The sequence below is a fragment of the Sminthopsis crassicaudata genome, chromosome 2 (genome assembly GCF_048593235.1).
Source record: "Sminthopsis crassicaudata isolate SCR6 chromosome 2, ASM4859323v1, whole genome shotgun sequence".
In the NCBI taxonomy this organism is placed as follows: Eukaryota; Metazoa; Chordata; class Mammalia; order Dasyuromorphia; family Dasyuridae; genus Sminthopsis; species Sminthopsis crassicaudata.
This window is the reverse complement of record NC_133618.1, coordinates 395,284,307-395,426,411: the sequence shown is the minus strand read 5'-3', so window position 1 is coordinate 395,426,411 and position 142,105 is coordinate 395,284,307. Positions and strand designations below refer to the sequence as shown.

At 34.6% G+C, this 142,105-nt stretch overlaps 1 protein-coding gene across 1 annotated transcript; it reads left to right on the top strand.

Annotated features, from left to right (window-relative positions):
- Window positions 1–23,753: 23,753 nt before the first annotated feature.
- On the top strand, window positions 23,754–107,353 carry PRELID2 (PRELI domain containing 2). The gene is made up of 7 exons (XM_074291712.1): window positions 23,754–24,238; window positions 50,195–50,252; window positions 52,195–52,268; window positions 54,456–54,616; window positions 75,349–75,454; window positions 100,754–100,823; window positions 102,387–107,353. The coding sequence occupies exons 1-6, from the start codon at window positions 24,164–24,166 to the stop codon at window positions 100,811–100,813; spliced, it is 534 nt and encodes a 177-aa protein (XP_074147813.1). The 5' UTR covers window positions 23,754–24,163; the 3' UTR covers window positions 100,814–100,823; window positions 102,387–107,353.
- Window positions 107,354–142,105: the final 34,752 nt, after the last annotated feature.

The window sequence follows — 142,105 nt, the reverse complement described above, 5'->3', positions numbered from 1 at the left end:
GTCTTGTCTAAGGTCACATAGTTAATGACTGTCAGAAGCAGGGAAAAGTCAGGTCCTCTGACTTGAGAGCCAGTGCTTATTCCATTATGCTATGGATTTGGTGAGTCACAATACAGACTCCTGCAGAAGCAGAGATGAGAATAAAGACCAAGAAAGGTTACTGAATTTAGCAACTTCAAGGGAATCGGTGACCCTTCATTTAGCAGCATTAGTAAAGAGATGGGGTCAAAAGCCAAGTAATAAGGAGTTAAAGATACTAAATATTTGGTGAAAAAATAGAAGTAATGAATTTGGATTACTATGTCTAGGAATAGAATAGTGAAAGAGTGGAGAAATATTGCAAGATATCTTGAGATGAGAGGAGGGTCAAGTGAGAGTTTTTAAGGATAAGGGAATGTTTATAAATCAAAAATAAGGAACAAGGAGCTAAGGAGAAAATGAATATAGAGAAAAGGGTAAATAAGCAGTGGGTAAAAATTTCAGGGTGATGAGGTTCAGCACAGGATAGAGAGTTTTGGGAACCCCCTCTGGTCAGTGCAGGTCCTTCATAAAAGAATTTATGAATCTGAAAAGTTAGACTGGCAAAAAAGAAGTTTATTGTGGCCCTGAGAAGTCAGCCTTTGCTAGGAAGAGTGACTTCCTCAGTGGCAAGGGCCTGACAGAGAGAAAGATAAAGTTCCTAGCAGAGAAATCTTGGCTAAAGGATAAAGAGAGGTGTTAACACTGAGAAGAGGGAGTCTCTTCACAGTGCATAGGGAGTCTTCTCAGGCAGCTATGCCAAGGAGAGAGAGAGGTTCCTTGACAAGACATTGTCCTGTTTTGGCCCTCTTCAAGGTCCTGTTAGAGAAATGGAGGCTGACACTGAGAAGAGAATGTCTTCTCAGCGGGCAGGAGGTCCTCTCAGGTAGCTACGCCAAGGAAAGAGAGACCTTCCCTGGCAAAGCATATTCCTGCTTTGGGCCTCTCTCAGGTTGTATTAGGGAAATGGCACTGAGAAGAGAATGCCTTCTCAGTGGGCAGGGTCCTACCAGCTGAGCAAACTGCTTTGGACATTCTGTCAGGTCCTGGCAGAGAAATAGGTGAGAGATAAAGAGGGGTTAACGCTGAAAAGATAATATCTTCTCAGTGAGCAGAGGATCCTCACAGGTGGCTCAACTAGTTTCACCAAGATAACAGAATGAAACCACTTTGACTTAATTCAGTGAGGCAGGCCTCTCCTGCGAGAGTTCAAGGAGTTTCTCCCCTTCAGGGAGTTCTCAAGTGTTTACTCCAAAGTCAGGATGGTTTCAGAGTTCCCCCCATCAAGGGGAGACTGGAGAACATAGAAGTAGATAAATTATTGTTGATGAATTTGTGTGGTAAGGGTCACTGCTCTCTCCTTTCAATTAATAAGAGATTTGTTTTAGGAGAGGAAAAAAAGGAATTGATTGCTTTCTCATGAGAAAAGACATATTCAGTGTCGACCAAAATGTCATCAGCAAGGGAATGCAAAGGTGAGCAATTCTCAGAAAGCTTATATAAACTCCAAAGTGGAGTCCCCAGCTACCTCTTGGCTTTTCCTCACATTGGCTGGGTTTCAGAGCTTATGTAGAAGTTTTCCCCATTAATAAAAGAGCATGAAACAATGGTATAAGCTCAGTAGGGGGCTTAGAGAGGAAACAAGATCAGAATAAAGAGGATTTTTTGGCAGATTTGCAGCCTTACCCTTTCCTTATCTTAGTCACAAGGGGAGGTGTGGTGCAAGAATGTGAATGCATTGAGAGAGCTTTAACTATGGAAAGCTAGGGGCAAAGAATAAAAGATTCTTTTCAATCTCTGGCCATCCCATTCTCCCAATCACAAAACCCAGTCCCTGCCCCTAAGAAGCTTACATTCTTTTGGTGGAGATAACCTCCACTCTGACCATCCTTGATGTGAGTTTTAACTCTCCAATTAAAGTCCTATTTCTCTAATTCAACCTTCATAACTGGAAACCAAACTGTAATGCTGGAGAAACTGAAGCAAGACAGAGATTAAGTTTTTAAATATTTTAATAGTGGGGAGTTTGGACAAGTTGGATGAATAGGACTCATCTCAAAGCAACCAGCATTCGGCAATTAATTCCAGAGACTTTTATAAGGCTCCAACTATCAGGGAAACAAAGGCAAGTGGGAAGGGGGGAGAAACATTTAGTAAGTCACAATTTCAGGAAGAACCATAAATTTTGATAAATTGGGGGTCAAGAAAGTAGTTGAGCAGGAGACAGGAAGTCTGGGTCAAAAAAGATAGTGAGTGCTATCCAAGTATTTGAAATAAGCTATATGGAGTTTTATGACTTTTTGGAATGTAAGAGTGCTCAGAGTTCTGAGGCTCTAATTCACTCCCAATGGCCAGGAAGGAGGGATTTGGATATAGTATACTAACTCAGGGAAACTGAGATATTATAATTCTGGGAAACTAATGCAGGGAAACTGAAGTATTACAAAACAAATACCCAGCCATTTCTCACAAATTGAAAGACTACTTTTACTCTGAGACTGAAGGAAACAAAATGAAAATGGTTCAAAAAACTAAAGAGGTTTTGATACGTAAAACAGTGAGACAGGAAAGGAAAGGAAAATGAATTTCCTCAATCATCTCAGGGAAGTAGGAGTTCAAGTTGTCTACTGTGACAGGTCTTAGATAATGTTGGGATGTGAGGAAAGAGAACAGTATTTGTAATAACAGCATAGGAACTGTAATAGAATTAATCAGATATGAACTAAACAGATTCTTGTCTGATTTTTTTAAAGCTATTGGATGTATGAACTAGCGCTTATGTCAGTTTCCTTGATTACATACCAATAATTGGCTGGTTCAGATTTTTTCAATAGTAGTTACTTTTGCTTGGTTGGATGTCTTGCCAGTTTTATCTTCAATCGCTTCTCTCTATGAGATGATTTTGCTGAAGTGGTAAGGCATTCTGAAGGAAATATGAGAGATAGCATATACCAGGCAAGTAAGACCATTTTAATCATCACCTCCTTAAGACCTGAATGGAGACTGTCTAAGACACTAAACCCAGAAACTCTGGAAACAGTAGTTAATCTTTCTCTCTCTTTTTCTCTCTTCCTCCCTCTCCCTCTCCCTCTCCCTCTTCCCTTCTCTCTCTCTCTCTCTCTCTCTCTCTCTCTCTCTCTCTTTCTCTCTCTCTCTCTCTCTTTCTCTCTCTCTCTCTCTCTCTCTCTCTCTCTTTCTCTCTCTCTCTTTCTCTCTCTCTCTGTCTCTGTCTCTGTCTCTGTCTCTGTCTCTGTCTCTCTCTCTCTCCCATCTTTTTTCCTGTCTCTACTCCTTCTATGCACACACTCTATCTGTTTTCAGCCCAGTTCTGAAACCACCAACTAAGGAACCAACCTTCATGAATATGAGAGTTAATAATTTCTTCTGTAGCTGCTGCAGCTCTTGCCTCTTCAGCAACTACATCTGTTGGTGACTGGGAAAAGAAAGGTTTTTTTTTTCCCCACCAAATTACAAAAGAGGCCTTGAAACAGATATATTTTTGTTAGTGGAAATAACATTAAGGAAAAAGCATTTCCTTCTACTTTTCTTCTGTACCCCAAAGACCACTGGGCTTTTGCTTTTTACTTGCAAGTGAATGTGAGCAACTAGAGATCAGGATCCATCTTGCTTTTCTGTTTGTATGTTAATGCTAATCATAGTGCTTTGCACATAGTAAGTGTTTACTAAATATCTTTCACCAATTTTTTGATTGATTCATAATACTATCATCTTTCTTTATATGATTTTTCAAATGATTTATATTCTAACCTGATGTTCCCTTTGGCAACCATTCCTCTGCATTTGCCAAGTAAAGCATGTCTGTGGACTAAGCTATTTTCTGGGTCCTTTTTGTTCTACTTGTAATTAATTTACTTTGATTAAATTCCTGTACAAAAACACTACAATCAATGTTGATGTCATTTCTGATGTCAATTTCCTATTTTTGACTGTCCATTACTTGTTTAAATAATGGAAGATTGGATTGTTTAAATTGAATGTCATTACTTTTTCCCTTTGTAATTTTCTTCTTCTAACTTTTAACTTGTCCTGTTCTTAGTTCTCCCAAGTCCATGGTCTAACCATATATTGACAACCAATTTAAAGAGAATACCTTTATCAATAAGATATCTTTTAATCTTTTCCTATTAAAAATGAGTATTTTGTTTTTAATGATTTTCTTGGGTGCTTATCTTGTTCAGATCCTAGGAATTATTTTCTAAAAAAAATTAAGGCATTAAGGGATAAAAATTGAAGGACAAAAACCAGAAGACAAATAGTAAAAATTTGCAAAAATTTATACAGCAAACTTTTTTTCCATTAAGAATGGGTGGAACCACCATATTTAGATCCTAACATTACAGTTCCTATTTGTTTACAGGAGAAGTAGAATTAAAGTAGTAGAAATAGTAGTAGAAGACAGCAAAGATGAGGAAAGCATCTAGATTGAATTAAGTATGTGTGGAGGAGAATTAATGTTGGAGGCAACACAATTATTAAACATATTGAATAACAAATAGATGAGGTTTCTGAAAAAGGGAAAGATAACAAAAACAAGGCCATTTTTTGGACTTTATTAATAATGAAAAAAGGTACCTAAGAAAATATCACAGAGACAGAGACAGAGAGACGGAAAGATAGACAGAAACACAGAGAGAAAGAGAGATGGAGACAGAGACAGAGAAAGAGATGGAGAGATGAAGACAGAGAGAGACAGATGGAGAGAGAGAGAGTGTGACATACAGAGACAGACACATAGAGACAGAAAGAGAAACATAGGGACAGAGACAGAGACACATACAGTGACAGAAATATGAGAGACAAAGACAGAGGCACACAAAGAGACACATAAATGCAGAGATACATTTGAGTTATCTACTTATAAATAGAGTTCGTTTTTAATGAATGTATTGATAGGGAACAAGTAGACATATTCTTTCTCTCTCTCAGTTTGTCTGTCTGTCTGTCTTTTATAGTTGTATCATTGACTGAAAAAGGCAAGGAGGACAAGATCCTATTGAGTCTATTGTTTGTCGATAATAACAAACAAACACATTTGGTTTGTTATTGTCACCCTTAAAAGATTTTCTCCAACAAATATCTCCCTTGTGTGTCAAAATCATGTATGATTTCTTTTAAGTATAACAATATGAATAATTTCATTCAATGACTATTATCAAAAGCCAGTCTAATTCAGCTCAGATTTTAAAAAGAGATTCTCTATTGCTGCTAGTTACAACTTTTAGGTTTTGAGAGCACATTCTATAAAGCTTATTTGGCTAGCTATTTCTATATACCAGTTATTTATATTTTTATATTGACTATGACATTGTGCATTTATTCTATGTATAGATCAGTAGAATTGGGCTGAGGATACATTTGCAGAATGGAAGACAAGTATCTGGTTAAGGCAATGTTCTTAAAATACAAGCCTTGAGAATCCACTATTATTATAAGGAGAGTGATAATAACATCTCAAGGAAGTATGATAGGTATGAAGACATGGAAAAATGTTAAGGGATAAAAATTAATTAGGAGGGGCTGAAGATAAATCTACAATGAACATGAAAGATCCAAAGGAAGAGAAATCACTGTTTTGTTTTTTTTTTTCTTTTTAAAATTAAGGGCTTACTATTGTTAGGCCTTATTTTTGACTTGGAAAAATATTAAAAGAAAATTCACAGTGATCCTTGTGCTGATAATAAGTATAATGAACAAACAAGCAAGGACACACGCACACACACACACACACACACACACAAAAGAGAAACAGAGAGAGAGAGAGAGAGAGAGAGAGAGAGAGAGAGAGAGAGAGAGAGAGAGAGAGACAGACAGAAAGATAGACAGAAACACAGAGAGAAAGAGATGGAGACAGAGACAGAGAAAGAGATGGAGAGATGAAGACAGAGAGAGACAGATGGAGAGAGAAAGAGAGAGAGACAGTGACATACAGAGACAGACACAGAGACAGAAAGAGAGACACAGGGACAGAGACAGAGACACACACAGTGACAGAGAGATAAGAGAGACAGAGACAGAGGCACAGAAAGAGACACATAAACACAGAGAACTATATCTCTTATGGAACTCCTATTCGAGGAAAAGAGATAAGACACATACACATATGAAGATTTAATCAATCACACCCAGGAAATTTAGATCTGAAATCAGTGATTTGGGGAGAGTCACCCTTGAAAGCATAACAAGAGATTGATTGTTATCCAGAAATACTCCACAGTGGACTACATTTTTATCATTTTGCAATTAGTTTAGCAATATAAAGAATATTAGATCTCTCTCTGCTTATTGAATGTTGATTATGAAAAAAAAATTCTTGATTAAGTATAGTAAAATGCCACTCCTTCCCTCACAGTAAAGTGCCAATTATGTGAAACACAGGGACTTGACCTGTGATTTCATTGATATGAAGAATTCTCAGACGAGAAAACACCTTCTACCAATATTGGTCAGGACCTTCTCTTCAGTTTATCATCTTGGGGAATTACTTAGGTCGTTAAGCTAAATGACACCCTCAGTGTCAAACATTCTCCTAGGCAGGACTTTAATCAGGTGCTGCTGGCTCCAAGGCCATCTCCCTATCTACTTAATACTTGGGCTGCCTCTCACTAAAGATTTATAACAACTTAAATAACCTTGTTCAGTGACTCTGTGATGATAAACATGAGATGGAACATAAAACAATATGTTCACCAAATGTGTTCATTGTAAAGGGAACCAGTATAGAATCCAAATCAAAGAGGAAATTCCCTGAGGATGGGGGTTTCTTGAGATACTCCTATATGTGGTTATCATTGTGTTAGATTATAAGAACTCTTGCCTGGAACATTACAGGGGAGAGTTCTGTAAATATGTAAAGGACTTTGACCTAACCATCCACACAGTATAGATCAATTAAATGAAAAAACTTAAGGCATACATTTGGATGGATACCTTATAGAGCTTGACCAGTATGTGTCTGAAACAGGCATTTAGATGGACAATTTAGAGTTCAATAAGAAGAGAGGGCAGTAAGATGGAATGCTATTCCAGGAAACTGCTAAACTTCTTTAAATAATTTCAAGCTTCTCAAGAAAATAAAGATCGTCAGTATCTCAAAGAAATCATAAAGAAGGCAAAAGAACCACATGTACAAAAATATTTGTAGCAACTTTTTTTTGTGGTGTCAAAGAATTGGAAGTTTAGGGGATGCTCATCAACTGGGAAATGGCTTAACAAGTTCTGGTTTATGAATATAATGAAATACTATTGTTCTATAAGAAATGAACAGATTTCAGAAAAACTTGGAAAGAGATTTAAATGAACTGATGCTGATTTAAGTGAGCAGAACTTGAAGAACATTGTATACAGTAACAAGACTGTGTGATGGTCAAGTATGATAGATTTAGCTCTTCTTAGCAATATGGTGAACCAAGACAATTCCATTAGACTTGTGATGGAAAATGCCATCCACATCCAGAGAAAGAACTATGGAAATTGAACTTAAATTGAAGCATATTATTTCATTTTTTCTTTCTCATGGGTTTTTCCCTTTTGTTCTGATTTTTTTTTATGACATAACTAATATGGAAATCTGTTTAACATGATTGTATATGCATCACTTATGCTAGATTGCTTGCTATCTTGGGGAGGGAAAAGAGAATGAAGGAGGAATAAAAATATGGAAGTCAAAATCTTACAAAAATGAATGTTGAAAACTGTTTTTACATGTAAATGAAAAAATATTCTTAAGTAAAAAAAGAAATAAAATTAAGACAATTTAAAAAAGAAAGCACGGTCTCTTTTTATAATACTCATAATTTCACCATTGCTGTTCTATGGCAGCAAAGCATGGAATAGTCCTATATGAATTAAAAATGAATATTGCATAGAGACCAATGGAATGGCACATGGCTGTTGTGAGCAGGTAAAACATAATTGATGAGAAATTTTGGAAAAAAAGAAGAGTCAAGAATACTGCCAAGAAATTGCATGATGGAAAAGATCTGGTCATATGTTGAGAGAAAGGCATAATAGGTCGTTAGCCAGCATGCTCCACAGATACCCTATCAATCCCAGAAAAAGTTGAAGACTTACAACATGTTGGATGCACCTTCTGTGACAAATTTGCTGGAGACCATGGGCAGGAGTGACAGAGGAGGGTAGCCATGTATGGGTTGTGATCTGCATATTGGATTGAGTTTCTAGATCAATGAAATCAAAGATCTTTTTGAGAATTTGATTTAGTTATGCTGCTGCTTTGTAATACTGACCTAGTAATATTGTGCCACCAATCATTCAACAAGTATTTATTATGTTATGGGCTAGATATTGCATTAGGTGCTAAGAATATGAATACCAAAGTGAATTAAGAGTTGACATCCTATTGGAAGATACTGAAACAGGAAAGTGTATATAAACATTTTGTTTTCCCCTGAATGGACATCATTTAGCACTGAACTAATAATATTATGTCTTTGGAAAGAAACAACATTGCAGTAGAACATGGACATGGAATAAGAGACTCTAGTTTGATTCCTGACTTTGCTATTTTTCTCTTACATGAACTTAGGTAGGTCAACCTCAGTTTCCTTATCTGTAAAATAAAAACATTGAAATGAATGATTTCTAAATTCTCTTCAATTGAGTGGTATGCTGGTAAATGTTTAACTGTTATTCAGTTCTATGAATAAGACAAAGAAATGTAACCACAAAATAATTTAAAGTTTAATCTGCATTATTAACATTCTTTTTATTACTTTCTTAATTTTAGAAAATCCACAAAAAAGCTCAGATTTGTAAATATTGCTGATTTCTGGGATCTAAATATAAGTGCTGAAAATTTATCAGTTGGTTCTAGGAAGCAGTTAAGAGCTAGCTCTAGCACAATTCTGCTTCCATTCCCTCAATTCTATAATTATGCTCCAAAATAATATTTAATAATAATAGTTAGCTTTTATATAATGTTTTAAGCATTGCAAAATGCATTACTAATATTATCTCATTTTATCCTCATGATAACCCCTGAAGACAGGCGCTATTATTTTCCCCATTTTGCAGATGAAGAAAATGAGACAGAGAGAAGTCAAATTATTGGCTCAGGGTCATGAAATTAGTAAGGCCTGATTTGAACTCATTTAAGTGACCTGCCCAGGGTACAGTAAGTAGTAAGTATTTGAGGGAAGATTTGAATTCGTCTTTCTCTCTCTGAGTCCAAAGCTCTATTCATTTTGACATGTAGCATGTGTCATCATGTTCTTTCATTGACCAATCCCACCAAAGGACAGCTCTAACATACTATGATTCTATACAATATATTCTGACTTTCAATGCTAACCAAGTATTAATCCAATTTCTGTAGTTTTGCGTGATCTTGGTGCTCTCTTGGGCACCATTAAAAATGGAAGCCCTTTAACCTTCAGGTTGTGTGTAAAAAAACATTTTGGTAATTCATTTAGACTGAGGACAAACACATTTGTCAAAAATTCATATAGTTCAATGTGGTTTAATCTGAATAAATTTATGGTAAAGGTAAACTTGAGAGAAACATTCCCAGTTGTTTTTATCACCTGCACTCATTAGCAGCAACTTCTCATTTTCTAATTAAGCAGGGTAATTATAGACAGTGCACATACATACAATTATGTGAGAGGGAAATGGAGTTATGTCAGTGTCATGATTAAGGTGTATAATTACTGCCTGTGTTAAAGAACCTGCAAAATCTAGTGAAGAAATGTCTTGGAAGGGCAATAAATTGGAATCTTCTTTTAACACTGTTGTAGTTAGAAGATTAACAGGACCAGCCCTCAGCATAATTATGAAGGAGGTGAAGGCTGTCTTTATCTCTGGCGGCCTCCTCTTACTTCTCTCCTATTAATAGTGTCTTCCTCCAATCCCTGAAGACCCAATGGTGAGATGAGTTGTTCTCTTTTCTTCCATCCTTTAAAATTCTGCTCTCATATAAACTCATTTATCCTAAGGTTCAAATTAAAAAACTGAAAAGATTTTCTGTGTTATCTTTATCCATGTTTATTTTATGTAATAAATCTGTTCTACTTAAAAAAAAAAAGTATCCACAATTTCTTCTATGTGGCTGTTTCTTCTTCCAGCATAGATTACAATGTCCTTTACATGTTAATTATTTCATGAGTTGCTGCTGCTTCATCTCCTACTCACCAAAACCATTAAGATCACATCCACCACCACCAAAATAGCCTAACAATAAAAAAGTAGCATCTAACCTTTTGTCATTCTATTTCTCCAAATTCAACCAGCTTGCTCCTAGAAAGATATCTGGCCCATCATTAGGCACACAACTGAAAAATCTTTAGTTTATTGGAACTTTTTGAAACATCAGAGAAGAACTTTAATGGTTAGACCCTGTTATATTAAGTATTTTAAATGGATGTACGCTAGTGTCCCATAATACAGTGATTTAAACATTATATGATATAAGAAAGATAATTCTTGGGTACTTCAGTGTAACCTTCCTTTGAGGAATCTAAGACACACCAATGTTCCACCAAGATATTAATATCTTGAGAAGAAAGCATGTTTTGGTCTACAGAGGAAAGAGTTCAGAGGCCATTTAATCAAACCTTCTCAATTCAACCTATATGACTATATAGGTAGTTAGTAGGAGAGTTAGAATTCAGACTGAGGTCTTCTGAACCCAAGTTTTGTATCCCTTCTGCTGTATCATAATTTCTTCTATGATTTGATCAATATATGTGCCTTCCTTCAGATACTTTTTCCTATTTATCCTATATATTGCTTGTTGTATATGTTTGTCTGTTGTCTTTCCCATTAGATTATAAACTCTTTTTGTATTCCCAGCATGTAGCATGACACCTGATATATAGTAGGTGCTTAATAAATGTTTGTTTATTGATCCATATTTGTGTTAGGTTAATAATTAGCCAATATTCATACAATGTACACAGTTTACAAATTTGCACAATATTTTGAAATTCTAATTTGAATTTTGTTATTGTTCAGTTATATCCAATCTTTCATGGTCTCATTTGAAGTTTTCTTGACAAAAGATTCTGGAGTGGTTTGCCCTTTCCTTCTCTAGCTTATTTTACAGATGAAAAAACTGAAGCAAAACAGAGTAAAATGAGTTGCCCAGGGTCACACACAGCTAATAAATGTCTGAGGCTGGATTTGAACTCATGAAGATGGGTCTTTCTGATTTTATCTGGGTACTCTATTTATTGGGCCACCTAGGGGAAAATGTAGGCAATTATAATCAAAACATTTTTGAATCCTAGACTTCCAAGTGATATTATTTTTTAACCTTGTCCATATTCATTTCACCCTTATCAGTCAATGCATTTCCTTGATTGTGTGCTTAGCACAGTTCCTGACACATAGTAGGAATAAATTCATGTTTGTTTATTGATTAAATTACGATCCCTTTTAATTAGTAAAGTAACTTTGCACATATAGGTTTAAGATGACCCATTTATTAGCCCATAAACTCTTAAATCTAGCAGAGTTCAGAGATCATTTACAATTCGCCTTACAGTTAAGGAAACAATCTCTGAGAGGTGACAGTTTACCCAACTTCACTCAGCTAGGTGGTAGCAGAGCCAGAAGTCTCCTGACTCCTAGGTGTGCATTTCTTTCAATTGTGCAATGAGCCTTGGATAGGCATAGATACTGGATCTGAGATCTTATTGATAGAGATGTTTTCCAGATGAAGAAAGTTCTTCTAGCCATGTTGGCACCTTTTTTTTTTTTTTTTTTTTTTTTTTTTACAATTTATCCTTTTGGAGAGTTACCTGGGTCCTGCGGAAGTTTATATAGCCAGCCTGTACTTCAGTGGCACTAGAATACAGGTCATCTAGGATCCAGAGTTTATAAGCACAATACACAATACACAATCCCAGCCCTCAAAGAGTGTACATTCTAATAGAAGAAGACAAGAAAAGGAGTCTAGAGGTGCAGCTTTGGAACTTCTCCAGCCTTAGAGAAGTCTAGAATATAGGCTGGAGATATCTGGCCTCCTTAAATATAGCTTCTATAAGGAAATATCTAATCAGAGAGAAGGGTTCAATAGGTTGACGATATATCTGAGATATGAATTCCAAGGATTGAAGTGATCTCACAAGATGAAGAGATTTCTTGGCATTTTTGCCTCTGCACTGTCTTCAAAACCCAAAGTGAATTACAAGGAAATGTGTTTTCCAAGAATACACATGTATATAACTTATGTCAAATTTCTTGTCTTCTCAGTGTGGCTGAGGAGAGGGAGGAAAAGAGAGAATTTGGAACTCAAAATTTGGGGAAAAAAAAGGAATTCAAAAGTGTTTTTACATGTAATTGGGGAAAAATAAGATAAAGAAGATAGGCTTTTTAAGAAAAGAAAAATAAACAAATTCATATATCTTCCTCATTCCATCTGTTAAAAAAAACCCCACGACTCTGATTCAGAAAAAAAAAATTGATTACATGCATACATCAAAATCTGTATGTGCCTTTCAGCAAATTAATAATTCATATCTCTATCAGCAAACATTTATTGAGTTTCTATTGTTTGCTCACTGGCCAAAATCAAAGAAGTTTTGATCATTATGCTTGGAGCTTAAAATCTACTTCATAGATTTAGATTTAGAGCTGGCAGAGATTTTAGATATCTTTTAGTTTAATCCCAGTCATTTCTGGCCCCAACCTCCTTCCTAATCCCCTTCCTTTTACATTTCTCCTACCTTTACCATGTAATAAAACAAACCAAAAACAGTTAAGCAAGAACAAAACAGCTAGAAAAATATACGAACCATTTTGCCCCTGTTGTTTCTCATCTTTCTGCTGAGAGAAGAATCATATTTCATTATCTGCTCCCTGAAAATCACCTTCATTTTATAGAGGAATAAACTGAGGCCCACTAAGATAAAGTATTTTACCCAAGATCACAGATAGGAAGGGAAAGATCTAAGATTTGTGGAGTGTTTTTTTTTCCCCCCCAAAATCATACAACTTGTTAAGTGGTAGAACCTGGACTATATTCAAGTCTTTTGATACCCAGATTCAGTGATTGTCCAATTATACTATTGGAACCATTGTTTTTCCCAAGACAACTCCAGTGGTGTGTTTTTGTTTTTGTTTTGATGGATCCTGGTGAGAATAAAAACTTAAAAACAAAAAATAAAAATTCATTCTGTAATTTATAGATTAACTACTAGTAGGTACTCTTTTCTTTGAGAAATGCTATTCTTTAACTGAGTAACTTATTAGTTTGTTTCCATAGAGTCATCTCTCTCATGCAAGGTAAAATTAACTCAAAAACTATACACTTCTTCCTACAGGGAATTTTCACTCCATGAAGAAATATCGGAGACTTTACCAGTCTAATACATTGACATAATCAATTTTCTGCCATTGAATTAAATTCTCTGTTGTTAATATTGGCTATAGACTCTAGTTTTTGATTGCTTTTGTTTCCAAAAGTCCTTTTCTACTGAAAACAACCTCACTTGTGCAGTTTATATTAGTGATGTCATTCATCTCTGGTCAAAGAGCTATTTACTAACTTATGATGAGGTGGTTGAATCAATTTTTAAAAATTTGTACCCTTTTACTTATCACATTGGCTCCCAGCCTACTAAAACAGCTCTTAATAGAGTAATTAACTCTAGGGAATTTGGAGTGTTTGAATTAACATTTGTTCCAATAGTTGACTTGGGGGAAATTCTCAGAATAACTTCAGTATGAAATATGATTTTTAAAAATCAGGTCAATTTGTACTGCATATCAATTTATATCAGAAAATATATTATAGGGTTCCAGTTTAAGTCATGCTATTCCTGATTTTATTCCTTTGCTAGGAAAGTTTTCTTCTCCCATGAACTCAACTTAGGAAAAATAGCTCACAAACATTTGTAGACAAAATTATGTATCAGGTATACTCTAAAAGTATCCCCTCCCAGAGCTATATCCTATAATGTCCCAGTGTCCCCAAGTTCTCTCTCTATCTCATATAATTATTATTATTATTTTTAAATGTCATCATGAAAACATAGTGGTAAAGGCTTAGAATGTTGCTTTTTCCTAAAAACACCATTTCCTAAGAATGCCTATAAAGAAATCAAACTCCAATTGTGGAGATTCGGCATCTATTGATGGTTGAGGTGTTATCATTATGCACAAGAGGAACTTCTTTTGCCTTGATTTTACATGATGTATCAGCTTAGTTTTACTCCCTGTTAAGGGTTGCAGAAATCAATTCTTCTGATTCTCAGCAGAATTTCAAACATAAAGAGTCTGAGTGTTTTCTTTTAATGCTCCACAGAAAAACAAATCACTTTTGCAAGAGAAAAAGTTTATAATTTAGATTGCAAAGTCATTTTTACATGACTCACATTTTTCTCTGTGTTTCCTCCTCAGATTTGGCTCTGTTATTATCTTTAGTGTGACCAAAACTGCCCATTAATGACTTTTGGCCTTTAGGCTTGGTGTGAAATCAGTTTTGAAAATTGGTTTTCCTTGACAGATCATCTCAGATAGATGCTTTTAAAAATGTGCCATTAATTGCTGCTGCTTTTTAAAGAACAGTTTCTCTCTTGTCCTTATAATCTTAGGTGAATTGGTCATATAGGACACATTTTTACCAAACAAACAAAATGAATAAAGCTTTTATAGAACTTCTAAACAAACAAGGTGAAGAGGGTAAAAAAGGAGAGCTGAAAATATCAGAGTATGAAAAAGGAAACCTTTCTTGATCTTATGCCTGAGGCTCAGATAAATGGGAGATACACAAATGAGAGGTCTACTCTTTGTCACGTGGTATATTAGTTTATTATAGTTAAACTTTTCTTTCAGATTTAAATGAAATCCACTGTGTACCCAAAGTTTTAGTCAGTCTTCAAACTGGATTATCTTCCAAGACATCATAAACAAGAGCAATTCAATTCAGCAAGCATTTATTGAGCTTAAGTAAAACATAATGCTAGGTTCTTGGAATACAAAGACAAGGCCAAAAAAGATATGAATCTTCTTGAATTTATATTCTATTATTCACAAAAAAGCAATGAATGTAATCAATCATTTTTTGATTGATTGAATATAAACTAACCATTGCTTTTCAATAGTTTCAGATACAACTGAATGAGGTTTTTGTGGCACAGATACTGAAGTAGTTTGCCCTTTCCTTCCCCTGCTCATTTTATAGAAGAGGAAACTGAGATAAACAGTGCTAAGTGACTTGACCAGGGTCATACAAACTAATAAGTATCTGAGACCAGATTTAATTGAAGATAAGTTTTACTGATTCTAAGCCCAATGCTCTATCCACTGTGCCACCTAGCTGCTCTACTGAGACATAAATTGAATTGGGGGTAGTAGAAGGAGAAAAGAGAGGAATTTTTAATATTAATCAACCATCTCAATATATTTTCCCATAGTCTGAAATGTAGCAACAGAATCAGTATCTCATACAGGGGTTCTCAAACTATGGCCCATGGGCCAGATGCTGCCTGCTGAGGATGCTTATGTGGCCCACTGGGCTATGCAAATAAATGAGCTGAGGAGCGGAAACTGTGTGAGTTTTTGTTTTTACTATAGTCTGGCTCTCCCACAGTCTGAGGGCCAGTGAACTGACCCCCGTCTTTAAAAAGTTTGAGGACCACTGATTATCAGGTCCTAAAAAAGCATCATCAAACAAATATCCTTTTGTTTATGGTTCAATCTTATCTTAGATTTTTGGGGCTGAATCTTATTGCTTATTCAGTGTGAACATTCTGATGTCTGATTTGTGATGGACTTTTTATCAGAAACCTGGAGAGTCAATGAGAAAGAAAGAAGAGAAAGATGACTTTTGACTTGAAAAACTGAACAATATAACCTTTAGTAGTGACCTGGACAGAGTCCAGTAGATGAGAAGAGGATGCAGGCAGCATCTGTAATGGGTAGAATGAATGCCATGCAGGAACTGGGCTGAGTTTTAAGCTTACTTCTCTAGAGACTGAGGTGGTATGGGGGAGAGTATGCTCCTTGAGATATGTGAAGGGAATGTTTATACTCTATTCTCGTTATATCATTAAGAATGGAAGTGGGAAGTTACTGCCTGCTAAGAGTGGAAACAATTAGCTGATGGGGCTTGTTCAAGTTCCTCAAGTTTATCCTCAAACCCAATGAATCTGAGAGAGGGAGTCATGATACATACAAAATGCTTGTATTTTCTCTCATGAAATATTGTTTTGAGGAAAGCATTGAGTAGATATTAAAATGTTACATAAATGTGAGTTTTTAGCAATTATTGAATATTACAAATACTCATAAGCATTATGTATTAATTGCTTAGGGAATACAAGAATAAAAAATTAGATAATCTTCGATTTCAAGGAGTTTACAATCAGTGACATGTACACAGACAAGTTGGATAAAAAATAGAAAGTGATAAGGACAAAAGGAGATATTCAAACAAAGTAGTCCATGAAAATTTGAAGAGATTTTGTTAGTGGAAAATATGTTATGGAGTCTTTGGCCAAGACTCCTGATTCCTGAAGACCAGGGACATCTGTGATCTTGCTATTCTTAAGCCAGAATCTTGGAAGTTCAATTCCATTTAGCACAGCACAACAGAAGGAACAAAGTGTTTAGTGGGGATCAGGGAAGACTTCATAGCAGGAAAACTAACCTTGAAGGGAGAGTAGGATTTAAATTAGCAGAAATGAGGGCAGATGTGGAAATAGCCTCATCTTGGGACTAGAGAAAATAGTTTGCTGTGTATTGTTATCAAGAAGTGGAGGCACAAGAATATGTCTCTTGAAAGATGCACTTTGTACAAAGATCTATCCTCATAATCCATGAGATTAAGGGCAGTGCTGTGCTAGTAAATGTTTAACTACAAGCTCTCTGAAAAGATATGACACATTTTAAAACTTAGTTACATTCGTTATTAACATTTTCTGTTTCATTATTTTAAGTCAAGACAATCAACAAAATAATATATCAAGACTTGATTTTTAGGGTTTCCTGATGTCCATGGCATAAAGACTTAATGCAGAATAGTTAATAATTGGCTTTCCCAAACTAGTTGGAGCTGGCTCTAACATATCTGTAGCCTAGCTCTTCTGATTTATCCTTATATACAGATTCTTCTTTAGGGAACAGAGAACCATTGAAACTCTGGAGAAGGGAATATTTCTACATTTTATCTTTTGTCATATTGCATTTCTTGTCTTTATTTATCATAAGACTTGTATTTAGTTTTCTCATCTTCATACTATCCTTCAATGTTACCTGTCTATTTTACACCAAGGTTGAAGTAGAAAAGAAAGCATCTGATAAACCACGGTCCATTTGAAAGACCAGTGATTCTAGATTCAGAGCACCTGGGTTCATATGTTTTCTCTGTGGTCACCTGAATAAACTTGGCAAGTTACTAACTTCTCTGAGCTTATCATCTTTAAAACTAGAAAGTTACACTCTGTAACTGACATTGTAAACAATCTGGGAGCCTAGCACCAATAAGATCCTCTCAGCCTTCAGTAGGTAGGTCTTTTGTTCTAGTGGTTTTGGATTACAGCCCCTCCTCAGGTGATGGTCTTCAATAGAAATCGTCATAACCACATAGTGATTGTATCCTATCATAAAGCCAAGTTATGAAGCCAAATTCCTGAGGATGTCTTGTCCCTGTAAAGACTTATTCTATTATATACGCTCGCCTCATGGAGTCTTTCTTCTTGTTATATCTAATGGCATCTTCCTCCTGGTTAGTTGTGAGCTCCTGTAGGAAATTTTTCTTTTCTCTTATTATTTGCCTAGAACATTGATAAATTGGGAAACATACATATGTATAATCATTCTATACATCTATTTATCAGTTCTTTGTATATAAGCAGTTAGCATCTTCCTTCATAGGTCCTTTGTAGTTAATTTTGGTATTTATAATATCAAAATGACTTATTTGTTCAGAGTTGTTTTTAAAACAATATTGCTATTTTTGGTATTTCTTTTTATATTTTTATATTTTTATATTTTTTGTATTTCCTGGTTCTGCTAATTTTGCTCTTCATTATTTTATGCAAATCTATCCATTTTTTCTAAGATCAATGAACTCATCATTTCTTATAGCACAGCAATATTCCATCCCAATCATATATGACAGCTTATTCAGCCATTCCCAATTGTTGAGCATCCCCACCGTTTCCAATTCTTTGCCTCCACAATAGGATAAATTAAAACTAATACCCAGAGAGAAGGTGTTAGAATTAAGAGGGATCAGGAAAGATGGGATTTTAGTTGTGAGAGAAAAGATTATTAAATAATTAATTTTCCCCCCTTCCTATCTTCTCATTTTCTACTGAATATATCTGAAGCATATTATGGATAAAGATAACAGATGAACTTTCTCCTTCTTGTTCAAATCCTGACTCAAGTGGAGAAACACATTGTTCTACTGAGGAATGGGATTCTAGATTGCCAGGAGGCTGGGAGTGGTCTGGGAGTTAGAATAATCAAGGTTATATCCCTCAATTCCTCATTACAATGGATCTACCTTTCATTATAATATTTATAATTCTTCTTGTTAACCAATCAGAGCTGATTGCCACAGGACCACTCACTTTTTCAAGGACATGTAAATATTGAGTGAGTTCCATAAGGAGTTTTTGGCATTTGAGAGTGCCACTGACTTCTTTTATTCATTATCTGCTAGTATAATTTATCACCTAGCAATTATGTGTCTCAAATATTTTATATGTCAGAGTGATGAGAGTTAGGTAAGGGTACCTGAATGAAATTAGGGTTAATTGAGGTCTAGTGGCAGGTTCGGGGTACAGGGAGTCAAATGGAGCTCTACTGAAACCACTCTGGATTCGGCGCAAGGATACAGAGTTAAATGAGGTCTAGTAGTGGCGCAGAGTCCCCTGTAAAGGAATTTACAGACCTGAAAACCTAGATTAATAAAAGAGGTTTATTTGGGGTTTGGAAGTAAGGGTAAAGGTAGAAAGACGCCAGGGCCAGAGCTGGCTCCTGGCAGACAGGAATCCTGACATGGCCAGTGTAAGGATGCCATGTTTGGGGGTCCTGCAAAGAGTTGACTCCAGGGTTCCCCTTTTTATAATGGGGGCTTTTGGTAATCTTGAAGGTGGGTGAAGTCCCAGACTCCTGGCTGGTTTCAGCCAGGGTTAGAATTGAATAGAATTCAATGGGTTTTTAGATAAGGAAGAAGCTGTTTGTGGGGGTTGGGGAAACCTGAGCAGATCATTAGAGTGTGGGCTAGGTCAGCCCAAGTTAGCTCAGATCCGGTGGGGGCTAGGAAAGCCCGGATATCTCCCATTGGGATTCATGGAGCTGGGAATTAGAAAGGAATCTTTAACCCACATCAATAGGTGGGATATGAAACAAACCAGGAGACAGAGATGAGGAAGGAGAGCATTTACATGGGAGATAGGCAGTGAAATTCCCAGAGCTAGGTGATGGAATATTTTGTTAGAAGACCAACAAGAAGGCTGTTCCTAACCAGATCAAACTTGTCTAACACTAATGAATAACTGCTTAACCTTGCTTTTTCCTCAGAGTAACTTCAATTTTTTCACCTTTAAAGGGAAATTTAAGGAAGGGTGTGTAAACTGGACTCTAAGATCCTTTCCAATGCTAACATTTTATGATTCTAAAACATGAGTTGAACCTGGGAGAAACAATGAAAGCAGGAAAGGCAAGATTATAAAAGTAAGGGTGGAGTTCTATAAATATGCCTGCTCTGTTCTCAAAATCATTAGGCCCAACCCTCAGAGTTGAGACAAGAAACACTAATTTTTTTATTGATCTCCTGACATTAAGATAATCCACATGTTGTGCCACAGTTCTCTTTTATTGTCCTGCCTCAGTTTCCCTGAATTGTTCTGCCTCAGTTCCTAATTGTTCTGGTTAATACTGCAACAGCACTCCTCCCTCCTAATCATGATGATTCAGATAAGGAGAAAGACCTTCTATCTTAGATGAATGAGATGAGATGAGATCTTTCAAGATAGTTGTGAAAATCAGTAAGGCTTCATCTACTTCAGAGTTTGAGTAGGCCTGAAGGACTTTGAGGATTGAGTCAAGGGCATACTTCCTGCTATCCTCCTATGACATAATTTCCTCGCTATTTCAGTCAAATATGGGCAACTATATACTTATGGTCAAGTTGAATTTCTGGGGTAGATCTATGTAAGATCCTCAGCCTATGAGGATGAGGGTCAGTGGTGGGAGGGGGTATTTGCGTTAGGGATTAAAAAGTGTTAACCCTGCCCCAGAAAGCGATTTCTCCCTTTGATTGTCTGCTTGAGAGTGGGATGCCCTTCTTGAAAATGTATAATAAACTTTGCTTTGCTTCTAGAGAAGTCTCCAGCTTTTTATTAAATGGTGATACCTCACCATTTCTGAACCACACATTAGATATCCTCAGAATGTTGGGCGCCTTTCCCTATTCTGTAATCCCAATTTATCAGATGTCCCTTGTGCTTCCCCCCAGCTTGTCAGAACTGGATCAATAGTCCTGTTCCCACTCTCAGCACTCTGACTGTGCCCCTACCTCGGTCTACCCCTGTAGCTGAGCCACACACATATATATATATATATATATATATATATATATGCCATTGAGAACTCACATTGTTTGCTGGATTCTTGGACAAGATAGTCTCATTCAGCCCTGGGACCAAACCATGGATCCATTTGGTCCCAGTAAATCTCTCCTTTCAAGTAAAATATTAAAAACTCTCTAATCTCTATCTTGCCTCAGTTTCTCCAGCATTATACCACATAGTCAATAGAGCAAATCATATTTTACATCCCTATTTCATTTGTGGTCATAGAGAGCCCCAGTTTTGGGTTCTGTCCACTAGACCACATTGTGTCATCTATCTGTCACAAGACCTTAGATTTAGAACTGGAAGGAACCTTATAGGTCATCTAGTCTGACTCCCATATTTTACAATGGAAATTGAAGTCCTTAGAGATGACATAATCAGGTAGGTAGTAAGTGCTGGCAGGGCTGGGTTTCAAATTCAGACCCTTTAGCACCAAATCCAAAAATTGTTTTTCCTATTATATCATGCTGCAGACTTCACTTTCCCTGGAGTGCTCTCTTTTATACCTCCTCAAATTTTGCTTTGAGTCACAGTTATGTTGCATTTTTTTCTGCATACATGCTAATATTAATTAGATTATAAACTCTTTGAGAGCAGGATCAATTATATCTGCAATAGCTTACAATTTTACACATCATAGGTGCTTAATAAATGTGCGTTAGATTGAATTGTCTATTGTGTACATTCTGTCACACTTAGCTAGATTATATAACAAGAGTTTTCCATACCTGAATTAAAAAATATGTTTGCTAACATAGGAACATAGATATATAGTTGGAAGGACCTTAGAGATTATCAAAACCCTTCATTTCATTAGAAGAGGAAAGTTGAAGTCATGGAGGTTGTGACTTGTTTATTGACAGCCCTTGGACAGTGGGAGCATCATAAGAATAACTATATTTGTCTATTGTGATGTCCACTTTTTTTTTTGGAAGCATTGAGAAGCCACAAAGAAAAGAGAATGTCACATTTAGGGACAAATAATATTACATTAACATATGGTTGAGAAAAACAATCAACATAGAAAAATTCAATTTTTAATTATTTTTTACTTCTCAAGGAGTACAATGAATTTACTTTAAAAATAAATTGAAGCCAAGTATCAGAGCTGATTTAAATGAGAGATTTAAAAAAATTTTGATCAATTCTTCTTTTCACAATATTCTTTCTTCATAAATGTGGATAATTGACCACTAGACAAGCAATGACATAGCAGGATGTTGCAATGGGTTAGTGCACTGAACTTGAAATTAGACAGACCATAGTTCAAATCCATATTTAGCCATTTCCTTGCTATATGATTCTAGGCAAGTGTCAGTATCCCTCATTTGCAGATTTCTCATCAGCAACAATCTGAAGTAGTGTAGCTTCTAGGGATGACGTAACAATAACCCTAAGGCAATCTGGCTTTAATCCTGAGGCCACTGGGTTTTTGGGAAAGCCATAATTCCACAAATTATGCTGGCTGTCAGATAACAATTTGTTGGTCTGTAATAACAAAGTTTCTGAGACAATCTAAGTCCAGTTAATTGGCCTTACAATTATAATGAACTTTGTCCCTTGACTTGGAGATGGGTCTGAGCCTGCAAATTCTCTTGAGAAATCTTGCGACACAAGTCTGGAACCCCAATCTTTTCAGGGTCTCCTTTAAGTCCCAATATATTTATCTCTCAAAGTTATGAGAATTTCAACATTTGCTTTAGGAACCCTAAAGTATTATATAAAAGATAACTGTTGTTTTGGCTCAGATAAATTTGATCCCACATTACTGACATAATTTACAGATATAACTATTGAAGTCCTGTCACAAAGAATTAGAGAAATGCCAGAAAATTGCTACAGGACAATAGATTGTTGGTTTCCAAAAAGTGAAGATATTATATTTATTATAAAAATAAATAAGTAAAATATATAGCTTTAAATTTTTTTGTTAGTTTTCAACATTTACTACTTTAAAATATTTTGATTTTCATTTTCTCTCTTCCTTCCATCCCATTCTCTTCAAAATAACAATCTGATGTAGTATACAATCTATAAGTATATATAAGTATACAATGATATTAAACATATTTTGTGCTACCTACTTTCAAAGAAAGAGTGTTTGCACTTCTATCCTCAGCCTTAATTTTCTTCAAGCCAAATTTCTTCAAAGCTTTGTTTTTATCTGTCTTTCCAGTATTTACAATAGTGCCAGATCCATGATTGGGGCTTAATAAATATTTGTTGAACTGAATAGATTTGAATATGAAACCGCTCCATGTGAAAATGTAGATCTGGAACTAGACAAAATTTTTCTTTTTCTTTTTTACTAGCAGTGATCATGACCATCAAATAATTGGTTCTGGCTTTGGTTGGGGCAGAGCTCTTTTTTCATTTTTCTTCAGCTGGAAGTTGCTTTCAAGAGATAAACCAATAAGAACATAGAAATTCCTAGAAAGTAGTGATGGTGGGATGTGTTTTGAGGTGATAGTAGGATGAGGAGGCATCTGTTTTTGATAATGCCTTTTGAGAAATGTTTTCCCCCTATTTTTCATATTGATTGAATCAAGAATTCTGCTTCCTCCTTCCTCAGCACCTGCCAGCCTGCTCTGTTTCCTTCCCTCCCCTCCCCCCCATCGTTGCTGGACCAGATCAGACATTTCATATTGTACTTCTGCTGTTGTGTAATGCATTCCTCTAGGTAAATTGTTTCCATTTTTCTGTGAGAAAGGAGAAAGATAACTTCTTGGTACAGTGGAAAGTGTATTGGATTAGGAAGAAGAGTGAGTCTGAATTCTGGATTTACTTCTTATTTTTTGTATGGCTGGGGAATTCCCAGTTTCTTAATCTATATAATGAGGGATTTGGACAAGAATGACCTCAGAGGTTCCTTTCAGCTCTAATTTCAGTGAGCATTTTTTTGTCTTATTTATTTTGAGTATTTTTGTTGTTTTTGTTGTTGCTATCCTGGGGTTCCCAGTCCTCATTCCTTCCTCACTTTGCTCCCTTTCTCAACTTTTTTTTTCTCTGTCCTCCCCCTTCCTTTTTTTTTTTTTTTTTATCCTTTTTCTGTCTTTCCCTCCTTTCTTAGTTTTCCTTTACTTTGCCTTTTAGACTTTGGTAGTCTTAGGGTTGGTGTGAAAGTGATAGCCCAGCCCTTCCCCTTCACCCGGACTCAGGCTGTGAATCCTCTGGATTGGGTGAGACGCCAGCTGCAAAGACCAGATTAAAACTCAACCTTGGAAAAAGAAAGAGTCAGGTGATTCTGGGTTCTTGGCTCTGGGAGACAGAGGTCAGGAAAAAGCACAAATCCCCCAAATCCTGACTTCAGTTCTTTGTCCCTCCCACCCCAGCTTGGGCCAAAAGGGGAGTACTCTTTATGGACTGTTTCTCTGGGGAGCCAATAAAGTTTTAGAAGTTTGAAAAGAAGGAAAAAAAAAAAAACCCAAACGAACTCGCTTTCAGCCACTAGCGTGGCTGTGCCTGCGGGCTCAGACTTTTAACCCGGGGAGGCTTGTAGGCTGGCAGGCAAGGCCTGTGGGTCTCAGAGAAGGACTGACTGGCTGGCCTCCAGGGACCATCTCCGACCAGAAATGGGAGTCATTGTGGACGTGCACCAAGTGTATAGATATCCATTCGAGCAAGTAGTGTCAAGCTTCCTCCGAAAGGTAAAAAAGTAGCAATTTTTGTCTTTTTGCTCCTCTTTGTCCTCCCTCTGACTGCGGGTGTTACTCCTGCCTGCTGTGACGCTTAGTAACTATGTAACCATGTGCAAGATCCGTCCCTACTTTCTTTTTCAAAATGAATTCTCAAACAGCTTGAGAGATGCTGTCTCCCTTTCCATTGTTTCTGGGTCTGAAAGTGATCATTCCCTTCTTGGAAGTTCCACAGCACTATGATTTAGGAACTTTCATATACTTTTTAATAATATATTTGCATATAGGTTCTAGACTCAAGTTCTGTAAGATGACATAGTGTTTGTAATTTTTTTGTTGAATGAATAAATGAATGAATGGAAGCAAAATGCTCAAGCTCTTGGCTTTCTATCCCACCTGCTGAAGTTTTTGTTTTTGATTTTACTCCTTCTCTGTCTTTGTGGTGAAAATGGAGAAATTTTTAAGCTTCACAAAACTTTTTAAGGAAAGTTCTTGGGGCTTCCACTGGGGAGTTGGAAACTCTGATAGGACAATGTTCTTGGGAAGGTAGAGGAGGTAAAAGGAATGGCCGGGTGCTTTCTTTGTGCTCACTTGTCTCTGTCTGTGTGAGACAGGAATTGATGGATAGGTGATGGAATGTAGAGTGGAAAAGTTATTAGAAGTGATTTCATGAAATCCCTTCATTTTATTTATTCTGCTATCACCCCACACTAACTCTCCATCTAAAAATCCTATCCAAGCTGTAAATGGCAGTTGCTCTAGTCTGCCATCATTCCCCAAAGTTACCATTCCTCTTTATGTGTTGACTCTACCTATTGGAAGATAAGTTTGAGAGTAGGAGTGTTCTTTGTGTGTGTGTGTTCCTACATTGCTTTGCAGGTAGCACATCTTTAGTAAGTGCTTTTTCTTTCACTCATTTATCTATAAAATAGGTTAACTGAAGTCACAAGATTATTAAGACTCAATTCTAAGTTAATCAGCTTCCATTAAAAAAGCATTTAAGTCTGTAGCAGGCATTATTTTAGGTGCTGGGTACTAAGAAAAAAAACTAAACCTTTCCTGTAGGTCTAACCAAGTCACATATACCCTTGTCCCTACTCAACAAACTCTAGTGGTATCTCCATTATTTTTATTATTTTTCCACCCCATTACTTCTAAGATCAAATACAAAATTCTCTGGTTCTCAAAACCTAGTCCCCTTCTTTCCTACCTTTCTAGTATTCTTATACTTTATTCTTTGACACATATTCTTTGATCCAGTGGCCTTCTGGCATTTCTTTGAATACTCCATCCCTCAACTTCAGGCATTTTCTCTGGCTGTACCCCATGTCTAGAATGCTCTCACTCAACAACTCTTCCTATTGCTTTCCCTGGCTTTCTTTAAGTCCCAGCTGAAATTCCATCTTTGATTGTAAACTTTTCCCAATCTTTCTTAATTCTAGTGTTTTCTTTAATTTTTTTCCCCCTATTTATTCGGTATTCGGATGGTTTGTTTATTTTTGCTTCTTATCTTCCACTGATTGTGAGTTCCTCTAGGGCAGTGTCTTTCCCCACTTCTTTTATCTGCCAGTACCTGGTTCTTGTCACTTATTAACTAATTGACCTACTGAGCTCAAGAATCTTAGTCTCTCAAAAAACATTTAAATGCCTACTTTATATTTGGCCCTGTGCTTAGCACTGGGGATGCAAATACTAAAGACAAAATTAGTTCCATCCTAAAGCACTTTTCTTTTTGAGGAGGGAGACAGTATTTTAATATCTTTGTATTGATAAGCCTGAATGGATGGTAAGATGGAATTCGAACTATGTTGAAATTGTGGGGGTAGGTAGGGGCAAAATATAAGAAAACTGGAACGGAATGAAGAGGTCATTTTGTAAAAGTCTTTAAGTGCTAAACAATATTTAATATTTGATCCTGGAAATAATAAGAACTAAATTTGTTAAGTAGCAGAAGTGACATGGATACACTAGCACTGTGCTTCTTAATAGAGGAGTCAGGAGAAGTTTGAGATAAGGAGGCCAATTAGAAACATATTTCAGTAATGCTGATTTTAGGTGATGAAGGTCTTGAGTTAGGGTTATGACTATGTTAGTGAAGACATTGGGATATACAAGAGGGATGTTGCTAAGAGAGAAACAATAAGACTTGAAAACAGTTTGTGCATGGTTCTTTAAGCATAACATAATAAAAAAAACCCCTTATATTTCAAAATCTTATTTTTGACTTATTTAATCGTGATTGCAGTACCTGATTTTTTTGCACAAATCTAATGGTTAATAAATTATTTTTTTAGACTTAAAATTGCATGTAAATCTTTGATTTGGGGATGAAATTTTTTTTGGTAAGCTATGAATAGTGAGTTTTTGTATTCCAGCCCTGCCACCCTTTCATTTTACTGATTTGTTTAAATTCACAGTTAATGTTATGACAGTTAAATTTATATTTTCTCTTTTATGTCTCTAATACTGCTCTTTGGGAATTTTTTCCTCTTCTTTTTTAAAGTTAGCAATTCATCCTTATGATAGTGTTGCTTCAATTTCTTTGATATAATACTATTCCCATAGACTTTTCTCTTCTCATGCCTTTTTAAAAATTTTTTTACCTTTTTAGTTAATTTCTTTTCTCCATTGCTTAATTACATTTCTCTAGCTGTCACTGGATCTATACATCTCCATTAGATGTTAACATAATTTGGTCATGTGAAGAATTCACAATGGCCATTCTCTTTGGCAAAAGGTAGGTTTATTTAGGAGAAGAGGTTATAGACAAAATGAAGAGGTAAAACCGACACCAGGAATGGCAAATATGAAATAGAGTTAGGACTTTAAAAAAGAAACGATGTTTCCACTTGACATTTTTCCTTAGTCACGATTTTACATTTGATCTCCTCCATCACAGCAGTAACCTTTGCTGCAAATGCCTTACCTGATTTTTTTTTAATTGGAGGTCATTGAATAGTTATTTAAGTTTTCCAAGGAATCTTGAATGAGCTTGATACATAGATATGAAACACTTATTGTAAAAGGGGCTATAAAACATTGAAACAATGGTTTGTTCAGTCTAATGCTTTCCTTTTCTTTCTTTCTCTTTTTGGTGACCTATAAAGAAGTGCAATGGGATTTTATGCAGAAAATTCCAAAAATCTTGGTATAGAATTAAACCTCTTTTGCAATACTCTTTATATTCTATATATTTTTCATCATTTGAGATGGTAAAGATGTACTCACTTGTTAAATATCTTAAAACTTTTCCTAACAACACTGTTATTAACTCATGTATAAATACTCTTATAAAGATTTTATATAGGTGGGGAAAGAAAACATATAAGTTCCCTAGATGGCAAGTAATCCAATATATGATAAACATGGTTAAAATATATGTAAATCGAATATAGGCATACATATTTATACAATTATCTTGCCGCACAAGAAAAATCTGATGAAAAAGAAAGAAAAATGAGAAAGAAAATAAAATTTAAGCAAACAACAATAAAAGAAATGAAAATTCTATTTTGTGAACCACATTCAGTTTCCACAGTTGTCTCTTTGGGCATAGATGGCTCTCATCATCACTTGATCATTAGAACTGGCCTGAATCATCTCATTGTTGAAAAGAGCCACATCCATCAGGATTGATCATCATATAATCTTGCTGTTGCTGTATATAATGATCTCCTGGTTCTGCTCGTTTCACTTAGCATCAGTTCCTCTAAGTCTCTCCAGGTCTCTCTGAAATAATCCTGCTGATCATTTCTTACAGATTAATCTATCCCCCCTTCTCTTTCTGCTTTCTCTTCCTACTTCTTTATAGGGTTAGATAAATTTCTATACTCAATTAAATAATTAACTTATTTCCTCTTTGAACCAAAACTGATGAAATCAAGTTTCAGACAATGCTCATCCCCCTATCTTCTTTTCCTCTATTGTAATAGGTTTTTTGTGCCTTTTCATGTGATCTCATTTGTCCCATTATACCTTCCCTTTCCACTTCTCCCAGTACAGTTCTTTTCCCACCCTTTAATATCTTTTTCTTTGATGTCATTACATTAGAATCTATTCACAAACACACCCTGTATCCAAGTGATGGCCCCCTCTACCTCAGTAACATTTATAGTTGTTGTGTTACAGATATTATTTTCCTATTAGGGATATAAACAGTTTAACCTTTAAATAATATATATTATAAGATAGTATTATTTCAATTGACATAAAGAAATTGTGACATAGATATCCGTAACAGGTTACAAATGTTTGTCATTTTATTACTTGAAATAGTTCATGGGCTCAAACCAATTTGATTAGGCAAGGCAGAGTTACAGGGATTGGGGTGACATGGCTTTTAATTTCAGGGGAGACTGAGGATTGAAGGGGAAGAATTTAGGGAATTATGAGGATGTGTATTGAGATACTGACATTGTTTTAAAGACAGTGTGGGAAAACTGAGTTCCAATCATTATTAATAATAGAAACTGGATAATAGGAACAATTCTTGAGCATAAGCTGATCCAGTTCATAAGCTGTTTAGAGTTCCCATCAGTTTGTGAGCTGTGTCTAGAAGGAAAAGAGATGTTCTTTGAGGTGGTGTGTGTGGGACTGAAGTGTGGAGAGATGTGATGGATAACCAATTAGGAGGTCACTGATGTGATTTAGTGAGAGAACAATTGGGCCTGAATTAAGGTGTTTGCTATATGAATACAGAAAAGGATCAGATAGTTGTAGAGTTAGAAATGATCAAGACTTAGTAATTCATTAGATATGTGGTATGAAAAAGAGTTAGAAGTTGAGGATAATACTCAATTTAGGAATCTTTGGGACTGGAAGAATGGTGATATCTTCAATACTAGTAGTAAATGCTTCTTGAATCAAATTTTTGAATCACATTATATTGAATTTCATCCACACTGTCAGATTAGCAAAAAAGGAAACTTAAAGACTTTTGGAAAGTGAAGGATTCTTTAGTAATGTAAATCATTACTCTTCCAAGTTTTGTTTTTTGCTAGTGAGGGGTTTTATGGATGGAATTGATTTTTAACTTGAGGCACGCTAAATTAAGGACACTTTTTTATGATGAGTTTTGAGTAATTGGCTACCATATTCTTTGGGACATTTCCTGCCTCTCATTTCCTTATTCTGTTTTATTCTTTTTCAATAGGGTCCAATGCTAATGAAAGTGAGGTCTGGAGTTGGATTTCTTTATGAGCCAGTTATACTCTGAAAGTAGGCCAGTCATTTTCAGAATATGTCTGTTTGATCACAGAAATGTCTGTAAGACAGACCTATTTAAGTCCCTACCCATTCCTTAAAAAACTGCTGAAAGCAAAGCATTTGGTAGTAAATATGAATGAAACATTTATTATTCTTTGTCCTTGCTTTGGCCAAGGTGCAGTCTTGTAAAAATTTTCTCCTGGCTTTCTTGTAATTTCTTCTCTGCTCTTTGGGCACTTCTTTTAAAGTGTTTTAATAGTTGTTATTGTGTTTTCTTAGGGGGGAATTAGTCTGTCACTTGGTTCTGATGTGTTTGAGATTTGTACTAAAGGATGAGATTGCAATTCAGGTACTGAATGTTGGGGTTTGGTCATGTGAAGAATTCACAATGACCATTCTCTTTGGCAAAAGGAAATTTTATTTAGGAGAAGAAATTATAGACAAAATGAAGAGATACAATAGGCATCAGGAATAGTAAATATGAAATAGAGTTGGGAGAGCATGTAGTTAGCAGGAAAAGGAGTTTTAACAATTAATGATGAAAAAACAAGTTCCCTAGAGGATCTCACAATTAACCATGAGGTTGGAGTATGCCCTTAACTGGCAGACAAAAATCCTAAAAGGGATTTAACACCCTAAAGAATTAATTAGCCTTAAGGAGAAAGGAATAGAGGCATGGTAGATGATGAGGGGAGAGACACCATGCTGTCAAGGCACAGCATGTTGGTGCGCACTGACCCAAAGAGGTTCAGCAAAGATGACCTGAGCCATGGACAGCTTTATAGGAGGAAATTTAACCTTAGGAATTTGGCATAAATCAGATTTCTGACTGGACATAGCAGGATGGGGCTGCCCACACTTTCCACAGAGGGTATAACTATAAGACTTACCTGATCCCCATCAGTGTCCATCCCTGCCTGACTTAGGGAATAATTCCATCAGTACTTCATTCTTGTTCTGCCAACTGCACCCAGTTACTCAGGATCTCATCAGTTCTTAATTTATGAGCTATGAACTCTGTGTGGGGATGGGGGAAGAAGTTATTACAAGACATTAGTTCTTTAAAAGGGATGAATAAATCCCAGAATGTACTCCAAGAATGTTCACCACAAAATATGTGGTGTTGATACAGTTCTAGTGGTACAGAACTGAGGTGTGAGAATCCTCTCTGGTTGGTGCACAGGTCCAATGTGAAAGAATTCGAGAACCTGAAAAGTCTGAGTGGCAAAAGGGATTTTTATTAGCACTGAGAAGCCAGCTTTGCTAGGAAGACAGACTCTTCAGTGGCAAGAGGTCCTGTTAGAGAAATAACAAAAGTTTATCACTGAGAAGGGGGTATCTTCACAATGGGCAAGAGTCCTGGCAGGCAGCTATGCCAAGAAGAGAGCTTCTTGGCAAAGCATAAGCTTACCTCGGACTTCTGCAGAGATTTGGAGTTCAAAAATTATCTTTTTATAAGAAGTCTGAGGCTGAGGCTTCTATTCAATGCCCCCAGGCCTAGATTTCCAGTTGAAAAGAGAGTACTTATCTTGGAGTTTCAAGCCACTCAATAGGAATATTAGGCCCAGATCTCCAACTGAATGAGATAACTTACCATGGAGCTCCTGGGAGTGGTCCTGGGCTAATCTTCAACTCAATAGAGGGAACAGCTAGTCCCTGCCCAAGATTTGCAATCATTTAATGAATGTGAAACCACTTAACTGCCCTGATGGGTAGGTCTCTGTCAGAGGAGAATTTCAGATTTCACCCTAATTGCTTCCCCCTAAAAGTCAAGGGGGACAGTTTCAGTGTGACTAGGATAATGAATAAGCAAACTTCTACAAATTGAATACATTGCAGATAAATATAGCTAGATACTTTTTGTCATCAATAAAACACAAATTCATTACTGAATCCACACTAGCTTTTCTACTGCCATGTATTTTCATAATCAATCATACCATTGATGTAAATTATGTCCCCTTTAATCTGTGGAGGAAGGGTGATTCAGGGTCTCAAGCTCTCCTCTGGGAGGGGCCACACCCTTCCTAAGATAAGTAATTTTTTTTCAATTGTAAATCTCTGCCTGAGTTTGAGGGGCTCAACCTCCCAGTTAAGTAATCTCATTCAATTTTGAATTGAATTGAAGCCCCAAGCCTCAGAAGGCTAATAAAAGACAATTCTGAACCCTGAATCTTTGCAGAAATCCTAATAGGACTTGGCCCACTGGTGAAGATATTTTCTTCACAGTGTTAACCCACCTTTGCTATATTTCTAACAGGACCTTTCCCACTAAAAAGGCTATCTTCCTAGCAAGCTGTCTTCTAAGTGTAAATAAATCCCTTCCTTTGTCACAAACCTGTATTCATTGGGGTTTGGGAATTCTTTTGCAAAGCCTGCCACTGGCCAAGGGGATCCTATTGCTGTTAGGGGCTCTCTTATCCTCAATTCTTGCACCTCATCACTATTACTATCATATTTGGGATTTGAGAAATTTTTTTGACACTTAAAAAGACTTGAAATATCTGGGAATTATCAATCTTAGTATCTTGAACATTAATATAATATGATATGTGATTATGATACGATATGATATAATGCAAAATAATATAATATAATAACTTAGTAGCTATTTTTTTCTTAGAGAAAATCAGTCATTCCTAGCCTATTGACCACAAATACATGGAGAAGAAGAAGCTTTTGTATTCTTTCAGGGTGTGAGAGTTTTGCTATAGTCTAAAAGATAATTTTCTGGTTGACTGGTTAAAAGGATCCACTGGCATGGATTCTAGTCTTACTTCCAACATGGGCATCATATGTCAGTTTGAACAAGTCATACTTCCCTGAGCCCCCATATTCCTCTTCTATAAAATGAGAATAATATTTTCATAACCTGAGAGAGTTGTTGTGAGGTCCAAATATGGTAATGCCAATTCAGTTTCAACAACATTCATTAAGTACCTCCTGGCTTTTAGGTATTATAATTTATGGGATAGAGCTTTGAAAATTTTATGCCTTTGTATAAGTGCAAGGTGGCATTATTCGCTTTTCAGTGCAAAGTTTCCTGTGAGGATTATATGAAAATATTGGCATCCAGGAGTATTTGTACTTATGGAAGCTGATTTATTTTATCCTGATGTTGGAAGTTGTTAAAATACTTTGCAAGTTGTATTTTAAATAGTATCTTGTGCTATGGCTTCTGGTATGTTATTCCCTCACAAGTCATAATGTATTACTATTTTTAAAACCTTGAGAGGTATTAACTTCCTTTATCCTTGTATATAACAGATCACTTATACTATGACAGAACATGTATTAAGAGTTTATTTTATTTTATTTAAACTTTTTTTCCTGTTTATATATGTATATTAACTTTTTAAATACACATTTCTTTATGGATCATGTTGGGAGAAAAAAATCATAACAAAAGGGAAAAACTATGAGAGAAAAAAAAAAGTGAACATAGCCTATGTTGATTTACATTCAGTTTCCATAGTTTCTTTTTTCTGGATGCAGATGGCATTTTCCATCCAAAGTTTATTGAGATTGCCTTGGATCACTGAACCTCTGGGAAGAATTAAGTCTCTCATAGTTTATCATTGCACCATCTTGCTGCTACTGTGTATGATGTATTTCTGATTGTATTAAAAATTTACCTTTAATACCTTTAAAACAAAAACAAACAAACAAAAAAAAGAAATCTGAGAATTACTCCCAAACTATTATGTTTCTTAGCTGACAGTGAATGAATGGATGCATATTACCAAAAACAATGTATTGAATGAACCACAGTGTTTGTCTGTACCATAGGCCAGTATAGTCTTTGCTTATTTATTTATTTTATGATTCTCTCCTGCTTTTTGTCTCTTTTTCTCTCACTTATAGCTGTTTCTCTCTTTAAAATCATTTACAAGGAGTTTTATAAAGTTGGGTAAATGAATTATAACTGTACAGAAAAGGCATCTGGTGAGCTCAAATGGCTATATTTAATGAGCTTGCCTTTTAGGAATTGGCATCTTAGAGAACTAATGAGAGAGGGATGTGCTATGAAATATCTACTTCTCAAATCTCATGTACATTAAATCTAATAAGTCAGTAAAGAGGACGAAGGACCCAGAGGGCCATTGTGTTGAGTTAGTTTTCTAATTTATATATCAATTAAAGGCCAGATAAGACTTTTTCTATAGAGTTGTTGGTGTTGATTTATTATTATGTGGACAAAAGAAACACTGCAAATATCTTTCTTTAGAGGCATAGTGATGTATAATTTCAACTTTAAATTGCTTTGGGATTAAGCAACATACTTAATTTGGGTAGCTGTAATAAAATACAAAGGCTAAAATATTTTCTTTCTTGCAATACAGTTACTCAGAGCTCCACTCTTACTGGATATTGGATATGCTAGGATTAATTGTTTGACTAGTTACAGTTAAGCACATAAATAGGCAGCTATCAATGATATTTTCATTTCTAGTAGAAAGTTGATTAGGTATTTGGTAATATTTTCCTTTTCATTCATATGTATGGAGAGAGGGGGAAGAATTAAAGAAGAGATAAAAAGGGAAAGTGAGAAAGAATGAAAGGGAAAGAGTACTGGGTTTGGTTTTATGTTAATCACTTAGTCTATTTTCTCTGATTAGGTAATAGATCCTTGTGATGGATCTTTTGGTGACAAGAATTCTTAGCATTTATAAAATCACAGATGTTTCATGTATTGACAATCTATAAACAAGTATTTAAATTCCTATCATGTACGACCATTGTATTAACTCCTGGAAATAGTATACAGGAAAGAATGAAATGATCCTTGATCTTAAGGAACTTGCATTCTACTTGGGAAAATGAGATGCATATGTGTGTACACACACATGTTTACATGCACACACATACACATGCTTACATGCATACATACATGTATACACATACATATAGAAGGTAGGGTAACTGTAAAACTATGGAGACTAGGAAGAGTTTTATGCAGAAGAGATTGAATTAAGTCTTCCCAAGGGTGGGATGTGAAAAGAGAAAATGTTCAAATAAATGTTCAAATGCATAGTGATGAAGATGTAGTGTCCTGTTAGAGAAATAGCAAGAAGCCTAGTTTGGCTGAATAGAATGTGGAGAATAAAGAAATGTAAAATTAAGCTGGAAAGATAGGATGGGACGAGCTTATGAAGAATTTTAGATGTCAAACAAGAGTAAAAACCAACAGTAAACCTAGATTCAAATCCTACCTGTAGTAAATACTAACTCTATCACCACAAGCAAATGATTTAACTTCTAAATTAGAGGAATTGACGATCTCTATCTGGAGTTATACTGGACTCTTCTTTCTTTTCCCCACCATATTCAAGCTATTGCCAAAGTCTATTTCACCTTTGCAACATCTCTCAAATACACCTTTTCTCTCCTCTGACACTATCACCATCATTCTGGTGCAGTTTCCCATCACCTTATGCTTGGACTATTCAGTAACCTGCTGGGAGGTCAGCTTGGATCAAGTCTCTTTCCACTCCAATCCATTCTCAGCCAACAAAGTGATTTTTCCTAAAATGTAGATTAGAATGTATTGTTCTTCCACTCAACAGACTCTGGTGGCTTCCCCTTCCATCTAGGAGCAACATAGCGTTCTCTTTGGCATTCAAAGCCTTTCATAACCTACCCCTCTCTTGTCTTTTAAGTCTTCTTACATCTTACTTCCTGACATATGCCTTGAACCAGTGACACTGGCCTTTTGGTTGTTCCATAGATAAGACTGGAGTGAACTCCTTCCACTCTTGATAATTGACCTCTCTGGCTTCCTCTAAGTCCCCACTAAAATCCTACCTTTACTGGAAGCTTTCCCTACCTCCCACCCCTTAATTCTAATGCTTTTCCTATGTTAATTATTTCTTATGATAATTATCCTTTAGAAAGCTTGCTTTGTATATATTTGTTTACTTGGTGTTTTCCCCCCAATTAAATTGTTAAAGTTCTTTGAGGGCAGTGACTGTCTTTTGCTCCTCTTTGCCTCTCTATCACTTAACAGTGCATGACATTTCACAGATGCTTAATACATGTTTATTGAAAATAAAAAAGCAGGTCAGCAAAACTAACCAATGTACATCAATTGAATCTGACAGAAAATGCAATGTTTAGAAATTGGCAAACTCTATAAGTAGTGTTTCATTTATTGTTTGGTTGATGTCTAAAAAAAGAAAGTGATGGAGAAAATGTTAAAAATGCATATTAAACTTAAAAATTATGTCATATACACATTTATTATTATTATATTTTTTCTGGAGACCTGTTTATTAAATATTTACCAGCATACAAGTGAATATAAGGAAAGGACTCATCTGAAGAAAGGCTGGATCAGATTAATTGTAAAGGTAGGGTAAAAATCATTCCTTTTCACTTAACCTTGATACATTTATCCAGTGAGAACATATTTCAGTTACTCAGACTTACTTCTGGACACCTCTAGGAATAATAGGAAGTCCGTTCAGATTCACTAAGTGATTTTTGTCATGTGGGCTGTGGTCCCTATGAAACTGGGTAGCTAGTCGTAATCTGAGATTTGAGCTAGTGGGAGACAGGAGAGAGGTCTCCTGCCAACTTCCCTTAAAAAAGGCTTGAGGGTGGGGGTGGGAAGAGATTGCCTTCTCCTCACATCCAATTACACCTAGTTTCAATTAATCTAAATAGATTTTCTGTTGGACCTAGGGAGGCCTGCAGCCCTTGTTTACATTTGCTGTTTGCAATCTATTATTTGATGAATGTATCTGGATTAATTGCAATAGTGTGAATTTTGTCCCACCCTTATATAAATATGTACTAGAAAAAAAATGTGTGGTAGAAGTACCACCATTTTAAAGGCAATCAAGGATCAATTTTTAAAGTTTCCTAAGTATTCCAAGTAGATGATTCTAAAAGAAAGGAAAATGTGGCATTATTATTTTTTAAAGGTAACTTAGAAGACTTCAATAGGTATATATCTACTTTGTTACATCTGTGAAATATTAAAGACTAGTTAGCTATGTTGTATTGAGGATATTCATCATGAAAGTAAGAGAAGGGCACAGAGGGTTTTTTACACTCATTTGCATCTTCACAATTATTGAATTGACTGAGAAATCTAGAATCATAATTCTGACCTTTTTGAGATAAGGACCTTTTTTAATGTTAAAAAATTTCAGAGGTCCCTAGACAATAGTTATACTATTATTATTATTTTTTGTTAATTAAGAAAATATGTGACGAGAAACTATGAATTCAGCAATGCTGTGAGGTGAATTTGAATTTTATTAATCACATCTATAATGTAAATTTGCAGACATAACAATAAATAAAAGAGAGAAATGGTATAGTGTTACAGAAGGCAAGGCTTGGAGTCAGGAAGAGCTAGCTCCTAGTCCTGCCATGGTCACATATTAGTTGTGTGATTTCGAACAGATCAGTCAACTTCTCATTGCCTCTGCCAGCTCCTTAAGTTACATATACATTACTGATCTTCATTAGTGGAGGGAGTTTGTACACTGGGAGTTCTTAGTACTAATAAATCCCAGGTGCAAACCACCTGTCCCTTCTAGCTCCAGATCATATTTCAAAGACAAATGTTTCAAGACATTTTGTTTGCTTATTTATTATCGCAGTTATTTTGTTGAAGTTCCCCTTTTCAATAAAATATCTCTTATAAATTGTTGGGATCATTAAAAAAAAGTGTCTTGGATGCAATCACAGAGATAACTTGGTTCAGTGATTTTCTGTGTATCATCATCAAGCAAGACATAAAACATGGAAAGCCATGCTCAGCAAAGGTGTTTTCTAATGCCATTGAAAGTAAAAGAGTTATTCCATATAGATAGTAAGGTTTGCCACATATTTCTGTTTGTAGATGACATTGTGCTGATTTTACAAATCCGCCAAACAATGCAGAGCCCTCATGGGGATCCATGACTCTTAAAGAAAAATCAATCTGTCAATCCATCTGGAAAAACTAAGTAAATGCTGAATACTGAATGTCTACATTATGACATGTATTTGGACCTTCAGATACCACATGGAGTTTGGATAGATAGGTATTAATAATTGGCATTTAGACCAAGAATTGAATAGGTTCTGAAAATAATTGAGTACTTTCAATGATTCTGGTTTGTTTCTTGCAATAGAAGGCAATTTAAAAATGTATTCTGTTTGTGCTTTACCTAAAATTGTAATATAGTATGATCTCAGAAGAAGTAAAATTATGTATGAATAAGAGAATGGAAAGATACATATCATTATAAGGAAGTTATAGCCTATTACCAATTATGATTTATATACCAGAAGTTATATAAAAATAATAACAATAATAGCTAGCATGTATTTACAAACTTTAAAATTTGCAAAATGTATTACAAGTATTATCACATTTTACATAGACAACAGCCACGGGTACAGTGCATTATTATTGTATCTATTTTACAAATGAAGAAACTGAGGTATACAAAAGTTAAAATACTTGTCTAGAGTCATATAGCTAATAAATGATTTAGATTGCATTTGAACTCAGGTCTTTATTTTTGATTCCAAGTCAGTGTTCTATCCAGTGATCATCAACTGCCTATAAAAATGGAGGACGTATATAAATAAAAAAACAAGTGAATCTGTCATATAAGTAGTAAAGGATAATAAATGAATAACTAATTATCAGAATAGAACTCACAAAATATTGAAGTTACAATATAATAGTTCAAAGTACTATATAATATAAGTTATGTTTTGATGAATAGTTTAAAATTTTGATGATCAGCATGTTAAACAATGAGGTTTTACAATGTTGGCCTAGGGTCAATTGAAAATTGCATTTTGGGGGGTATATAAGTGAGTACTTATATAAGTAGGTGAAGCTAGGTGACACAGTGGATTGAGCACTAGACCTGGACTAATGAAGACCTGAATTCAAATTCTACCTTAAATATTTTTTAGCTGTGTGACCCTGAGCAAGTCACTTAACTACTACTTGCTTCAGTTTCCCCTTTTGTAAAAGGAGATAATAATACCAAATACCTCCCAGGGTTGTTGTGAGAATCAAATATAAAATACACACACACACACACTTAAAGTATGCTTTAATCTGTGTTCACACACAATCAATTCTTTCTCTGGATATGGATTAGCATTTTTCATTATAGTCCTTCAGAGTTGTCTTGGATCATTGTATTGTTGAGAATAGCAAAGTCATTCACAGTTGATCATGAGATAATATTTGTTAAGCTCTTAGTATTTTAAACATATTTTAAACACTTTATAAATATTAGCTATTATTATAATTTCTATGATGTTTGAACATTGTTTTTACAGTTAATGAAAATTTATTTAATGCTTTTCTCTACAAGGTGTTGTGCTAGTTGGTGTATATTGTACAAAAACTGTGTCTTCAAGGAGCTTACAAACAAGTAAATATTCCCCCCGTAATTATGTCTTTATTATCCTTCCTTTAACAAATCCTTTGTTGTTGAAGATAAACTTCAGCTCAGCTTTCCTTATTAGTATATAACAAATTCCAAGTTAAAATAAAAAGTTTTTCATATTTTCCCTTTTTTTGAATTTCATCCTTAAATACCCGAGTGCTTTCATCTAAATAGCAGCACACAAAAAGAGGCCTACTCATCGTACTGTTACTCTCTGCCTTATACTTACACTTCTTCAAACCTATGTAATAAATTCTATTTGTTGCTTTCAAAACTGTATGGCCTGTCCTTCTGAACATCCCTCTATTCCACTCTTTGATTCTTCAGAAAGATTTCAGTGGCCTTCTTTAGAATTATCATTGTTGACATCTTCACCCCAAGCAAGCAAATAAAAAGCTTGGAAAAATGAAAACAAATCCTGATAAAAATTAAGCACAGTCAAACAAAATGAATATACATACTGGCATGTTCAAAAAATGTGTGTCTTTCTTTTGCCCCCTTAAGTCTATTACTTCTTCATCGTAAAATGGGTAATATGCTTCATCATATGTCCTCTGGAGACCAGACTGGTTATTATGGTGAGTTCTTAAGAATTTCAAAATTGTTTTTCTACTTATGACGCTCTTATATAAATTGTTTTCCTGATTCTGTATCAATTCATACTTCCCAAGATTGTGCAATTCATATTTCCCAAAATTGTGAAATGATCTTTACTCATTGTAGAATAATATTTTCTCCTCCTTTTCCTGCTAATCTTCCTTCCCCTCCCCATTTTTCTCTTGAATTTAACTGATATTTTCCTACCTCAAAATTGTGTCTTTCCCCTCTTAAAGCTTTATTTTTGTAACAGAAGCAATCTACTCTAAGCCTTTGGTTTTTCTTATTTAATTCCTTCAATTCACACTGTAATGAAATGAACATTCTGATGGAACACTTAGGTTCTTCTTTATTACAATGTTAACATTACATTTTACAGTTCTTTGTAATTGTGCAAATTTATCTCTATTGGTTTCTTTGATTTTTTTGTGCTTGCATTCCAAGTTCCTACTCTGGTCTTTTCATTAGGAATTCTTAAAGTTCTCTGTTTTACTAAAAGGTCCATTCTCCCCTGACCCTCTTTCCCAACAAAAATTATTATCACCATTGCAGGGTGAGTTTTTCTTGGTGATAAACTTTTATCTTTTGCCTTCTGGAATTTTGCATTTCTTGCTGTTCTTTATTCTTTTTATATTCTTTTTTTCTTTCTTTTTTCTTTTTTTTTTTGCTGAGGCAATTGGGGTTAAGTGACTTGCCCAGGGTCACACAGCTAGGAAGTGTTAAGTGTCTGAGGTCAGATTTGAACTCAGGTCTTCCTGACTTCAGTGCTGGCACCATCCAGCTTCCCATTTTCTTTCATTTTTAATAGATACTGCTAGCTCAGGTGTATTTTTGATTGTGATTCCTTGCTATTTGAATTGCTTCTTTTTGAATTCTTACAATATTTTTTTTCTTACAGTGTCAAGGCTTTTAAAAAAATCATAATTTTTCAGGATGCAATATCCCAGGACAATATTTAGACAGTCCTTAAATTATCTCTCTTCTTGACTTATTTTCTAAGTCATTTGATTTTTGATGTCAGTTACCTTATTTTCATATAATTTTCAGTCTTGATTTTTTTCTGATATATCTTACAGTCTCATGGAATTCTCTCTCTCATCCCCATATCCAAGCTGTTGTGAAAGTTTGCCACTGCTCACAAATATGCTTCTTTTTGTCTTTTAATACTTCCATTTCTCTAGCACAGGCTCCGATCTCTTCATACCTGAATTAATACCACAAGTTGCTGGTGAATGTGCATGCTCAAGTTTCTCCTCACTTCAATCTATTTTCCATTCAGCCACTAAAGTGGTTTTCCCAAAGCATCAATCTGAGTATGTCATCCCTCTACTCATTAAATTCCCATGACTCCCTGTTGACTCTAGGATCAAATACAAAATACTCTTTACCATTTAAAGGCTTTTATAACATAGCCACCCATCCCTTACCATCACAACTTTCTAGACTTAGTACACTTCACTCCTGGACACCTACTCTTAGATTTAGTGATTTTGACTTCCTGATTGTTACACAAAATAGATACTCCACATCACTTCTCCTGGCACTTCTCTGGCTGTACATTATTCCTGAAATGCTCTTCCCTCCGTTACTTTGACTACTGATCCTCTTGGCTTCCCAACTAAAATTCTAGCCAAAGGAAACTTTCCTTAACTATTCTTAATTCCAGGGCCTGTTTATTGTTGTTCAGTTATTTCAGTCATGTCTGACTATGACCTCATTTGAGGTTTTCTTGGTGAAGGTATTAGAGTGCTTTGTCATTTCCTTCTCTAGCTTATTTTACACATAACAAAACTGAGACAAACAGGGTTAAGTTACCTCCTTTGAACCACATAGTAAGTGTCTGAGGCTAGATTTGAACTCCAGAAGGGTTTTCCTGACTCTATGTTGGGTGCTCTATCCACTGTGGCCTCTACTGCTCCTTCCCCTGTTAATTATCTATTTATCTTGTTTGTATTTGTTTTGAAAATATTTCTTTGTATGTTGTCCTCCCCATTATTCAGTAAGCTCATTGAGGGCAAGAATAATTCTGTCTTTTGCCTCTTTCTGTATCTCCAGTGCCTAACACAATACCTGTCACATAGTAGATCATTAAAAAACATGTTGATTGATTCCTTTTTGTTCTAATCTAATTTTCAGGGAATTGGTACAGTAACCTTATTGCTTTTTATTCTAAACTGTTTTTACATTTTCCTTTAGAGCTTTTATTTCATTTTTAATCTCTTCATTTTTTTCTAGGTATTTTCTAGGTATTCTAGATATGTAGTCTTTGTGGAAAATCTTTTTTTTTCTTTGAGTTTTAGCTTTTGATTATTGTTATTTTATCCTATGCTGAATTTTGGAACACTGGATGGCTTAGTGGATTAAGCATGAGGCAGGAGGCAGGAAAACCTGAATTCAAATCCAGCCTCAGAAACTTAGTGACCCTGATTGCTCATCTATAAAAAATGGGATAATAATAGCACCTCCCAGGGTTGTTGTGAGGATCAAATGAAATGATTATAAAGTACTTAGCACAGTTCCTGGCACAAAGTAAGGAATATATAAATGTTAGCTATTGATATTGTTATCCAAATATTCAATATTTTTTATACTGGTTGATGTGTTCTTTGGTTTACTTATAGCCTCAGTTTTTGTTCTTAAATTGTGGATATTTGCTAAGGCCAGAATTTTCCCGTTTCTGTACTTTTGGACACCTGGGTTCTTGGGCTGACCTCTCTCTTCCAGGGTTTTACTTCCTTGGAATACTGAGATTGGAAATTCCTCAACTGAGAGCTAGGGACTTCAAAGCCCTTAGTATTTGCACTGTCTTGTGTACTGGTCTGAATTCTATTGTTGCTTCTTTCTGGGTCTTGCAAGGTTTCCACTCTGAAGCTTTCAGGGAAGAAGGTGGAAGATGATTTTGATGCTTCCAGACACAGAAGTCTGAAGGATACATGCATCTCAGTATGTTCTATGGTTTTGATGAGAGCTATTTGGCCTGTTTGCCTACATTGATGCTAGTTTTGCTGTTACCTTCCCCCATCTCCAAATACCTGATTATGGCTGGCTTCCCCCCCCCCCCAATTCTGTGAAGTAGAAGACACTTGTAATTTATCAATGGATTTCTTGAGCATTACAAATTTTGAGGTTTTTCTCGGATAAGTGTAGAGATGCTAATCAGTCTACCACTGCTTCGGTAGCCATCTTGGGGAGAAATTCAGTTGATCTGTTTTGAACCTGTCTTCAAATGTGTAGATTGAAGATTATCTTTAAGTGTAAAAATTGATTTATTCATTATAAAAATAATTGGAGCATTTTTGAAGACCAGGATGAGTAAGCACTGATATTTTTTATTTTAGTAAATAATAGCAACTCTAAATATTTACTGATTTTAATGAGATTTTAAAGAGCTTGTTCTCTGTGACTCTTATTAATTGATGTTTCATTTGACTAATATATAATTAAAGTTTTTTTGCTTTTAAGTAATTTTATTTGTAAAAATTTTTTTAATAATAACTTTTTTATTTTCAAAATACATGCAAAGATAGTTTTCAACATTCATTCTTGCAAAACCTTATGTTCCAATTTTTTTCTCCCTTCCTTCCTGTCCCTCTCTAGACAGCAAATAACCCAGTATATGTTAAACATGTGCATTTCTTCTATACATATTTCTATCTTCATTGTGCTGCACAAGAAAAACCAGATTAGAAAGAAAAAGAAAAATGAGAAAGAAAAAAAAAAAAAGAAAGCAAACAACAAAAAAGGACGAAAATACTATGTTGTGATGCACATTCAGTGCCCACAATCCTTTTTTTGGATTCAGATGGTTCTCTCCATCACAAGTCTATTGGAATTTCCCTGAATCACCTCATTATTGAAAAGAGTCACATCCATCAGAGCTGATTATCACACAATTTTGTTGTTGCCATATACAGTGTTATCTTGGTTCTATTCACTTCATTTAGCATCAGTTCATGTAAGTCTCTGCAGGCCTTTCTGAAATCATCCTGCTCATCATTTCTTATAGAACAATAATATATAATTAACTTTTTTTCCCCTGAGGCTATTGGGGTTAAGTGATTTGCCCAGGGCCATACAGCTAGGAAGTATTAAGTATCTGAGGTCAAATTTGAACTCAGGTCCTCCTGACTTCAGGGCTAGTACTCTATTCACTGTAATATCTAGTTGCCCCTTATAATTAACTTTTATAGGTGAATAAAAATGGAGAAAATCAGGCATTCTGGCTGGGTCCATGACAAATTCATGTCATTTGCCTTCAACTGGGCCCTCAGTACTGCTAAGCAATTCTTCTTTACTTGCTTTATGAACTCCCTATCACATTGACCACAGCAGTTCTTCCAAACTATTTTTTATCCCTCTTCAAATTTCATATCTTCCTTTGCCTCTCAATTGAGAACTTTGCCTTATATGAGGCAAATTGAGAGCATTCACTAAGAGCTTCCTCTTCTTCCTTCCTTATCTCATCCAGATGCCTTTTGCTACTCTCTCCTACTTTATCCATCTCACATGAAGAGGTAGCCTTTCTCCTTGCTGAGATATATTCCCCCTATCTGAACAAATCCCATTCCATCCTGTCTTCTCCAAAAGATTGTTCCATGTATCTTCTCAACTCTCACTTATTTTCAGTCTCTTATTTATTTAGCAGGTTCTTTACTGCTTACAAACATAGGCATGCTTCTTCTTCTTTAAAAAACCTTTTGATCAATCATTCTATCTCTTTTGCCCTTAGCTGAAATGGCTGTCTATAACAGATCACTCTTTTCCCTCTTTTCTCACTGTTAGCTCTCTACAATTTTGTCAGCTTCACCATTTAACCAGAACTATTCCTTTAAAATCCGATGATCTTTTAATTATCAAATCCAGTGACTTTTTCTTAATCCTTATCCTTCTTGACCTTTCTTCAGTTTTTGTCCCTGTCCATCACCTTTTTCTCTTTGATACTCGCTTCTCTCTAGGGTTTTAGAAACAACTCTCTCCTGGTTTCCTTCTATCTAGTTGACTTCTTCTCACATGCTTTTCCTGGATCTTGATCCAAATCATGACCATTGTGAGTGTCTTACAATGTTTTTGATCCCGGGTTTTCTTTTCTTCTCCCTTAATACTATTTTACTTGGTGATTATATCAGTATATATGGGTTCAATTTCTGTCTCTATGCTGATGATTCTCAAAACTGCATCAGTCCTAACCTCTTTACTGAGCTCCAGTCTTGCATCACCAGTTGCTTATTGGACATCTCAAGTTTATTATCTTATAGAAATCTTAAGCTTAACATGTTTCAAACTGAACTGATTAACGTTATTTCCACATCTTGCCTACTTAGGAACTTTTCTATTACTACTGAGGGTATTACCATCCTTCCCAGACCTATAAGCTTATAAACCAGCTATCTTCCTTAATTCATCATTACCTCTTACCCCCAATATTCAATCTGTTGCTTAATCCTTTTGAGTTTTATCTTTGCAATATACCTTGGAACATACCCCCTTCTCTTTGTTATTGTCAAGTTTTTTTGTTGTTCCTCAAATAAGATTCTCCATCAATCATTTCTGGACTTTTTCTGTCCCTTGTGCCTCAAATATTCTCCTTCCTCTTTGTTTCCTGGCTTCCTTCAAGTCCCAGAAAAAAATCCTGTCTTCTACAGGGACTTTGCCCTAACTCATCTTAATTTAGTGCCCTCCTTTTAATTATTTGCAATTTATCCTATATATAGCTTATTTATTCATATTTGTTTGCTTCTTGTATCCTATTAGACAGTAAGTTCCTTGAAGGCAGAAACTGTCTTGTGTTTTTCTTCATGTCCCCAGTACATAGCAAAATGTCTAGCACATAGTAGGTATTTAGTAAAAATTTGTTGCTTGGGTGGGATGAGGAAATTGAGTCCAGTGAGGGTAAGTGACTGGCCCAAAGTCACACAGTATTGATAATCATGATTTGGACCATGGTCCTCTCACTCCAGAAACATTTCCCTTTCTACTTACTGTACCACACTGTGTTCAGGATTATCCTGTCTGAGCTATCTCATTATAATGTTAACAGCTATACCTGTATAACTTATTATTTAAGATCTCTGAAAACCATACTTGAAAGTGGGAAAACAATGAATTTTATGATAATAGTTGACCTATTATGAGGGAAGATTTCTTAAATTCCAGGTTTTTGAATAGTTGATATTTAGCCTACATTTACAAATCCTGAACAATTACATTTTGAAAGTTCCTAAACTTGTAATTTGAATAACAAAACCAGACCATTGTTATTCTAATCATTCTTGCTTTTTTTTTTTTTTTTTTCTTTTTTCTTTTTTCTTCTTCTAAAATTCTAAAAGCTCAGAAGCCATGTATTAGTAAGTAGGAAAAGCACTGGGTTTGGAGAAAGGATTGGAGTTTGGATTCTGGCTCTTTGACACTATTGTTCAGCACATATGACTCTGCATGATCCTATGGACTTATCATGGAGTTTCCTAGGCAAAGAAAGTGTCCTCCTCTAGTGTGTTCCCATTTTACAGATCAGGAACTGAGGCAAATAGAGGTTAAATGATTGCCCAGAATCACAGCTGGCAAGTAAGTGTTTGGAGGTTAAATTTGAGTTCAGATTTTCCTGATTCCAGGCTTAGCACTCTATCCATTGCAGTACCTAGCTGGTCCCTCTTCAACTTAGCAGTAGCATTTCACTGTATTTTCTGAGTGTCACTTTTCTCATCCAATTAATGTGAAAATGGGCCTAGATTATTCCTTTCTGCTTTTATGAACTTTTGACTCTTTAAGTCTTTTCCCTAAATTTCTTAAAGACTTTTTCCCTAAACTTTTTCTCAAAATAAGTTCTTTTCTGCACAAAATGGTAGTTTCAACCTAAGAAGTTCATGTGTTTATTCAATAAGCTTTAAGTGCTTATCATGTGCAAATTTACTGTGCTAGTAATGCAGTGAGGAATGTACAAAAATTAAATAAGATATTATCTCTTTGTTCTTATGGAACTCATTATGTGAAGATTTTATGTATATATTTTATATGCACATATGCATATATAAAATATATATTTATGTACACACATAAAACCTTTATTTATTTACATGCATAATATAACTATATAATAATAAAATATAGACTACTATATAAGAAGCCAACAGAAGTACAAAGTATCATGTGAGGGCTAAGGAAGGAAAGATCATTTTCAACTGTAGTTATTAAGTAAAATTTCTTAGAGGAAAATTTCTTAGTATAGGTGCTAACTCTTAAAGGATTGGTAGGATTTCTAAATGTAAAGATGGAGAAGGAAAGGAGATTTCAAGTAGTTATATGTGCAAAGGCATTAGGCAGGAAAGGCTTCGAAAGTTGTTGAAGGATGCTGAGTGACACAGTTTGCCAATGTAGAGAAGTGTCCTGTGATGCAAGAGTAGAAGTACCAGGTCATGCATGTCTGTGACTAACTCATTTTGGACTTTAAAGGGTGGTAATAGGTGTTCATGGAAGGTTTTTTGACACAGGAATGATCAGATACAAAGTGTTGCAAAGTTGGTGACCTTGTCAGGAGTAGATTATATTGAGAGACTATAAGCAGGTCTTTCATGCATATTTTCTATTTCTGATTTTGTGTCCCTATTGTTAAATTGAATATAGTCTTTCAAAACTTTGTTAATAATCTGATATAAAACAATCAACATTTATCAAGTGTTTGATTATGTATAAAGAACCATGTCATTATATACTTCTTTCTAAATTTGTTGTGCTTATCTGCTCATATATATGCAGTGTAAATCATTGGCCTTTTATTCTTATTTTAAATAAGTAATATTCTCAAATCCCATAATTTATTACATTTTAGCTTTTCTAGGAAATATTTACTACTTTAATATATTGTTGCATGTAATATGTTATTTATTTATGAAGCATTAATATATTTATGTAATATGCTGTTGCATGTACTATGTTATATATAGCATACTCTGCACTCTTACACACACATACATATATACTATTCTTTGATACAATAATATGTGTATTGAATCTGACAAAGTAACAGTGTGATACTCATTATTTTTTTCTTAAATTCTACTTAAACAAAAAAACAACCCTTTGAGATACTAAAAATATTAATTCAAGAGGAAGTCAGGTGACTATTAAATTATTGTTCATTGTTGGATATTAGATAATAGAAATAATTTATTTGTAAAATGAGCACATATATTTATACCTGTACACATAAGGTATAAATATACATATACACGCATATATACAATATAAATATATGTATATATACACACATATACATCAGATACACATATACATCATATACACATATACATCATATACACATACATATATAGTCTATACATACATAATATACATATACACATGTCTCCTGTCTTTCATTATCAAGTCTCAGATAAAATTCCCCTTAATCTAAGTAATATTCAAATACTTAAGTTACCACAAGATGGCAACAGATCATTTCATGCAGTTTTGGAAATAGGCTCAATGCCATCATTTCTAACTTTTAAAAATATGTAGAATGAAAGACAGATCATTTTATTTAGCTATTGGTGAATACATTAAAAACAAACCTGAATGATTTTATTTTTTTATTTTATTGTGTGGAAAATTGTTTCATTTCCAATTAATATAGTTGATTTTTTGAAAATATTTATATAGCAAAATGACTTGAATCTCTGGCAATGATTGGACTAGGGAATGTGCTTCCTACTGTTGTGTGGTAATGAAATTCTGATTTTAATTTTGTTATTTCAAAGCATCGTGTTATGCATGAGACCTGAGTGTATAATGAAATGTAATTTCATGATTTCCTCTGGTTTTTAAATTAATCTGAAGTTTTAGTAAGTACCAACCAAATACAGTCAAATGTTTGGGTTGCTCTTCTGTGCTAGAATTTCACTGATGGGTAATCCAGAGAAATGATCAGAATTTGAAAAGTGCTTCAGATAACATTTTTTTTTTTTTTTGTTATGCTTCTTGAGTGATAGATTACCTTTCTTGCTTCTTTCATTGCTTTGTGGTTCTAATAATCCTTAAAAAACAAAAACAATGTGTTTATGATATCCACTTGGCATATTATGCTAATATCACAAATCTTAATGGAAATTCCATTGTCCATAGTACATTAATTATCCTTGTTTATATTGTTAAAAAAATTTATTTTTTCTCCATCCTCCCCATTTTCTTCAGAGGAATTAAACAAAAATCAGAACGGTCCACCTAAAATATTTGTTCTCAATGTGGGTTGTTGGAAGTAAATTTGTTTCATTGGGTCAGAGAATGTTGATCTTTTAAATAGCATTATATACCCTAGATTGTTAAATTTTGTAGTTTTAGAATATTAGAGCTGGAGGAGATCTTAGAAAGTAGAACATAGAATTTTTGATCTGGAAGAAATCTAAGGAAATTGACAAAACTGGAAAAGATCTTAGTGATCAAGGTAGTTAAAGTCACTCAACTTACAAATGAGGAAACAAAGGTCCAGAGAGAAAAGTGACTGTTGTCCTTTAGTCTAGAGGGTATATACCCTTCTTACCTCTATCTTAGAGTCCCTTTCTTCCTTAAAGATGGTTCTAGTGAGGAACAAGTTTTGAAGACATAATATATAAACAGGGGAAAAGATAGAGGTGGTTTATGAGAGCATATCTCTTCTGATTCTTTTTAATTTGTCAAGAAAAGGCTTTCCAAGATAGAAGGAGTGTTATGAAGCTAAACCAGGGTAAGACTGGGTTTTCTAGGATTGGTACCCTAGGCAGGGCCTATTCTTTACTTTGTTTGGGCACTTTGGATACAGGAAGCTGCTATGTCATATCTACAGGAGGGTAAAAGAAAATGTCACTAAGCCTGGCCAAGAGGAATGAGCAGAGATGCTACTGGAGATTAGGTTAGCTGTAATGCAGGACTGGACAAAGAAGAGAGCTGATCTGAAAGGCAACATTATAGAAGAATACTGGACTTGGAATTAGAAAGACCTGGTTTTGAATCCTTAGACAATTATTATTTATGTCATTCTTAGTGATTCAATTAACCTTTCTGTGCCTCACTTCTCTCACCTGGAAAACGAGGTGGTTGCAACAAAATTGTTGGTAGGATTATGTAACAAAGCGATCAAAGAACATAAAAAGGACACACACACACATATATATCATGCACACATGCATGTATTTTAAAATAGAGCAGCTAGGTGACATGGTGGATAGAGCCCTGGGCCACGGGAAAGAAGACAAGTTCAAATTTGGCCTTTAACCCTTAATAACTGGAATCTTGTACAAGTCATTTAATCCCTATTAGTCCCAGTTTCCTCAGAGGTAAAATTTGATTGATGACAGCACCTACCTTACAGGGCTGTTGTGAGAATAACATGAGATTATATTAGTAAAGTACTTAGCACATGCCTGACCCATAGTAGGCTTGTGATTTCTTTCTGAATGTATCAACAGTAGATCCTGTTCATTTGTTGGACATGGCTCTATTCTCAAAATTTGTTTTTTTGGGGGGCATTATCTCTTTGATAAAAGCAACCTATCAGCAAATGATTTCTGAATAAATATCCCTCATATGGAAATTATGGTTATTTTATAATAAAAATAAATGCTATCAAAGGAAGAAATGTATATTTTTAAAAAAAATCAAATATCTTTATTCCTTTAACTAGATAGCAAATCTGGTCTTTATTCAGAGACTGCTTAGAAAATACTTAATGATTCTTTAAGCAAAAATGCCTATTTTAGTAACCAATAATTCTTTGTGTTCTTTTACTTAGTACCCTAACTCCATGGATAAAAATGTGATTGATGTGAAAACTGTGGAAGAACGAACAGGTGAGCTGTAGGCATGCTTGTTATAACGTCATTACTGGCTATTATCTTTCTTTTAAAATACAGATTAGACACAAAAGATGGATTTGTGGTCAAATGGATTTTCAACACTAAAATAATCACCAACTTCTGACAGTTTAATTTCTTTATTAAGTTTTTTTTCTACTGATAACAGTAGATGAATAATATTCTGTTTTACCTTTACTAACTTTGATGTCCGTGTTTGCCAGAGATCAATTGACTTGTTAGTAACAGAGACTGAATTACAATCTCACTGGCTAATATTTGAAAAACAGAGATAGATAATTAGATAATGGAGAAATATTATCTCACTGAATAACATCTCTCACTTCCCCATTCTATGCTCTCTCAATATTATTCATATTATTCTCATCAGTGTTTGCATTAAATTATCTTAGTCATGTTTACATGTAATCATGGGTGTCAGCACTGAAAATAATGACATAATCTAAGGTGGTAGATACTAAAACATTTCCCCCCCTTTTTGTTTTTGCTTTAGGATACATTAGTGATAAAAATGTAACTTATATATCTCTAGTTTATAACAACCCTGTGAAGTAGCAGTGAAGCATTATTTTCCTTTTTTCTTGAGGTGGGTATATCAGATTTGTAACATTATTGCATAGAGGTACCAATACAAATTAGCACCTGCTTTACAATATTTAGTTATATAAAATTGCCTGGATAACTTAGAATTTATTTATGTGACTTATCAATGGTCACACAGCTAGTAACTTGCTAAGGTAGGACTTGAACTCAGGATTCCCCAGTCCAAATTCAGTGCTATTTCCTCTATACTCTATTGACTTTCATTCATATGGAATGGACTAATGTAAGGTGATAGTTCAGAAACATGACCAGACTATGTCCCAAAGAAATTATAAAAAAATGTTTGTAGTATTACATTTTCGTTGTGGCAGGTAACTGGAAATTGAGCCACTGAGTTGGTGAATGGCTGAAAAAGTTATGGTATTTGAATATAATGGGATATTATTGTTCTATAAGAAATAATGAGCAGGCTGCTTTCAGAAAGGCCTGGAGAGACTCACATGAACTGATGCTGAGTGAAGAGAGAAGAACCAAGAGAACATTGTACACTGCAACAAGATTATGTGTTTGATAATCAATTCTCATGTACTTGGCTCTTTTCAACAATGAGGTGATTCAATATAATTCCAGCAGATGGGATGGAACATGCCATCCACATCCAGAGAGAGAACTATGAAGACTGAATGTGTATCAAAGCATAGTACTTTCTCCTTTTTGTTGTTGTTTGCCTGTTTTTTCTTTCTTTCTTTCTTTTTAAAATATGTTTTTCCTCTTTTTGATCTGATTTTTCTTGCATACCATATTGGACTGTTTGGTGTCTTAGGAAGAGGGGAGGCAAGGGATGGAGGGAGGAAAATTTGGAATACAAAGTTTTGTAAAGATGAATGTTAAAAATTATCTTTGCATGTATTTGGAAAAATAAAATACCATTTGAAAAAAAAAAGAAAAATGACCAGGGGAAAGTTGGTCGGGGATTAAAAATTTGCTATGGAATGGTCACACAAAGATAATTGAGAGCTTATTAGATTGACATGAAAGATAAAAATATTACTTCCCCTGTCTTAGCTAAAATCTTTATGTGTTCATGTACACAGGCACCCACACATAGAGAGAATTGTATGGTACAAAGGATAGCATTCTAGACATGGAGTCAGGAAGATCTGAGTTCAAATTTGTCCTTAGACACTAGCTATGTGACCCTGGGCAAATCATTCAACTTTTGTCTATATCAGTTTCCTCATCTGTAAAATGAGAATAATAATATCACCTCCTTCCCAGAGTTGTTGTGAGGTTCAAATGATTTGATATTTGTAAAGCTCTTTGCAAATATTAAAGTTTAGTTGGTATTTTTTTCTTATTATGTTGTTATTTTTAGATATCTCAACAGGTATAATCTACAGAAAGAGGATTGCAATCTGTCAAAATGTGATTCCAGAAATTTTAAGAAAGGTAACAAAATTTTAACCTGACTTAGAATTGCATTAGTTTTCTGTACTCTGCTTCAGTTAGATATAGAATCATAGGAAGGGAATTTAGAATCATGTAAGGTAACTGAGACCTGACACTAAATTTAACCTTAGTGAGGTTGTTAAAATTGAAAATTGGCAGCAATGAGTTGGTGCAGTGTGTAGAACACTGACCCTGGAGTCAGGAGGATCTGAATTCAAATCTAATCTTAGACACTTAACTATGTGACTGTGGTCAATTCACTCAACTCCAATTGCCACCCCACCTTAAACTGAAAGTAGAACTCTGTTCTTCAACCTTAGACTAGTTCAGTCTTATAAATACAGTGGTGAAAGCATTAGTGCAAAAATTCATATGGTCCATCCCCTTTGCCTTTCAGCAAAGTTGCCTTAGCAAAAGCATTCAGAAAAATGGGAGTTTGTCCAGACCCTAAATTTTCTCATGTGAAAGGACCCTGATGAACTTCCAGGATTCTAGTAATTCCTCATAGGCAGCTAAGGGGCACAGTGGATGGAGGATTGGGTCTGAAGTCAGGAAGACTCATCTTCCTGAATTCAAATATAGTCTCAGATATTTTCTAGCTGTGTGATTCTGGGCAAATCACTTAATCCTGTTTGCCTCATTTTCCTCATCTGTAAATTAAGCTGGAGAAGGAAATGGCAAACCATGAAAATATATTTGCCAAGAAAACTCTAAAAGAGGTCACTAAGAGTTAGAAAAACTGAAAAGCAACTGAACAACAAAAATAATTTCTCATAATAATTAAAAAATTAAATTTAATCCTAGTTCAGTTTCAAGTTAATTCTTTTATTTTTTTTTGTTTTTAATGACTATATAGAGAAGATCTAAATAAGTCTTAAAAGAAATAGGAAACATATTGCATGAGTGAGTTGGATTTTACATTTTTCCCCAAAGGGTAAAAGTGATTCTTTTTATAAAAAATGATTTGATGTGTAAAAGTTGTACAGATTTAGTCTGACCTTTTAGGAAGGATGATAAACTTTCCTTTTAAACTTATGGTCAAAGATGATAAAAGGAGCATGTAAGATGGTACCTACTTTAGAGATCTCCTTTAAATTTTTGTTTTGGTACTCACATTTCTATAGAGTAATTTTTATGTTATAGACAAAGTATTTATGATAGCAAAATTATTTTTTTCTCTTTGAAACCTATTAAAGCTACACTGCTGAAACTTTTTTTTTGGAAGAAGGTAAGTGAAAAGTTCCCTTTCCCTTGTCTCCATTGCTTGGTTCATAAGAGGCATAGTTTTGGGGGATAGTTAAAGACACTGGATTTAGAGCATTCTAATAGACATTTAAATTTTTAATCGATTGGGTATAATTCAAACTCCAACTCTGTTTCCTAAATTATTAGAGTTGAAATTGAATTGCTGTCTTATACAAGGGAGAAGAAAAAAAAAACTGTGGCTTCTGCCATTTCCTTCATGGAAAATTCAAAATTGTGTTAAAGATTGAAGATGACTTTTAGTAAAGGGAGAGCCTATACCTCACCATAGCAATGAGCTTTCTTTCATTTTGAGATGGTAAAATGTTTTGCATTGCATACAGAGAGTGTGATAGGGATTATTTCTATATACAGTGCTTACTACCATTGCCCCAAATACACATATTGAATCTATTATTTAAAAATGCATTCAACTTTGTCATGCATCTCAAACCTTAAATTATTTAAGGTACTTCTGACTTCTGCTTCTTTTATTTTTTTTTACATCTCCACTTAGGGAAAGCATAAATTTCCAGGTATTGAGCAGAGACTAAAATGAAGAAAATATTTTACCTGATATTATCTTGCATGTGAAGGTCTATAAGTGGGTCCTATTAGAATCCATCAATTTAAGAGGGCCATAACTGAGCTAGAGCTGAAACATGAAATAGGCTGATAATTTACTTAGTGTTTAGCGGTTAGGGAAATCTGGCCAGGGGACTACACAGCTTGCATAAATCTTGGGCCATCTGCATGTCCTCACTAGCATTTATTAAGGTCAAAGTATATTTGATTAGCAAGGGCTTACAGCAGTTGGTGAGATGTGTCATCTCTCTTTAACAGTCATTTGGCCTCTTAATTATCCAAGACTAAAAGCACCTTCTTAGTTCCTTTTCATGTAGCTTCCTTGCAAAGATAAGAAGTTACCATCCCTTTGTTGGACAGGTGAGCATTTTAAAAGTGCCAAATATCCAGTTAGAAGAGGAATCATGGCTCAATCCTCAGGAAAGAATTATGTCTATAAGAAGTCATTGCTTAACATGGACCCAGTATGCATCCATGAATGAAGAATCTGTCTTCAGAGAAAGCTTGGAAAATCCAAATTGGTAAGATTCCCCCCCAAAAAGGATTACTATCCACATTCCTCTCTTTTCTCTTTTTCTTGCTATCCCTCTCTTTTTAATTTTATGCTTATGATATTGTTATGATTCATACCTTTTGCCCCTAAAAATGTTGTAACTTAATTCCTTTTGAAATTACTTCTTTGTATTCACTTAAAGATGGCTTTTAAAAAGTTTCTTTTAGCCTGCTAAATTTTTTATCTGTCCATTTGAATTACTTATGTGATTTCATTAGTGCACAGCATTATTAGGAAGGAAAAGTTCCTCAATCCGTGCAGATTGGCAACTGCTCTGCAATTTGTCATTTTATGGAATTGCCTGGGGTTACCGAGAGGCTAAGTGGCCTAGCCCAAGTTATATAGCCAATATAGGTCAGAAATAGGACTTGAAAGCAAGTATTTTGGACTTTGAGAGTAGCTTTTTTATCCACTCTGCCATTATGCCTCTCACTTATACCATACTGTTTGATGATGTACTCTGTTAAAGTACATATGAATAGAAATTGATAAGAAGAAAACTCAGTGCTTTGTGGTCATCCTTATAAGAAGATGCTATTGTTCATACATTACCAAAATAAGATGCATGTTAAATGATTTCCTTAGTGGTGCAGACAAATTTGTTCTGAGCAATCTGTACTCTCAGGTGGGCCAAATGTTTCCCATTTGGTGAAACAGCTGATTGAAGATAAGAGTTCCATCTGCATGTATGAAATAAAGTTTTTCTTACTATATAGTAGTATGAAAAGTGTAGCAATTTAGATTTTTCTAATTTTATGTAGAAAAGATCTATTTTAGACAGGAATTTTATTTCATTTCAACCTGATATTTCTCAGGTCCTTTTCCTATTGAATGTGCTTTCCTTAGTGAAATGAATCTCGACACTTGGCCTGGAAATCTCGGAAATAACTTTTTGAAAATCTTATTCCATCATATTTTTGTTTTGAAATTTTCCAAAGCCCTTTAAAGTTATATTTTACTGGTACTTTATTTTTCCTCTTGCCCTTAACTCTAGGATTTCTTTTTCTTCCCTACTAAAGTGGCAATTAGTTTTAGTATAGCTTATTGAAAATATAAAACTAATGATTAGGCCACCTGAGTTTTGATGTGGCCATTAACTTACTAAGTGACTATGGACAAGTCATTCTTAATCTCTTCATTTCTTCCTTTTGAAAAGATTGGATTATGTAATTTTTGGGTTCCTTTCAATTCTGGTATTCTGTGATTTTCTGATCACATTTCTAATGTTCCCCTTTAAAACCTTTTAGATTGGATTTGATGTTCTTTTCCTGAAAAGATTACTTCTTGCTTTGGATGGGCTCCTAAGAGGTAATTTGGGAAGGTATTAACTGTTTAAAATAGAAAATAGTTTGCCTTTGAAGGCTGCAGGGGAAGTACGGACCAGAATGTAACCTATAACTTTTCCCCTTAGGTAGAAAAACAGATTTTTTTTTTACTTCAAGTTTTTTGATCAGTATTTGTCTATATTACAAACTAAATACCATACTTTAGAATTTCTTGGATTTGCTTGCTTCTTGGTGACTCTTGTTATTGTTTTTTAAGAGTTTGCTAGTTTCCTCATTCTAGAACCTGCAGGTCATATATAGACGTATAAGGTATGGCCCTTATCCTCAAAGAATTTAAAATTGAATAAGGGAAATAAAAAAGTTATTTGAAGAAAGTTAACCAAAAATATAAATATGAATTTAAGTAACAAATGGTTAAGGTACAGAGTATAGGTGCAATAGAAATTCAGTCTAGGGAGGCAATAAATCCTGGTGGGCTATGGCTCTTGGCTTTGAAGACTAGATAGAAATAGCTAGAAAGGAGCAGGGAAAGAATTCAAATAGGGGACAGAAGAGAATCTGTTAGGCAGTCAATAATCAATTTATTGATTGAATCCCAATTTATTGATTAGAATGGTTGAAAAAAAAACAACACATTTGTAAGGAAGTAGGTGGCCAGGTTGCCTGGGGAAGATAATTTATGCAAACATGTATTAGGAAGTAAGGTTGGAATATTAGGTAGGTTAGAGACTGATTGTAAAGAACCTTCAGTGATTGGCTAAGTGACTTGGTTCTTTTCCTTTAGGCAATGGGAAGTCATTTAAGATTTCATAAGCAGAAAAGTAGGGAATAAAAGCAATATTTGGGTTCCAGGGAACTCATGGATATTTAATTTTTGATATGGTTTCAGGAAGACATTTTACATGACATCTTAAAACAAGTAGGTAATTCAGGGAGAGAAGTCAACTAAAGAAATACATTCATTTTTTCCCTTTATTTCCCCCTTAGGAGTTGTGATAGTAATGACTAGTCACTTATAGGGCCGGAAGACAAAATATGAACTTTTTTTTTTTTTATTTAAAGAGAAAAACTGTCAAGGCTGTTAAGCCTAAAATTAGATCTACAAGCTGTGTGTTGGTTAGCAGGTGTGGGTGTGTGATAGGAAGCCAAATGTCATTCTGTCCCTATGCTTTGCCTGTCTCTTCAATTCTGAGATGGGTTTGAAAAGGATTTTCCTGCAGTATTTGGCTGAGACTATGCTCTATTTCCCTTTGCATATCTAATTTCATCTCCCACCTGAGTTTTTCACCACTTCAGGCTAACTACTTCCCCCTCCATACTATTACACATAGCTAATTTCAAAATCAATCCTGTCTTCACTAAATTAATTCAACATTTTCCCATACACTGTCATCTGCCAGGATCTTTGGATCAATTAATTGTATATCTTAGACTGTTAAAGTTGGGAGATGAAAGAAGGTGATGAAGTCTGTCCCTCACAGATCCCCATATCTCTAAAGAGTCTTTATTTACTTAAAAAAAAAGCAAATATAGAGTACTTATTATTTTCCTGACACTATACTTATTGCTGAAAAGAATGCAAAAGAAATGCGTCTCCTCTAGGAGATTAGAATCTGTAGAATCTATAGAATTATATATTCTTGGCACGGTGTCTTGTAGATACTCAATAAATCTATTAAATTGAATTACATAAATACAATAAAAATAATAACATTTTTGATATATATCAATAATATCAAGTTTATATGGCTTCCCACCCCAAACATATAAAACAATAATGCTTCCCTGTCTTATGAAATCTTTATTCAATAATACAAAAATGTCAATTGGACTTGACAAGTATAAAGACCTTAATATATGTCCAGAAAACAGAGACTGAAGAAAGAAGTTCAAATCTGGAAGTCAAATTAAACTAATGGAAAGAAGTGATACTTTAAACTACTTTGTGCTCCTCTAAGTAATACATGTCAACAAAGATACCAAGGTCATAAATGTCAAGAAACTTATTGGTATCCTGCAATCAGAGCCCAGCATGAAGAACATATTCAAAGCAATTAACACCTCTGTGATATCAGTTTTAACATGCACAAAGCAGACCATGACAGATTTTTAAAGTAATATAATAAAACAATTTAAAATATGAACAAAACATAGAGCCCTTTACTCTAAGGCAGCTTTGGAAAAATTAACATTTCCTCACCAAAAAGAAGGATGAAAAAAAAAAGAAGATGCTGATTGACAAATATTTTTATAGCACATGATAAATCAGTTCAGAATTTACAGAAATACTTTTGGACTAAGCAAATAACACTCTACCAAGCAATAATAAAACTTGAAAATATGCATATGCCAATGGGTTTGTTGATAATAATTGAAAGTAGGTCAGATCCAAGAGTGGAATTGAAAGGCCTTCCACTGGTGACATCTACATAAATTCAACCAAAAATATTTGTACAAAAATGCATAAAATAAGTAATTGAGCCATATGAATTTGTTAATACAAAGAAATGAAGGCATTTATGATATCAGTGAAGGATCAGAGCAGGACTACCAGAAATTATAAATGGGTTGTGCTTAAGGAGTCTGAACTTATTGATTAGTGGAGATTATGCAAGGAAAATGTGGTACTTTTGCAACATAATCATTGCTGACTATATGAACTTACTATGTTTACCAAATCAAGAACTACTGGCTAGATATATATACTGAACTTCTCTATCTCATAAAATATCAGGTAACAAATTTCCATGTCACAAGTAGAGATTGCAAAATGTCTTTGAATATTTCACAAATTGTACCAGAACAAGACTTAGCACTGGCAATCCAGAATTGCTTGAGCACAACATAGGATCTTAAAAATTTAAGAACTATGTTTTTTAATAGATGCTGTTGTTATCGAATACTCATAACCATCAAGGTGGGTGGAATAAAAAAAAACTATAAGGAGAAATCAAAATTATGTGGGAATAGTGTGAAGTTAATATCATCCTCATGATTTTGGCTGTTTCTGAAACTGTCCTAAAGAGGCTTTCAATGAGTTTCCTGAAGACAAGTTCTAACTTTTATAAAATTACAAAAAGCAGCTCTTTTTTTTTTTTAAACCTGTGCAATAGTACATAGAATATTTAACATAAAAGAACAGCTACTTGTCATAGACCCATTTCTGTCTGAACTTCATTAATGGAGTTAATTAATGGAGATGAGAGTGAGATAATCATCAAAGCTTAAATTATGCATTAAAATGTGCAAATCACTTTATATACATTATTTCATTGGATCCTGTTATTAACTTCATTTTAGAGATGTTGAAACTGAGGCTTAGAAAGATTGTTACCTACTCATCATCACACAGTATCTGTAAAAAGTGGGTGAGGTGTCTCATGACTCCAAATCCAAAAAACAGTAGAAAAAGAAAAAGTAGTACTTTTTCTACTCTATCAACAAAAGTAGGTTCTACCTTACTTCAGACCATGGTTAGCAATGTTCTTATGTAGTTATTGTGCTTTTTCTTTTTTGAAGTCAGGACTGATTGACACCTGAATTTATGTCTGTTTGACAAGGGGAGCCCTGAAACTCTTTTTCTCTCTCTCTGACTTTGGGGGTAAGCCAGGAGATAAAGCACTTGAGAAACTTCTTGAAGGAGAGATTCTCCTAGAACCCTGCCTTTGGGAATTATCCCAGGGAAAGTGGTTTCATTCTGTTATCTAGGTGAGGTTAGTTGAGTACCACTCCTACTTAGCTGGAGCTAAGTTGAATTAGAAATTAACCCAGAGACACTCATTCAATTCCAAGATTTTCTGTTCTGATTCCAGCTCAAACTGCTCCCAGCCCCCATCAAGAGCTGCCCCCAGCTTCTAGCCTCGGCTTCAATTATAAAAAGAGCCAACTTGGGGTTCAATTCTTGCAGAGGATCTAATGTGCCATGCCATGCTGTGCTAAGGAACCTCTCTCTCCCCTTGGCATAGCAGCAACCCTCTGTCCACTGAAATGATATTCTCTTTTAGCGTTATCCCCTCTTTATCTCTTTCTCACCTATTTCCCTAACAAGACTTTATACTTCTCTGTTGGGATTTCTCTGATAGAAACTTTACTTCTCTGTCAGGACCTTGCTACCAAGGAATCCAGTCTTTCTATTCATGCAAAGCAAAGGCTGACTTCCCAATGCCAATAATAAACTTCATAAATTTCTTTACGAAGGAACTCTGTGTCACCAGAAGGGGGGTTCCCACAACCCCCTACCCTGTACCACATTTTAGGGGAATCAAGGGGACCCTGCACCGAACCTCATTTGGGGACACAACCCCGAACATCTTCATTTGACTCCCTGACCTCCAGGAGCCCTAAACCTCTTCATTTGGTTCCCTGAACCCTGGACCTGCCACTAACCTCATCATCTTCAAAGCATTTGTACTTTCATCAGTCAGTTAGTTACATTTACTGAGCGACTACTGTTTTGTAGATCCATGTATTAGAAAGAGAGAGTAGGACATAGAGAGGATCACAATGAAGAAAGACAAGACCTGATTTATGGTGTCAAAGACCCTAAAATAGAAGTGGCTACTTTTTGTTACTTACTGAAAAGATAATGGGTTTGTTGCTATAGGAGGGTAATTCATTATATTTTGATTTACATTTTTATTCTCAAAGTCAGTTGTTTAAAATTTCATTGTGATTAAAGAAACAGGAAATAAGGGATTTTAAAAAATTGTATTCCCATAAGAACCTTACCTTTTGATCTTAGTTGATACTTTGTTTTGTAACTTTCCAAAGTTATTTCAATCAAATGTTGTATATGTGTTATAGATATGTGTCCTGGTATTTTATCTCCAAGTAGACAACTTGAGGATAGGAGCCATTCTTATTTAAACTTTGTTTTTCCCCAGAATATTCATTGATTGATTAGTAATAAGAGATGGTGCTTGACCTCTGGGATTTTACAATCAATGCTTGTTTATTAATGGGTTCCTGTTGCAGGTTTGCAAACACATTTGGATGTCTTATCTGTGCTTATTTCTAGTGCCTTTCGTTCATGTTCTATCTTGTTAATAGGTTTAGTTTAGAAACCAAAATATCAAGGAAGATGAAGAATCATATTTTGATGCCTACTTGCTTTTATTTCAATAATAAACATTTCCTTTAATTGAAGAATACAATTATGAAATATTTAACTAACTACTTTTCCATATAAGAGAATTACTTATTTTTACTTCTGAACCATAGTAATGTAAAGATTTTTGTGTTAAGTAAAAAACATTTATGGCACCTTGAGGGAAATTTCATTTTAATTTAATTTAATTTAATTTCAGTGTAGTAAAGACTAATTAAATTCACAATACTTAAGAACCAGGGCTTTTCCATCTTTGAATAAATGTCTTAGTTACATGTTACACATCTTTAAGCTTAAGAAAATCTACTTATCTTTTAATATTTAAAAATAATTTCTAAAACTTATTAATATTTACCTGGAATATAGGATACTTAGATTAAGTAGGCGTCTGTTATGAATGTATTGAATCAATGCATATGAAACATTAAATTGTTTTAAAACATGACCAGAAAGTCAGGCCCAATTTTAGAGACAAATTAAGTGAAAGTGATGAGTGGCTGTCTTTGACAAATTGTCAGTGATGCTAAATTTTGTCACATGAATATTCTTAGAATATTGGCATAGTAGTTCCAATTAATAAGGTCAATAAAACTTCATATCTTAATAAAATACATAAACCTGGTAGGTATATGCTTTTAAAAATCTTATTTTTATTGATAGCTTTAGTTTTTAATGTCATTTTAATTTTCAAATATATTTCTACTTCATCCTTACCAGAGTGCCATCCCTCTTAAAAAAAAATTTAAAAGCAAAAAAAAAAAATAAGGTAAGCAAAACCAATGAATATGTCAACTCAACTATACCTGCCAGTATATACAGTATTATACACTTATCATCCTTCATATCTGCAAAGAGAAGGAAAAACATTTTTCCAATTCTTGTCTGGGGTGAAGCTTAGTCATTTTGATAATAGTATTCAGTTTTATTGTTGTTCTTTCCATTTACATTGCTGTGGTTGTGTATGCTATTTTGCTGATTAGCTTACTCTTCATAGGGTCATATGTCTTCTCATGCTTTTGAATTCATTATATTGTTTCTTATAATACAGTAATATTCTATTTCATTCTTGTACTATGATTTGTTTAGCTATTTCTAAGCAAAGGGCATTTACTTTACTTTCACAAAAGGTGATACTATGAAGATTTTAGCATGGGGTCTTTATTTCTATCTTTAAATTCCTTGGGTTATATGTCTAATAATGTTATTCGTGGGTCAAAGGGTATGGATGTTTTAGTTACACTTTGAAAAAAAAACTTAATTCTAAATTGGTTTGCATCAATTAAAAACACATACCCTCAACACCAATACTTAGAGATAAGCTAAATCTATTCTCTTGGGAATTTAATGTTACCAGTATATATGGGAGTATTTTAAGGATCATTGAGTTTTCTTTTCCCTTAATGGTAGAAATGCTGAAATTTCTTTTTCTAGAAACAACTTGGGTAGATAACTTGATAGCATTCTATTTTGCCATCTTACTTTTATTTCCAGATTGCTTCTATCCTTTTTTGTTTTGTGCTTGACTTGTCCAAGGGTTTGTTTTTTACCTTTAATTCTAGTTGTAGACATAAAGGAATTAAAGAGATAGCTGATGACTTTTTTTTTTTTTAAGCCTATGGATTCATGGTCAAAGGAAGCATTAGTCTATACAATACACATACCCTGTCCCTAATTAGTGGCCAAACTATTATTGAAACATGAAGCAATTAAAGGAGAATAATACATTTTCTTTTTTTTTTCTTGTTCTTGTTCTTCTTTCTCCTTTGTTTCTTTGTTGTTTTTTTTTGTAACAAAGCACTGCCCTCCAACATATTAATTTATCTTTTTTTTTTTAATGTGCACACATGTATTTTTAATAGATTTCCCCCCACTCCCTTTATTTTGTGTTTACTATTTCCAGGGCATTTCCTTCCCTTATCTCCCTTAATTATTTCTTTATTTATTCATTTATATAACACATATTTATCCTTTTTTTGATGTTAATACATGTGTCCTACAATGTACTAGGTCTTGAAGATGCAAAGATATTTAAGATACAGTCCAAGCCCCTAAGGGAACTAAAATGTGTGTAGAAAAAAACCCCAAAATGTCTAACATAGGTTAAAAGTTCATTGTACTTTTAAAAGGTCTGAGATATCTAACTGGTATCCTCAAATCCTTGGAATTTGGGAGTTGAAGAGAACATTAAGAATCTGTCTTCTTTCTGCAAGGAATTTACTGCCCTATGTTAGATGAGTGATAATTTATCTGATAAAGAATTTTAGCCTCCTGGAAAAGTACCATACTCAGATTGGCTATCTTCATGTTCTGACAAGAGCTGCTATTTACAAGGTTTCACATTTGAAATGAGGTTATATTTTCTTTCTTTTTGCTCTTCTGCTAAGCAGAATTATTCATCTGACCCTATTTTCATAGTCATTGAGATTAGTATTTACCTGTGTAGCCAGGGCCATGAAAGTGAGGGGCCCCCCAAAAAAATTATGAGACCTATGATATATTTAATATCTTATGTTGTGTTTTCTTCCCTATTTTAGTTTGGCTGTCATTGGGATCTTTGTCCATGAGGAATACTGAGTATGTTGCCAGTAGGCAAGTGGCAGTATACTGATAGCTTACTGATCAGAAGAAGGAAGCAAAAGTTGAGCACAGGTAAACATGCAAAGAACAAGTATATATTTTGCAGGTCAATTAGCATTAAATATTATAGCCCTGACCAATTGGAGAAGCCTTCAGACAACATCCTTAACATGTTGACAATGATGTCAACTCTATACTGATCTGACTTTTGGTTTTAGCTGGGCCACTAACTTTCTGTGAAACACTTTACATGTGAATAGTCCAAATATCACTGTTTGGAGCTATATCAAAGATGGAGACATTTTTATTGTAGTCAGTATAGCTCATTCTCCAAATTTAACATTTTTAAGGGAATATGTCATCTGAATTAAGATGACAATACAGATTTAAAAAGTGATTTTAAATGTTAAAAGTATATTTATATGTATGCAAATTTGCTTTATGCAAAACAAATACATTTTCTCAGGTAGACCTAAATTTGAATTCCATTTCAGGTATTTACTAGCTTTCTCATCTTCGGTAAGTCACTTTTCTCAGTCTTGGCTTCTTCATTTATAAAATGAAGATAATTATACCCACCATAGAGGAGTTGTGGTAAGACTCAAATGAGAAAATATATGTAAGATGATAGAGAAATCTTGAGGAGCTATATAAATGCTAGCTATTATGATGATGTCTCAAAAAATAATTTAATCTTTTACTCAGTTTCTGCTTCTGAAAAATGGGAATAATAATATTTATTTTACTTATGTCACAAGATAATTGTAGAAAATTTTTAAAAATGTATGACACCTTAATGTTGTCACCGTGATTTTTGGATCATTGTCTTGAATATTTAACTTTTTAGAATCCTGAAATATTAATGAAACTGATTCCTAAGGCGGAATAGTCTAGTCTGCTAGGTTTGTTAATTCAATGAGTTTTAACATTTTATTTTACTTGTATAACATGTAAACTATTCACATGTCCCTGCTCTGCCAGGAAATAAAATGCCCTTTTGAAAAGTTTAGAGAAGTCAAGCAATGGTACTTTTTAATATGAGTAAAAGGGAATGTATAACTGGTAACAATAGATAAGAAAGAAACACAGGATAAAGAGGAAGATTTTAAGTGATTCTGATTAGTGCCAATATCATACAGTCTTTCTTTGTAGGTTTTGATAGATGATACTTAGACTTTATAATAGAAAGTGGGGGGCTGAATAGAAAGGCTTCCTCCCTTTTCTCTTCCCTATATCAGCAATACTTTTTTTAAACCAAGGTGTTGATTTTACATGCAGTAGCTTGAAACTCCTTCAGATAGTAAAAATATGAGCATAATGCTGCTACACTTAGGAACAGAATCACAGTCCTCAATCATGTTGAGAATCAGCATCTGGTGACTACATTGTCAGTTTTGTAATCAATGTTAATATTGGTAGCTAAAAAAAGCGAGAAAGCAAAATTGAGCAGCAGAGTTCAGTTTCCTACTATGCATTTACAGCAGCATTTGAAGTAATTTCAGATGCTGGAATCCACTGCTGACACTTTTGATACACATCCATACTCAGAACACAAATTGTAAAACATGCTGTAGCATTGAGAAGAAATTCAATGGCTGTCCTTAATGCATTCTCTCTTTTGCTCTAGAAACAAAGCAACAGCCCCTTGTTTAAGGTGATTGAGAAGAAAACCAATGCTTTTTGCTCCTCCCAAGTTTTGAGTTAGACCTATCCATGTCTGATAGGAACCAGCTGTTATGACTTCCTAAGCTTTTAAGAAAGCTGCTTATAAATGTGCCAGTGACTATTAGTTTTATGATCCAGATAATATTGAATTGTGTGTAGTTGTGGTCTTATTCCCATGTCTGGCCCCCAAAAGTCATTCTCAATTCCAATACTGATGTTTCCTAGGTATGTGACCGAGCAAGTCTGTTTACCAATTTGAGTTCCAATATTATTATCCTCATCTGTAAAAGTGGATTATGATAATTCTGCTATCTTCCTCAGCACATTGTTTTGGGGAAGTGTTTGAAAAATCATAAAGTACCATAGAAAGATGTTATTGATAATTTTATTCAATTGAATAAAATCTTACAGGTTCAGGGAATTTTTCCCTAGGGCTCACCCTATTAATAAAGGGAGAAACAGTTGAATATATCAGGTACTTGGAATTTCCATTATTTGATTCAGCCTTTTGAATTAAAGGCATGGCATAGAAAGAAAGGTATTGTGAAAATATACAAGTCTTTAAGTAGGGAAGGAATAATAAGCTTCAGTGACTCTAAACTTCTTTGTCTGGAATTCAACATTGTGAGAAGAAAAGTGAGAATGTATTTTCAAACACTAAATACAATGTCTGGCACATTGTAGGCCCTTAATAAATTTTTGTTCCCTTTATCTTCTCTTAAAACCTCTCCAGATCTTCAGATTATCTAACCAACCTTTCCAACTGAATTTCATGCTACTATACTTACTATGAAGGAAATTAAAAAAGGCACTTTAGTGCCTGGCCATACTGGACTGCTAGCTCTTCCTCAGTCTCATTCTGCTTCCTCTTGTCTCTTTGCATTCATAAATGTCATTCCACATACCCAAAATTGATTCTTTTGAATCAAGTAAAATTATTTTCTTTCTCCATTGAAATATTTTTTTTCTGGGGTATTTTTCTCTGGGTTTTTCCTTTGCTCTTACCACAAGTGTTTTATGTTGAATGTATTTATTGAATTTCAGTCTTCCCTATTATATCATAACCTCCTGGAGGGGTGGGGAAGCTTGAAGTGTATAATTTTTCATCTTTGCTTTTATAGCAATTGAAGTATAATTAAAATCAACTGGTACCATTAATGGATCCTAGAAATACAGATTTAGATTTAGAAAAACATCATGTTTAGTCATCTTTTACATATAAGGAGAATGAGTCTGAGAGCAGTTAAATGACTTAGCCCAGACTTATATAGCTAATATGTGTCTGAAGCAGGATTTGAATTCAGGTCTTTCTGATTTGAAGATAACACTTTTCTTTCCTGGGCTGTAAGGGAAGTAAGTACTGGCATACAGAGCAAGTAAATTTTGATGGAAGTAGGGAGGAAATAGGGAGAGTTGGAGAACATGGAGTTACACCAGGAAAATGATTTGATAATACACTTGTTGGAATGGCAGGAGGTATGATCTTTTGAAAGATGAAAGGCAATAAATTATAATCTGTTGGTTGTGCCTTTCTTTACAAAACTCTACTCATCATTTATACTGTGTGACCTCTAATCCATTGACCCTTTAGTTCTTTCAGATCATCTTCTATATACTTAAATATTACTGAGACTACTTGTTTAAGCTAATCCCATTCCATCCCATCTCCTCTGAAAGATACCCCTTCAATCATTCCCACTCTTTCACTTATTAAAATTCATAATTTAAAAAAGCACATTGCTTTCTTTAAAATATTTGCTATTAAAGTATTACTTGGGAATCTCCTTCTCTCTTTCCCCTTTTCTCTCCCCCCTTTCCTAATAGTGATCCTTTAGTACTTCCTGGTACTTGGGATCTGAGTATTATCTCAATACTAAGCTCCCTGCTGGTCCTAGGGATTCTTGCCTTGTCCCAACAGAGACATTATGTATGTATATTAGCAGCATATAATGAAAATGGAGGACTCAAGTCATAAGGTTTTATATTCTTTAAAGTCTTAATAACTGTATTTTAGTGTAGTTGGAATCCTATGTATATTATATTAAATATTTTAAAATATTATGAGAAGACACTCATTGGTTTCACCAGATTGCCAAAGGGGCCAATGTGCCTGATAAGTAGATTGTGAGTAGTCAGAGGGGGCTGCTATGTGTATTTGTTTTTTTGTTTGACAAATTACTAATTCATCAATGCCTGGTTCTTCCATTCAAGACTGTGAACAGGAAAAGACATTTCGTTTTACCTATTAAAACTAAAATGAAATTTGATTGCCTGAATCTCTTTAGTAAATTCTACTTTCCCTCTCTCCCATCAATAAAAATTTATGGAATCATGAATATTATAGGTACAGATTTTACTTTGCAAAGGGAACTTGTATAGAAAGTACTTTGTGGGGTTTTCTTTTGCTTTTTTCAGTTGGGAAAAAAGACAATGAATGCTTGATAATTGAAAAATAAAATAAAACATTTTGTAAAAAGTGAAGCACTATACAAATATGAATTCATTAAGATAATAAATTGCTGTTTGATTTAATTTAAGACTAGAAGAGACTTTAGAGATTATGTAACCTAAACTGCTTATTTTACCGATGTGGGAACTGAGGCACAGAGAAGTGAAATGATTTTTCTTGAGGGAACACAATCTGTCAGTAGTAGAACTAGTTCTGGAATGTACATCTTTTGACTCCTGATCTGGAATTCTTTCCACAATAACACACATTATGCTAGCTCAGAGATAAAAATGTCCAAGGTTAAAAAAAATTCTACTTCAAAACTTAGGTTTATTATTAATTGAAATGAAGAAAGAGGAATGGTTATCTCTCTTGTATATGATATTGCACCGGAGATGGAGTGCTTTTCTCTTTCTTTTCTTTCTCATTTTCCTGAAGTATCTAGTCTAGAATATTGCTAAAGGCAGTATTTTGGGATAGATTGTCAATTGGATTATTTTAATATGACAACTTCTATGTTTCTAGAGACAATTAGTTCCCAAGAGGAAAAACTAAAATTTCAGTGTTTAGAAAACTTTTTTTTTGTTTCTTTTGTTTCTTGGGTTACTTATTTTTATATTTGAGTGAACCTGCATCCAAACCCTAGATTGCAACCTCATTAAGGTTACAGATCTTAATTCATTTATCTTTTTTATCTTTCTTAGTATCTATGAAATTTATAATATAGTTATAATAGTTTATAATAATTATTTGGCATAATTCTTATATTGGTGTTAAAGAATAGAAGTATATAGTTTGAAAGATTTAAGGTGTGTATATGGTGGAATAATGAGCTATGCAATCTTTGTAGAGGACATACAAGTTGTTAGGTATTTTTTAAAATAAATTTTGCATATTTGAGGAAAGGGACTATGAATGGCATGTCATAAACCAAATAAATGGTTATTTAGGGAGCCACGGTGTTTTTTTTTTTCTCTGAATTTTTCTTCTGGAGAAGGGGAGGAATCCTTTGGATTTATGACCATTTACTGGCAATGTAAGTATCAGACAGGATTAGGTCTGCTCAACTTCTATGATCCATTCCTATTCTTATGGTTTCCTCCCATCCTTTTTTTTTTAACCTCTCCTTTCCATACTCACAACCAGTTGTTGCAATGTTGTCTTGCCACAAAAATACATTTTATGTAGTAATGATATTTCTAAAGCATTTTAAAGTTTCTAAATTGCTTTTCTCATAACAACTGAGTGAGGTAGGTAATGTACGTATTATTTTTTCTATTTTACAAATAAGGAAACTGAAACTCAGTCAAGTGACATGCCAAAGGCCATACAACTGGCAGTTGTCACAGCTAGAACTCCAGATCAGTACTTTGCCCATTATGCTGTAGAAAGTTAGAGTATGTAAATAGTCCCTTACAATGCCTTGCCCAGGGCTTTCTTTACTTTTTGTAGCTATTGAGTAAATGAGATGAGAGAATCTTTACAGGTTTTGCTTTAAATAATGGAAATATAGGCAGGTAGAGGTGGTATGGTGTACTAGATGGTTAACGTAAGACTCAGGAAGAACTGCATTCAGATCCTTTATCTGATGAACCAGAGATAACCCACTTAACATCTCAGTATTACAAACAACCCCTTCAATTGTAGAATAATGTGGTCTGTCTTTGGAGGAGACTTCCTTACTTGGTTCCAAAAAAAAAAAAAAAAAAAAAAAACCAAACAAAAAAAACAAAACAAAACCCAAAAATGTTTTAAATTCACTTAATGGGTTTAATTTGAATAGGAACCGGCTCTTTCTCTCTTTCTTTCTCTTTCTCTCTCTCTCTCTCTCTCTCTCTCTCTCTCTCTCTCTCTCTCTCTCTCTCTCTCTCTCTCTGTCTCTTTTTATCAAAGGCACTTTAATTGAACTCCCATCATGAAAACAATTAGACCAGATTTGCCATACTTAACCAGTCAATAATTCAGTGGTGGGATCTCGTTAATAGACATTGCTCTCCCTATGACTGCCATTTCAGGAACGCAGGATACGTAGCTATGTACTCCAGGGATTAAATGGCAATCAATATTTTCTGTGAACTTTTTGTCCTCCACAGAAAGAGATAGAAGCACAATTGTAACCAAATGAAGCTGAGACAAGGGGAGGTTAATTTTACCCTGTGGTATAACAAGCAGTTTGTAGAACTTGGATTATTCTGTTTTTTCTTTGCTCTCATGTGTTACATAATTAATTACATCAATCTTAAAGAAAAAAAATATAGATGTGTTTCAGATACAAAGACCAAATGGAATTAGACTTGTCAGTAAAATTTTGTAGCTCTTACTGCATTGTTCATTGATCAGCCAGGTGAAGACTGCTCCCTACTAAATCCAGCAGCATGAATGCAGAGGTATTTTCCAAAGAAGAAAGGAGAAAATCTGACATGGACCGTATTTCATATGCATTCATTTAATGAAAATAACTCAACTCAGCAAATATTTTATTTTTTAGGTATCTGAAGTGTTAAGGCACTGGGAAAACCCAAATACTGGAAACCAAAAATAGGAAAACATTCTTGTCCTCAGGATGTTTACATTTGAAGGTTTTCAAGTTCATCAATCATTAGTGACTTAGATAAACAAATCTTTGTACACATTAAAGAATAGCATGTGAGACAGTATTTTATAATAAGGGCTAAGGATAACCTTGGTAAACTATAGAAGTAGATCATAGGAAAAAACCCCAATAGAAGGAAGTTCTATAAAGTTAAGTTGGTGGTAGTTTACATGGGTTTTGTATGGTACTCCTTTTTATTCATCTCTGATTGACTGTTGAACAGGCTTTCAAGCTCTCAGGGCCATTTCTATCCTTGTATCTCACTGCAGGTGACTTTACCTCTTATTGAAAAATTGAGGCCATGCATTGTAAGCTCCCTCATCTTTGCTACTTGACACTTCAAAACCTCCCAACATATTTAATCATTCCCCCTGCTTGAAATAATCTTTTCTCCTAAATCAGGTTATATTTTTCACTTGTGTCATCCCTTCTATTTCCTCTGAAATCCTGCCCTATCCAACCTAATCTCTTATCTTCAAATCTGCCCTTATTTCCCCCCCCCCCCCCATCATTACACTTGTACATTATTGGTGACTGGTCAGTTTGTTCCCCTCAGGGGCAGTGTGGTATAGGAGATAGAGAGGCATCTTTGAGTCCAAGAAAACCTTCTCCAATGACTGAAAACATGTTTAGGTCTCTTTTAAACTTAAAAGTTGACCGGTATGAGACTGATCAAGGTCCGATGTCACTTCCTCTGTAGGTTGTTTACTTTCACTGGTTTTACTTCTCATCAACCCCTCCCTCCTCAACCTTTTATAATTTGACTTTTGACCATTGGACCCAGAGTTGGAAAACAGGAAGAAGTTGAGCTGTAATGTTTTTGGTTAATTGTCTTAGTACTTTTAATGATTCCAGACTGTTCTTTAATTCGATTTTTTTTTCATATTAAATGTTATAGTTTATATATGTACAAATACATATGTATAACACATGTTATATATCTACATTTGTTATCATTTATCTATGTATATATTCATTCACAAAGTGCTAGGTGCTGGGGATATACATTGAAAAGCTTTCAGGCACTCACATTCTATTTGGAAGAGAGTATATCAAAAGTGGTGGGGGTTCAGTTGTAGACAAGACTGGATAAGGAGGCCCAGAAACCTTAGGGTACATTAGCAAAGCAGTTAATAATGTCTGGGAGTCTGAAGAATTCAATAGCAGGGAAGCTGGCAAGGTCAGGTATTCTTTCACGAGGACTGTAGTGATTGACTCCTTGCTCATATGTAAACTAATTCAATGAACTGTCCATCTAATTGCATGTCATGATGTGTGCTAACAGATATTTTAAAATTTCCTTTTTTTCTTCTTTTATATGGATAATAATGAATAAAGATCTGTGATTTCAGTGATACAGGTAATTCCCAGGTGAGAGAACTCCATCTAGCTATGTAGATATGTGCTGCTTTTTTTTTTTTTTTTCAGTTTATGTTTTAATGAATTGCTCATGGTCACCTTGTCAGTATGTATCAAGTCCAAATTTAAACATAGGGCTTTCTGGCTTCAGAGCCAGCTCTCTATCCATCATATCACGTTGCCTCAGTGGATAATAAATTGATCAAAATTGAGCAATTTAGAGATATACTAAAAAACAAAACAAAACAAAAACAATTCAAAGGCATTTAACATCTAGAATGCATAATATAAGAAGATACTCTTTATAATCAGCACATATTAGTTTTTTATTTAGGTACTGTGATCAGCCTAGCTCTTCTAAAAGGCAGTGTGAAAAGACTTGAATCATCTTATTATCTGCATTAGGTGTATGGAGAATTGAGTAATGAAATAGTGGGGGAAGGAGATTGGGAAGGAGACAAAGGAGAATAGGTTAAAATAACTAGTTTTGGCCAGCATAGAGAAAAGAAAGGTAAGAGATGATTCAATAAAAGACTTAAATATAAGGTAAATTAAAGGTTGTGCTTCTTTGCAGAAAAGATACATAAGGGCTTTTGAATCAATATGTATATGAAGTTCTCTTACAGAATATTTGATGATGAACTCCAATACAATCTTTAGTGAAGGCAGAATGAAATAAGTGGACATATAATAATAAGAGTAGTAGCTCATATTAAAAAAAAAAAAACAAGAAAAAAATCACAACTTAGAAAGCAATTTCTTTGGGACAGCTAGATGGTGAGTGTAGAACTAGTGCATTGATCCTCTAATCAGGAGGATTTGAGTTCAAATGTAGCCTCAGACGTTTAATACCTTTACTAGATATGTGACCCTGGTTAGGTTACTTAGCTTCGATTGCCTAGCCAAAAAAAGAGAGCTCCCCTTCTCCACCTCAAAAAAAAATCTCAAATAGTACTTATGAGCTCTCTGAGGAAAAAGACACAAATATCATAACTATCAAATTTGCCTTATATGAGGCAACAGGTATTTGTCCATTGTTTTTTTTTTTTCCCCATGTGGGACCTGTGATTTCAGGGAAACAGGGAACTTCAAAGTGAAGAAACTGTATACAAAAGTAGGTGCCTTTCCTGCGACTTATATTCTTAAGTTGTTGCTCATGGTCACAGAGCCATTTGTGTGACTCAGAAAGTAACTTGAGTTTCATTGATGAGATAGATGGCTACAGTCATGTAGCAAGAAATAACAGGATTCATAATATGTTCTCCTGTACCATTTTATTACCCAATTCTCCACACATCTAATGCAGATGATAAGATGTTTCAGGACTTTTCATACTGCTTTTTGGAAGAGCTAGACTGGTTATAGCACCTAAATAAGAAAAAATACGGATATTAGAATGTTTTCTTATATTCTGCATTCTAGATGTTAAATGCCTTTGAATTTTGTTTTTGTTTTTTTTTTACAATATTTCTAAATTACTGAATTCTGTACTTCATTTATATAAATCATAGCATTAACAATTTAGTATAATACAAAAATTGCTAATCAGGGTTGTTAGACACTGGGATGAATTATTGAGAGAAAGCTTGGAATTTCTTGCTTTTTAGTTTTTTTTTTTTTTTATGAGGCAATTGGGGTTAAGTGACTTACCTAGTAAGTGTAAGTATCTGAGTCCAGATTTGGCCTCACCTTCTCCTGACTTCAGGACCGTATCCTATCCACTGTACCATTTAGCTGCCCTTGCCTTTTAGTTCTTAAAAAAAAACCTGTCCTATGACAAGGGTATAACTTCTCTTTTGAACCCTGTTGTTCTGTGATATGTGGGTGGGTTCTGAAGACATTTATCAGAAGATTTCTGCTTTAAATGACTGTAGGAAATTTTTAGTTAGATTATAATGTAAGGGAGAATTCCATTAATCCCTAACTTAAATCTATCTACTTTTAGGACTCTGGCCTCCTTCAAACTATAAGAATGTTCACCTTTTCATTTCAAATATCGAAATGTATGTAAAGTTCTTTGTTCACAATCTCTAATCAAGGAAGGAAAAGATTAGTGTCTCAAGAATATAATTTTACACAAATGATTTTAAATGGATTTAGGCATGAGAGATAGAAGGAACCTTACTTAGTCTATGCAAGCATTCTGAATATTTAGATAAATTGATCCCCTCTCTCCTCTCTCTCTCTCTCTCTCTCTCTCTCTCTCTCTCTCTCTCTCTCTCTCTCTCTCTGTTTGTGTGTGTGTGTGAGAGAGAGGGGAGTTTTGAATGTTTTTCTTTTGCCTTACGAATCAGAATGCATAGGCTGTTGTTTTCTGTGGAAAGAGTCCAATCCAGGGCTTATAGGGACAATTTAGACCACGATAACAAAGCTTTTTGGATCCAAGAGGTTACCAGAAATGCCTTCACTATGAATGCACATTACCAGAAAATGTGCCTTTTATTTTATCTCTTATCCATGTTAAAGGAGAGAAAAAGCTACAAATATCCCCTTCTACCTCTTTTGATTGAAAATAAAATTTTGGGGAGAAGCGAGTCTAAATGGCTCAAGAGAATCGTAATCTTTCATTCCTTATGTTACCAATTCATTTCTGTTAACCCAAGATGCTTTTTTGAAGATCTGTAAATTCATCAGTGCCTTAGTTGTTGTTTTTTTTTTTTATAGCAAAATATAAGGCCATATATACAGGCACAGTGGGAGAGAGTGTAAGCTAGGAGTCAGGAAGACAAATTCAAATCTGATCTCAAGATGTACTAGTTGTGTGACCCTGAGTAAATCAATTAATCTCATTTGTTTATGTTTACCTCAGTTTAAAAATGGAGACAATAATAGCACCTGTCTCATGGAGTTGTTGAAAGGATAAAATGATTTGATATTTGTGAAAGCACTTAGCACAGTTCCTGCCACATAGTAGGTATACAACTGCTTATCTTTTTTCTTTCCTTCTCAAAAATTTAAAACAAAAATTTTCTAACATTTCTCCTCTTCTTTCCCCTACTTTGGATTTTCCACTATTTTAGCTGATAGACAAAATCTTACCTTGACTCTATATTCAAACCTTTGCTTTATGATCTTGAACAGTATAATTGATTGAGAGAATGAAAAAAGGGTTGGGGGAAAGGTAGGTATGGAGAGCCTAGTCTGAATCACCATAGCTGACTTTGTAAATTTATTACTTACTACACAGATTGCTCTCAAGACCTTGGACAGGGACCTCTGAAACATTCTCATCTGTAAATTTCCAGGGCCAGTCATGTCCCTCTGTGTGGAACCACTATGTATATAGTTTCAGCTCCCTGGAATTTTGGACTAAGGGCCTTTTGGCTCAAGTAGGAAACGGTAGTAAAGTGTATAAAAGAACAAAAGTGCCATTAAGTCTGTCCTAAATATACAACTTAACCCAATTTTCCTCAGCCAGTATCCAAACTTGAAAAAATTCACTATCTGTGCAGTAATAGGTTAATATCCTCCTAGGGTTTTTACACTTCATTTTATGTATTGGGGTGTCTTGCATCCATGACAGAATCAGAAGACAAAGGAAGGTGGAGAAAAAAAGCTGTTATTCAATACAGTAAAGAATAAATAAATCTTTTAATTTATTGAAAATTTGTATCATCTTTTACAGAGAACTAAAATTACATCTGAAGGATATGTTCTATTGCAGGACAGAATTCATACAAAGAGGCAAAATATCAATCACTGGGGCAGGATTTCTCAACTGCATATTAGAGACTTTTGCCCGTACTTTTCTAAAGCAGGGTGCCCAGAAGGTAAGCTTATTTCTCTTCCTCCTTCTAATCACTGGCATTCCTACTTTGCTGAAGTCTTATTCGGGTCTCTTTAAAAAACTATTCATTCTGATAATTTCACTTTGGATTCCATGCATTCTGTGAGCTTTGGAATTGACTGAAAAAGTCCAGGCTAGAAAAAAAATCTCATCTTTTCTCCTTGCTTCTTGATATAAATCAAACTATGTAGCTGTTCAATTTAATTTCCTTAATTAAAAACAGTAACTCTTTGCTTAATTCAGACTAGAATAGTCTTCCAACATGGCTTGCATTCTAGTGCTTCTACACTGAGGATTCTTGATCTTTTTTTTTGGTCATGCTTTACATTTGGGACTCTTATGAATATTGTAGATCCCTTTTCAGAATAATGCTTTTAAATATATAAAGAAAATATATGGAATTACAAGAAAAATGAATTATATTAAAGTAAAAGTAAAACCTTTATTCTGCCCATATTCATGGATCCCCTGAAATTCATCCACAGATATCGGGTAGTGACTTGATCTTTGGTTTCATTGGTATGAGGTAAGGAAAATACCACTATCATTGTAGACAGACATCTTTTCAGTTTATAATTTTAAAGAGTTTTCTAGAGTAGCTAGGTGGTATAGTGGATAGAGCAATGGACTAGGAATTAAGAAGATTCATCTTCCTGAGTTCAAATCCAGCATCAGACTACGTGACTATGGGCAAATCATTTACCTCCTGTTTGCCTCAGTGTCTTCATTTTTAAAGTGAGCTGGTAAAGGAAAAAGCAAACTACTATAGTGTCTTTGTATAATTTTTTTTAAAGTGAATTTTTTTTTTTGCAAAGATACTGAGATTGTGACTTGTCCAGGGTCACATAGCTAGTTTGTGTAAGTATCTAGATTTTGAACTCAGCTCCTCCTGACTGAAGGGCTGTGCCATCTAACTGGCCCTATTTTTTTTTTCTAATTGAGGTAATCAGGGTTAAATGACTTGCCCAAACTTGGGCAGCTAAGTGTTTGAGGCTAGATTTAAACTCAGCTAGTCCTGATTCCAATGCTAGTGCTCTATTCCCTGTGCCACCTAGCTGCCCCTACTACAGTACTTTTGCCAAGAAAACCCCTCAGATTTTGTCATGAAGAATAGGACATTATTGAAATTATTGAACAACAAAGAATAGTAGTTGTCAAAATATGGTTGGGGGAGGCTGTCAAAACCCTTTTATTATTGTTTTGTTCAATATATATATATGATTTGCCCAGGGTTCTATACAACAAGTAAATATCTGAAGCCAGATTTGAAACTCATGTCTTAATGACTTTAGGTCCAACATTGTCCAGTGGATTACCTAGCTTACCCAAAACCCCTATAAGGAGTCAAAGTGAAAAGTATTTTTACAATAATAAGATATTTTAATTTTTAATATGGTAAATATTGATAGCTTTGGCTTACATAAATAAGAACTTAGGTGAGAGGAGGTGTCCTCAATTATTTTATTTTATTATTTTTTTGCTGAGACAATTGGGGTTAAGTGACTTTCCCAGGGTCACACAGCTAGGAAGTGTTAAGTGTCTGAGGCCAAATTTGAACTCAGGTCCTCCTGATTTCAGGGCTGGTACTCTACTATGCCACCTAACTGCCCCATCTTCAATAATTTTAAAGAGCAAAATGGGGTAATGAGACTAAAAAGTCTCTGAGAGAATAAGTGACTTGCCCACAGTCACATTTTCCAGATTCAGGACTGAATGCAAATCTTTCTATCCTTGAGACAGACTTTCTATGTCATTTTCATGTCATTTTGTCTCTTTGTCTTTGCTAGTTTTATTCCCATTCTACTTTTTTTCCCCTAGGGCTGGGGTTAAGTGACTTGCCCAGGTTCACACAGCTAGGGTTGAAGTGTTAAGTGTCTGAGACCAAATTTGAGCTCGGGTCCTCCTGAATTCAAGGCTGGTGCTCTATCCACAGCGCCTACTTATTATTTTCTCCATTTTTTTTCTGTTCATTTAGAACTTGCCTAGTCTTCAAAGTCCATCTCAAGGGCTAGGAAGTCTTTTCCTACTATTTATCTATCTATAGTTATATTTCCTTCCTGCAACTTCCATCAATTATCTTCAGATATTGAACATATAATTATATTGTTTAATTTTTCAAGTATTTGTGTCTTGTCTCCAAAATTTGACTAAACTAGAAAGCAGGGATCACTTTTTATTTATATTATTATCCTTCCCAGTTTCTAATATAGTGCTGAATACAGACCAGACATTCTCTGAATACTTGTCGAATGAATGGAAGAAAATAGAATCACCAATATACTCCTCACTGTTTCTGATCGATAAGACTATAATAATTTTTGAATGGTTTTAAAACTTTAAAGTAATGTTCTCAAATAGATTGATGTTTTCAAATAAATTTCTGTGTTCTTCATGATTCATGATGTCTTAGAAACTAGTATAGCTTTTCTCTTGTTCATATTTTACTTTCTTTTAATTTATTTATTGAATGGCTTTTGTTTAGTTTGGAAGCTTTTTAGGGGGTGTTCTATTTGCTTTAATATCTTGAAGCAGTACCTTTTCATACAGTAAGCACTCAACAAATAAGCAATTATATTATAGTAGAGGGTTCAGAACCCTAGAGGCAGAAGATTTGCATTAATAACCCAGTTTTGATATCTGTTACCTGTGTGACTCTGGGAAAGTTATGTAGCCTTCATGAGTCTGTTCCCTTATCTACACAATGGGCTTAATTATACTTGTAATACTTACCTCAACCATCAATTTAATTTTTTTATTAAGATTCTACTAAGTGTTAAGTATTGTGCCTGGTGGTGCTTGAGATACAAAGACAAAATTTAACCAGTCAGCAAGTTCCTGAATTCAGGAAGTAATACATCCCATGAAGGAAAAAATATGTACATTTATAGGCCTATAAAAATACATGAAAAAGAGGATACAGGGTCATCTATAGGGTAGGTCATTACCATCAAAGAGGAATGAGGATAAGTCTCCAATAGAAGAGGTAGAGTTATGTCTTGAAGGAAACCAGGATTTTCAAGAAGGCAAATAAGACAGGAAATAAAATTTAGTGATGAAGAATAATATGAAGGACAGTTTTTCTGCATTATATATACCAGGACTTCTAAAACTTTTCCCACTTTTCCCCTTTTTTCCTGGGAAATTTTCAAACATTTACTGATAAGAATTCTTACTTTGTGACCCCCACATTCAGTTATGTGACCCCATATGGGATTGCAACCCATGGCTTAAGAAGATTTGGTATAGGGCATGGAGGAAAAGTAAAGTGTATTAGAAAGAAAAAGCAGTATGGGGCTAAGTTTTGAAGAGCTTTAAATGCCAAACAGAGGAGTTTGCTTTTGATCCCACTGGTAATAAGGAATGATAAGGAACTGTTGGAGCTTGGGTGTGTGATGTGTGCTCATATATGTTTGTGTGTGTTTTGGGAGTGACAGTCAGGTCTTGTACTTGAGGAATGTTAATCTGGTAGCTTTATTTGGGATGATTTGAAAAGGGCACAGAATTGTCATGTGCCCAGCAGAACATCAGGGAGGATTCAAAATATATAGCAAATTCAAGAAAGGATGTAAAATAGTAGAAGAAATTATATTCATTAGTCTCTGTCTTTGCTTTCTTTGTTCTTTTTTCTCTATTGTATGTTTTTTTACTTTATTCTTTTTTTTTCCTTTTTCATCCCTCTCCACTTCCCCCAAACAGGGGGAGTTAAGCACAGATATATTCATAAGGAGGAAGTCTTCTGCAAGAATGTGAAGACTTCCTCCAGTAGAATGCTTGGATGAGAACAATTTATTCCAATGGTGAAAGCAGGTGCTGTGGAACAGTTAGAGCTTGGTCAGATACTGAATATACCAACGTCACCCATTGCATCCCAGGCCTTGCCAATCACCTTGACTTTTGTTTTTCTGTTGGACTTTGATGATTCTTGAAGAGACAGTGAGGATTTTGTGCAACTCTGCCTCATTTAAATCCAATTCATGTATGAGTCAGGATGTCATATGGTGATATCATTGGTCCTCTTCAAAAAGGAATATATAAACATCTAGAGGCTACAAAAATAATATCACATATATATGCTTTTCTGAGAAGCATCATGGTTGTAGTGAAAGGGAGGTCCAATTTGGAATCAGAGTAAGCTGGCTTCAAGAATCACTGCTGACTTCTACTGGCTCTGTGTCCCGGGTAACCCTCATGGGCACATGAAACATCTAGGTGGTGCTGGGCTTGGAGTCAGAAAGGCATAAGTTCAATTATAGCCTCAGACTTAATAGCTGGATAAGTTGCTTAACCTCCATTTGCCTCAGTTCCTCCACTATAAAATAAAAAGATAATAATAATAATACCTACCTCGTGGTAGTTGAGGTTTAAATGAAGTAACAGCTTTAAAATGCTTAGCAAAGTGCCTGACACATAGTCTTTTCCTTTCCCTTCATAGACCATATTGGCAGCTTGGTGAAGCATAATATGTTTTAGAATCATGTTTTTGAATACACAAATTAAAACCTACAGGTTAGAGCACAAATCAATTATATTGAAGTACAGATAAAAAAAATTAAAATGTTCATAGACCCCAAGTTAGGAGCCCTTTTAGAAGCTAAGGTTATAAGTGAGTTGTATATTTGAATTGGTGGTATTTTCTCACTAAGCTCCCTACAATCAACCAATCAACCAGTCAATCAGCAAGTATTTATTAAGTACTTACTAAATACCAGGAAAAAAATCCCATGGTATTTCTTTTCATGGTGGTCGGGTTTTGTTGGTATGATATGTACATACCAATTATATACAAAATTTTATCCCAGTTATATACAAAATAAATACTAGGTGTGTGGTGTATGTGTGTATAGCAGGTATATATTAACTTTTTTCAAATATATGTAGATGCTTTTGTAATTGAGAAAAACAAAATTGTCTACATATTACTGAATTTACAATAGCTTTTTTCATCATGTTATTTTCTCAGCCAATGTAATAGTACAACTGTTATCATATGGGAATCCACAAGATGTTTCACATTAAAAAAGATTTCTCATACTTATAAAAGTTGGAAACTGATTTAGTAAGTTATGAAATGACATCAGTAGAAGGGATGTCAATCATGGGAAAACCTGTACCAATGAAATCTTAGTTTCTTGAAAGATGTGTTTCCAAATTCATAAAATATAACTTTAAAGAAACTCACAAAATAGCTTAGGTGTCTATTATTGTAGGAATCTGTTCCTAACAGTCAATCTAGAGTTTATGAACTAAGAAGTAATTTCTAATAATTTTCTATTTATTCAAGTGTTGCTACCAATAAGGAATTTGAAAATTATTATTTTTTTCCTAACACTACTGTTCTTTTTTTAGTTCAGTGTTTCTGAGCACTTAGAGACTAGGAAAGATGTGAGAAATATGGAGATCTCATTTTGCATTTATGTAGCATTTATTTAGTAAAAAAAATTAGGTTAGTGAAATACATTTGCAGCATGTGCTAAAATAATTTAAGTTATTCCACCCCCTCTATTGTCAAGACCCCATCATTATTTCCATTGTATTAAGAGGGAAACTGAAGTAGAAAGAGACTGAATTCAGCAGCTTGTGAAATCACTATGTGAGAACTGTAAGGGACCTTAGAGAACATCTGGTTCAACCCTCTCGTTTTGTATATGAAGAAACAGACTCAGAGTAACAGTGTGCTTTGTAAAATCTCTTTCTTTCTTAATAGTATTTTATTTTTCCAAATACATGTAAAGATAGTTCTCAACATTCATTTTCATAAGATCTTGAGTCCTCAATTTTTTCTCCTTCCTTCTCTTAAACTCTTACCCCTTTACACCCAAGATAGCAAACAATTTGATATAGGTTATATATGTAGGATCATTTTAAACATATTTCTATAAAAATATGGAAAGAAGTGTTATGAAAGAAACTCAAGAAAGAAAAAGCAAAGAACTACAATAAAAAGGTGCTATGATTTTAGTTTCAACAGTTCTCCCTCTGAATGTAGGTGGTATTTTCCATTCCAGGCCTATTGAAATTGCCTTGGATCACTGCATTGCTAAGAAGAGTCAATTCTATCACAGTTGATCACATAATGTTACTGTTATTGTGCACAATGTTCTCCCGATTCCACTCACTTCATTTAGCATCAGTTCATAGAAGTCTTTCCAGGCTTTCTGAAATCAGTCTCCTCATCATTTCTTATAGAATTTTAATTTTCCATTTCATTCATAACTTATGTAGTTATTCCCCAATTGATAGATATCTTCATAATTTCCAATTCCTTGCCACTGCAAAAAAAAGAGCTGCCACAAATATTTTTTTACATGTGGGTTCTTTCCATTCCTTTATTGTTTCTTTGGGTTACAGACTCAGTAGTGACACCGCTGGATCAAAGGGTATGCACAGTTTTATTGTCCTTTGGGAATAGGTCCATATTGCTCTCCAGAATGCCTGGATCACTTCACAACTCTATGTGAAATTTCTTGAGACAAAGTAAAATAATTATGTTTATTGGCTTATACAGTAGATATTATGCATTGTCTTTATTTAAAAACCACACCTTTAAATCTTCAACATATTTTCCTTTTAAGGCAATCATTTGTTTTTGAAGATTTGACATTGCATTCATAAATTTCATTTCATTCTTAAATTCTTTGCCATTATCCACACTTTGATCACATTGCATAGTATGTACCTTTGATAAGCAGCCCAAGCCTAGCTTTGATTACAACCCATAAATTTTTCCTTTTAAAAAAATTCAGTTTTTTAAGTTTCTAGTTCCAAATTCTTTCCCTCCCCCTTCCAATTGAAAAGGCAAGAAAATCAAAACCCATTACAAATATGTATAGTCTTACAAAATTAATTCCTGCATCGACTATATAAAAATAATCAAGGAAAGTAAGAATGTGAAGAAAACATACTTTAATTTGTATTTAGGGTCCATCATCTTTTATGTGGAGGTGGATAGCATGTTACATTATTGATTAATCTATAGGTTTTTCAATGGGCTTTAAATTGGGTGAGTTTCTAGATGACTAGATTTCTACCTCTTGAATGTTTCATAACCTTTGTGACATATGGCATGATGCAAAGTCTTTTTGCAATAATCTTTCTCCTTTTGGGAAGTATTGTAATTTGGGGGGCATCTAGGTGACGCAGTGGATAGAGCACCAGCCCTGAATTCAGGAGGACTCGAGTTCAAATCTGGTCTCAGACACTTAACACGTCCTATCTGTGTGATCCTGGGCAGGTCACTTAATCCCAACCTCAGGGGGGAAAAAAAAAAAAAAAAAAAAGAAGTATTGTAATTTGGTAATTCTGGAACAATTTTACTTCTCTGTATCACTATTTTTTCAGAGTTCATTATTTTTTCAATGGGGATAATACTTATATGCTCATCAGAGGTAAGTAAAAAATAATCCCCAAAACATTTTTGGGTGGTTGTTTTCTAGTCTGATGAAGATTGTTAGTTCTGAGGGAAAATATATATATATATATATATATATATATATATATAGATCTATATCTATATCTATATCTATATATCTTTCTCTTAGCCTCCCTTCTTTAGTCCTTTATATTATCTTGTCAAGGACAAATGTTTTGTTTTGCTTTTCATAGCAGTGATTGACAGATTTTTTAAACTAGTCTTTTTGCTAGTTCTTCTAACTTAAAGAAGTCTGTGTCACACGGCAGAAGAATAAGTGACAATCCTTCCAGCTGCTAGGTTACTATGTAGGTCTTAGTTTTGGGAGTATTTAATTAGGTTGTTTTGTAGTCTGTCAGTTCTTGGCGTTGCTTTTTCATTTTCAAGCATACTTTCCTTTGTGTTTTGGCACGACTGATCCTGGCTCACTATTGACTTGAGTGATCCTTGAAACACTTTGACTTCTTCCCAACAACATGTAACTTGAACAATCATTGAAGAGTGCTTTGTGAGTCTTTGCACATTTTCTTCGAGAAATATCCATTCTTAAGAAGAGAGAAATGAAATGTATGTACATTGCATGTAATCCACCATTTAATTAGAAAGAACTAATTAGTTCTTTAATTGGGTGGGGAAGGCAGGTCAGTTCCTTTTCACATGATGGTCAGATGTTCAGTGTCAGTCTAGTGTCAAAAGAAGCATTATGTCCATTGTCATGAAATTACTGCTTGTCTCAAGTCATTTGCACATCACTCTTTGCCCAAACTCATACAATTCGGTGGGGTCATAGCATTTCTAATATAATTGAAAAAGCCCAGCAAGTCCTTTCTATGCTTCAGTAACATTTCCTTAGCCCGAATGAGACTCCAGGAAGCTTAAATGAATAATAAAGCTTCTCTCAATAAGATCAGAAGAAGCTATGACAGATTATTAGCCTATCATTATTTTCCTACCCCATACCTAAGACATGGGAAGGGGACAGTGCCTGCATGTGTGCCTTTGTACTGTAGGGATGGAATGATGGCACACTAATGGTAATGGTGAGACAGATTCCAGGAATGTGAATAGTAGTCTAGACAAGTTGCCTCCAAAGAGATTTGGGCATGTTGCTTTCTATACAGTAACAACTTATTATTTTATTGAAGCCAATTTGGGCAAGGAATGCCTTCCCACTCTAATTTGGTAATATTTTTCCAATTGGTTTACCAATTCTTTAATAAAAATGTATCACATTAAATTCTTTTATCATAGAGATGAATTATTCAGTATGAAAGGGATCTTAGCTACATACTTTTCACTTCTGGAATTGCCATGGGTCTGTAGTTTTTTGAAGACTCATTTAACAAAACAACTCTAAATGTCAGTTTGTATTTTAGCAAAAAGACCTTTTATTTCAGTAGATAATATCTATAAATATGTTTCATTGTGTATAAGCATTTTTTTACAAGCATCTGCATAGAAAAATCCACTATATATGTGAGGGGAACCCCCCCAAAACCTGCCATTTGAAGGAACAAATAAATATTGCAAATATATTTGACATAAAGAACTGCAATGTTGTAAGGTAACTTCTATATATCAGGGGAATCTCTCCCCCACCCCCTTCTTATTTTCATGAAGCAAACCTTTCAGGATTCTTCATCTGGCTGAGATTACTTGACAGTACTGATGAAATATATACTCTTTCTCCAATTTTAAAGAGTTGATTTCTGGGCTGTAAAGTCACCTCTGATGATAAAACTTTTCAGGAGCTTTACCCATGCTTAATAAATTGGCAATCTCTTACCAAGGGCAATTTCAAGTCCACTATTGAGAACTGAAATGGATTGGTCTATTTTATTTTCAGATCTTAGCTATGATGAGAATAATGCAAAGACTTTTGACTTTAATGATTTTTTTCCTGGTCAATTTTCTTTTTAAAATTAAAAGAAAATAGTGGTGCCCATGATCACACACATCCCTTTGCCACAATGGCCTGTCTTGCCATAATCATTATAGATTGGTGCCCTTAGATTATATTTTTTGGGCAAATGTATCCTTTAAAATTGAAAATGAGGAAGGTTTCTTTCTGAAAATGAGTATTCTGTGACAGGATATCTTTTTTCTTCTACTGAACTTAAATTAACACCTGCTGTTCCGTGAATGAAGCTAAGGAGTCAGAGGTCCCTCAATGACTCATTTGACTTCATCCCAGTTGCATAGATTTGGTTTATCTGTAATACTTTCAAGAATCTCATAAATCAGATCATCAAAATTCTGAGCTGCAATATTTGATGAAACTTATTTGAAAAGTGTAAAGCTAATCCTTTAACTGAAATGATAAGGAATGATTCTTAAAGACCCAAGATGAGCTGATCCATTTCTCTTGCAAGGGTTAGTGGTCAGAATGATTCAACATGGCATTTTCTCCCTTTAATCGCATTTTATTTTTTCCAATTACATGTAAATACAGTTTTCAATATTATTTTTTATAAAATTTTGAGTTCTACATTTTTCTTCTTTCTGTGAGAAAGAAAAAAAATAGTGCAAATAGTATGCTTCAATCTGAGTTTAGTTTCCATAGCTTTTTCTCTAAAGGTACATGTCATTTTTCTTCACAAGTTTATTCGAATTATCTTGGATCACTGTATTGCTGAGAGGAGCTAAGTCTATCAAGGTTGATCATCACACGATGTTGCCATTACTGTGTACAATGTTCTCCTGATTTTGCTCACTTCACTCAGCATCAAAGTTCATAGAAATTTTTCCAGGTTTTTCTGAAATGAACATTTGTATACCAGAAGTTCATCCATTCTCTAGTTGAAGAATATCCCTATAATTTCCAATTCCTTGCCACCACAAAATAGCTGCCACAAACATTTTTGAACATGTAAGTTCTTTCCCCCTTTTTATGATTTCTTTGGGATACAGACTCAGTAATGACATTACTGGATCAGAGGTATACATAATTTTGTAGCCTTTCAGCATGGTTCCAAATTTTTCTTCAGAATGTTGGATCAATTTAGTGTTACCAACAATGCCTTAGTGCCCCAGTTTTCCCACATTCCCTCCCATATTTATCATTATCTTTTTCTGTCATTTTAGCCAATGAGGTGGTATCTCAGAGTAGTTGTAATTTGCATTTCTCTATTCAATAGTGATCTAGAGCATTTTTTTCACCTTCCATGTCCTTTTAGTATTTATCAGTTGGGGAATGACTTGTATTGTTATTCTCTATGTGTTTTAGACATGAAGTCTTTATCAGAAACACTGGCTGTTAAAATTGTTTACCATCTTTCTTCACCATGATATTGTGTAAAAAACACTTCACTGAGGATCATAAGATCTAGGTTCTAGTTCTGATTTTTCTATTTATTTTTTGCCTGACCTTGAATAAAATACTTTAATTTGTTGGGTCTTTGTGCCTTGGTAAAATAAGGAGATTTGGACTAGATGCTCTTTAAGGTTCCTTCTAAATTCCAAATTCTATGCTTGTTGTCTCTCCTCCTCCTTTTAACCAGCATCCTGACTCTATCAATTTATGTTAAATTTTTGTAGTGCCCTTACATCTTCTGAACAGGTTTATTCTTTAAAATTAAGAGAGGATAGTGAGAATTGGAGATGATAATATTAAAAGGAATTGAAATCATAATTTTGTGGGAATAATTAAAAATGATGATGATAAAAAAGAAGTCCACTCTTCCCACTATGTAATATAGGCCTTACTTTTTTGTAGCTTTTCAGCTATTTAGGGAGAAAACACTCTGGTTCTGGGGACCTCATTCATTTCAGAAATGTTTTAAAATTGTGCTAGGTCCTAGAGGAAAGAAGTCTAAGAGAATGAGAAAATGCTTTATCCTTCTGGACTCTTGGCTGAGCAAGTGAGGGAAATGATTTGAGTCTTCAGTGATTTCAGCAAGGATCAAAATGGGCACAGCTGGGGACTGAAAAGGAAAGGAAAAGAAAAGGAAAAGGAAAGAACTTGATTCTGACAGAAGACAAAAGTGGGGTAAGAAGATGTTCAATGTTAGACTAGAGGATGACAACTGGGTGGATTCAGAGGAAAATTTAGAACTTCAAGGATTAGGATTTAGAGATTGGGCCAGGTGATTAGTCTGGATGATGAGAATAAAGAACCATTTTATGAATCAGAGATTTGGGGAAATAATATATGAGAGAAAGTAGAGGGCTAAAATGAAAGTGCTGATAATGATAACATGCATATGTTAGAAAATTACAGAGCAAATTTACAGGTGTCAAGTGTGAAGGGAATTAGAAATAGATACATAATATGACACTCATCCCATCATCCTCATTTGATATTTATTGGGTATGCATATGACCTTGAACTACATACCTTGTAAAATGTAAAGAAGACATCCTCTCTTCATCTCATAGAGCTTATAATACTACCAGCTTTTTTTCATGTCTTTCATGATAGATGTTCAATGAGAGCTTATCAGTTTTTTGGGGGAAAAAGATTCCACCCCAGCTGTTAGTTTTCTATGTTAATTTTCCTACTCTTTTTTTTTTTTTTTTGCTAATTTCAAAGCTAAAAAGAATGGAATTTATGCTACTTACAATTCTTTATTATTCTATGTGAATTATCTATAGGTTTTTAAAAGAGAATAGAGTCAAGCCAAAAATGAAATTAGAAGCTATAGTCCTGGTAATGCTGATTTAAAATAGCTTGAAATTTGAGACTACTTTTGTGGGTTATGAAATGACAGAGGTTATTTGATCTATGGGTATGTTATTGATCAGAGATTTGTCTCCTTGTTGGAGCACACATGATGCATTGTAGTCTTGATGCTTTCAGACACTTAGTTTTATGGGGCTGGGGAAAAGGCATCTGAGTATCTCAGAACAGTCACTTACAAGGAATTTTGCATATGGGACTTATAACAAAGACAGGTGGTAAATGACAGAGGATTTTTAAGATCCCTGATTCTTGTTTGTAAGCTGATTATCTGAGTTTGGGTTAACTGAGATATCATAATTGGCTTCCCTGGTTTTTTTCTGTACTCTTCTGGGTATAGTTGTTCCAGAGTCCTCCATGTACCAATATGTTCTTGGCTTCTCTCTTTAGACTAACTTCTAGTGACAGGTTGCCAGAAACTTGAATTAGATACAGTGCTAAGGAAGAAATGAAGACTCCTCAGTTTGGAGGAAAGACAAAAGAACTCTTGTTCACTATGGCTCCCATTTGACTGGATTCAAATTCTATACCTCCCAAGATTTACCTTTGGGATTCTACTCATTAGAAACCAAGGTAGACTGGTTAGTGTTAAAGGAAAAAACAACCTCCTATTCATTTTAATTTGAGATAACTCAGAAAAATGAACACCTACTTGAACTGATAATTCATTTGCATAGAAATAACACTCTTCTTATTGATATAGCCTTAAGTTATATAAGATTTAAGGACTATTTTTAATAATTTTCTTGTCCAATATTTAAGTTGCAATAGAATAAGAAGTGTGTTGGGGTACAACAGCAAGGTTTGAGAGTCAGAGAACTTGGGCTCAGATCCTAGTTTTGCCACTTACTATAGATAGGTAACCTTGGGCAAATCAGTTAAGTTCCCCAGTTCCTCATCTACAAAATGAAAGGATGAATTAGATGAGATGTAAGGTCCCTTTTTGCTCTAAATCTATGATCTAATAAATTTTGGATTTGAGCTACATGACCTAAGTCTCTTCTAACTTATTAATGTTGGCTTTTTGTTAATGACTTTAAAAAATATTTTTGTTCATTCTCAACATTTGAGTTGGGATTCCATCAGTGGGGGTACTTACACTCAGTGCAGATTTTTTTTTTCATTCTGTGTAATTCTATAATTCTCATAGACCCACTATGTGTTAAAGCCCTTATTCTAAGTCTTTTTCCATTTCATAAGTATAATAATAACCATAACAATAATATTTATGCTGTGCTTTAACTTTTTTACTTTTTCAAAGCATTTTTCATAGGTTGTCAATTTGATCCTTACAATAGCCTTGTGAGAAATGTGCAATTATTTTATTTAATTGATGAGGAAACTGAGTTTTGAGAAGTTAAGTGACTTGTTTGAGCAAATCAAAGCTGTAATTGATCTGTTCAATAATAATAACAGAATACTCATTGACAGAGGAAATTCTTGCTTTAATATGGAGAGAGACTATTCTTTCCACATCTAATATTCTATAAGTGTTTTGTTCAGGAGGGAGAAGAATATGGCACGACTTCTGAATAATGTTTTCAACAGTGGAGGAAGGTTTGACTGAGCCCTCTATTCTCTTCACCCAACCCCTATTAACAAACAAACACACATTTTCAAATGGCTTTAAATATAGGGGAGCAGCACAGGTATTTGAAGGACAATGTGAAGTAACTTCCAACTTTTCTCTTTCATTTAGTTGTATTTTCATTTGCTTCGTGAATGGCAGGCAGCAGCTAGAAACATCTCCTTAGATAATCTCATCAACCTAGATTCATAGAATCACAGAATTTACAGTTGGAAGGAACCCTAGGGATCAGATAGTTCAATCCAAATAGATGAAATAGAATCTATTTATTTAATAGATAAAGAAATTGATATCCAGAAAAGGTAGGTAGCTCCCTCAAGGTCACTCAGCTAATTATAAGAAGAGGTAGGATTAAAGGACAAGTCTCCGTGTTACTGCTTTAGTTTATAGACTTGTCTATTTGGCATTTGAAACTTTTAAAAACACGACTGTGCAATTTACCTTCTTAGTTTTATAATATAATATAGTAAATATATTAAAGGCTTCTCTGGAAGCCTTTCCCAGCACCTTACCTCTAATGCCTTCTATCTGTTAATTATATCCTATTTTTTCTTATATATCTTTTGTCTATCTATACATGTCTGTTTATTTGTTGTCTATCCCATTAGATTGTGAAATTCCTGAGGGCAGAAATTGTCTTTTTCTTCTTTTTGTATTCTCAGGGTTTAGCACAATGTGCCAGTGTCCCAGGAAACATAAAATGTGCTTAAAATGTTTATTGTTTGGACCTATTTTGACAACACAGTTTTAATGTATTTTTGTTTCTGACATGGGCTAGTTTTCTCCCCATTAGGTAGTCTAGTACTTCTCCCCCCCATCCTCCATATGCCTTGGAGCTCTCAATATTAGTGCTGAACTTCATGTGGACACTTGGTTTAGACCATTGCAGCTCAGAAATACTTAAACTCCAGGCATCCTCAAACCTCAGTCGTCCTAGGAATAGGGATTATAGGTCACATTCAGTAGACTTATTTTCTATTAAAATAATTTCTATTAATATATACACACATATGTGAATAAAGAATCCTTAAAGGGAACTCTGGTGTGTCAAAGAGAGTAAACAATGACATGAAAGAAAAAGATATTTTTCTAAAAAACAAATGCATAAATAAGTGAATAAATGATTCCACTTTTCCTCCTATTTAATTTTCTTTTAAAAGTATAAAGAAGCATTGGAATGCATTTGAATTTGTGAGCCTTAGGATTTTATTTTTCTGTATTTTTATTTTTTCAAACAAGGACCTTATCATAGTAGGTGGATAATATTTAGACAATTATCTGTATACAAAGGTTTTTATATTTTTAATCTTTTGATGGTTTTCCTTCATGTAGTTTTTATTTTGATTGTTCTTATTAATTTAAGGTATCAAATGTGTGATTGTTTTTTAAAAAAACATTTTTCTTTAACCTTGCCATGTGTTCATTGTTTTGCCACTTCACAGATAATTTGAAGGATGAGAAAATAAAGATGAGCAATCTTATTTATGTTCCTAATGGTAATTATAGCACTTCTGTTGTAAGTTGTAACCTGATATCCTGGTTAACCTCCAGAGGCTTTGTCTCTTGGAAATGAAAAGCCTGTTCAGCTCTAACAGCTCCTTAGTACAAAGTGAAGGGTTCTCCTATCTTAGTATTAGGTCATCAACCAAGGAAATATAATTGGCAGTTTTTGTATTAAAGCAAAAATGGTTCCTACAGGTAAATGTTTGCCTTACAGCTCTGTTGGAGCATGAGGGTAAAGATAGATATAATCAAAGTTATAGCCAGGTGTTTCTGTCCTTGGGACCAATTCCAAGAACTTTTCACCTTGCCATATCAAAGTTTGAAGAATCAAAACTATTCCTATATATATATATATATACACACATGGGGGTGGGGTGAGGAGAGGCTGGAGAGTGAGCCCTTAGCCTTCCAGCTAGTGTTTCTCTATTCCAAAAAAAAAAAAAGGTTAGGAAATCAACCTTAGCATGATAAGATAAGTTCTATGAATAGCAATTCCCTTGAACTTAGAATTCAGACCATCTTATATTGAGTGATTTGTTAAGAAGATGCCTGTGAAAGTACCAAGTATATTCTTCCTTTCCATTAAGTACTATGGGAATTTCATATTCTCATTAAAGAGGGGGAAAAGTTTTGTAGCAGGAAATAGAAATAAATCTGGATTATTGTGTCAATTTACTGTTCTGGCCTTGACACTTAAGGTGTAATGATTTGGGTTGCCTCTCAACACAAAAATGAATCATACTCAAGACCGAGTTTATAACCTCTAAGGAAAAATTATATTATGTCATATATTCTAACAAGGTATTTGTATTTGATAAGGAGCCTACTTCAGATGCGCTGGAGATGTGATTATTCAAGGGACTCAGTAAGAAAAGTACCTTTACATTTTTCATAGACATTATTTATTTTCTCTTCCAAAGTCCCACCCTAATGTCTTGTGGTGTGGAGATGATTTTAAGTTCTTGAAAGCTAAGCTATTAGGAGAAAAACATTGGTAGTTCCTATCAGGTGGGAGAGATTTCAAAAATAGTCCCAGTGACAAACTGTATAACTGTTGTCTGAGGACCTTGACTCTGGATGAGCTCAGTGAGATTCATGACCAATTTGCCTCTGGGGTGATGAATTTTTTTAATCATGGCCATTCTCCCATCTACTAAGTGAGGGAGCGTGCTACAATATTTATGATGGGGAGAGTATCCAAACTGACATAATCACATATCTTTGAAGTATTATTTATCTACTTTGTACAAATTACAGCATGGGTGCGATGGAAGAGTGCTGGATTCAGAATGAAAGAATAGGGGGAGGGTTCAAATTCCAGCTTTGCCACTTACTGTTTGTGTGACCTTGGGCTAAAGGCATAAGCTCTTTGAACATCAGTTTTCTCCTTTATGTAGTAAGGTTGTTGGAACTCTCTTCTAACACCAACTCCATAAAATCCTAACCTGTTGTATCATCATGATATGGATGAGATCCTAAATTCTCAAATAGTATATCAACTGATCATAAATTCTAGACTGGAGGAAGAGTTTCCAAATGGTCCTGATGATAGCATTTGAATCCAGGTGATGCTATAGTTACTTTTTTCCTTCCCCATTCTATATCTACCTTACTTCTCAGAACAGATTCCCAATTTAGATGTGTTTTAATTTGTACCCTAGTTATTTTGCTTAAAAGTTCTAGCATTTTTTAAAAATTCAAACAACTCCAAAATTCCCATCTAAAAAAAGTTCAGAACAGAAAGGGGGCAGTTCTTAATTTTTTGCCAGTTGTACTGCTTGGAATTGCCTCCATCTTCATCATGCCCCCTGTCTAGATAGCTTTCTTCCCTCTTATCAATCTCATCTTTTGTAACTTTTCTTCCTCCATTAATAGATGGTAAGCTCCTTGAGAACAGGAACTGTCTTACTTTTTCTTTTATGCATCCCCAGTACTTTGCTCTGTACCTACTATGTTGTAGGTGCTTAATAAAATTTTAATTTATTATAAATAAAATTTATTTTAAATGCATGAGGGAGATGACTATTTAAAAAAAAGATGCCTGATATGAATTCTTTCATTCAATGTAGAATCCCTTTAAAATTGAAACACAAACTGGGTTCTTAATGCCTTTGCTTTCCTGCTTTTTTCTGTTGAAATCTTTCTCATTCTTCAAAGTCTATCTTTGATCCTACCTAACCAGTTAAACCTTCCATGACTATTGCAATCCACATTGATTTGAACTTCTCTGAACTCTTACAGCATTTGCCTGACTGCTTATTTCAGCACTAAATCTTCTGTTTTCTTTGAATTTTTTAATTAAGTTGTTTCAATAGATTTTGTGTCTCAACAAGATTGTAATCTCATGAAAGTCAGGGACCATGTATTCTTCATTTCTCTGTCTTTCTCTCTCTCTTTTTCTCTGTGTCACTGTATGTCTCTCTCTGTCTCTTTCTTTTCTCATTTTTTCCCCCTTCAAACTTGGACAAACCTGTTAATTGAGTTTTGGAGTGAAAAATTTTATATTTTACCTTTTACTATTCAAGTCAGATATAGTCTATTCTACATTCATTAAAAATCATATATCTCCCAGGTTTTTTTTTTTTTTTTTTAAAGTGGGGAAGGAGTAAATAGAAATTTTAACTTTTAACCTCTACTGACTGGGCAATTACTGACAGGGATTTATTTCTTGGTTGATGGAATCCTCTCATGCTTATGCCTTTTTGAACACTTTAGTTCTGGAACCTCATGAAAAAAAGGAGGAGGAACAAAACAAGGAAACAAATATGTTAAAATCATCATACAGCTCAGTCATCATCAGTCAAAAATGTTTTTTCAAGGAACGTCTATTTGATACCATGAAAATTAATAACAAAGCAAAAAGATTTGGATATTTGAATGAATCTTTCACTTTTCAACTAGTCCTATAAAAACTGCCTAAATGAAGAAAGGACCTAGTGTAGAGTAAATAATGACTGCAGAAGACTCCAAATACTGGATTAACTTGAGCTTGCCACATCTATGATGGAGACAGAATTTGTACGGGGAAAGAACATTAGGGATAGTCATTTGGTCACTGGATAGAAGAATCATGTAAATCAATCTCTCCTACTTGCTGCCTTGACACAAGGAAATAAATGCACAACTAGAGGTTTGTACTAGGAAAAGATTCTAAAAAGCTGTAGTCCCTAGTTTTAAAGGCAGAGCACTAATTTTAGAGTTAGAAGATTTGAGTGCAAGTAAATAGTGATAACTTCATCCTTTACAAGGAAGAGGAATTAATAATAATTGCTACTTTGTACATGATTCTTCCCAATGAGAACACATTTCAGTCTGGAGAACTAGAAGAAAAGAGGCAGGGATATGGCAACATCCCTGCTTTCAGAAAGGTGGTCAGAGAAATACTTCAACCTGGAGGACAAAGCTAGAAACAACATATGGAAGTTGCAAAGCAGCAGGTTTATGCTTTTCCTGATATTAAAATAGCAAACCTTTCTTAATTTCCTAACAATCAGGGCTAGTTCCAAAGAATAATGGGCTATTGCCAGGGTTAGGGGAACAGTCATTGACCCCCTCATTGAAAGCTTTGAATCTGACATTAGATAGCTACTTTATAATCTTGATAGATTATAGTTTATAGAGCTAAAATTGAAAGGAGCCTTTGCATCTAAACCAACTCCTTCATTTTATAGATGAGGAAAATAGACCCAAAGGGATTGGATATGTCGTAAATGAGAAATTCTTGTGAGTGTGTTTTGGAGTAGATGGCTTCTAAGTCCCTTAGATTTGGTGTTTTTAAATTGCTGTTTGATTCCGGGCAAGTCATTTCATTTCTCTGTGCCCACCTAGAAAATGGAAGTTATGATGTTATATAATGTTTTATATATGTATGTATATATATATACATATATATATATGTATATATATATATATACATATATATATATATATATATATATAAGGTTATAACTATATAACTAAGTTATATAAGGTTATAACTACCTCCCTGGAAGGGTGGTTATGAATATGGCTATTTACAAACCTTAAAACACATTTGAACTGTTATTTTTATTATCATCATCATTGATTTTTACATTAGGGTATTGTTCTTGAAAGTATGTAATTAGAGACTTTAGCATGATAGGAGACCGAAGATGCTCTCCATCACAATGCTTCTCTGAGATAATTAGCTCCCATGATTGTATCATTTATTATTCAAAAGTCCAAGTTCTAAAAGACTATAATAGTAGGGCAGATTACTGCCCCTTTAAACAATGACCAGTAGGAAAGCATTATTTCCAGAGGGGTCTCATACACTGATTTGTTATTATAGTGATAATTAAATGAACATTTCCATTTTGTTAAAGAGATCCCTTCAGAAATAGCTCTAAAAGACTGCTTCTGAAACTCTATGATTCCTCATTGGATTTAATGTTTCTTTTGGAGATCTCCTAGATAAATCATAGTTTTCTCAAGAAAGCATTATGTTGATAACTTATGAAATGAGTTTTGACCTGGATTTAGCTGACTTTAGTTCCCAACTTCCCTGATCTTTCTTTCAGGCAACCTTTGAGTTTTCAGTAATGATCAGTTATTGCTTAGGGACTCTTAAAATGGGAAGCTTGTAAAGTGTTTTGCATCTTAAAAGCTCTGCAATTCTTTTAGGAGGGTATATTTGGCAAATGCTGCTCTGCAGCATTAGGAAAATGAGTCTATGAGATAGCCCACTTCCATGTTCTTTTGCAAATGGAGAATGATTGCTTTGTAATAAAACAAAAAATCCTCCAAGGAGGAGGAGAATAATAAAATCAAATTGTTTTATGGTTTGTCAGTCCAAGAAGCTTTTAAGCCATATCTATATAAAGGAGGATGTTTAATGGAGCATCAATGTTTATTCTGTATTGGAAGTGCAGCAACATATTATGAAGGGTATGATTTAGTGCCCTTAAGTTGGATCTCCTTGGGTAAAGATTTAGGTGTTTGAACTTTATTTGAAAGAACATATCAAGTGGATTTTTACCTTTGACTATTTCAATATAACAAGTGTTTATTAAGTACCCATAATGTACCAAGTCACTGTGCTAGACATTGAGTATACAAAGGCAAAAATAAAACTGTCCCTATCTTCAAGAAAGTTGCATTCTATTGGAGGGATGTGGTAGAATCCCACATAGAATGTTAGATTTAAGAGATGGAAAGAAGCTTAGAGGACTTAGAGAACCTCTTTATTGCCCATATTTTTACAGATGAGGAAATGGAGCCATAGAGAACTTTAAGTTCCTTGTCCAGTGTCACAGAAATACCAAGTTTTGGACATGGCATTTGAACCCATTATCTTTGTCTCCAGAACATTCTTTCCCCTATATTAGACTAACAATTTGGTGAGGGAAGAGCATTTATGATAGAGGTTGGTACGTGTGGTATGAAGGAAGGTCCCTTTCAATAGGTGAACAGACCTTTGAAGGAAGCTAAGGATGCTTTGAGACAGAGATGAAGGTGAGTACACACATAGCACTTGTATACATAAGGGAAAGAAAGTTGGAGATAAGCTAGAAAGTTACAAGATTGTTGATAAATTCAAGGAACAACTAGTAAGTCAATATTGATAAAATACAGTTTGTGAGGAGTTGTGTTAGATGAAATACAGGTAGAATGATAGAGTTGAAGCCACGTTGTGGAATCTCCACATTACATGACTGAAGATTTTGCATTTTATCTTAGAGGTCATAGGGAGACACTTAACGTTTCTGAGAGTTGCAAGGGTCTTTTCTTTTCTTTTCTTTTCTCTTCCTCCCTTCCTCCCTCCCTCCCTCCCTCCCTCCCTCCCTTCCTTCCTTCCTTCCTTCCTTCCTTCCTTCCTTCCTTCCTTCCTTCCTTCCTCCCTCCCTTCCTTCCTCCCTTCCTTCCTCCTTCCTTCCTCCCTTCCTCCCTCCCTTCTTCCCTCCCTCCTTTCCTCCCTCTTTCCCTCTTTCTCTTTTTCTTTTTCTCTTTTTCTCTTTCCTCCCTCCCTCCCTCCCTCCCTCCCTTCCTTCCTTCCTTCCTTCCTTCCTTCCTTCCTTCCCTCCCTCCTTTCTTCCTTCCTTCCCTCCCTCCTTCCCTCCTTCCTTCCTTCCTTCCCTCCCTCCTTCCCTCCTTCCTTCCTTTCTTCCCTCCCTCCTTCCCTCCTTCCTTCCTTCCTTCCCTCCCTCCTTCCTTCCTTCCTTCCCTCCCTCCCTCCTTCCCTCCCTCCTTCCTTCCTTCCTTCCTTCCTTCCTTCCTTCCTTCCTTCCTTCCTTCCTTCCTTCCTTCCTTCCTTCCTTCCTTCCTTCCTTCCTTCCTTCCTTCCTTCCTTCCTCCCTCCCTCCCTCCCTCCCTCCCTCCTTTCCTCCCTCCCTTCCTTCCTTCCTTCCTTCCTTCCTTCCTTCCTTCCTTCCTTCCTTCCTTCCTTCCTTCCTTCCTTCCTTCCTTCCTTCCTTCCTTCCTTCCTTCCTTCCTTCCTTCCTTCCTTCCTTCCTTCCTTCCTTCCTTCCTTCCTTCCTTCCTTCCTTCCTTCCTCTCTCCCTCCCTCCCTCCCTCCCTCCCTCCTTTCCTCCCTCCCTCCCTCCCTCCCTTCCTTCCTTCCTTCCTTCCTTCCTTCCTTCCTTCCTTCCTTCCTCCCTCCCTTCCTTCCTCCCTTCCTTCCTCCTTCCTTCCTCCCTTCCTCCCTCCCTTCTTCCCTCCCTCCTTTCCTCCCTCTTTCCCTCTTTCTCTTTTTCTTTTTCTCTTTTTCTCTTTCCTTCTTTCTTTCTCTGTTTCTCTCTCTCTCTCTTTTTTTTTTTTTTTAACAAATTTGGTCTTATTCCACATGTCCTTTCATTCTGTTTAAGACTAAAATGGTAATGGAAAAGGGAAAAAAGAGAAAAATCAGCTGTCATATGGTGAATATAATTGATTCAATAAATAATGTTTTTTAATTCCCAAGGCAAACCTGAAAGGCTTCACTTATGTCAATTAGTGTTCAGTTCTGTAAATTGTGACCTTCTTTATTTAGACAGATGGGTACAGTTCACCCATTTCTCACTTTCTGTAGAAAAAGCGAGCTTTTTTTTTTTTTTTTTTTTTTTTTTTAAAGAAAGATCATCTAAATTTATGTGTTCAATTTTCTTTTAAAAAAAGGACTTAAAAAGTTTTTTGGAAAATTAGTATTGTCTTTATTGAGCTTATAACAGCACACATGGTTATTTTTGTATAATAGTTTTTTTTTCCCTTAGGGAGGAAGTAGAGCAGGTAGAGGACTCAAACTGGAACTGTTTAACAGTCTTTGGTCCTGACTTACATGAGAACTGAGCATCCCCCCCTCCCCACTGGAAATTTTGCTTTATTCTTTCCCATTATATTTGTTTGAGAAGGAGGCTGACTCAGGGTCTGCATAATGTATAGTGTGTCCTCAGAGAATTTATGTTAGAGAATCTTTCCAAATTCCTTGTTATGTTTGTCACTTAATCAACCAGAAGATGTTGATGAGATGTTGTGCTAAATGGTAGGGATTTTAAAAGGCAGTAGCATTCTAAAGGGAAAAAGGTTCACTTTTTGTTTGTACTTCCTTTGTCTGGTACAATGTCTAGCATGGAGTAGATGTTTAACCTTTGCTTGTTGATTGATTGATTCATAGCTATTGGTTATCATCTCTCACCAAAATTAGAGAATTTCTTGAAGGGTATAATGTCTTCATCCTTTAATTCCTGCTATCCTCATTTGTGATTGTCTCAGGTACCCACTACACCTTGGCAAAATTCTAAATATGCTTGACTTTACTCCTAGGCTATCTCCTTACCACCATAAAGCTACCTTGAATTACCATTTACAACCTTCCTTTCTCCTCCCTTCCCTGATTAGAGCCATAATCATACTAATTCTTTTTTTGTTCTAGAAAATATATGCCAGTTTGTGGCCTAATGTACCACTCAGCATTTGTGCAACTTTCCAAATCAAAATATTCCCACCTGGATACCACTCCCTCTCTTCCTTTATAATTATATAAATTATTTGAAGACAATTATTGCCTTCATTTTTTGTATTTGTATTTCCAGTATTTAGCACTTATCATAGTTCTTGAGATGCATTCTTGATAACTACTTTTTCATTCATTCATTCATTGATTTTTCAGTTTCTTCCATTTGAGTAATGCCTTTTTTAAACTTACCCTTAATTCTCCCAATAAAAGAGAGACATTTAGCCTTTTCTTCTTTTTCCTGCATCTAATCTCTGACTTCCTTAGGGCATAATTTTAATCATATTATTGTTTATGCTTTTTTGTCTGACAAATGCTTACTGTATAACCTGGACAAGTCATTTAACCGTTGTAAGACTATAAATTTCAGAAGTGTGGTAGTTTGCATTGGGAGATTTTGCTTCTCTGAGAGTTCTCTATAAGAACTTCAGCTTATAATTAAAAAATTTTTTTTTCTTATTGCTTTGATTCATGGTTTTGTGATCACTGCCAAGAAAGAAGTAGCTGTAGCCACATAGGCTCTTCCCATATTTGTACTGCCCTCTAATACAACTCTGTCAGGCATCTCCCCAGGATGGAGTTTATTTTCTTGATGATCTTCAGGGTTTCTTTTCTTTTCTTTTTTCCTTTTCCTTTTCCTTTTCCTTTTCCTTTTCCTTTTCCTTTTCCTTTCCTTTTCTTTCCTTCCTTCCTTCCTTCCTTCCTTCCTTCCTTCCTTCCTTCCTTCCTTCCTTCCTTCCTTCCTTCCTTCCTTCCTTCCTTCCTTCCTTCCCTCCTTCCCTCCTTCCCTCCTTCCCTCCTTCCTTCCTTCCTTCCTTCCCTCCTTCCCTCCTTCCCTCCTTCCCTCCTTCCCTCCTTCCCTCCTTCCCTCCTTCCCTCCTTCCTTCCTTCCCTCCTTCCCTCCCTCCCTCCTTCCCTCCCTCCCTCCCTCCCTCCCTCCCTCCTTCCCTCCCTCCCTCCTTCCTTCCTTCCTTCCTTCCTCCCTCCCTTCCTTCCTTCCTTCCTTCCTTCCTTCCTTCCTTGCTTCCTTCCTTGCTTCCTTCCTTCCTTCCTTCCTTCCTTCCTTGCTTCCTTCCTTGCTTCCTTCCTTCCTTCCTTCCTTCCTTCCTTCCTTCCTTCCTTCCTTTCTTCCTTCTTCCCTCCCTTCTTCCCTCCCTTCTTCCCTCCCTTCTTCCCTCCCTTCTTCCTCCCTTCTTACCTCCCTCCCTCCCTGTCTCTCCTTTCTCCCTTCCTTCCTTTTTATTTTTTGGTATTTCTTATTACATCATTCCTTCCTATCTGGTTCTCAGAGAAGAATATTATCCCACATTTAAGTCTTTAGAGATTATCTAGTCTAATGTCCTCATTTGCTGCAGAGGAAATTTGCGGCTCTAAGAAGTTATTTGCCCCATGTCTCTTGCAGCCAGTTAGTTGTCTGCAGCACAAGGCCTAAAACACAGTTTTTCTGATTCCCAGGATAAATCTCCCTTTGCTTTAGACACCACACTATCCCTTTTTTAATGCTTTTGCTAAGGTAGCTGTGTGCCCTTTGTGTTTTCCAGAACACTCCTCCTTAGGGAAGCAAGACTAAGTGGGGCAGAGAGTTATAGCTTTGTTTTATAGTTAATATGTTTGCAAGAGCTAGAGGCAAAAGGAGGAAGAGGGGAAGTTTTCATTGTTTCTTTCCTTTCAGTACCTCTTTCAGTCTCATTACCAGATGTCAGAGCTTCACTTTCTCCTTACGCTTGCTTCATACAGTCCCTCTCTTTCAAGATACATCTTTAGCACCATACATGAGACTATTCCTGATCTTCCCTAAACTCCAATGCTCCAAATACATGTTCACATTTTTTCACTTTATTTTATGCTGTATTACATGTACTTATTGTTTATACATGTACTTATCGTCTTTTCATTAGAATGTAAATTCCCTATGGGGAGAGATTGTTTCATTCCTTATACTTGTATTCATAGCGTTGAATATAGTACCTGGGACATAGCTTGTTGATGGATTGAATTCTATATTTGTAGCAATGTGATCAACCTAATTCTTTGAAACTGAAAACATGACTAAATGTTAATAACTTTGGACTCCTTGATGGAAAAGGATCTGCTAATTATGAAAGTATGTTTATAGTAAATATAGCATATTGATTTTTTTCTCCCTCTTTCTCACAGGGAATTAGAATAATGGAAACTCTTCTGAAAGAACAATGTGGAACCCCTTTACCTGAATAAAAAATGATCAGTGAGTATCAAAACCAAGGCCTCAATTACTTTCACCAACTATTTATAATAAGCTTTATTGAACCAGAATTATGGCTTTGTGCTCTGAAGCCTGCTTCACATGTGTGATATTTCATTACCTGTTCAATGTTTTTAATTTGCATTGTTCTTAGGCAATATTTAGGATCATAGCTGAATTTGATTGAATATTGGACAACTTGCTATAGTTCTACTTCTCTGAACATGGTTTGAACCTACAAGAAAATTCTCAGGAAAACAAAATATTCTCAATGAACTGGGTCTCAAGAAATTTTTAAGAATAATAAAGAGGATTTTAAGAACTATGTGTAGAGAAAGAAGGAGAATGAAGAAGGGCCATTGATAGCTTGAGGCAACTGATAAGATATTAACAGATGCCAGAGAAAACAAAGGGGAATTTAAGTATTGGAAAGCTACTTTAAAGGAGTTCAAGTTTCTAGTCCCAGATAAGAAACTACATTGCAGGATACTGAAAGAATTTACAGATCCTAATTATATAATTATTGTAAGTAATTATCAATCAAAGAAAATTTATTAAGCACCTATCCTATCATATAGCGGGTAGATGCTGTCCTAGGCATTTGATGATATAAATGCAATGAATTAAATAATCCCTCATCACAATTCTAACTATTGAGAGATCCTGGAATTGGATGCTGGAGGTGGTCCTTTCTTTTGGACTTCCTTGTTCATTTGATACCGTTGATTGTGGAGCATAGACAAAAAAAAAAAAAAAAATTGGAAGGTATAATGTTCATTCTACTTTATTGAATTTTGTAAATTGTGATTAGTTTTGATTGAAATTTTTCTCATAGGATAAATTTGGATGGCTTATTTAAAAGTGCTAATTATATCCATGATTTTAAATTATTCCTGTTCCCATTTGTTACTGGTGAGAACTGTACTGTTAAAATTGTTCTTTATTTTACTGCCAAATAATATTACTTTTTGCTCTTAAGTGTTATGCTCATGTTCTGGGATACTTTAAAGAGTTTTTAGTTTTGATGGTATTTTAGTATGTCTAATACTCATTTGAACAACTTCACCTATTCTTCGAGGGGTATTGGAAAACTAGAAGGCTGTTTCATCATGGGCCAAAACAGAGGTATATAAATCTCACCAGCCAATTTGCTTGTGACATTGCTGCTGACAAATCCATTTGACATGTTTTTGATTCCTTGTCAGTTTTGAATAAAACAAATAGCTCTGGCATCTGTTTGTTTATGCTTCTGACAGCTGAGAGAACCACTGATTATTGGAATTTGATAACATAGCGAGGTCCTATACTATCACTATGATTAAGATCTCAATTTGAGGTATATCTTACTGCTCATTTAGCTATTATTATTGTGAAGTTAGACTTAATAAAATGAGGTGGTGATTTTGATTTAAGATCATTACTTGATAGAAATGTAATTTCTCTAAGAATGGCCCATAATTATAGGATTCTTGTGACTCAAGTTGCTGCAGAAAAAAAGATCAAATAACTATTGATTAGAAATGTGTATTTTTTAGGTAATAAAGCCTGTTTTCTTTGCTTTACTAGGGGGAGTTGAGTCCATGTCTACAATTATAAGAGAACAATGCCTTTGTTGCCACTATATTTCCAAAACTTATGGCTATTCCAGCCATAAAGTAAGGAAGACTCAAAGATATGACATGGACAGCTTGAAGAAAAAGCATTAGCCTTCTACTAATATTTAACGGGATGCATTCTTCTAGGAGTATAATTTTTTTCCAGTTGCTATGAGAAAATGTGACTCTTGTTGATCTTCAATTTGAATTTTATTGGAATTTTAATTTTTTTTACTTTGAAAATGAAAAAGACATGCTTAGAATAATGTTTACTAATTAATGCCTCATATTGTCCCTATAATTCTCTTATGCCACAAAAGCAACAAGTCTTGTTTCAGAAGAATTGTGGTTTTTCATGTGCATAGAATATCACTGTAATCATAGGATCATGTGGAACTCTTAGATAAAGTAAGGAATTGTATTTTGGACCTGAGATTGCCTTGTGGTAGCCAGGCTCTTGTTGGACTATGTTAAAAACAAATCACCTTTAGAGTGCCTACATTATGATGGTTTAATATCTTTTTTATAACTCTCAAAAGAAGCATATTTTCTATTTTTCCTATAGTAATCATTTTATATTTTGATATTCTAGCTAAACTCATGATGTTTAGTAGAACATTAGGTTAAATATAAGGAGGCTTGAATTTTGGCTTTTTCTGACTCAGGTCACTTAACTAATTTTAATTTCTTTATTTGTTAAATGGGATAAACCTTGCTCTTCCTGCATGATTCTGTTGTTGGAAGTAATGAAAGAAACAAGTATTTTATTAAGTGTCTACTATGTGTTAGACAATGCTAAGAGCATTACAAATATCTAGTTTTATCTTTACAATAACAGAGGAAGGTAGGTGTTGTCTTTATTTTATAAATTAAAAAAGGCAAATAGTGGTTAAATGGCTTGCTTAGGGTTACATAACTAAGAAATGTTTGAGGTTGAATTTGAACTTTGTTCTTCCTGACCTGATAGGTTCAGTGCTCTATTTTCTATGCTATCTAGATTAAGTTGGATAATAGACATGGCAGTGCTTTGAAAAGATGAAGGCGATGCAATTCTTTCTTTTTTTTTTTAATTAATAACTTTTAATTTTCAAAATACATGAAAAAAAGTTTTCAACATTCATCCTTGCAAAACCTTATGTTTCAAGTTTTTTCCCCTTCCCTTCATCCCCTCCCCTAGACAGAAAATGTCCAAATTATATTAAACATGTGCAGTTCTTCTATATATTTTCCATATTTATAATGATGCACAAGAAAAATCAAATCAAAAAGGAAAAAGATGAGAAAGAAAAAAAAACAAACAACAAAAAAGGTGAAAATTCTATGTGGTCATGCACATTCAGTCTCTTTCTGGATGGAGATGGCTTCCTTTACCATAAGTCTTTTGGAATTAGCCTGAATCACCTCATTATTGAAAAGAGCCAAGCCCGTCAGAATAATAAATTATTTCTTGAAAGGATGACAAAATAAGCAAAACATAAATGAAACATGCTTGTGATGTTCCTAGTCAAAGGTTTGGGAGATAATAACTTTGAATCATTTTAGGACAGAGAAATTGGATCACCATTGATAAGTCTCAGAAAATTATTCTTATTGTTAATATTCAAGCCTTTATTTAACTCCAGGCACTCAAGGATTTTAAGGTTATTGTACTTTTCATAACAAGCTTTCAATTGTGAACATTAATTGCTTATATTTATATTGCTTGATTTTTGTTTCTTAGGATAATTTCCTCTTGTCTTCTTGCTGTATCATTCAGCCTTCAATTGTATTGGGAGGAAAATATGAAGGGCAGAACCTAGATGTTATTTTGGCTTTTCCATCATTATGTTCCTGGACTTTTCAAATGACAGCCTCATTCCAAAAATAAGATGTGATAGTACTGCTATCCAATGAAGTTGTATCTGATTTATTTCCTTTACTGAAGAACTTAAAGCATTTACAGATATTATCTTATTCTTTTTTTACATGAACTCTTTGAAGAAGTTAGGGATCTTTAGTATTGTGCCTCTTTTAGAGATGGGAAAAAAACCACAACCTAAAAGCACAGAGAGGCAGAATTTCCAGCAATTCAAGTATAAAGGAAATTCTGCCTCTCTGTGCTTTTAGGTTGGGAAAAAAACCACAACCTAAAAGCACAGAGAGGCAAAATTTCCTTTATACTTGAATTGCTTCAGGAGTTTAAAGGTCAATCAAAACATGATCAGTCACTATAGTTCTTTGCAGAGTTGCCTCTTCTAATTTGATGGATTTCATCGTTAGATGCATTCTTTCCTCAAAAGATCATCTTTATAATAAGGTATATCTCTTAGAATTTTGATAATAATTTTTGCTTATTTTATTTTTGCAAGTATTAGTAACTCAGTATTGAATCTGTTTTGATATCTCACTTAACAATGATTTTGGCTTATAATTTAACAATTTACCTATCATTGTCATGTTATTAGTTTGGGAAGGTATCAATTCTCAATAATTGGTTTGAATAACTTTTAATCTAGTTAGTGAATTTATATCACCAAACAGCAAACTAAAGACATCTTTACTAATGTATTCAGTTATATAATTCACATTTCCAATTGTTTTTGAAGGTTTTGTAATTGATTCAACATATTGGTCAATAATGTTTTTGCTTCAAAAAATGGAAAATCCCAATTATGAAGAAAACTGATTTAAGATTTTGTCTGTTAATATTTAACCTTGGTTAAAAAAATTACGCATCCAATCATATAATGATGGAAGGTGCTATATTTTAATATAAAGTGTATCATGTGTTTTATATTCAGTAACACCTTATTTGTCAGACACTTTGACAGAATGAAATGATCCGCAAAAATGAATTTTACAGATAGCCAAAGCTTTGCCATCTTAAGTGGCAAATTTTCTTTTGGAAATCTTGCCAAAATGTATGATGTGCTTCTTAAACAGCATTCTAAACATAGTTTTAACATTTTGATGGTCAGCATCATAAAAATCAATCATTGCCTTCTCCTGTAATTCAATGAAATCCTGAGGCTCTATTATGGTATATTAAGGAGTTTATCCCTATACTAATTAATCTTAGATTGCAATATTAAAAAAACTTTATATGTATTTTACATGAGTATATCTATTTACCGTCTATTCATCTGTATGTGTATATCTATATATATATTATATAAGTATACACACACACACACACATACACACATAGGGTTTTTTTCCCCAGAAACTTATGGTCAGCTGTCAATTCTCAGTTTCCATTTTGAATATGCAGAAGATGTAAATTTTGATAAATAGGAATTACTATGATCTTATATAAAATAAGAGTCAATAGTTTCTAATGGACTGAGGTGCTATACTATGAACTTGAACATATGGGAATCATGACTGGTATTTTATTATTTTATTTTATTTTATTTTTTGGTTGTCAAGAGACTTTTGTTGTTTTCTTGACTCTTTTCTATAATGGATATATATAATTTAGGATCAACAAATAATAAAAGACTGGAATCTCAGATGATAGACTAGGTGATATCTAATCCATCCTTGAAAGGTTAAATGACTTATCCAATATCATACATGTGTGATAATGATTATATAAAGTGATTTTCAGATAAGTATGACATTCTGTAAATTAGTTAATTAAATCCACTGAACTGATGATTTTTAAAAATACTTTAAAACATATTCAATATGGATTAAAATTCAACTCACTATTTCTCATATCAAGCTCATTATTTATGTAGTTAGAAGTTACCTGATGAGGTATTTTAATTCAGTGTTAAAATTTAACTGATTTAAGAGGGAAAAGGCAAATCTGTTGAATGCTCTATACTTTCCTTGAAAGGAATAGTTAATACCTTTGCTGTCTCTATGAAATAAAGATGTTTCAGCTACTTTTTGTGATTTTAATCTTTTTTTTGGGGGGAGACAATTAGCATAGACTTTATAGGATTCAAGTGATTATTATCTGCTAAGTTTCTATTTTAATTAGTAAGAATGAGTTATAGCCATGTTCTAATTCCCAGGATTTTCATAAAGAATGAGGCACCAAGCAGTTCAATTCAGGTCTGGATCTGTCTGGTCTATTAATGTGTCTAAGAAATCCTTTCCCACTTCTATTGTTCGGAAGCATATGTGATAATTATTCATATGTCTCTATACATATGAAAACTAGGCCCATTTCCGAGAAGTGAGAAGCTAACCAAAGCTAAAATAAAACAAAACAAATGAACAAACAAAAACCACTCTGTAGTTAATTCAGCATGATCCTTTCTGCCTTCTATGGATTAATAGATAAGTCCTTGAATTTTCCTGGTCTTCTACTATGGTATGGTTCAAATCAAGAATTAACTAACCCCTACTAATGTTACTACCAATGGGAATGTAAACTACATTGTTCTTTTGGGTTAGCATCTAAGTTCCTGGTTTTATTTAAATTTTGCACTAACTACCACAAACTCAGCTTTACATACTTTATTTAGCATATTGTATACTGATTTTGATTGTATAGTTCTGTGGATCTGAATGATTTTGTTTTTATTGATAATAATAATGTAATAATTATTAGTTATTTAATAAACATTTATCAAATGTATATTTTTTGCCTGACATTGCTAAATGAACAGTGTCTGAAGAAATTTTGTTTTTTATTTGGCAACTGCTAAGTACCTACTCTGTTCAACACATTATTAAGTGCTTTATCTTCTGTTTCTTTTTGTGTTTTTATTTTTATTTCTTAACAAAAGTGATACAATAAGACAATTTTTATAAAAGCCAATCTAAAACTGCAAGCTAAATGTTAAAAAATTAAGGCAGTTAAACACTTTTGTCTCTGTTCTTTCCTTGGAGGTTAATGCTTAAAGTCTTTATTGTTCATGAGGTACCATCAATTTGTTTATCTTTTTTGGTCTGCCGAATGATACTTAATGAAATAGCATAATAAGAAAAGCATCAAAACTGGGACATTTCCCTCTTAAACTAGCGAGTAACTTTTTCATACTATGCACACTATTGGTAGGAAGAGTGGAGACACAATGAACATTTGCAGAGAAGCATGTAGGAAATACATTTGTCCAGGGAATATGTGGTGAGATAACTCATTACTGATGTCATCACATTGTTCCTAAGGGGTCTACTTTCTGGTGTTGTTATGTGTCATTCATCCTCTACCAAGAATGAAATAATGGCCTCTATTGGTGTTGTTCAGTGCAAGCCTTACATAACTGCTAGATGGTGTTCCATTGGTTTTGGGGTCACTGTTGTTTCCTGTTGAGGTGACTTTCTACTTCCTACTTCTGGTTTCAGATTAGAATCCTTAGCTGAGGTGCTACCATTTTCTTCTAAAAAGTATATTAGATTCTTCTATCTTTCTTTCAGGTGAACATTTTAAAGCTACAGTTCTTTTTAGAAAGGTAAGATCTGTATACACTCGGTTATTGGATTAGAAATAAAAGGAAAAAAAATCCTAGTTTTGTTTCTTTTCCTCCCTCATAAAAAGAATACTGTTTCTCAGAAAGGATACTGATAGGTATTTCCTTTTCAAAACCAGATTCCATGTTAGGGAACCAAAATCTTTGGAATATAGAAAGAACTTCTTATTTTCTTTATTGAAGAATATGTAATCCCTTAACTATAGGCTATCTATAAAAATACCTTACATGGGTTAGCATGTTAGAATTACAAAAATGTAGAACATAGTTAACACATTCAGTGGATCCAGCTATTCGGGAGAGCCATTTGGAACTATGCTCAAAAAGTTATCAAATTGTTCATACCCTTTGATCCAGCAGTGTTACTACTGGGCTTATATCCCAAAGAGATCTTAAAGGAGGGAAAGGGACCCACATGTGCAAAAATGTTTGTGGCAGCCCTCTTTGTAGTGACTGGAAATTGGAAACTGAGTGGATGCCCATAAACTAGAGAATGGCTGGATAAATTGTGGTATATGAATGTAATGTGATAATTATTGTTCTGTAAGAAATGACGAACAGGATGATTTCAGAGAGGTCTGGAGAGACTTACATGAACTGATGCCAAGTGAAGTGAGCAGGACCAGGAGATCATTATACATGACAACAAGAAGATTATATGACAATCAATTCTAATTTGATGGACATCACTCTTTCCAACAAGATGATTGAGGACAATTCCAATGATCTTGTGAAGAGAGCCGTCTACACTCAGAGAGAGGACTATGGGAACTGAGTGTGGACCACAACATGGCATGTTCACTCTTTTTGTTGATGTTTGCTTGTATTTTGTTTTGTTTTTTCTTTTTGATCTGATTTTTCTTGTGCAGCATGATATTTGTGGAAATATGTATGCATATATTGGATTTAATGCATATTTGAACATGTTTAACATATTGGATTGCTTGCCATCTAGGGGAGAGGGTAGGAGGAAGGGGAGAAAATTTGGAACAAAAGATTTTGTAAGGGTCAATGTTGAAAAATTATCCATGCATATGTTTTGAAAATAAAAATAAATAAATAAAATAAAAATGAATAAATAAAAATAGTTTTTTAAAATAAACAGTATTGTATTCAGTATAATTAATACAGTTATCAGAGATATTAGTAGTAACTAAAATAAATACACATGGATATCTAAAATATGACATTCATATTAGAATTGCCACCAACTAGCCAGTCATTATGCAAATAAATGCATTTCAAGTATGAAAATGTCATATGGATAAATGAATGAAAAAGCATTTATTAAGTGTTTAATGTGTAAATTAGTGTGCTAAGTGGTATGAATGCAAATATCTCTAAACAAATAAGACAAAGGAAAATGAGTCAACAAATGATGGAACTGAATAACCTGAGAATTCCCAAGAAATGGAACTGTAGTAGGGTGTTCCAGAATGATTCAAGAGAAAAATCAGAACATTGAGCAAACAATATAGATAAGAATGAATGTCAGACTTTATGACCTACATAGCAAAAATAATTAGCAGAATAAAAATTTTATAATGACAATTCTTTTTCAGTCCATATTTGGGAGTATTCTGGGCAATTTACTACCCCAATACATTCCTTATCTCTATTCTAGAGGACCTTCTATCATTTTCAGTGCTTCCAGGGATTTTATTGGACAACCCTTCTGGCATTGATAGGACCAAAGGATAAAAAAAAATACAACTTCTTCCTACTCTCACTCACCAAAGGATAACTATAAAGAAAAAAGAAAATAAAGATGAGAAAGCCATATATCAGAAATCCTAGGCTTTTCTTTCTCTATTTATATTATATTGACTGAGTCTCAGCTGTCAGGGATTTTATTTGTGTGATGAGAATTGCCATATCTTCTTTGCAGAATGGATGAGCTAATGCAAAAACACATTGAAGAACAGTACCAGTAACATCAGAATCATAGTCCACATTATGATACTGCCAACATGGTTGACAATAGTTAATCTTTTGTAAAGGGGTTAAGAAGTCATAAACTTCTTGCATGCAACCTTTAAGGTTGGAATTAAGGTGATACTTAGACTCTCCCAGTACTACCACTCCCTCTGTATTTTCTAGCTTATCCACCACAACTTCCTCTTTCCAAGGCTATGAAGAGTCTGTTTCCTTATTTCACAAGGATTTAAAAAGTATTCTTTCCCATCTAGGATTCAGAATTATCACCAAGGTAGCTAAGAAGTGACACTTCTTACAAATGTGCACCACGTTCCAAAAGGCACACCAAGATAGTTATAGAGTGAAAATTTTTCCTCACACATATTATTAGAAAGACATCTTTCATCAATGTCACCTCTTAGTTCCCCCAGCCCTTTTTAGGAAGAGGTTTTTCAAGCTATCAAAAGAGAAGGAAAACTTACCAAATGAGGGGACTGAGATACTTCTCTGGAAGGTACAGAGGCTCTGAGGAACAAAGACACTGAGCACTCAAGATGGTCAGCTGGGACTTTATTAAAAAACAACATATTTGTACATTTTTTGGTAGACCTGGACCAGAGTTCTTTCCTAGAGTGACACTGACTTGTCACAGATATGGGACTTATCTGGAGACTAGATTCTCTGACCTGGGAAATTATATGTATGATGATGCAGCTGTTGATTAGCAGGGAGCAAACCTCTTGCATCAAAATTTGTCATTTGAAGATAAGTTGAGGGCCAGTTGGTTGAGGTGAATGCTTGGACTGTCACAAGGATCTCAGATGGATGAGAATAGCTGCCTTATTCTTTAGGGGAATCATGGGGTCCCATGCTCAACACTGCATGACTAACACTTCAATGTCCATATTAGTAATGGACCCACTTTACAAATTCTGATAGTTTCATAATTACTTCAACTTGGTTGTTTAGATATGATTTCTTTGATGGCTAATGATATGCTTCAGAAACAATTGTATACAATGGAATGGAGTGACAAAATTATTCTATTGATTCTGACCCCAAAGATGAGATTGTTTAGAGTAAGTTTTCTCAACCTCCAGCCAAGAACCAGTTGATTCAGTAAACGGGGGCTATTAGGCTAAACAAGTGGGGAATGTGACTTCTCTAAAACCTGAAGATTTCTATGATCCTCAGGGATTCTTTCTTTGTGACAAAGTGAGCATCTAGTCTTGAGGGAATCTAAAGAATCCTTACTGTCCTGGTAACTGAGTTTCTCCTAGTTTTGCTATCACCCATAGAGTAGACATCAGTTATTTTCTTATTTACTATGTTTCAGAAGCTAATCCCAAAGTTCCATTCAGAACAGGGTATCAGTACCTTCTGCCCACTCTTAGCAAGGAAGTAGGCTCTGAGACTTCTTCATTCTCAAGGTGACTATTTGTAGCTACAATATTTGCTGTCCTGACCTCTTGCTTAAATTTCATCAGTTGATCAGAATTAACTAACTTAGAAACCCATTCTAGTGGAGCTTCACCACCACTGGTGGGTTATAATTTCTCCGAAGCATAATGTTCTCTGAAGTGTGACATCTCACCTATTTCTTTTAGGAACTTTCTTCCTTCCTTTGAAAGTCTCTAACTGGGTTAATTGTGATTAATCTATAAAGGAACAGATATGAATAACTCTGTCTCAGTCATCCAAAAAGGGACAAAGGACAGTCTCTTTCTTGAATTTCTAATAGACTTAGCTGACTTTAACCATAAATCCTCAGATAATTCTCCAAGTCTATAGATCTCAGATGTGGAGAACATTAACCCTATTAGACCATCCTAAGGAACAATTTCTTCAGAGATTCATTAGGTTTCTTGTTTAATTTCTCATTCAAACAGCCTCAGTTCCTTGGAGATGATGGCTTGCTCATTCTTCACCCTGGGGCAAAGAATTACTTTCCTCCTGAAAGCAGTGATAGGATAATATTCAGTGTTTGTTTTTTGAACCATTTGTACAATTTTCCAAATCTCTTGCTCCTATATTAATTCTCTCTCAAGGCTTCAATCTCAAATGCAATTTCATTTCAGATGAAACCATAAGATAGTTTCTTACCTGTCAGACTCCATCCTCATCAGGAGATACCCTTTCACTTGCTTTGCTATCATCTCTGTTAGCTGTTCCAAGCAACAGAAACACAAGGAATATAAATAAATGCAACTATCCAAGGAAACAAAATATAATATAATATAGTAATATGTAATATAATAGCAATTAAATGTTATTCCATCTCTAGAGACTATTACAATTTAAAGAAAAATACTTAAAAAAAGAATACACCTATAGGACTGGGGAAAAAATACCGAATAATCTAGATGGACGACTAAGAGATTTCTTTTTAAAAGTCCACAAATGGATAAATTTGAAAATGGAACTTAAAGAAGTAGAAGTGAGAATGGAAGAAACAGGCCTGCCCTTCTATTGGTAATTGTGTTTTGTGGGATTAACTAGTAGACTAGGAGTGTGTGTTAAAAAAAGGAAAGAAAAAAATGAACAAAAGAATTTAAAGAGAGAAAGAATTTTTATTTAATTTTAACTGAAGGAGAAAAAAGGGAAAGAATTAAGTAAATAAGTAAAAGGAAGAAATAAAAATGAATCAATAAATAAAACTCCAAAAACTAGGGGGAAATGAGAGAGAACATGAAGGAAAGCTCCTGTGGGAATAGCATTGTCTAAAAGCAAAAGCAATTATTAGTAAAAAGTGGAAGAAGGACAAAAATTCTAATTAAAAAAAACTAGGAAAAACAAATTGATGAAGATGTAAAACTAAGCCTCATAACTTTAAATATAAATGGTTTAAGTAATACAATAAAATGGAAGAAAAATAATAAACAAAATTTTTTAAAAATGAAAGATAGAAGCAAAAGTTCCATAGCTTTTGCTTATGACACATAGCTAACAAAACAAAGACATGAATTGAATAAAAAATGAATAACAAAGTTTATTATGAAGTATATGGATCCCCCCAAAACTCCAGGAGCTTCAATTGTTCTCTCAGAAAATATCAAAACTTAAACTCACAATATAAATAGAAATAAAGAAGGGACTTCTATTATGCTGAAAGGTAATTAAAAAGCTTAAAAAAAGCTATTTGCTCCAAATGTCATAGGAATTAATTTAATTAAAAAAACCTCCTAAAATTGCAAGAAGATATAGGTAGCAATACCAAGGCAATAAGAAACTATGTTTATCTCTCAAATTTAGACACAAGATCAACAAAACAAAACTTCTAAATGAAATATTTCTCAATACCACCTGGATTTTTTTTTTTCAAAAATTGAATATAAGTTCATAGAAATATTGCAAATATATATAAAAAGATAGAAACATTCAACATATCCTTTTTCAGTTTATAGTGCAATAAAATAGTAATCAATTCAGGGAACACTTGAAAAAGACACAGATTTAAATGAGGACTTAATTGGGCTTATATCCCAAAGAAATAGTAAAGAGGGGAAAGGGACCTGTATGTGCCAAAATGTTTGTGGCAGCCCTTTTTGTAGTGGCTAGAAACTGAAAAATGAATGGATACCCATTGATTTGGACTTAGTATTATTTTGGGAGAAAAAAGACCAAGCGCCTTCAGCTATTATAGAATTCTTTTTACAGTCCATCATTTGATCCCCTGGATCAAAGGGGATTGCTCTCCAGAATGGTTGGATTCTTTCACAACTCCACCAATAATGCATTAGTGTCCCAGTTTTCCCACATCCCCTCCAACATTCATCGTTATTTGTTCCTGTCATCTTAGCCAATCTGACAGGTGTGTAGTGGTATCTCAGAGTTGTCTTAATTTGCATTTCTCTGATCAATAGTGCTTAGGTAACACTTTTTCCATATGAGAATTCTTTAAAAATTACCTAGAGATTCCACTGCTATATGTGCCCCAAGGAGGTCAATGACAAAAAAATAAATAAATAAAAGGAAAATCTCATGTATACCAAAATATTTATGATAGCATGTTGTTGTAGGAGCAAAGAATTGAAAATAAGGTAGCTAACTATTGATTGCGAGGTATTTTGCTAAAAAAAAAGTGTGGCACATTCACATAACTGGATATTACTATTTTTTCAGAAATGATGCATATAATGAATGTAGAGAATCACAAAAGACATCAGTTGTGTCAAAGTAAGCAGAACTAAGAACTCAATTTATACAATAATAAAAGAAACATCACAACAACAGTTAAAACTGAATATTGTGAACTTATAATGCATAAAGAAATGAAAATGCTTCTCCCTTCTTTACAGAGAAGTTCTGTGGGTAGAGACCACTAAAAGATGGAATGAATCGTTTTTTAATGTTTTGGTTTTGCTGAAATTTTTTTCTATTTTTTCTTTATTATTATAAGAGGTGATATTCTGAAAGAGGATAGGGCAAAGGATATATTATTAAATGTAAGTAATGTAAAGACAAAAGATATTAATAAAATTATTTGAAAAACATTGCAGGCTAGCATAATATTCAAGAAATATTTACTCAACCTAAAATCAAATGAAAGTCAGTGTCTTCCGCTTGCCTCACTTATTTGTTCTTCCATAGAATACTGAGAAACATTAACCATTGAGTTCTGTTCTTACCAAAATATGACTTTTATTTTCACTGGTTACCACTGTCCTATTTTGGCAATTTCTACTTTGTATAGGGGCACACACATCTATGAACATTGTTTTTAGAGAGAGAAGTGAAGATTTGGGAATATAAAGTCTAATATTCCCATTTTAGTCTTTATGGGGGTGTGTGTAACTGGAAAGTTTTCAAATTTATAAAACTAGGCTTTGCATACCCCCAAATGCAAAAAAGTAAAATATTGATGGATAAATTAAAACTTGAAGGAATATAAACTTAAAAGAGCTCTAACCCACAGGGCAGCAGAATCAATGGAAGAAGCACCAGGAGAGAATTTGAGAGGTGAATTGTTTTTCTCAGAGTGAGCTGCTTGTTGCCTCTTAGAAAATTATAACCAGAAGAGTGTCAGAAAGAGTTCTCCAGCGAAACTACCAAGCAAATTCTAAGACAGAAGAGGAAGATGGACAGGAAAAATATCTTGTCATTTTCAGCAGCTAAAATCTAAAGCCTGAGTTGCATTTGTTGTAAGATGATAGATTGTAAAAAGAATTGTATAATAGCTGAAGGCGCTTGGCCTTTTTTGTCCAAAAATAATACTAAGTACCATATGCAACTGGATCCTAAGACAGAGCTTTTGAAGCCACGTTGTGAGGTATATAGTAGGGAGAAAACGACAATCTCCATCCTGTTAAATTGGGCTCAATGGAGCTATTCTCCAATGTTCTCTGAGAAGGATAGAGCTGTTTCATGACTGCCATCTGTTCAGATTGCTGATAAAATTTTTGCTTCTTTGTGTGTTTGTCAGGGTGAACTTCTTGGTAAGATGACAAAAAAGAATACCAACTGTTTAGCTGAATATATACACACCTATACATTTGTCATATAAATATTCTATATGCACACATAAATGTGTGTGCATGTATATGCATATGGAGATAGATATATCTCTGTCTAAAATCATTCATTCTTCAAAATTCAAATGGCAACAGGGCCAGTTCTTTGGGGTTTGGGTGGAAATAACTTCTCTTTTTTGATTTATTATTTTCTTAAATTTTTAAATAGTATTTTATTTTTCCAAGAACATGCAAAGATGGTTTTCAATATTTACTTTTGTAAAACTTTGTGTCTCAAATTTTTCTCCTCTCCTCTCTTATTCCCTCCCTACGATAGCAAGTAATCCAATTTGTGCTTAAACATGTGTAATTCTTCTAAACATATTTCCATATTGTTCATGCTACTCAAGAAAAATCAGATCAAAAGGGGAAAAACCAGGAGAAAAAAAATAACAATTGAACAAACAAAAATAACAACAAAAATGAAAATACTATGCTTTGATCTACATTCCGTCTTCATAGTTCTCTCTCGGGATGTGGATGGTACTTGTGGAAATTACTTCTAACCAAAACTTAATTGGGCCATTTATGTTTCTTCTGGCACATTCATTGGTATTATCAGAAACAGATGTTCTTTTGGTTATTTACAAGAAGCACTCAAGAGTCTCATAATAGGGGCTCAACAGAAAAAAGAGTATTTGGGAAATGAAAGTTGGCCTTGAGGAAAGTTAATTACAAAGGAGCTTCCCAATGAAAGTACAGGTAAGGGAGAGAGAAAAAAAATTCCAAGGGCATAGCTTTCATAGAACAAATTTGGGCTAGTATTGTAAAACCTTTTATGCTTGATATTTCCTTTCACAAATCACATTTCAAGGAGTTGGAGAATTGTTGAATGCCCTAGGCATTGAGGTGATTCAATGAGTCTTGAAGAGTCAGGAAGACCTGAGTTCAAATGTGACCCCAGATACTTCCTATCTGTTTGATCCTGGGCAAGTCACTTAATCTCTGTCTCAGTTTCTTCAACTATAAACAGGAATAATAACAGCACCTCCCTCACCTGTTTGTTGTGAGGATCAAATGAAATAATATTTGTAAAGCACTTAGCACAATGTATGCTTCTTATTCATTACTATAAAGATTCTTAATTCCCTTTCCCCTACAGATATCCTTTGTATTTTATATTAGCATCTTGGTGATGGGCTGCAATCACCTCATAGCTACTAGGTGACTACAAGTTTTAATTAAAAGTTTTGCTTGGATTAAACAAAATGCCTAAAATTAGAATGGGAGTTATTCCTGTATTGAAAATGGACTTTTTTGTATGTGTGAAGATGAAATTCTGTATTATAATTTGTTTCTTTAGGTGTTAATTGTTCTGTCAAGTATAGTGATTATCATTTCTTCCTGGAAAAGAGAAAGTAAACAGCCCATACAAATTCTTTTGGAGAGAAGCTGTAAATTGGAAAGAACCATAGCATTTTAGAGATAGAAAGTACCTTAGAGGTTAGAAAACTAAACCTCTTAATTTTTAACATGAGGACTGAGGCCTAATCAACAAATCAAGAAATTAATAAGTGACAGGCACTCTGCCAAACACTAGGGATACAAAGAAAGGCAAAAACAATCATTGCTTTTAAGGAACTCACAATCTCACAATTTATTGGGGAAGACAACTTGCAAATGAACTAGCACATACTATATATATATATATATATATATATATATATATATATATATATATATATATATAAGTTAAATAGTTAAATATTAATTCACAAAGGCAGTAAATGGCAGAACTGGGACTTGAAGCCTACTTCTCTGACTTTTAATATCATGCTTTTTTTTTTAACACTACATAGCAATCAGTCAACTATTTAAACTTCTAATTGCAAATCTGCTTTCAGGATGTCACTAATATATCAAGAATGAAGGGCAAACAACACCAATAACCTTTGTGAGTAGAGCTGCTCCAGTCAGTTGGGCAACACATATCTCTATATGTATGTTTGTGGAAAATAGCATGTGCCTATTCTTGACTTATTTATGTTCTTTTATTTGTTTTTAGGGTTTTCTATTATGTACTCCTAGAAAATAAATAGACTTAGTAAGAATAATGACATATTCAAAAGGAAATTCTACAAATGACAGAGATTGTTGTGGGCTAATCCTAGTCTTAGATAATGAATCTAATTTTTCTTGCCTTCTGCTCTTGATATTGAATTCACCACAATATCACAGATTTTCAGAGTTGGAAGGGAATTCAGCATATGTCCTTTCCTTTCTTCCTTCATCCTTCCTTCCCTCTTTTCTTCCCTCCCTTCCTTCCTTCCTTCCTTCCTTCCTTCCTTCCTTCCTTCCTTCCTTCCTTCCTTCCTTCCTTCCTTCCTTCCTTCCTTCCTTCCTTCCTTCCTTCCTTCCTTCCTTCCTTCCTTCTTTCCTTCCTTTTTTTCTTCCTTACTTCCTTCCTTTTTTCTTTCTCTCTCTCTCTTTCTTCCTTTTTTTTCTCATCAAGTATCATACCTTTACTTGAAGGTGCTCTGACCAAAATAATGTAATTTTTAAAAAATTCACTTAGGCCTCCCAAAATATACCAGCTGCATATTTTCTTAAGGAATAGTCCTTAAACCCAAATCACCCTGGATCTCATTGACTGACTAAATATATGTCCTGGGCCAAGCACCAGTTGGTCACTATTCAGGCTACTCTGAGTGAAGGTAAATAGAAATTGTTTCTGTTATGGCTAGAAACTGTTGAGATGCTTCCCCTCCCAGATTGATTTTTTTTTTTTGACTAGGTAAAAGAGGTCATTCTTTGCCTCAATTTTTACCCAGCCATAATAAGTGAATGATCATTCCCTCTGTCAAACTGAGACTTGTTCAATACCTTAGCTTAAGAAAACCAAGGTGTCCCACAGCATTCAGGGCCATCTACAGTTGTCCTGATCTTTTTCCTGCCATTGGACCCAGAAGGTCCTGGAGCATAAAGTGAAGCTCTTTCACCTAAATTCAATTCACTTACGTGTCATATAATCACTTCCCTGAAGTCTTGAACCTTTTTGTGAAAGAAAAACAAACAACAATAATAATACATAAAATAGCATCTCCCTGAAACTTTGTCCTTTGTCTTGTCCTCACAGAAAGTGACTTAGCCTAAAGGACAAAGAAAATCTGACTTTGCTTACTCATCATTTATGGATACAATTTCCAGTAAAATTTGGGATTAGTCTTTGCCACCAACATATAACAAAAGGCTGGTTTGATGCCTGAGTGAGCTGATGTTGGCTGAAAGTTCTTACCTCTTAGAAAGGAAATATGCAAGTAAAAAAGTAACTATTGAACATTAAATTATAAATTAGCCACTATTATAAAGGAATAAGCAAATTTCTTATGATTATACCTCCTTTAGCCTGAGAAAATACCAGTTAGGAGAAGTATTATAATACTTTAAAATCCAGTCATGTGGAGGAAAGGACATGTCGGAACATGAAGCCTTTCTCTAACCATTCAGGCTCTAGAATTTAATCTGAGGTTGTTGTTAAAAATCAATGTAAAAGGGTATAATTAGTCTTGAAGGGGTAAAATAACAAACACAATGAAGAAAATTAGTGAATCAGTGTTTTGATTTCTGATTCTTGTAATTATAGTGGCTCTACTTGTTCTGCTGTACTTAAGTCTATTGGCATTTCCATTAACAAACCTTTTGGGGGGTTTATTATCTCAGATATATTTTAACTGTCATCTGGACGAAAATTGTACGGTAGTTGCCAGCAGAAATGTATTTCATTTTTGTTTACAAAACACGTGTTCCTAATGAGAAGGCCATCTATGAAAATAATTCAACCTTTTTTTCTCCACTGCACATGCAGTAAGACCTATATTTTCCTTCTCAAGTAAAAAGGAAAAAAAAAACTGAGGCTATAATAGCAGAATGGATAAAGTGGTAGGTGACATGAGAAAATTATTCTATGAATTCTCATACTCATTAGACCTTAAATATAGCTGTATTATATAAAATTCTACATAATCCAAAAAACCCAGATATCCAATAAAGAGAAGTTAAGATTCTTTTATCTTTTTAATATAATTTATATTTCATTAATATCATATATATATATTAAAATTTAATGGTATCATTGAAAGAAGTAGTGTGGAGGTAATGGATATTAGATTAGCTTGGGATCAGGAAGACCTGACTTTGACACATACTATTATAACACAGTGGGTACAATAGAACCTCTTAATCAATACCTTTGTCAACTCTCTAAGCCTTTAACTTAATTGTTCTGCATAGGGAGAGGATATTTCTTCACTTAGAGTTCATGATGCAAATGAAATCAGATATGAACCACTCCTACAAAAAGAAGAGAAAGAAAAAGGCACTGCATTTAGAGACCAAGTCTCTGAGTTTAAATCCCAATTTTGCTTCCCATAGCTTCATTTAACCTTTCTGGAATTCACTTTCTTTTTTTGTAAAATTCAGAGGTTGGAGCAGATAATTCTTAATGTTTCTCTGAATTTTAAGTCTTCTGATATTATTTTAATTTTACAGGGCATAACCAAGTTGTCTCTCAAATTCAAGAAGTGAGGAAAAAATCCTTCACTGGACATCCCTATTGTAGTGAAGTTGATTTCTCCCATTCCTGTGTAAAGTCCCAGAGAGTTTCTACTTACAGGTTAATGAGGCCCTAGGCTCTCATCTGGCTAAGAGAATCAGGCTAATCATGATTTATCTAATAGGTTGTCTTTTCCCAGATGAAGTTGAAAAGATAGGAAGAAACCGAAACCTTCATCAATAAAGGTGAAGTGAACCAAATGAGTATAACAAACATAATTTAATAGGAATAGTTTAGAACTTGAGGTCCAAAAATCTAGTTTCCAGTTTAGCTTAATGAAATCAGAACTTGAAGACAGAGAGGGCAGTTAAGACCCTTTAAATGCCTCACAATCAGAGGTCCTCCCATTTACCATATAGTTAGCCTACCAGAATCAGTTATAGTGTGTCTGCATGCTCCATAGCCTCTCCAAAAGGACTCCCCTTAGTCATCATGACTATCCTGGAAGCAGGCTCCTAGTCTCTCCACATAGAGTAATGCTGTATCAGGAGCTCTGCACTTTTATCAGATTCTCAATTATACAATAAAGAATACGAAGTCTTCTTTTTTTTAAAGTTATTTAGTCATGTTCGGATTTTCTTGGCAAAGATATTAGAATGATTTGCCATTCCCTTCTTCAGCCCATTTTGCAGATAAGGAAACTGAGGCAAACAGGCTTAACTGACTTGCTCAGGGTCACACTCCTAGTGTCTGAGGCCACATTTGAATTCAGGAAGATGAGTCTTCCTGATTACAGACCTAGTACTCTATCCACTATACCACCAAATTGCCCTAAAGTTTTTACTTGCAATGTAACAGAAAACCAATTTAGGAGTACAATTGTATAGAAGTCTTTATGGAGAAAGTGAGAGTTGAATTGGGCTCTGAATGGATAGGATTTGAGAAGGTGAAGGGGTAGGAGAGTCCTAAAACTTAACAAAAGACCTTCTTTTATGAATATCTCTTGTGTTACTTGAGAAGTTAGGACTATTTCCCTACTGACATAATTAAATACTTTCACTCCCAGACTCAGGTAGACATGAAATGAAGAGCTTAATACCATCAATGTGCTGATAATCCAATTGCCCTTCAACATCATGGCATTTCTCTTAATAGCTTCATATCTATAGTAAAAGATAAGGGATAATGTCTGAGGGATGTAGAGTTAAGCTACATTTTATAAAATTCCCATCCTCAGTTTAATTGATGGTAACTAAATTGCTGTCTTAAAAAAAACTTTCCTTTATAATGCACTGAAAATGGTGCTGCAAATCCCATGGAAAGGGCTCAGCCAGGACTAGATTCCTCTTTTATTCTTTTCCTAAATCTTAAATAACATCTTGAAAGAGATATAAACCCTACCCCTAGAGCAAGGATTAAAAAACCTTTTAGTGTGATTTTTTTTGACATTCTGGTAAAACCTCTGGACTTTACAGAATAATGTTTTTAAATGTACAAAATTATGTAGAATTACAAAGAAAACCAACTATATTGAAATAAAGATATACATATTTTTTCCTATCCAAGTTCATAGAACTTCTGAAATCTGTTCATAGATCCCTTTGGGAGGGGTAGGTCTGTGTAAACCAGGTTAAGTACCCCACCCTAAAAACTTGGTACTGTCTTTATATCAGGAAAAGAGCCTGTCTATTGGAAAATGGAAGTCTACCAGTCATCACAGTCAAAATAAAGTGAATGACAGCATCTAGTACAAGCCTAGCACAGAATTGATTGTTAATAAATGTTTGTTGATTGACTATTGATTGACTGAATGTAGCAATTATTAAGATATTTCAGGATCCCAAAGTAATATCTGGACAGTTCAAGTAAAATAAGTACTTGGGTCTTAATTATTTGAATAATTGAGTTGATATTATGCCATACTTTGACTTGTGACCTGTGTCCCCGGGTACTCTATGTAATAAACCTCTTACTTTGTACTAGCACCTACTATGATAGTCAGCACATACTAGGAACTTTAATAAATACTTGCAGATTGATTATTATATTGTACAGATTTTGTTAAACTATAGACCTATTATATGCAAAATCCACCTGTTATGAAAGATTACATCAGTCAAAAGTATCTATTTCTATGAGGGCAGTTGGCTGTCACTCATCAGCTTTGCTTCCTTCAAGTGTACAGATTCTTATGTCTAGGCTAGGAATGTATCTGCCTACCAATCAAAATATACAGTTTGGCTCTTCATTCTCCTAGTCCCCTTTTGTGCTGTTACTTGTATGTACCTCATTGAACTATCTTTATGAAGGTCATAGTTATAGAAAGCATTTAATCAGACTAATTTAAACAGCCTAAGTATATTAACATAAAAAGCATTATTTTTTAAACTTTCTACAGTATATGTTGACATATTAAACAAAAAAACTGGTGTGCATGTGCATGGACAAATGAAAATTGAGAAAAAAATTGACAGAAAACTCTTCCCACTCCTTTAAAATAAAAAAATCCACAAGTAAACAAAGAACTAAATTAAATAAAAATCCATTGCCTGAAAAGGCTTAGAAAAAGCATTATTACATAAGATATAGGCTTCATTTTATTAAATCTCAATTTTAAATATTACATAGCAATATGTTGTGTGAATATGATAATTATTCACAATAATAATACATATTATATGGATATAATTTATTAAATATTTTTATTTGAAATTATGTTTATCTTTTTATTAAACTGACATTTTAAGAAATAATATTTTTCTTGGTCTAAAAGCCTTTTCCAGACTTACCATCTCCCTCAATACCACAGAAAAGTGGGTGTTAGGTAAAGGGTTAAAGACTTTTTAAAAAAAGGAAGCCAATTTTTGAAGCTTTGTTCAGAGGACTTCTTTCCTTTTGATTCTTGCCTTCTCCAACCCTGCCTCAGTAGCAACTGATTCTTGAAACAACCAAGATAAGTACTCTCTATTCCATTCAAAGGGAAGCACTCTCCTCTGCTGTTGAGAAGAGATTCTTAATATTGACCACAGTGAAGAGTATCTTTTAAAACCTGGAATGAACTGATTCAAGAAGGAAAGAGAGTGAGTACTGTTAAGTGACTATAGTAAAATAATAACCCCAAATTGTATTTCTACATATTGTGATTTTTTTCTCAAGATTCCTACAAATATTATTTCAAATCATCTTGGTGTAATGTAGAGATGTGTCTAAGGGCGTGGAATAATTTACTACTTTGGAGAATAAAATTGTTTGCTACAGACTTGTTGCCTAAAACTATTTCCCCTCTTAATAATCTTGAGACAGAAAAACTTTTTTTCATATTGTTGTATGTCTACTTTCCATTCTTCCCCCTTCATCCCATCAATCTCCAACTCCCATTTTCTTAACAGCAGTGTGAAACATAGAGTATTTTAGTTATAAATATATTAGTTCTCAGCAGCACTACCTGGCATCAGGAGATGCAATCTAAATTCACAATAGATTTGGAATCCAGAAATCTCCTTTGTTCTTTCTTTGGCTGCTCCTCCTCCCCCATTTAGTTTTTAACATTTATTTGTCCTTGAAGCCTCATTTCTCTTGGTAAGGGTTGCTCCTTAAAGACTTCCATGTTAATATAGTCCAGAGCCTGGTAGCAGATAAATTGGTTCAGCTTTTGCCATTTTTTCCTTTTTTCCTTTAGCATTGTTTTTCTTAAGTCATCTACTCCTTTTTTCTCTTTTCATTGGAAAAGCCTGCTTGAAACTTGAATGGACTCATCATGGATCAGGAATGGCTTGTCACATGCAAATAGCAATATTAATGTATCTCTCTCACAATAACATGAGGAACCTCTAATGTAGGTATTAGTCCTATCTCCATATTTTATTATTGAGAGCCTAAAGAAATCTCAGTCAGATACAATCTCCTTATTGTACTAATGAGGAACTCGAGATTCTAAGAAGTTAATGATTTGCTTAGTGTTATATTGGTAGTGCAACCTGGGGTCTAATTCAAGTTTTTTGACTTTAGAAATAATGTTATTTCTACTATATCATGAATTAATTTATTTTAAATAATCTTTTTACTTTCAAAATACATGCAAAGATAGTTTTCAACATTCAACCCTGTAAAACCTTGTGTTCTAAAATTTTCTCCCTCTCTTCCCCCCACCTCCTCTCCTATACAGCAAGTAATCCAACAATTCTTCTAAATATATTCTCACAAATATCATGCTGCACAAGAAAAATCAGATCAAAAAGGGGAAAAATGAGAAAGAAAAAAATCAAGCAAACAACAACAAAAAAGTGAAAATACCATGTTGTGATCCACATTCAGTCCCCATAATCCTCTCTCTGCGTGCAGATGGCTCTATCCATCAAAAGTCTATTGAAATTGGCCTGAATCACCTCATGGTGAAAAGAGTCAAGTCCATCAGAGCTGATTATTGCATAGTCTTGTTGTTGCTGGGTATAATGTTCTCTTATTTCTACTATGAATTAACTTCTATTTTGTTTCAAGAAAACTTGATTTTATGACCACAGAAGTGGGTATTCTTACCCCTGTCAGCTGTTTCACTGTTCAGTCTCTGTACTTGTCATCATGCCTTTTCTTAGATTAGAAAGAACAGAAAGAAGCCTTGAAAAGGAGTTGAAAGTACTTGTGAATTTTGGCACTTTTTTGTCAATGCAAATGTATAGCTCTATTCATAGAGCACATTGAAATATTCTTTATTATGAAAGAAACTTGAATAGCTCAGTTTGAGGTATAATATTTGAATAGGAGAAAATAGGTTGCTATAGTAGATTGTAATTATAAAGAAAAATGCCTCCTCTTCCCCCCATCCACAATTAATTTATGACTTGCTTAAAAATAAAACTACTTTGTATATGCTAGTTGTCTAAGACAGGAAGGTCTTATGCTATAAAACTGAAATATCAGACAGTTTTTAATTGTAATGGAGGTGGATCAGAATATGGGGGTCAATCCTTGGAATATTCACAGATATTCCTTTCTTGATTTCAAATTAAGTGACCATGTGAAAACTGGCCATATGTGACTGAGGAGACTGTATAATCTGTGTGCTGGTAGAAAAATCAAATAATGGGCCACTGTGTTAAAAGTACATCTTCTTCTGGTCACCCAACTTTCCCCTTCTAGTATGTATAGTTAGCAAGTTTTTAAGTGGGCAATATAAAATAACACTGGCAGAAAGTAAGATTGTAAAGGGGAACCTAGAAGTCATGTACAGACCATTCCAAAGATCAATGGAGCATAATTTGCAATTTTGCAAGCAAAATTCACAACCTGAGAATATGTGCTAAATCAAGGAAGCTATCTAGGGCTTGCTGTCAAGGTCTTTTGGACCTATGATAAGTAAGTCTCATATAAATTCTACACATTCTCAGTAAGACCAGTAGAATACCAAATGATGCTGATAACTTTGAGCTGCCCTGGATATATATTAACTTTAAAATATTATTGGCAACTTTGGGATGATTTGAATATGTTAATGAACTAACCCCAAGATGGCACAGGTTAATAGTCTGGCCTTCACAAAAATCCTATAAAAATGAGATCTTTTATAGAAATGAGAACTCCTACCCCCTAGCCATTTTTCCATCTCCATCTTGGTTCATTCATGCTATTGAGTGCTACTAGCTCTAATTGATTACATGAGTTACTTTCTGTGATTATTCGCCATTCTTTTCCTCAGTTTTTCCCTTCTTTGATCACCCCATGCCCATTCCCAACGCTGTTCAAATCTGACCTCAGGCATTTACTCACTATCAAATTACATAACTCTTTGCCTCAGTTTTCCCATCTGCAAAATGAACTGAAGAAGGAAATTGCAAACTACTCCAACATCTTTGCTAAGACATGCCTGCAAAACAACTGAAAAAACAAAAATAAAATCTTCTTAATAAATATCTTTTCCAAAAGCTAATTGAAGCTATTGGACAATTGTCCATGAAGAGTACATTAGTGGTGCCCTAAAAGCTATTGCACTAGAAGCAAACTCTTTGGGGTTACTCCTAAAACATTCTCTCTGTCTTTCTCTGTTTCTCTATCTTTCTCTCTGTCTCTGTCTCAGTCTCTCTATCTCTGTCTCTTTGTATCTCTGCCTCTTTCTATCTGTGGGTGTGTCTCTGTCTCTCTCTTCCTCCCTTCCTTGCTCCCTCCTTTTCTGTCTGTCTGTCTCTCTGTGTCTCTGTTTCTGTCTCTGTCTCTCTGTCTCTGTCTCTGTTTCTCTCTCTCTCTCTCTCTCTCTCTCTCTCTCTCTCTCTCTCTCTCTCTCTCTCACACACACACACACACACACACACACACACACACACACACAGAGAACCTGCTTTTGTGAGGACCCAATTTATAAATAGTTGGAGAATGAGTTAAGAGAGGGTACTATACAAACAAAAGTAGAATTCTTTTAGATAATCTATCCGCTATTTACATATTCAGTATAAAGATGCAAAAAAAGTTCATTTAATAGATCACATTTAAGATAGACAAAGCTCTTTTGCATGTGTTATTTAATTTGATCCTCACAACAACTTTGTGAATTAAGTGGTATTATTATCCCCATTTAATAACCAAGGAAACTGAATCTTAAAGAAGTTGAATAATTTGCCTAGGGTCCCAAAGTTAATATGTATCTGGGATAGATTTATGAAACCAGTTCTTCCTGATTCCAAGTTCAGGTCTTTGTCTACCATGTTTTAATCCCAAGCAGCTAAAAGTATCACATATTCTCTTGTTTCTTCTCAAAACTTCCCTGAAATATTCCCATGAGACCATGATCATTTTATACTTTATTTTGTGTTTCTGAATATGCATGTATATTGAGTATACTCAAAGTATATCTATACTTTGTAGACATATTTTATTTTAATTGGCCACTTAAAATAAATTGATGGTAAAATCTTTTATAAAGTGAAAATTCTGAGTATTCATATCCTCGTTGATTTTTGTCTCATAAGTTCAACTTTTTAAAATATTTGCTCATCTTAAAATGGAACATATACAAATTATTACCATATTCTAGGTATACTTTGGGTCACTTGAAGTACTTTTTTTTTGTCTCACCTGATTGTGTGGTGGTGAGATTTCCCAAATCTTGATTTTTTTCTGTAATCAGAATTGAGATAGATCTGGAAAGCAAGTCTTCAACTCTTGAGTTTGTCTCTTTCACTTTATAGTGAATAACTTACCATATATTCGGTAACTTGCTCTTTGAGATCAGATGGAATAAACTCCATCAAACATAGTGGGTAAATGTTTAATGACAGACCTTTAGGCTGTTCTCTGATGCAGTAGTCCAAAGAAGTATAAAAAAATCCCCTTAGGCAAAGACAAGATTATCATATAGGGTTTGTATTTTCCAACCAAGAGTTGAGAGACTGGACAGTTACCTTGTCCAGAAAACTTTTCCTATCAATGGCTCTTACATTCTAAAAGTTACTAAACTTATATATCTATAAAATACCCCAACCCCAAAATGTCTTTTTTCTATTCCTTCTCCTTCTCTTTGAATCATATTCCTCCCCTCCTTGGTCCTAGGCTTCTTGGTCTATTAATTCTATTTTTTTGAGATACTGAGAACTGAGGCACCAAAAACAATAAATTGAGATGTTTCTCCTGTTAACATATCTGGGGTGGGGAAACAGTATTCTAGGAAAATTCTACAATGTAGAAATTGAATTAATAATTCCATTATTCATGGAATTATGTGTTGTGAGATTATCCATTTGTTTTCACCTGAATGTCTTGGATTTCTTTGCCATGATTGAAATCGATGCTGGCTAATGTTGACATTTCTCTCCTACTTTGGATGTGTTCAGGGAATCAGTAATTTTGTGTTGTACTGGATCATAAAGACATCACTCAGGTAATGTTAAAATTGGATTTGTACCAACACTTCTTCTTCCCACTTTGACCCAACCATAATTTCAGATGAATTCCTTGTGATGTCAACATAATTTTTTGTGACAGTAACTTTAACATATTTTAAAACTTCAAGAAAATTATTATATCATAAAGCAAGAAATTTCCTAGATTGATTCTGACATATCTGATAATATTTTTTGATGAATTGCTGTGGCAAAAAAAATCATCACCTGGTGATAAAATCTCTCTGAATTTAGCCAGGTTGGCCATTGGACAACAAGCACATATTTCATCATCAGGAACTAGGCTTGAAGTTTTTCAACTAGCCAGAATTTCCACAAGCTTACATTCCTAAGGTCTCACAGGTAAGAAGTGGCAGAAGTGAGATTTGAAACCAAGTCTAGCATCCCCCTCCCTCCTCCCGCCTGACTGAGAAGTCAATATAAGCTAAATATGATGATTTTTGTTTCATGAGAAAAATCCTCAGTGTATGAAGGACAACAGAACTAGGTGGAGTTGGGAAGGGGAGAAGCCCCAGATTGAAAAAAAATCTTCTCATTTGTTTTTTATTCATAGATAATGTTTACATAAAACCTTCAGTGAGTAGGCTAGGGAAAGCAGAGCACTGATATTTTACCCATCTGATTAAAATTTCAAAAGTTAAATTGTACATACAGGGAAGAGTCACTAAGGAAAGCAGGTGGAAGAAACGGATTTGGATTCTGTTTCAGGAGAGTAATTATTTGGTCTGGGAAGTCTATCTGTCACGAGAATGGCTGAGTAGTCATGTTCAAAGACACAAGATGTGGCCTCTATTTCACATGAAAGCAGTGGAATGAAGTAGAAAGACTGGTAGATTTAGGGTAGTTAAATGGCACAATGGATAGAGCACCAGCACTAGAGTTGGAAGGATCTGAGTTTAAATTTGACCTCTTCCTAGCTGGGTGATATTGGCCAAATCACTTAACTTCAATTGCCTTGCCAAAGAGAGATAGAGAGACAGACAGAGAGAGATACACACCACCTATATGATCTTGTCTCACTTTACAGATTTACAAACAGTGGGTTTTATATTTTTATTAGATGTCTCAGAAGAGATATCTATGACTATGGATGTCTATGACTTATGGAAGTCATCATAACTCAAAATCTATGACTTATGGAAAGGTAAAGTAAATAAAGGACCCAAAAATAATTCACAGAATCTAAGCAGATTTTAATCTTTGATATGTTTTTGGCTTTCTCAATACCCTCCACAAAAGAGACAAAACATTGCAGAAATAAAGAAAAGATGGTTTTAAGCAGTTATCCTTCTAATACAACTAAAGAAAACCTCAGGAAAGACCCAACCTCCTAGGGGAAGGGTTCAGTCTGAGTGAAGTGCAAAAACTTCCAGGCCTAGTCCATGAAATCAACAAATAACAAGTTCTAGAGGTGGTTGCAGTTGGGGACTCCCCTCAGCCTCAGGAACTTTCACCTGAAATCATCTGGGGTCTGAAGACTAAGTAGAAGATTGAAGGACTTTGCATTGTAGAGCAATGCCCAGCATAGCAGTGCTGATCAGGTGCATCCTGGACTGTGGCTACCTGATAAATGCAGTGGAAGAGGGGCAGAGACTCTGCTGTCTGTGGGTACTTTCAGGAGAGCAGTGCCTTAGTTCCAAGATAGAGATGACAGATGTGGTCTTCAGCTACCTGAGGGACCTCAGGGAGCAAGACCATTTGTGGGACAGCATGACTAGGAGCCGTAACAATGGTTTAGAAACAGAAAGGAAAGCCCAAGGTTAGGCTCCAAGACAAACCTCAGAAAATAGCAGTAAGAAAGACTAGAATTTGATTATACTAATAACTGCTAAAAATAAAGCAAAATAAAAATAAAATGAACAAGCAAAGGAGAAAGAATCCAACCATAGATAGCTACTTTGGGGATAGAAAACATCTGAGTTCATATTCAGAGGAGGATAGCAGAATAAAAAAAAAATCTCTCCATCTTCAATGAGAAATGTCAAATTGTTCCAAGCACAAAAAAAATTCTTGGAAGAACTTAAAAAGGACTTTAAAAATCAAATAAGAAAGATGAAGAAAAATTAGAAAAAAAAAGAGTTATTCAAAAAAAATGAAGAAAATTATGAAAAGAAAATTAACCAGCTTGAAACAGAGAATCAGTAACTTAAGGGGGAAAATAATTTCTTGAAAACTAGAATTAGAAATAATAAAACAACATCAACAGTTTGAGAAAATAGATAAGAATATAAAACATCTCATCAGAAAAACAACTGATCTGGAGAACAGTTTGAGGAGAAAGAATTTAAGAATAGATAAAGTACCTGAAAATTATGATAAAAAATCTTGATACAATATTAAGAAAATTTCAAAGTTTCCCTGAAATTCTAGAACAGAAGGCAATGCAGAAATAGAAAAAAATCCACCAATTATCATCTGAAAAAAATTAGAGGAAGAAGACTTACAGGAATATCCTAGACAAATTTCAAAACTCCCAGATTAAGGACAAAATATTTCAAGTGTCAACTGGACTGAACTGTATCCACCCTGTTCATAGTCACAGCCAAACAGAGCAGGTTAGAGACAAGAGAGTCAGGAATCAAATGGAATTTTAATTCCAAAGTCAGAAAATGGCTCGTAAGCAAGGAGGCAGATTATATATGTATCTATCAGGGCTTCACCCTTAGTGGGGGACATGAGGCTGTGTGAGGAAATTTCAATACTTAAACCAATTTACTATGCAATGAGCAGTAACCCTGACAATGAGGGTTATAGCAACAAATTTGATTCATAGTAGGGCTTCGTGACCAAAGCATGGATACATATCTGAGCTTGTCTGGTGCTCATCTGAGCTCAGAAAATACCTGCTGCTGGTAAAAGCAACAAAATAATTATGTGATTTTGCCAGAAAGTGAGATATATGTATACACACATATGCATATAATAATAATTACATATATATACATATATACCATATATGTGTGTATATCTCTGTCTATCTCTATCATATATCTAGCTATTTAGGATAAAGAAGGGAGGGTATGTTTTTTTCTCATACAAACAAAGTAAAAAACATGTAACTGAGAGTAAAAGAAAACCTATAAGGAACAAAGGCAAACTGGATAGTTTGAAAACAACAAGTAGTATTTTTATGTAGGCTTAAAAAAAAAGGGAGAAAGAACTAATAAGAACAGTATGGCTAGTATGGTTTTACATATGTTTGTATGCATATATGTGTGTGTGTGTGTGTATATACATAGTGTGTGTGTATATATGTATGCATATAATCAAATGGTGGCCTTCTCTAATGTTGGATGAATTGGAGGGAAGGAGACAGTTTGAAATTTAAAATGTCACAATAAATAAATTTAATTTAAAAAATGTTATTGGTATTTGCTTTATATCCCCTTACATTCCTAATATTTCTAAAATTCTCTCTTGTTGCAGAAAGCCATCCCATAGAAAGCTAGGTACAAGACCTGTGATTTCATTGGTATAGGGAATTCCCATGTGAGGAAACTCCCTTTTCCTCTTTGAATGCAAGATGGCACATTCTCTGCAATACAGAGTTATTTAGGACACAGAGAAGTTAAGTGACTTAGTCTCAAAGCCAGCAGTTATCAGAAGCACAATTTAAATCTAGATTTTCCTGATCTTAAAGGCACTCTCTGTTCTTTATGCTGCTTTTTCTTATTTCTTATAATGAAAAGTAAAAAAAAAAAAAAAAAAAAAAAAAAAAAAGAAAGAAAAGCAGTTCAGCAAAACTAATATATCAACCAAGAAAGTAAGTCCAACTTTATAGACAATACTTCACATGCATAATTTCCCATTTCATTAAGGAAGTTTTTATTTCTAGGAAAGAATTACTTTAAACCTTAAAAATATTTAAAAAAGAATGTTGTCCTACATCTCATTATTTGCAGAGTATTAGTTAATCTTGTTTCTTCCGGAACATTTTCTTTAATTATGTTTCAATGTCAAAGTAGCTTTTCTTTATGAATCTTTGAGATTCCAATTAATTTGGATAATACTTGCTTTGTTTTCCAAATTTATTATTTTATCTCGTATTCTTGTTTGCTGACTATTCAGCTCTGTAGGGGGGTAGCATGGAAGAGGAGATAAGTAGCTGGTCTTAGAGCCAGGAGGATGAGAGATTCTAGTAATGGAACCCTGGACAAGTTATATAATTTGTGAGTATTCTAGGCAACTCTCCAAGACTATAAGTTACAGAAAAGGCTCTGCTTTCATTATTATGGGGAATTTCCTTACTTGGAATTCTCTATATTAATGAAATCACAGGTTCAGTCTCCATTAATTCTAGTGTAATCTGAATCTGTCCTAGCAATTTTATTTTTGTTTTTCCTTGCTTTTTTTTTAAAAAAAACTTCATTTATTATTATTTTCCTCTTCCACTAATGTTTTTAGTTCTTGAATATAGTTTTCAAATTTCTCAATTCCATATTCAGCTCTTCTTGTGTATTTGTATGTGTGTGCTTCACACATTTTCAAACAGAAACAGTGCCCCTTTGGTTCTTTTAATATATTATCTAATTTGCTTTTTCTTTTGGCATTGCTTCCATCCCATCATCCATTGATGTTTTAATTTGAACTTCCTAGGTAATTTTGTCTCTTAGGTCTTTGTAAAGTATGAGTTAGCTTCCTGTAAGGCTTCCGGGTCAGTCAGAGTCAGGATAAATTAGTCCTTGGGCTTTAGGGGGAGAAGTGAAGGAGGCAGAGAAACAGCCACAAGGCTTGCCAAAGATCTCTCCTGGATCCTTGAGTCCTGAGTCCAGCCTTTCTCCTCCTCATCCTGCAACCAAATGACTCTCTTACCCCTCTCTCTGCCTTCCAATCCTTGCCTATGATTATTTTAACACCAAACATTCAGCAAGCACCCAATAGTGAGAAGAGCCATTTATCTAAACATATGCTAATAGAATCTGTCTCATATCAAATAGATAATTAGCCTTAATTGCTCAATTGTCGGGTTCAAATATACCTTTTTGGAATTTCAGCCTTCTACATCTCCCGCTTTGTTTTAGAACACAGGTGGTCAAATTATCCTTGATTTCTCAGGGAGGGAGGTGAAAGCACTAAAAGGGAGATGATTATTCCCTCCCTGACATCTCAGGAAAGGAGATGAAAAATATCAAAGGGAAGTGGGGAGTCTAGCCAGATATTGTTAGTGGGTTTTTGGGCTGAAGGGTCTTATTAGAAACAGGTATGCACAAACTCATCAGCATGGGAGGTATTACACAAGCACATAGCAATAAAGCACAGGCTATTGGTGATAACTCTCCCCACAGCCAGTGCAGGCTCAGTGTGCTGTAACAAACATGAATTGTACATGCAAGTAGTGATATAAAAAACAATATGAATCAACATGGTGTAAAAAATTTCCAGAAGTTCTAGAAGGAGGGTATAAATCACACATTGCCTCCTTCAGCAGCCAAACCAATCTATTGTCCATTACTTCATGTGTCAGGGAATCCAATGATTCCTGCAGATTTTGAAGTCCTGCAACATCCTTATCATGTGTCAGGGAATCCAATGATTCCTGTAGATTGTGAAGTCTTGCATCAGTCTTATCATGTCTCAGAGAATCCAATGACTCCTGAGGGTTTCCAAGCCTTACAACAGGTCTTTAATATTATGGGATTTTAAAAATAGAATTAGAGTTTTTTTGACCATTCCTTTATTGCAATATTGGAGTGGTAGCAGGAATAGTAAGTCAGTTAATTAAGATCTATACTGTGCTAAGCACTGAATGTCTCATACCAATGTCCATGATATGAAATTTTCCTCACATTGGTGGAGATGAATGCCCTGACCTTAATGAGAGGATAGGTAGAGGTATTCTTCCTAGAATATTTTCCTTCAGCCATTTAAAGTAGAGTTACATCTTATATTTTGACTTTTAAAATTGGAAGTCAGAGGCACCTGAAATCCAAAGAGACTTGGTGACTTAAAGAAAGCTTGAAGAAGACTAAAAGGGCATTCATCTCTACCAATAAGAAGAGAATCACATACTAATGGATTTTAACTGAGGTTACACCAAAAGATGGATTGTTGTGGATTCTTTATTCTCAGAGAAGATCAGTGACATCATGAGCATGATGTCTTGATTTGCATGTGAATTGGATTTAAGTAAGGCAGAGCTGTGTAGTCATCAGCCTCACTCTTTCTTCTAGTCATCCATAACCAGTGGCAAAACAAAGGTCAAGATGATTGTTGATGACCTAAGATTCAGTGGGTGTCTTTGGCTTTTTTTAAATTAAGGCTTTCCTCAGTTCTTTCAAGATGCTGAAATGAGGGACAAATCATAGACACCTCAAATTAGAAGTGACAAAAGGATAGGGAATAAATTAAAAGTAGAGTTAGTCAATAATTCTCTAAAGGCAAAATCTAAGGAAGAAGAAAAAACCAATGATTCCATGATGTGTATGGACATGTACAGGATTCAGTGCTTACTCTAAGAATTCATATATGCACTAGCAGGTAGGAGTCCTAGGGCAGCTATCTGTCCCTTCAGCAATCTGGAGGTATACAAACTAGATAGTGGGATATTTTTAATGTCATTAGCCAAGTTCCCGTCCTACTATGTTTCTTCAATAATATTATCAGTGATTAGCATTCCAATGTTATCTAACTAATTGATTTCTCCTTGAGATCTATTTCCCAGTAAATACCAACTGAATTGGAAAAAGAAATATTTAGTGAAAAGATAGATCAAATACAAAAAAATTACTGTTCATCTCATGCATACTACATCTCAACTACTTAGTTCCTTGGAGAGAGTAATGTTAGGATTACAAGGTGAGAACTCAGGTTGTCTAAACAAAACTCTCCCTCAGAATTCCAAAGGTGTAAACTCCCTTTAAAGGCCCGAACCATTTTAAAGAGTAGGATCAAACTTAAAGGGGTTGCTAGAAGGCTTTTGCCTAATTTTACCTTAGAAAGATAAAAGACAGTCCCTGCTCCTAAGATAATGGAAGGAACATGTTTCACTTAACAAAATCTAGGATTAAGCTGGAATTGCTGCTTCAATGATCTATAACCTACAACTCTTTAAAACTTTGCTTGCATTTTCTTTGATTGGAGACCCTCTGGTCTCACTATGGGTGAAACATGATTGGGAGGCCAAGGCTAAATTAGTTACTAAATAGAATCAGACATGCAATAAAATGTAAGACAAGATCTAGTCATCTAATGAGATCTATTATTTCATCGAACTTTCACTGGTCCCTTCTTTTTAGAAGCATATACTTGCCTCAGTTCCTCTTAGCCAAGGAGTTAGCAACTATTTTATTACTTTCTTTTCCCTCTTATACTAAATGACCTTTCTCCTTTTGCAGGCTTTGTATCTATATTATCATTTGATAAAGAGAAGTTGTTTTCATTTCAGAGTATCCATTTTTTTCTATATGGGAAAAGTCCATTGAGTGCAAATATTTATTCATTTATTTATTTTTCCATTTATTTATTTATTTTAAATTTTATTTTTATATAAATTTTTTTTATTTTCAAAACATATGCATGGTTTTCAACATTCACCCTTGCAAAACCTTGTGTTCCAAATTTTTTCTCCTTCTCTCTCCCACCCCCTCCCCTAAATGATAAATAATCCAATATATGTTAAACATGCAATTCTTCTATACATATTTGGACAATTATCATGCTGGGGTACAAATATTTAGTGGACTTTTCCTTCTTATTTGTGGTATATTCTTCCCACCTTAACATCTTGATGTGTCCTTTACTTCTTCATATTCTTTTTTCCCTTTTCTTTGTTTCTACATTTCTTTCATTTTGGAGAAAATAGATTCCCTTATTGAAGGGCAATCCTTGAGCCCTTTCATATTTTTTTCTTTTAAAATAAGGAAACCACCATGCATTTTGTACATCTCTAAAAGTTCTTTATTATTGGCAGAGACACAACTCCCTTTTCCATCCACCCTTGCTAGCAGCAAATTTTTTTATCTTCTTGTCATTTTGGTAGATTCTCATCGTGACTCTTATAGGCTGTTGTCATAATTGGGGGCTCAGTTACTGGGAGGCTTTTGGGAAAGGCCTCATTATTTATATATGTTGATTTATTTATTCATTCATCTTTTCTCCTCTCTCTCCTTTCTTCCTTCCCTCCCTCTCTCTGTTTCTCTGTCTCTGTCTATCTCTCTCTTTCTGTGTCTCTTTCTGTTTCTGTCTGTCTCTGTCTGTCTCTATCTCTCTCTCCCTCCTTCCCTCTCTTTCCTCCTTTCCCTAGGCAGCTAGATGGTATAGTGGATAGAGTGCTAGGACAGTATAAATCTGGCCTCAGACATTTACTAGCTGTATGACCCTGGGCAAGTATTTAACTCAATTTGTCTCAGTTTTCTCATCTATCAAATGAATTGCAGAAGGAAATGGCAAACCACTCTAGTATTTTTATCAGAAACACCCCAAAAGGGTCTGAAATGACTTAATAATATCTTTCTTCATCTCTCTCTCCTCTCTGTCTCTTTCTCTTTCTCTTACCCTCTAGCTTCTTATCTTTTCTTATAATATGATGTCAGCTTGCTCAAGTGCTTTTGATTGATAATTTGCAGATTTCTGCCAAAATCCTAATGTGAACAAAAGCTCTCTGCCTTTTGGCATTGAGGCTCAAGTAGAAATTTGAACCAGAAGTCACTTTATACCTCTTCCGCTCTCTTTTCTTTTCTTCATGATTGATTTTTCTGACATATCTTCCTGTCTTTTTCTTCTCTGTCACACTGTCTTGATTACTTCCTAAGATAGGCTTTGAAAATAATAACAGGATTTCTAACTTTTCTATGATACGAAATTCCTCAGCTGCTTTGGAAAGGTAGTTGGCAGGCTGGTTACATTGTGTCCTCAAAGGCAATAAGAAACATTCCATGAGACATTTAGTTACCTTATCTTGAACTTAGGTTGAGGTTCAACAGACCACATGAATATGTGTCAACCTCTGTGGCAGAGCTAAAAGAAATACAGAAATTCACTGGAGAATTTAATAAGATGCTTCAAGTATATTCATCACATAGCTTGTTATTCAATGATTTCAGAACAAATGTGAGCACAGAGGTAGTGAAAAATATGTGGGAAAAAATGACTTTTTATTAAGAAAGAGGCCCAAATTTTGGAAACTATTCAGAAGGTGCACACCTATGCCATCAACATTATTTTTAAGAAAAGAAACAAAAGGCCCTAGACATAGTGATCACTGCAAAAAAAAGAAATTCATACTATCATGACACTAAATGACTGATGAGTGATATAAGAGCAATTTCTGAACCAGCTGTTATATATAGCCAGGTCATCCATTAGAACAAAGATAAAAACCAACATTCATTTAGGAAAAAAAAAGATTAGAAGACAATACATGCAATTACAAAAGCTCTAATCTAACCCATTTAAATAAACTTTGACTCTGAAAAATGGCAAATATATAAAGGGAAAGACATTAACTCTTCAGAAATTTACCTGACGCACAATAGTCAGTTCAGTAAAAAGACATAAACAATCCAGAAACCACCTCTCTGCCAAGCAGAGAGACAAAACAATCAACTGTAATACTTGTTTACAATTCAAGCTTATTTGCAAAATATATTTGTAGAGAATGGCAGATGATTGTAAGAATTGCTATCTCATGAGACAAAGTAATTGGGAGGGGAAAAACACTAGAGAAAGTTTGGTGTGAGACCAAGGACCTTTATAGATGAAGTTCTAGAAACAAATGCAAAAAAGAACAGACTTGTCAGTGTTTCTGTAGTGAACTATTTCTATATTTACAGGTAGGAGAACTCTTTACAAATCAGTATCTGATGTTCTATATTTTTCAGGGAAGTAGAAATGACAATTAAGAAGATGAAGTTGGAAAGGATGACTAGACCAGCCAATACAGAGAACTCTATGTAAAAAGAGGTAATGAGATAACAACTTTTAAGATATCTTATAGAGAAGATAGAATTAAATAAAAGAATGAAAATAAAACATGAATAGTATTTTTTAAGGGGGAATGACTTAAAGGGCATCAAGTACTGATTGATTTGTAAGCTTATATTTATAAACCCTCTTTGCATATTGAAGATACCTTGATGAAAATGCAGACTTTCACTGATAAATTCTATAGCAGACTTCATTTCACAATTACTTTGATTGAAAGGTACAGAGAAAACAACATCCTACTGTTTTTATGAAGTCTTAAAGGATCTCTTTCAAAAATGGGTTTGCCAGTCCTCATTAATACCTATCAATATTATTTGATAGGTTCAACAACAGAAATCTTTGTTTATTCACATTGTGATTATCAGTGTCAAGCAAGACATAACTTAAGAAGGCAAAGGGAGTTAGCTTTAGGGCCAATTTTGTTGGGAAACCCTACTCTCTTGTCCTAACCATTGAATATGGACAAGTTTCCTATTTTGGCCCAAAGCTTCTATTGTTGTTCAGAGTGAAATTAATTCTATAAGATGCCAAATAGAATACTAGAACACAGATGGGAAGCATCTTAAGAGGTCCAATCATGTCATTAGAGGATTCACAGTTGAAGGGAGTTTTAGAGATCAATTTAGACTGATGTCCTGTATCTTTTGCTAGAAATGACATAGGTTTCAAAGAAGACTTTAATTTTAGATGATGCTGAAAACAATAGATGCTTTTATTTGATTTAAAAGAAAGCCACATAATTTAAATGGAGGCTATGAAGAGAACACAAAACAAGAGACAGGAGCAACAAGATAGCATCCATATCATCATTACTTTCCCTCACATTGGGGCCAGGATTAAAATCTTTAAATTAAGACAGGAAAAGGCAGGGAAGATATACAACCTGAGATTTCACCAGAGAGCTTTGGGTACAATGGTTTTCAGATCATTGCTGGAGGAGGAAGTGTATATTGATCTTATGAGAAGTTATTCTTGGGATCTTTGTATATCTTTCCAATTTTTTTTGTGAGCAGGGCTCCTTTGTCCATTCTCATATAATACATCAGAACAGCTCTAATAGTTTTTAAGGAATAGTTTTTTAAGTGGTTCTGATGGGATTCCTGTGTTTCAGATGTAAGATACCCTTTAACTAGGAATCTGCACATTTACAAGTATAGATGATTTTTGATATGGAGGAGACATTCAGAGAAGGAACAAGGAAAATGAAGGTGGGATGGTAACTAGTAGGGATAGAGAATATAGTTAAGGCATAGATAGAAGAAGGACAAAGAAAAGCTTGGAAATTTTGGTCTTCCATAAGGATTTTTCAGTCTTGGTAAATTGTAGTAAGTAATCTGACAACTATTTCCACCTATCCCCCATAAAATCCAAAGAGGATCTGTTTGGTAGCTGCCTTTTCAAATTAGTGCAAATGATGAAATCTGTGAAGTAATTTCAAATTTGTACTATTCAAAGTTATAATCGATATTGACACTGATCTGGCCTTTTAAACAAGCTCAATTTGGCTAACATGGAGTCACTCTTACCAGGTGGATGGAGCTGAGCAATTTTATTGGCAATTTAAATCTTTAAAAACCTTGAGCCCAACTTAACTATTCTATTTCCACCATCAGTTTGGATAAGCTATTTTCAGTGACTCTCAGCTACTATATCCAGTATGGATGCCATGAGTTGTGTATCTCTATCTATTTAACTTCAGCTCAAAGAAATGGGTTTGGGTGCATTTGCTTTCATTCTCTATTGTTTGTCATGAGTTTCAAGTGCCACAGATGATCCCTGGGGACCAGAAGTTCCAGCGTGGAAACTCTGAGAAGACTGGAGGCTTATGACTAGACCCTGAAGCAGGTTTTGATGTAGGAACTGGGACTGTACTCTTTGGGAATTGAGCTAAACTGTAAAAATAATCCCTTTTCCCTCCCTAGAGGATGTAAAGAGGTAGAATATTATGTTTTCTATGAGTTAGGGGAAGTTTGTACATTTGTGATTATATTTCGAAGTAAACATTCCCATGTAAAAGGTACTGTGTTATATATAAAATATGGTAATTGGTTCCAACCCAGTGGAAATATGCAATAAAAATTCAAATGATGCAACTGTTTTATAGGATTCATTATTCACACTAATTGGGACCCAGCTACATCTGAGACTCAGACAGGTGTGCTCAGGTTTATACAGGTTGTAATAGAGCCAGTATTCAAATCTAATCATCCACTTTCAGAATTTCAGAAATTTCTCAACCATTCAATAAAATTCTTTTCTTGAAGGTCCTTGGGGATATAAACTCTATGCTTTTTTCAGTTGAAGGTTTGTATTGGGATCTTCAAGAAAGCTATCCACACATTAAACCCAAATCTCTCTTGTTTCATTTAAATTCATTTTCTTTTCTTTCATGACTATGGAAAACTATTTGGCATCTTCCATTAAAAAACACAAAATAAAACAACAATCCTTTCTATATTTGGAGAGAGTAATCCTTAAAACTCCTCTTTCACCTAAATATTCCCAATTGCCTTCAATTTCTTGCAGTATAGAAGGAAACATTAAGAAATTTCATTCCAATTAAAAATTTTAGCACTCTGTAGCTATGGCTGACCTCTCCAAAATTCTCTCTCTTTCTTTTCTTTGCACTTCTTTTATAATTAGTTTCTTTGTGTTTTTTTTAATATTTCTTCTGTCCATATTCTCAGTCTTTATCGAAGAACAAGGGCACTTCATTATAATAAGGGTTTGGGAAGACAATAACAGCAGTATCTTTGAGCTCCAGATCACATATCATTCATTCCTTACTTGATTGTTTTTTCTATCATTTGCAGGAAGAAATTCCCTCTGCTTCTGTTTGCTATGTAACCAAATCATAGCAATAACCTGGATGGACAGGCACAAATTTGGAATCTTCTCTTGGTTGCCTGCTGTGCACACAGCGCTCTGATCCTTCAATAGAAAGAAATTGAGTGAAAATGATCCACATGCCAATTTGGGCCAGCATCTGATCACAGGAGCCTGATTCTGTCTCATGTCTCATATTCAGAGCCAGCAAATAAGTCTCCAAGCCTGATTAGCAATGGCCACGGCCCAGTGCATAGCAACTCTGCAAACTTGGACTCTTTGGGATGCTCTAGCTTTGACAGCTGCATCCACAGAAGCCACTCTTAAACTGAATCAAGGAAGCTTTTCAGGTACCATATTCCATAGCCAAATAGTTGAAGAATAAAATATAGTATAATATGGTAATTTAAAATCACTTCATATAATTTTTGCAAAATGTAGCTCTAAGAACAGCCTGGAAATAACCAGTTTGATTGAAAAAATTCCTTTAGGAGCAGAGTTCAGGCTGAGTATAGATACCACTGTTTTAATACCTGTTGTAGCCGATTACATTTTAATTTCTCTGTTACCATTGTTAGCATCACTTTCAAAGAGACTGGTGCAGAAGCAGCATATTTATTATTCCCATTGTTTCTTTGTGACCAAAGGGGCCAGTAGGGGTCATGGGAAGAACAGAAACACAGCTGCAAATGGGGTTGTTTTTCAGTTTGGCTGTTAATATACATTTTTTTGTGTTTAAAAAAAAAAGGAGAGGGAAGTACGCAGATTCCCCCCCCCCCAATTTCCAATGTAAGCTAGCATTTATATACTTTAACATTTTCAGAGTCCTTACTTCAACATTTAACATTAACTTTACTTGTGATCTCATACAATCATCATATTCTGAGAATTAGATGCAATTTATTATCCCTATTTAACAGATGAGGAAATTAAGGCTGAGGGAGGTGAAATCTCTTATCTGGAGCCATAGAGTGAGTCAGAATTTGAATTTAGTGCTTTCTGATTCCAAGTCTAATATTATGTACTGCATCACTAAGCTTCCCCTATTTCATTTTCAGGGATCCCAAGATCTTCCAATCTACTGGGCAGCTATCTCTCTCCTATTATCTCTTGTGGAAGTGAAGCATGAACATTTGCATTAGGATCAGAAAGATGATATTCTAACTATGCTTTGGTAGGGCAAAGTCAAAGGAAAACTCTGGAAGATACCAAAGTATATCTCACTTCTGAGTTTCTTCAGTTAATTTTTTTTTTTTTTTTTTTTTTTTTGCTGAGGCAATTGGGGTTAAGTGACTTGCCCAGGGTCACACAGCTAGGGAGTGTTAAGTATCTGAGAGCTGATTTGAATTTATGTCCTTCTGACTTCAGGGCTGGTTCTCTATCCACTGTACCACCCAGCTATCCCCCAGTTACATTCAAAACAATTTTTTTACATTTGTTTTTAAGATTTTTGAATTCTAGGTTCTCTCCCTTAGCTTCACCCACAATTAAGAAACCACATGTGAACTTATGCAAATTTTTTCCATAAAAATCAAGTTGTGAAAGAAAACACAGTTCTCTCACCCAAATAAAAATAAAAACCCTCATGAAAAATTAAGTTAAAATAGAGAAATAAAGAGAGATATAGAGAATGCTTTCTGATACAAATCAGTTCCTTCTCTAGGTATGAATAGAATTTTTTATCATAAATCCTTCAGAGTGTTGTGAATGATTGTACTACTCAGAAT

Bases quoted from the DNA above. Each gene is read 5' to 3' on its own strand.
- PRELID2 (XM_074291712.1), top strand. From the start codon at position 24,164: ATGGGAGTCATTGTGGACGTGCACCAAGTGTATAGATATCCATTCGAG. The intron at 24,239-50,194 runs GTAAAAAAGTAG...TCTTTTACTTAG, and splicing joins TGTCAAGCTTCCTCCGAAAG to TACCCTAACTCCATGGATAA. The intron at 50,253-52,194 runs GTGAGCTGTAGG...TGTTATTTTTAG, and splicing joins AACTGTGGAAGAACGAACAG to ATATCTCAACAGGTATAATC.